Here is a 144,179-nt window from a genome sequence, read left to right on the forward strand (position 1 = left end):
TGACGTTAGATATCTATTAGAATTTCAGTAACATCTAAAACTATTATTATAATTTCTAGAATTTTATTCAGGATAGGACTTCCAATAGCAAATTCTCTTTATATATTCAGAAAAACAATATCTAATAGTGTTTTGGAATATGTAAAAGTATTATTAATTAGCTTAGCGGATAATATTTTATAATATACCTAGTATAAAGTCAAATTACACATTGAAGCTAAATGTATATGCATCAAATAATCTATCTAAACAAAGTGTATAAGTTATCTATTGAATAAACTTAAAGACATTTAACAGAAAAAGCCCCATGTAGAAATGCCTTCCATAAAATCAACAAGCATGTCAATTTCCCCCCTTCCCAGATCATGCAATAGGCAGCAGAATATTGCTGCTAATTGGTATATGTTTTTCTTCTGGACGTGAAAATTCTAACCTTTTACTTGACAGATGTTTGGGTAAAATGCCATGTAACATTTTGAGAGCTTATCTGTGCTCTTTACAGTTATGTTTATACTGCCACACATTCAGAAGCAAACAAATGAAATAGTAAACAAAAGTGAAAATATGACCTAGTTAGCTATTTACAGATAAACATATAAATCAAAAGCAAGTTAATTTCAAATATGTAAAATATTTGGTAGAGTAATCAAATAAGATATCAACCTTTTTGGAACATTTGAGAACAAATGACATATATGATGGTCAGGTGATGAGTAATTATAAATACAAAACTCACAATTCGTAAAATTTTCATTATACCCATTTTTGTCATAATTTAGCTGCAAAATGGACTAGTACCATAATGACAGTGAACTGGTTTTTAGAGTTAGCAAAATCTTTTCCAAATGTCCTCTGGTCCCTATAAATTTGGGAGAGAGGAACATCAAATACTTTATTAGTATTTTTGAGATGATAAAATGTAGTCTCTGGGAGGTTGACCAACTTGTCTACTGGATGAGATGAAACCAAATCTTCCGATAACATTTTCAGCATCATGAATGACATACGTTACCCTGAACAAACCACCCATGCCCCATACCAAGACTGTCAGAAAATTTTAGGTGTAATTAAGACTGCCCATGATCCTATGCTCTGTATTTTGTAATATTTTATAAATGCTTCGTAGAAAACATTTATTTATTAATACTTTTGTTGAAAATATTAAGTCCACATAAACCAATTAGCTTTGTTCTTCTGTCATACGTATTTTTTTTAACATTTATTTATTTTTGAGAGACAGAGAGAGACAGAGCATGAGCAGGGGAGGGGCAGAGAGAGAGAGAGGGAGACACAGAATCCAAAGCAGGTTCCAGGCTCCCAGCTGTCAGCACAGAGCCCCACGCGGGGCTCGAACTCACAAACCGTGAGATCATGGCCTATGCCGAAGTCGGACGCTTTACTGACTGAGCCAGCCAGGCTCCCCATTGTGTCATAAGTATCTTAAACTCATCAGGATGAATGATAAATGTATTCAACGAGGCAGAAATGAAGGCAGATGTAAGTTTCAATAAACTAATCCACACTTTTATAAGAAAAATAGCACTTTACTAAAATGGCATTAATCTCATTGAATCACTAAAGAAACCTATCAGATATTGGACCTCACATGACCACACATATACAACAACACTGAAACATAGCAATTTAGTATGCCTTATCTAAAGAGTTAAGTCACATAAATAAAAGTGGGAAGTACTAATAAATCTTTTTCTTTTGAAATGTTATGTTAAGGTGTACCAAGTCAAATGGGTTCTTATTTCATTTACCTATAAATTAATTCCCCTCTTTAGCATCGTTTGGGTTCCCAGCAATACACTAAAATAAAAAAGAATGTTAATCATGGACACACACCAAGGATGCTGTTATTCTACTTGGGGAATAAATTATTTATGATGAATGTAACAGTGAAAAACAAGAGAAAGTAGTTCTAAGCAATCAGTTGTTTCTTGTGGAACTTTGGCATTTTAGAAAACTGAGTGATCTCTGTGAGAAAAAGGACTTGCCTGGTGGGGAGAAGAACAAAAGCCAACATGGAAATTAATATTGCTTAAATGAGAGATAGTGAAGTGATTGAAATTAATGTGTTAGTGAGGGCAAATGGTACTGTTAGTTTACTCATGTATTTTTAACATAAATTATTATGTATTCATAATAGAAAATTTATAAAATTGAAGATAAGAAGTCACCCATCACCCCACCACCTAGAATTAAACGCAAAGGATGTAGCTTTATAAATGCTTGGTGTTTGTATCCCCACTTATTTTTTACGTACAAATGTGTATACACAGGTTGTAAGAAAATTCTAATAGTGTATACACTGCTTCTATTAAATGCTGTTTAATTTAAAATTTTTAATGTTGTTCCATTTTATTAATGTTTCTTCTATTAACATTTGAATAGAATGCTAACAGATAGCTGTTGTATAATGTATTTATCCACTCCTTCTGTGGTAGCAAAAATGCTCCCTCCAAAGATATCCACATCCTAATCCCCGGAAATCTGCAAATACGGTATAGTACATGGAAAAATGGACTTCACAGATGTAAATAAGGTTGCAGACTTTTATTTAGAGAGATCATCTGAGTTATCCGAATGGACCCAATCTAATAACATGAGCTCTTAAAGCCAGGAAATTTTCTCCAGCTGGAGTCAAAATAGATGCAGCAGAAGGGGAAGTCAAAGAGATTCGAAGTTGGAAAAGCATCTGGCTTTTCTAGTTTGAAGATGGAGAGGGCAAATGACAAGGCATGCAGACAGCCTTGTGGAGCTGAGAAAATCTCCTGACTGACAACCAGCGAGGAAATGAGGACCTCATTCCTACAGTTACACACAACCGAATTTGACCAACAATCCTGGACCATGGACAAAGAGCTTTCCTTGTCTTCCTTGTTCATTATAATTCCAGAATCTACAATGTATCTCTCCTTTGCCAAATCAAGAATGAATGAATTGGGCACCTGGGTGGCTCAATCGATTGAGTGTCCAACTCTTGATTTTGGCTCAGGTCGTGATCTCGAGGTTCGTGAGTTCAAGCCCTGCATCTGGCTCTGCGCTGACAGTGCAGAGCCTGCTTGGGATTCTCTCCCTCCTCTCTCCCCTGCACCTCCCCTGTGCACGCTCTCCCTCTCTTTCTCTCTCAAAATAAATAAATAAACAAATGTTAAAACAAAAAGAATGCGTGAACTGTATTTCTGCTTTTGTAGATTGTTACTATCGCTTTAGTGTTGTAAGTTTAGCTTGATTTGGTCTCCTGAGAGATGATTCCATTTTTCTTGATTTGTAGCAGCTAGAAGCTCTGTATTAAATTTGTAGTGTTGTTAGATGAGAAAGTTGGAAGAGGAATCTATTTTAAAGGAGGAAAGAAATGCACCAAAATAAGTTACTAAAAATAAAAATAATTCAATAAAATCAAGAAAATTCTATATTGTTCAGCTATCCTATGGACAGAGAAACAAAATAAGGAGAAGAAACATGCAGAACTGTGGAAATTTCTTATATACACCAGCGTTCCCGGTTCCAGGGAGGAGCATAGAATGAAGTCATGAGGGGAGAAATGTACATTATTTATAGAAATCTTATATCGAGCCCCAGTGCTAGAGAGCTTCAGGGGTATGGTAGCCCTGTGGTTTCTTTCACAGTTTAGCTACAATGGTTTGCCTGCGAGGCAAGCTGTGTTGTTCATCTTCTCATCAGCTTGCTCCCTGAAAATGTCACTTGTCCTGGAGATGGTAGGAGCCCTACACTGCGTTGTCCTGTGTGTTTGGGGCATGAGGAAATGCAGCAGGCTGCTTCTGTCCATCCTGCTCTCTCTGCCCACAGGGCAGAGCCCAGATGAAGCAGCCCTGGAGAGGATAACTTGGAGTTAATAATTAATATATATATATATTTCATTATCCTTGAAGTTCAAAAATCGAGGGACAATTTACGTGGTTTTTGTTTGGTTTTGTTTTTGTTTTTTTACATTTTGTCTGGTAGTCCATGACCTTTTTAAATTCACAAGTCTTGGTCTTTTTTTTTTTAACCCCAGGGCACCTTGCTCTCATATTTTCATGGTAATAGATTTTCCTCATTTTCTCCATTCTGTTTTATACTTTCTGTTATTTATTATTGTGTTCTGTTAATGGGTGCCCTGCACCTGTCATTGTGTTTATTTTTCTCTGATTTTACTTCTCCCCTCATTGGCCCCTTCCTCTGAGTTATAGGAAAATAGCTAAACTTTTTCATGTGATTTTCCACAGCTGACACTTTGGCTTCTCCTCCCTAGGGTACATGATATTTACGTTTTTCCAAGTTTCCTCTTTTTCCTAGAAAAGCGGCTCTAGGAAGTTGACAATTGAGAAGTTTCCTTCAATCTAGTCCAATCTCAACTGTATTTATAAAACACCGTCAATTATTCAAATGTCATTATTGCCCTTTCCAAAATGATGCAGGAATTTCTATATTTTCCTTTACTTTTCTAATGATATTTTCTTTTCTTTTCTTTTAACTTTACTCATTCATTTTGAGAGAAAGAGAGAGAGCCCTTGTGCGCAAGTGGAAAAATGGCAGAGAGAGAGAGAGAGAGAGAGAGAGAGAGAGAGAATCCCAAGCAGGCTCTGCACAGTCAGCATGGAGCCAGACGCGGGTTATCGAACCCACTGACCCCACAAAAGGTGAGATCATGACTTGAGCTGAAACCAAGAATTGGTGCCTAACTCACTGAGCCCCCCAGGTGCCCCTCCATGATGTTTTCAGTGGCAGTTTAGCAAGGTTAGAGGCAAGAGAGAAATTAGTGGCATCTACATATCACCAATGCACTTTGAAGCTAGGATGAGATTTTAGACTATGATTAATTATCAATATTGCTTTCCTTTAATGTATGTAAATATTTAAAACCAAATATTTTGATTTTCTTTCCTTAAATGGTTTTATTCTTAACATAGACTACTTGGAGAGATACCCTAAGCTACCCACAGTTCTTGAGATTTCTCTAATCAGGAGTCCACAGACCACAAGGAATTCTATGGGTTGCTTCTTCACAAATATTCCCTTAAAAACTATGTAATGTTTTCAATCTATGTTTTTATATGTGAATATATTAGAAATAAGTTCCAAAGCATTCAGCAGATTCTTGGAAAGATCTACGGCTTAAGAGCCTAGCTACCACTTTTAGAATATTGTTAATTTATACTTGTTGAAATGGATAAGCCATAAAAATTTTTTTTTAAATCCTCACCATTTTTATGTCTCTCTCTGATTGCTCTTGCCTGCTCATATCAGCAGGGCCCTTTACCTCTAATTGGGTGGAATTATATGTCCATTGTTCACCGTCAGAGTGAAAAAAGCTCTCTAATCTCAATAAACCTGTTGCTACTAACCCCAAAAAGTAAAATGAAAGGACTACCCCCTGAGCAATCTTTTCCTTTCCTAATGGTCATGAGATTTACTTGTATCACAATAGTTATAATCAATTAAGCTTCCACTGCAAATGAAGCTTCTGATTAGTGTACAGGAAGCTTTTCTTTTAAAAAATGAATTTTTTAATTATTAAAATATATCTCATACAGTGTACTGCATCTCATAAACTCATCTCACCTCTCTTAAAAATTTAGTATCTGGGTGCCTGGGTAGCTCAGTCGGTTGAGCGTCCAATTTTGACCCAATTTTGGTCTCACATTCCCAGGTTCAAGACCATATCAGGCTCTGTGCTGACAGCTCAGAGCCTGGAGCCTGCTTTGCATTCTGTGTCTCCCTCACTCTCTGCCCCTCCCCTGCTCCTGCTCTGTCTCGTTCATTCTGTCTCCCAAAAAATAAAACATGAAAAAAAATTATTATCAGCAGAGCAAAACTACTTTTTGATAATTTTCCAAAACAGAGTTACTTCAGTGTTTGTACATGAGTACAAAATCAAGTATATACAATTCCTGCAAGTGTTCATGAACATATTTATACAAACTGAATTTACAGGTCACCATCAAATTTATTGGAAAGGCGTTCTGTAGCATTCAGCAGATTCTTGAAAGGATCCTGCCACAAAAGATTTTAATTACCACTGTTTATTATTGATATACCTTCAAAATAGTGTTAATTTATATTTATATAAATGGCTGAGCAGTACAATAAACTTTAAATGCTTTCTTTCTGAGGCTCTTCTCTGATTCTTGTGCCCCAATCAAATCATTTAGAAGGGGCAAATAAATCATCCCGACTCATCTAATTATTATAGCCAATATATTTCAGATTTATTTGTGGTTTTCTAAGATGAGCTGGCCAACATTCAAATAAGCATGTAAATATCTAAATTGTTTTTGCTTTCATACTACAATAACTAGTTTTGTTGATGAAGATACCTCACTCACTACCAAAGTTGGACTTACGTTCTTCAATGTTTCAACTTAAAATATTATAAATCATTATATGTCTTTTAGTATTGGCAACGTGTAAATGACCATGTCCTTTTTTTCTGTATATTTTGTTCTCCTCTTTCCTGGAAACAGGTGACACTGACTCAGAAACCTGTGGAGTCTCTAAGAATCTGAGGTTAGAAATGAAGTTTCATAGGTAGCTACGTAAATCAATTGAGCCATGGTAATTTTAAGGATAATTCAATCCAGTGATTCCTTTTATTTAACATTTAGCATGACTTTAAAACCATTTCTTGACTAACAACAGAAATAATTTTAGTGAGTATGTTATGCACCTGTTTATGTATGTTTTGGGGTAGGGGAGACTAAACAAAGGTGCTTTACCTAAAACAAGACTGTGCTACTTCTCGGGACATGGGCGATAGCTGTTTAATAGCGCTTGGTTTTCAATTGAACTGCTCCAAATTTGTAAAAGATAAGAGGAAATAATATGCTTAGCTCACTTGAAAAGAGGAATTTACATAAGTAGCACATAATTATCCAAGGAAGACCTTGTCGCTGAGACTTGGGAGGGTTAATGATTATGATGATAATTAAAATGCAGAGGATTTGTAGAGCACTTATTTGCTTTCTGAAGAGCTCAGTGTACTTCCCATATATTCTTCTCATAGTTCTCTATGTGATAGCTATACAACAGGACATTTAAATATCTCAGAATAATAGACAGAAAGGTGTGACCTGTTATAACAATAAGTGATTATAAGCTTTTGGGTTTTGCCTCACCTGAAAGGCAAGACCTCCAGTGACAAAGCTTTTTGAAACATTTCAGGTCATCATAGCAGAACTGACTCTGAGGAAAGAGTGCCACCTACTGAATCAAACTGCCCAGGTTCCCACCAAGGGCTGGCCTTGCAGCTTTAGAATTGTCCTGACTTGCTTAACTGTAAGAAACAATGGGATGGCTGCACCATGCATGAAATCCTTACTATCTTTGTTTCTCACCTTAGCCATTTTATTTTAACCATCCAGCATTCACATATATAAATTAACTATTTCATTCATAAACTTTTCATTTGTTTTAAAAAGTTATATACAAAGATTGAATAAGCCTAACTCTCCTACGAAGGAAATTTTGAAAACAAATGCCTGAATGTCTTTATTGTCGAAGTGACCACAAGGGGGAGCTAGCATGTAACGTCTCATGGGGCAGGAGAGTTGAGGTTTCACAATTAATTGAACCATTCATTGTATTTCTGGTTAAGTCGTGAGAGGACATAAATATGACATCTGGAATTTATGAAGCTGAAGATAAGCTTTCTCGGAATCTCATTTTGCACAATGTAATCCAACTTCCTCTCTTAATTATACGTTACTTAATACATTAGATGTAACATATTTTTTCACGTGACAATTCTTGTTTCTGTGTGGTCTCTTTCAAGTACTCTACACACAAGTACACACAATATTTGTTTACACCATACCAAATAACCTTAAACTGTCAAATTTAAACGCAGAATTGTTAAATTAACTTTTAAATTTGTCTTAGTACTTAAAAAGCAACATCCTGAAATATGTATCATGATTCAAAAATTGATCATTGATGACTAATTTATGAATATATTCTTCGGACTAACATACTTAAAAATGTATGTAAAATACATGAACACCAGTTGGAAATTGAGTTCATTTCTTGTGTGAATTTCAAATTAATAAATCTTTTATGTTTTTGTAGGGTTAGTAACTTTATTTTTGATGTTCAATAATAGGAACACACTTTGTATGTATGGAGGGAGGGCACATGTATACGTATATATTATTATATCATAACATAACATATAATAGAGAATAAGAGTAAAATATATTATTTCCTAACAAATATTTTTCTAATAGCAAGATTTCATAATTTTAATAAAAATTCAAAAAAATAGCATTCAATTTAAAATACTGTTTATTTATGAAGATATTTTATATTTTTTCTCATTTTGTTGTGTGGGAGAGGTTGAGGTCTCATAAACGTTTTAAATTATAAAACATTTCCCCTGAAGCTTAACAATTATAGTTACTTTGCATTTTCATTATTATTCACATTTATCATAACAGAGAAAGATATGTTTTAGTGATTATCCGATTAGTGGCATCAATGTGTCATTCCTTAAAAGAGAAAGCTTTGGTTAAAAGTCAGCAATTGGCCAATTGCTGTGTGTTAGAGGGAAGCCACAAACATCTCTAAAAGGCAATGGGAATTAGGAGAAGTAGCCGTTAATGAAATACTGTTATTCATTTTGGGTTTAAATGTGATATTGAAACTTTTGAAACTTATTAGATGTACAACAGTTTAATCATTAAAATTATTTTTGAAGATTTTCTATAAACAAATAAAAATGAGATCATGATAAAAGTGATGGAAAAGGAAATAGTAGAGAGGATATTTTTCATTCATATAAACAGTGGTTGTGTTGAAAACATCAGCATTAAAATTTCTTTTCAGAACTGTATTTTCTTGAACTCAAGAATACAGCAAACAGGACAAGTTTTTGAAAATGTTAAGTGCTGCCTTTATGGCTGCCTGCACAAATTCTCAGAACTATAGCTACAACTAGTAAGTAATGAAATACAAAGAGTCAGAGACAAAATTAAATAACTTAAATAACATGAGATTTACTTAAAAAGTATCCTTAAGATTATTTATTAATAATATTAAATTATTGATTTAATATAGAAGCATTAATCAGCCTTTATTCATCTATAAAATAGACCATAATGCCTCTGTTCGAAGCTATTCTAACATAACAATCCATTTATTTTAAAACTCACTAAGACCAGCATAGCTTGGTAATTAAATGATTTTATATTTATAGTCTAAGTCTTTTTCCAAGTACTTTTTCTCAGTAAGTGTGCACACACATCATATGTTGATTAAATCCATGAAATCTTTGGATGTTCAATATATGTTTAGTAAAGAAAGAATAATACAGTTTTGGTTTAAGGTTGAGACTACCATCTGTAATTATAAATTATGATTATCAACCAATCTCTTCTTGAGAAATCTGAGATTGTAGGTACTGTTCGTTATGCATAATACTACATTCTTCTAGATTCTTCAACCCCAGTACGTATGTTCATAGCCTACTATGGTATAAAATCCAACAGAATCTTTGAACTATTTAACCATATGTATATTGGTTTTTAAAATGAGCTTAATATAAGCATAGTTAAAAGTAAATACTTAATAACTATATACCAAGCAAAAATATTGGGGATTAAAAATAAAACTTATGAGATGGCAAAAGCAAATAGTAGTGATTATAGTTTAAAAAATTGTGTCTGGTTAAGAGGAAGCAAAAGAATTGAAAATATCAGTTGATTCAATTTCCTTTAAAAATAAAGTAGGGATGAGACATAAGGATAAACATTAATTAGTTTGGGTACATGTCAGTATTTAATAACTGAACTCAATACTACAACTTAAATAAAATGTAAGTAAGATATCTGATAAATTTTCATTTTACTCCCTTTCACAGATGCCCTGTGGCATGGTAGTTCTCTTTCTATACACTAGGGGGAAGTGTGACATAGTTACTCTGGGAGGGTGGTGGGCAAACTGTCTGTGGGGATATATTTCCTATCACTGGTTTCTCCTTAGACACTGTGTTTTCTTCCCTCATTTGTGTAGCAGCATTTCTAATGAATTAAGGCTAATCAATAAGCCATATTACTCTTTCCCTGAAATGTTTTCATTCTCTTGTTTTTGCCTTATCGTGAACCTCAAGTAAAGATATTTTATGAATTTCCTTGAATTAGTATATGATGCAAAATAGCCATAGATTTGTCATATTAAAAAAAAAGTAATGATTAATAAGTGAGTGTGTAATTACTACTCTTTATTTAAGTTAACTGCTGCTTTTAAAGCATCAAAGCCTTAGCTGCCAAGATACATGTTTTGGGACAGAGGTACAAAGCCCAAAGAGATGTAAAGGTGAAGTTCCACAAAGCAGCATGGTTAGATACCCACTCAGCAAAACAACCCAGATTTCTACAAAGCTTTAGCTTCCCTAACAAAAGCACATGCACAAGCTACCTATTTAGAAAATACAAAGACACTTTAGGATTTGAAGGTCTGGCTGTAAATAGCTCCTCTTCAAATTATTAAACTGTTAAAGATCATCTCTTTAAGGGAGTGATGAATTTTGGATTCAGATTAGATTATAAACTCAGACTATAGGCTATTTCATTGAATCCTCCAGGAAATAAATAGCTCCTTTACTTGAATCTTGAAGCAATTATCCCAACAACAATCATCAGAACTTTCTGTAATTGTCTGGATTTGATTTTCTTTGAATCCTGAATGATTCATGTAACAGACTTGTACGTTAGTCATTCACAATTTATAAATGGCAACTTAACTTTAGTATTTATGAATTGCGATCAATACTCTAGCAATCAAAACACTCACCTTTTCTATTTCAATACTTCAATTTTCTTTTTCCTTCTTAACTCTCCCAGAACCACAGGATCGCGAGCAAACCAGTCTTCACTTGTGGATATTTATGTTAATAGTTTGGGAAGAAAGAACCTCTGAGATTGGAAACTGAAGTTGATGGAGTAAATGAATCAGGAGCCTCTGTGTATGGGTGTGTGTGTGTGTGTGTGTGTGTGTGCGCGCGTGCGCGCGCGATGGTGATAGTGGTGGTGGTAGTGTTACTAAACATAAATCTTAACGGATCTCCCACTGATCTGTCTTATGGTTCAGCTTTCATGCATTGGAGCTTTAGCAAATGTGGTTATCAACATTTATTTTGTATTGAGATGAAATTCAGATTGCCATATAGAACTTCAATAACAAGATGGAGTAGAGTAACAAAACAGGGAAAGTATTGTGGGGGGGGGGGAGAGGGAAATGTCCCCTTTACTTTAAATCTGGACTGAGTTGCAGGAGACAGAAAAAGGTAGAGTCCTAAGTGTTATTTAGTCAGACTTAAGCTTTAACAAACTACAAAGCTTGAATTGACAGTGAGCCTTTCTCCTTAAAGGAGAGGAGTTTCTTCCTCTGGGGAGACACGGCCTCTCTTTCACTGGGCTTTTGCTTTTCTTCTGAAACACTTTCATAATCAAGTGACTTTCCTTGCATGGGTGCCTGGGGACAGCTGATTTTTTCTCTGAGGATAAAGAAAGTTACATATTGATTGCTGTTGCTCCCCGTGTGTTTGCACCAGCTCCTGCAGAAGCGGGAGCGCGAGCGCCCTCGCATTCACACACACTCGCTTAAGTACACCTCACACACCCCAGAAACACGCATACACACACACACACACACACACACTTACACCACACACACACACACACACACACACACACTCACACCCCTCTGCACTTGCAATCAGAAGGATCCACACGCAGTCAGATCTGCACCTCTTGGCATAGGTGTGTGTTTGGTACCGGTGTGTGTGTGTGTGTGTGAGTGTGTGTACAGAAACCCATCAGGAAGACCGCAGCTACCTTATTCTGCAAGCACGCTGCGATTCCGGTTCCTGTGTACATGGAACAAAAAACAAAACAACAACAAAAAAATAAATAAATAAATAAATCGCTGTCAAACTTTTTTTCTTTTAATTCGCCTTTTCCTAAAGGAAGACGGTGGAAGAGCTTCTCTCAGTAGTTAAGGACTCGGGAGACCCGGCGGCGAGGCCCTGGGCGCCGCTGCCCAGACCGAGCGCTGGGCTCGGGTAGCCCAGCTGGTCTCCCATCTAACTGATCTAATCAATGACTCTGAAGCGCTGGGGCTCCTGGCTCCGCCCCCGCCTGTCTCTTCTCCGCCTTCTATTGGGCGTGGGCCGAGGAGGCAGGGCCTTGTTCCTCACGCTGATTGGCTGGCAGGGAATCAGTATCAATGTTTAAGCGGCGGCGTGAGGTGAATAGAGTCAGTCAGCAAGAGGCGCTGGGGAGAGAGCTGGGACTGCGAGCCCGGCGGATGCGGCAGCGGCGGAGGGCGGCTGGGGAGACGCTACTCCAACTGTTGAATTTTCACCTTTCATTTCCTCCGATGCCTTGCTTGCGGAAATGGATTTATTTGCTTTGAAACCCGCACGTCTTTCGCAGGCTATGAGCTGATCCTGACAGGCACCAGATTAAACGAGACCACCCGTGACAGAAAAGGAGGAAAAAAAAAAAAAAAAAAAAGAAAGCCCTCCACAACGGACTGCACAATTAACTATGCACACCGGTGCTGGACTTTGTGAATAGAGAACATTGAGAGGAAAACCGTGAACTATGATGCGGGGCTAAGCTGTGAACAGTCCCTGGAATCCTGATTTTTTTCTTCCCCCCCCCCCCCAAGACTCTGAAAGATTTGGGGGTTCCTCACGCCTAACCAAAAGGAAAGGTTTTTTGTTTTTTGGTTTTTTTTAAATAAATAAGTAAATACACCTAACAAAACAGACGTCTTGTTTTCCAGAGCCTCGGACCCCGGCAGAAAGAGGTAGAGTAAAAGTGCTGCTGGATTCAGCTACACCTTCTTCCTTCCCTCCCTCCCTTCTCTCTCGCTTTTTTTTTTTTTCTTTTCCTCCAAAACGTGGATCTGGCTTTTCTTTCCATAGAGTGAGTCAGAGAAAGCGGGAGGAAGAAGCCGCAACTAATGTCTGTGAAGGGAGGACCATGAGGCGAGAGTGAATACGATTCGTTCCAGTGCTTGTGACTCATCGGGCAGATCGCAACACCTGCATTTCTGGATGTGTCATTCCCGTGCGTCGAGGCGCCTCGAGAACCCGAGATGATGTGTAGACAGACCCGTGCCTAACATCCCCTCGGAGAGAGGGAGCTCTCGGGGGAGGCGGTGGGCGCCCCTGGCTGGACCGCCGCGGCCGCAGCGCCTCGCCCCCTCCCTGCCCTCCTCGAGCCGCCCAGAGAGACTGTGAGAGCGAGACTGCAGAACGCATCACGCCAAACCTTGATGTGGCTCTTTCATCCAGCCCACTCCTACTATTAAAAAAAAAAAAAATTGACGGGAAGAAAAAAAAAAAAACCAACAAAACCCGCACTTTATTCGCTTCGAATATCCACCACTTTTATTCCTCGCCAAGGTTTTCCTTTCTAGATGAAGAGGACTGGGAGGCAGGGCCATTGGAAGGAGATGCTGAATAGAAAGAAAAGAGAGGCACTTGACAGCCCAGCCCTGTGAATGCAGAGACTGTTTCCCTTCTAGCGAGAGAGACAGGGAGAGTGTGTGTGCGAGCCCTGGGAGGGTGGCTCCCCCTTCCTTTTTATTCCGCCTCCCCCTCCCCCTCCAGATCGGCACATCCAACCATGAGTTGCCTGTTGATTTCCTCTCGCCTGGGAAGAAAAGCAAACTGGAATTAAACTGCATCGAGACAAGTCCTCGCTCTCGGGGAGAGAATGGGATGGTAGCGGCGGCTCCTGGCTCGGCGTAGAGAAACCACAGAGTGTGTGTGTTCCACGAACAGAGGCGGAGATAGAGCTATATATCCGCCCCCCACCCCCCTCCCAACAGACTCACACCGCAAACGCCGATCAGGCTGTGGCTTTCCGGGGAGAGCCTTTTCCGAGGAAGAGAGGGAGGAGCGTGGTGGAGGGAGGAAACTACAAATCGGGACACTAGTTCTTTGCGCTGCATTTCCTCCCCTCCCTTTGGCTGCTCGGAAAGGAGAGAGAGAGAGAGAGAGAGAGAGAGAAAATACGCTTGGCTGGGAGATGCAGTCCGCCGCCGCCTCTGCCTCCGCCAGCAATGCAAGATTAGATCTCTAAATGCAGCAAAACACTGCCTGAAAACCCAACAGCCCGCGAAGCCAGCAGACATTTCACAGGGCTCCGGCGAAGCTTCAAAATCTATCTGACTCTGTCTCCGTGGCTCCGCGTCCCCACCAGTCTCATCACAGGAGACGAGAAACAAGTAAGGATTTCACTTTCCCATCTGCCTGAAGACACACCTCCCCGCTTCCTCCCCCACCCGAGGTGAAGAGTATTCCGGCGGCTGCCGCGGGAGTGGATTTGCAGCGCCCTAGCGGGAGCCAGCAAAACCTAGGGGTTCTCGACCACCCCTTCTAAACGCGATTTCCGTCTTATCGCCGGCCTCATCGCTCAACTTCGAGTGGCCCCAAGTCCCGGCGGAACAGACAAAGCCCCGGGCTCGCCCCCCAGCCGCAGGGAGCCGCCGCCTTGCTCCGCGCCCCTGCAGCTTGGCTGCGCCGCCGCTTCTCGCCCGGTGCGGATGCTGTAGATCAACAGGTTCGGGGAACTTGAACGGAATAAGGAGACCGCCCGGTGCCGCAGCCCCGGAGCAGGGGGAAGGAAGGACCCACAGACTTGTGGCTCGTGTCGCGCGCGCACGCCGCGCCGGAGCCCCAGGCTGGCGCGCACCCACTCGCTCGCCCCTCCAGTTCGGCTGCTCCTGCCCCCACCGCACCGGTCTGGGATGTACCTTTCCATCTGTTGCTGTTTCCTCCTGTGGGCCCCTGCCCTGACGCTCAAAAACCTCAACTACTCGGTGCCGGAGGAGCAAGGGGCCGGCACGGTGATCGGCAACATCGGCAAGGATGCTCGACTGCAGCCAGGGCTTCCGCCCGCAGAGCGCGGCGGCGGCGGCGGCGGCGGCGGCGGCGGCGGCGGGCGAAGCAAGTCGGGTAGCTACCGGGTGCTGGAGAACTCAGCGCCGCACCTGCTGGACGTGGACGCTGACAGCGGGCTCCTCTACACCAAGCAGCGCATCGACCGTGAGTCCCTGTGCCGCCACAATGCCAAGTGCCAGCTGTCCCTCGAGGTGTTCGCCAACGACAAGGAGATCTGCATGATCAAGGTGGAGATCCAGGACATCAACGACAATGCCCCCTCCTTCCCCTCGGACCAGATCGAGATGGACATCTCGGAGAACGCTGCCCCCGGCACCCGCTTCCCTCTCACCAGTGCACATGACCCCGACGCCGGCGAGAACGGGCTCCGCACCTATCTGCTCACGCGCGACGACCACGGGCTCTTCGCGCTGGACGTCAAGTCCCGCGGTGACGGTACCAAGTTCCCTGAGCTGGTAATCCAGAAGGCGCTGGACCGCGAGCAGCAGAACCACCACACGCTTGTGCTGACCGCCCTGGACGGCGGCGAGCCGCCGAGATCCGCCACCGTGCAAATCAACGTGAAGGTGATCGACTCTAACGACAACAGCCCGGTCTTCGAGGCGCCTTCCTACCTGGTGGAGCTGCCAGAGAATGCCCCGCTGGGCACCGTGGTCATTGATCTGAACGCCACCGACGCCGACGAGGGTCCCAATGGCGAAGTGCTCTACTCCTTCAGCAGCTATGTGCCTGACCGCGTGAGAGAGCTTTTCTCCATCGATCCTAAGACCGGCCTGATCCGTGTCAAGGGCAACCTGGACTATGAGGAGAATGGGATGCTGGAGATCGACGTGCAGGCCCGAGACTTGGGGCCCAACCCCATCCCAGCCCACTGCAAGGTCACAGTCAAGCTCATCGACCGCAACGACAACGCGCCGTCCATCGGTTTCGTCTCCGTGCGCCAGGGGGCGCTGAGCGAGGCCGCCCCGCCCGGCACCGTCATCGCCCTAGTGCGGGTCACTGACCGGGACTCGGGCAAGAACGGGCAGCTGCAGTGCAGGGTACTGGGCGGAGGCGGGACGGGCGGCGGCGGCGGCCTGGGCGGGCCCGGAGGTTCGGTGCCCTTCAAGCTTGAGGAGAACTACGACAACTTCTACACGGTGGTGACCGACCGCCCGCTGGACCGCGAGACACAGGACGAGTACAACGTGACAATCGTGGCGCGGGACGGGGGCTCGCCTCCACTCAACTCCACCAAGTCGTTTGCTGTCAAGATTCTGGACGAGAACGACAACCCTCCTCGTTTCACCAAGGGACTGTATGTGCTGCAGGTGCACGAAAACAACATCCCAGGAGAGTACCTGGGCTCAGTGCTCGCGCAGGACCCCGATCTGGGCCAAAACGGCACAGTGTCCTACTCCATCCTGCCCTCGCACATCGGCGACGTGTCCATCTACACCTATGTGTCTGTGAACCCCACCAACGGGGCCATCTACGCCCTGCGCTCTTTTAACTACGAGCAGACCAAGGCTTTTGAGTTCAAGGTGCTCGCCAAGGACTCGGGGGCGCCCGCGCACTTGGAGAGCAACGCAACGGTGAGGGTGACCGTGCTAGACGTGAACGACAACGCGCCGGTGATCGTGCTGCCCACGCTGCAGAACGACACCGCTGAGCTGCAGGTGCCGCGCAACGCCGGCCTGGGCTACCTGGTGAGCACCGTGCGCGCCCTTGACAGCGACTTCGGCGAGAGTGGGCGCCTCACCTACGAGATCGTAGATGGTAACGACGACCACCTGTTTGAAATCGATCCCTCCAGCGGCGAGATCCGCACGCTGCACCCCTTCTGGGAGGACGTGACGCCAGTGGTGGAGCTGGTAGTGAAGGTGACGGACCACGGGAAGCCCACCCTGTCCGCGGTGGCCAAGCTTATCATCCGCTCGGTGAGCGGCTCCTTGCCCGAAGGGGTTCCTCGGGTCAACGGCGAGCAGCACCACTGGGACATGTCGCTGCCGCTCATCGTGACTCTGAGCACTATCTCCATCATTCTCCTAGCGGCCATGATCACCATTGCTGTCAAGTGCAAGCGCGAGAACAAGGAGATTCGCACTTACAACTGCCGTATCGCCGAGTACAGCCACCCGCAGCTGGGCGGGGGCAAGGGCAAGAAGAAGAAGATCAACAAAAATGATATCATGCTGGTGCAGAGCGAGGTGGAAGAGAGGAACGCCATGAACGTCATGAACGTGGTGAGCAGCCCCTCCCTGGCCACCTCCCCTATGTACTTCGACTACCAGACCCGCCTGCCCCTCAGCTCGCCCCGGTCGGAGGTGATGTATCTCAAACCGGCCTCCAACAACCTGACTGTTCCTCAGGGGCACGCGGGCTGCCACACCAGCTTCACGGGACAAGGAACTAATGCAAGCGAGACCCCTGCCACTCGGATGTCCATAATTCAGGTAAGAGGCTGTTAGCATAACTCGGACTTGACTTTATTGCTGATTTTGGAGCTGTCCTGAAACCTTTGGAACAGGACAAGCCGCACTGCCAGCAGCAGTGAGGGGGAAATTTTTAAATGAAGATGCTTCCCGCTTTTGCCACTCCGTGCGCGACATACCCTATACATAGCCCCTCCCATGTTCATAGTCTAAAATCTCAAAGATGTGAATGTCTTACTTCGGTTGTATTTTAAAGATTATTTTTATAGGTTTAAAAATGTTAGCAGTGTTCAGGATTTAGAGTTTATTTTTTATTCGCTGCTCTACATTTCTCTCAGTAACAAAGGATTCCTAGAGTAAAAAAACCTGTTTTAGTTAAATTTGCTTTTGAATTCTATTTAAAAATCGGACACCAACAATGAGAGAAATGTACGCTCCAATATTCAGAAGTTAACTTCTTCAAGTACAAAATAGCAACCGCTCAGAATTCCAGAGCCTGAATCTGAGCTAAGTTTTCACTCCTCCCCCCTCCCCCAAAAGTCAGTTTTACATATTAAAAAGTGTTTTAAAGAACATGAGTCATACTTTTTTCTTCAGCGGAAATTGCAGCATAACGCCTTAGTGTGCTTTAAACTTTTAATATGCCAATTTTGCTCTGAAGCTCTTTCAGAAATTTGAGTTGAGGTAGGCTCTGGATCATGACCAGTAACTGTCGATGAAAAGTTTATAATTATTTTGTCCTGGAGTTTTCCCGATCTATTTCATTGAGAAAGCAACAGAGTATACCCACGAGTCACAGACTCATTTTACACGGTTGAAAACAGGAGGCAAAGTTGGCATTAAAGGCACTAGATGCACCAAAAATGCATGTAGTCTGCATACTGTGTATTTTCAGTATTTTTAAGTGATCTTTAATATATTTTAGATTGTACAATCCAAAGTTACTGATGTATTTTTTAAAAACCCTAAATGACGGACCCATCATAGATTCTAACAATAGCAGGTAACTGTACTTTGCCTAACTTCTTTTATCAACTATTAAGTTGTGTCACAGGAAAAACTTAATTCTTGCTTATTATAAATGCATGTTGCCACAAATTACTCTGGATTGGCACTACTTGAAATTCAAAATTGAGTTTAACTAAAAGTGACACTTTGGGAGGAAGATTAGTTTGGGGCAAATGAAGTTAATTTGTTCATAATTTTATGCTTTGAAAAGCAAATACCCTTTAATGACACTTGACTCAGTAATGTTTTTATTACTAAAATGAATAGTAAAATATCACAACCTTATCCTTTCTAACATGATAAGTGTGACAAATGCTAAAAGTTGGCAAAACATATTTTCTTATGATAGTTAATGTCCTTGTAAAGCAGACTCTTGTAATTGATGCTACTGAATACTAAAGTATTGATTGTAGTATTAAATCCCACTTTTTACAGTGTCTACTATATTACCATTTATTATGACTTTTGATGTCTATATAAGACTGAACGAAAAATATCCCCCTTGAAAAATATTGTGGTTTCTATGAAAGTCTCCCGTGACTGTGTAAAACTTATTTATGATAATCTCCTTAGGGAGGTATGTTAAAATATATATTCATACATCCTCTGCAATCATTTTATGTATACACACGTTATATACCTTTCTTATATTCTTATCATTGACAATTATAAAGTTATCACAGAGGGTTAATGCTTAATCTTCCATTCCAAGTGCTGGTAGTTGAATTCTTATTTAGGTTCCAGTAACAATGAAGTTGGTACAGTAGAATTATCAGCAAGCCTGATTCCTTGGTCAGATTAGTGAGAAATGAATTTGGATGGAAGTATCCAGAAGGTTTTGAAGAACAGGGTGCCTATACTGTATTTACACCATGCTGTTCTTTAAGATGTTCATTGCTTGAGGAATGGATGATGGTGATGATTCCTCCTAGCAGTAAAACTTAAGCCAAAGAAAATCTCATACATGCAGGGAAAGAGACAGATAATTTAAAAGTAAAACAAAGGGCACACTTCTTGCCATTCCCTTTTTATAGAATTTTAATCCATGCCATGAAAACACAGAAAAAGTTTCAGTTTTAAGTTCTTGACATTTTTTTCCAAGGTGACTCGATTTCCCATATTGTTTCCGCCCTAGAAATATCCTTGCTATAAACTGTTAAAACAGGCAGTCTCTCTTTCTCTTTTTTTTCTGCTGAGTTTTTACAGTCTTATAAAGAACGCTTTGTAAGTTCTTAATATGTTAACTTCCTCCTAAATATATCAGGCTTTCCTCAATGCCTATTATAGAGAACAGAGTAAATTAACTATAGTGACCCTCCTTTTTTTCTTTCTTTTTAAACTAGTGCACTGCAAACACTTTGTGCTGAAGTGACATGCTTAAATTGAAGTGTTCAGGTATCCATAATCTTGTTTCAGAGTGTATTTATTAGTGTGTGCATTTAACACAGCCTGCTAAGGAAGCACACTGCTAATCTCACACGTATTTCTGAAGGTAATATTTTAATCCACAGAGTGCACTTGGACGAACAGCTGCTAGGTCTCGTTTACCTTTACTTCCCAGCAATTTTGTGCTGTTTAGAAGGCACGCCGGGTATTTTCATTGATGGAATGAAAGTATTTTGTAATTGTTTTGCAATACACTGGTAAAGATGGGCCTTACGAAATTTAAAAATTTCAAGATGTAAAAGACTCATATTACAGCTTAAATTAAGATTCATTTAAGTATCGAATGATATTGTGTGAGTCTCAGGGTCTAAAATTTTAAGGATGAGATCTGTAGGTTCTTGAGCATGAGAGTATTTTTATTAAAAATGAATGCAAAACAATCCAGTAAGCTGGTTACACATGTAACCATATGTAGAAACAGTGGTTTGTGAAAAGGGGTTTTATTTCAGGTTTTCTCCAAGTTTTTCAGGTGAAGTAAAGTCAGCCTATGAAGTTTTAAATAACAGACTAGAGATTAAAATAGCCTCAATAATGTGAATCATAATACAACATTCTTGTAATGAAATATTTTACTCATTTTAAAGCTATAACACAGATTTCGAAAAATAGCACAGATTTTGTGGGAGGTAAGGCAAATAGATTGTTATACAAATTTATAAATGTGCTTTTCATAGGAGTTATTTCCATGTGAATTATTTCATATGTTAATATGAAAATCTAAAATCAAGTAGAGATCATTGCTAATTGTCACGAGTAACTACATATGGAGGCTTATCAAGAATTATTTGTTCAGTCTCAGGGTAACTTCTCAACAGGTGTTTTCAAAGAAGGCCTGGCTGAGAAGAGACTGGGGATTTCTTCACTATTGGGAGAATTTCCAGTTTTGTTTGAACATCTGTGTTTTCGGATTTTTCTATGGCACTACTGAAAGCATTTCAATATGATCTCAAAGAAAATATATTGAGCCAGCAGAATAAGATCTCCTAAAATGCATTTTAAAAAATAATACATTCTACATTCTCACGTGGTGTTTTACAGTTCAATTTCAAAAGATTCACATTAGGATTGACCTTAGGCTCTTTGTGCTAGAAAGAGAAAATCCTTTTGATATATATGCATGGCCTTTTCAATAAAAAGGAATTAAACACATGGTGAATATAGTCAATCCAAATATATAAAAATGAGATTGCAGCATCCAGGACGAAAGTAGCAAAGCATAGACAATAAACTCGGTATTTTAGAATGAAAAGGTGAAAGAAAAAGTATATCTTTACTAGAAGCATTATCCGTTGTCTGCCTTTAGTCCCACTTCTCTAATACAAGAGATTCTTGACTATAGGAACTCCAATGAGCTCCCAAGACCATGATCCTAAAATTTCATATTCTAGTATGTCAGGGATTTCAATAACAAACATGAAAAGTGTGAGCAATTTCTTTCTTCATTTAAAATTCTGAGGATATTTGTCCACAGTGTTGTTCTAAGAGGACACAGTTTGATTAGTTACATGCATTCATTTCCATAAACATTATATACATCTCTATTTATAAGGGTAATGGTGGGCTGGATAGGAAGGGGATGTCTCTTTCCTACTGCATGTCTCCAAGAGTATCTTGTCCACTTGTCTTTCTTTTTGTAATTTATAGATAATAGCTTTAAATTTCTACTTTAAATTAACATGAGTACACAATCATAAAACATTTTTTCTATGCTACCATATATTAAAATAGTATAAAGTACAAAAATAATTGATTAAGAAAATCAGCCATCAAGGTGATTTGAGTTTCTTTGCAGAAGAGTTTAGAATTCAAATTATTTTTATCATTTTTAATATATTGTTAGTTTTCATGTAAGTTTTGTGTGCACCCATGAAAATCTCAGCTCCATTGTAAATTTGAGTACATTTCTTTATTTTATAATAAATGAAAACACAAAAGTTTTTTAACTATATGAGCTAGGAACCTGATAATCTTAGTTTTACTATTGGTTGATATAACTACTCATGGGTAATAACTTCTTCATCCATTAGTTTTTAGTTTTCAATAAAATTTCCAAAATTCCAGCCAGGTAAAATACTTCATCATTTTTACACTGAGATGATTATTCATCAGTCTTTTTAAAATGTAGGAGTAAGATAATTGAGTGTATGAGTGAGTTTATAATTTTACTTAAGTTCTGTGAGTGAGTTTTATAATTTCAATAAATATTATCATATTCAAGCCTACATGGAAGATTTTGGAATTTTATTCTTGGCATCTTAATATTATTTAAGGCTGTGTGTGATCATGCAAGTTATCAGAGCATAAAAGAGTATGTCCTAAAATTCCAATCTCAATTGCTTGATCATATTTTTTAGTCACACACAAAAAAATTTCCAGTTTTTAAAACATTGTCACCTATGACTACACTGTTCAAGCCACATAAAAAAATTAAAATAAATAAATGCAAAGGTAATTTCTAGAAACTTTTCTTAATAAAGTTGAAGTTATACATTATTCGCTTTTTACAGTGCATATAGATGTATATATGTGGTTAAAATAAATTGGTTACCCTTTAAATAATCTCAAATATCTCTCCTAAGGGACTTAAGAAATATACATATTTTAAAATAAAAAAAAACTTTGAAAATCTCCAGATAATTATTTAATACTATTTACAAATATAATATTTATATTTTCTTATGTTTCACTACCACTGTCAGGTTTCAAGTTTTTTACTTATTAAGCAGCACTTAGTTAGTGCTGCTTATGTAATACAATGCAATAGAAATATATCTATAAAAATAAAAGGTATAAATTAGGAAACTATTTTATGTTAAGAGTAATAAAGGTTTACATGTACTTATTACAGTGAAGGTTGGCTCTGGCTATATTTATGAAAATGTGAACAATAAAACTTCTTGGCAAAATTTATGTGTATCCATGTATATATGTCTTTATATTTCCTAGATAATATATATAAATACTCAAGCACAAATATTAGCCCATTTTATATATTTTTTTAATTCAAAGGCAGCTCTCCTCTTTTTAAGGATGAGCACAAACCTTTATTTTTTCTTTGAAAATATATGTAAACTTGATTGTACCGTTTTCAAACTTAAACATTTTGAAGTTCATTAGAGCCAGGCATTCTAGAACAGAGGAGAAGTTGAGGAACTACTGGTCTTCCATGGACAATAGGTTGGAGTTTATGTAGATTAAGAGAAAAAAAATTCATCTAGGTTCTGAGTCTTCCAGGAGGATAGTGGGATGGCTGGAGGCATTGTGAGAATATACACCTTGAGCTCTGATAATGAAACAACCACAGGAGGAAGATGAAGCCACTTAAATGGGTTCATGCCAGTTAGGAAGTAAAACTTAACTCCCTTATGTTGAGGTGTCTTGCAATACACTCAATAATGGGTAAATTCTTACAAATGCACCTGCTAATTATGATATTAGTCATTGCTCCAGAATGTATTCCCCTCAGTGATACTTCTGTTTAATAAATCCCACAGGGCATTATCTTAAAGTCATATTTTAGCAAAGTCATTAGGGAAGGTTTTAGTTATTTATTTTTTTGTACCGAATTCCTTTAACCAATGACTGCATACTTGTTAGAGAATGGCGTGAAGTTCATTTTACCCATCAATTTGAAGACACTGTGACTTCTGCCACCCACCTACAAAACACTTTCAAAGTTCGTCAGACCTACACTAATCTATTGTCAACCTATTTTAGTAAAGGAGACGTTGACAAGAATTTCCTTCAGTGGCACACGGTATTTTACAGTTAGTCATAGCTTTCACCACTTGCTTTGACAGTGATATATTGCTATCCTTTGGTCTCCTGAAATAAATTATCTATAATAAAGAAGTCCTTAATGACATCAACTTTCCCTGCTGTGACTAAGCAGAAGTTTGCTTGTGCTTCCTTGCTACTGCAGAAGTACAAGTTCAATATTTTTAAGGTAAAGGGAAAAAAAGGACAAAAATACAGATGCAAAACTGTGACTGTGTGGGTGGCCTCTTTCACTTGTATGCACAAAGTTCTTCCAGTGATAGACTGTAAAATTGGTTTCAGATAGTGTTTGAGAGAATCTATTGATATACATGTGATACACTTCTATCTGTTCTGGTCCTACTGACATTCTGATTACTAGTATTTGTCGGCCTTCCCCTGGATCTATTCCAGGCAGTTTTATTGTAGTGAAATGGCTCTTACAGTTCATTGAACATCTAGCATAACTGTGCTGAATATGATTGGCGCGTTTGCATATATTTATTCAAAAAATAAGGCAGTTAAACAGCATAATTATGGGAAAATGAATCATAACAATAAAAGACCATTTAAGTTAACAAGCTTTGTGATCAAAGGATAAATACAGGTTGGATAAATGAGACTTTAGATGTAACTAATCTACATAAATAGACTTTGGTTTGATTAGAGGAATAGAATATATTAAAATAATTTAATGGTATTAAAATGCATTTTAAGCCATTTTTGAAATATTTAAACACTTGTGTTCTTTTCTTTATGTTTCTGTTCAATAATATAGTCAAAAACCATAGTTATGTTAGATGCAAAATGAGCAAGATGCAGATAAAAGTCATCATGTAAGCCTGTATGAACAATATTTAATATTTTTTAAACATGTAATGTTTCTGATTGATTTTTAATTAGTGGAACACATTAAAGGGACTATATAAAGGACAATTTCTTATTTACTCTCTTTATCAGCTAAAAGCAGCCTTTGTAGAATTTGATAGTGAGAGCATTAAAACTCTATTTAAAGTTTTCAAAGCTATGCCTTCATGTTTTGTAAATATATACTGTTTTTAAGAGACATTGGTTACATGTTTGTAAATTATATTAATACATACTGTAGATAATGAGTTTATAGTCAGAAAAGTTCATATATATATATATATATATATATTACATAACAGATTAAACTTACAATGTGACTTTTTAAAAAGTTTTTATTTATTTATTTTGAGAGAGAGAGAGAGAGAGAGAACGAGTGGGGGAGGGGTAGAAAGAGAGGGAGAGAGAGAGAATCTCAAGCAGGCCCTGTGCTGTCAGCATGGAGCCCAATGCAGTGTTCAGTATCATGAACCCAACCATAAGATCGTGACCTGAGCCAAAGTCAAGAGTCAGATGCTTAACCAACTGAGCCACCCAAGTATCCTTAAATAAGTTCTTTCTAACAAGTATGGTTCTTTAGATATATTTTCTTCAGAAAGATATATTCTTTCTTCTTGGTGATGACTTAAAAAATGTGATTTACACATAAGTCATCAATTGGTATACCTCTTTCCAGTATTTCTTCCTGAATCTTTAATAATCATTGCTGAGGAATGATTAGATTACAATTATACCTAGACTTTCCATGCCCTCACATTCAATAAAACCCAAGTTGAAATGTACACATATTTCCTAAATGCCAATGGCTTACTTTTATAAAGCAGAAATGCAACAGGTATTTTATTGTAGGCAGAAATGGTCACAGTGGTTTAAATGTCTTTCTTATTTCTATAGCCCAATTTTACACTATCAATGTCTTAGATAAATTCTTAAATATTTATTTGCAGTATGAACACTTGCATCAGTTTTGAAATGATAGTTTTTGCCCTCAAGATATGTTACTTTTCAATTCACCGACCCCAGTATAAATGCCTTGCTTAAAGCTGTTTATTTTATTTTTCACACAGCGTATTTTATCAGAGTATACTGAGATTGTTTTGTGATTGAACATTCAATAGATTTTTTTGCTATTTCACCAGAGCAATTCCATATGCAAAACTGATACTTATACAAGAAATTCACCTGTGATTACCATGCGAAGCATTATGTTACCAGAGTGTAAAGTGGCCAGCATGTGCTTTTTGCCAATATCTCCATTTCAGTAGATGAGATCACGATAAGGAAATAGAATGTTTGAGACATAACATACTTAAAATCTCAGCAAAATTTACTAAGAAAAAAACATTTTTTCTTTTAGTATTTGGAGAAAAAAGGGAGTTAGCTCCAAAAGGGAATATTTTCCAGCTCAAGCCTGATTATTACTTAATGATACAACTTTATAGAAATATTTGTTGTAGAAACTTTCCAAACAACCTTAAAAATAATTTGATTTCCATGGTTCCTCAGCAAAATCCAGGATATTGTCTAAATATTGGTGAATTCTATTGTGGTGTCTTCTTGGGGCACAAAGTCTTGCTTTCTATTTCACTTTTGCAGTTTTGCATCTATTTTAAAGTAGTTTATCCCAAATCAACTTATTGCATTAAGAAGGTGAATAAGAGGATCTACAAGTCATGAAAAATAAACAAGAAATCAATCATTTATCTTTATTATCATTAAAATAGAATTAAAGTTTACATAGAATTTATATAATTTCTATGAAATCTATAATTTATATAATTTCAAGGCAAGATACTTGATTGCTTTATTTTTATTATTATTTTAAGCTTTGTGTGACCTGCTGTCACATTAATGAATTTGTGTTTTGTTTTAAGCCAATGCCTAATCTCTTATTTTAATCTTAGTTGATTTAATAAGAATTTTCTGATTAAGAAAGTTTGGCGATACATTTGACAGTTGACTCTTCCTTGGCACGGTATGCCTGGTTTGCAATTAAAAAAAAAACACAATGATAATATGTTGGTACTAATGCATGAATTGTAGAGTAAGAAGATTATCGAGTGTGTGTGTGTGTGTGTGTGTGTGTGTGTGTGTGTGCGTGTGTGCCTGTGTGTATGAAAAATAGCATTTTAATACAACACATAGATTGAAATAAAAAGTCTATAACTTTGCAGTTTTAGTATTGGCAGATGCATTGATAATTGTAATTATTAGCTACGTTTCCAGATCCTGACCTTCTAGGAAAGCTAGTATTTATCTCTAGATGGTAATAAGACAGGAAATAAGTGAACTATCCTATTAAATCCCAGTCGGAGGAATTTGTAAGGGTTATTGGCAAAAGCCTATTCTACAGTGTGGCCCTGATCAGATGTGCCAGTAACAACAAATGAGGCTATATGCCTAAGTGGAGAGAAACTAAAAGAACTAAAAGACAGTGAATGCATTTAAGAATTTTTTTTTTTCTGATTTTGAGCAATAGACTTTTTACGATTTTTTTTTTTTTATAATCAAGACAATTACATAGTAATTTGGGTTAGAATGCATGCCTAGTTCCCCATCTCAAAACCCAATTTGTTACCACCTGTGGCTATTTCTATTAAAAAAAAGAAAGAAACATAATTACTATGAGTCTCAGCAGTCTTAGAGTAAATTTTTGCAATTACAATACCTCCCTCGGGCAGATGTGTGAAAATGGCAGATTAATTCCTGCCAGGATCTTTCTGTTCCTCCTGCATTTTTAGGTTTGGTGTTACCTGCTTATTAGAGCGGCTCTGTTTGCTCTGGTTAAAGGTTATGTCAGTGTTTCCATAGTAAATCTCTAGAAATAAAGATCCACAAGTCAGCCATTAAATTTTGCCTTAGGTGAAAAGTTGACATGTAACGTTTCAGCGAAGGGGTAGAAAATATTTCCCATCACACTCCTCTGTTGGCTGGTTAAGTTTGAAGTAAATGGTAGTAAGACCATTTGGCAGTGTCGGAGAAAGCAGGACAGGTCGGGAGGTAAAAAGAAAAGCACCTTCTTTGAACTATAAAATACTATGTAATCAGCAGAAGTCAACGAAAATATTTTTCTTCTATGCTTGATCCTAAAGCTACCTAATGCATAAGAGAAACTGGACGACTAACAGATTTAACACCCTACCTATTTACATTCATTCCTTCTTCGGTTTTTTTATGTAAACTTTGTTTCTGTAAAGATCTAATTGATCTACACACAAAATGAATATTAGTAAGTCTAAACAGTTTTAAAACTCTGGTTCAGTGTTACAACTCTCTCTTAGCAAAGCTAATTTATCACAAAGCAACTTAAATAGCAGAATATTGGAAGATAGAGACCATGTACGTTTGCTTGTTTCTGTAGTTGGGAGAACCTAAGATGGTTTCTAATACATAGAAAGCACTTAAAAAATACGGGTTCTTGGTAATCCTATAATCATTAATCAGTCATGAGCTGGAGTTTAGATTCAAACCTAGAAATGAGGGAGGCCAAAGTTGAAGATATTATTCATATAACATGCTGGTAAACAATTTATTTGAAGGTGGCATGTTTTGATAATTTTATGTATAATTTTTACCTTCGTAATAACTACAATGAAAATTCCTATACAATTCTATTGATAGTGACATACGTTCTGAATTTGTTTGTATCTCTCTCTCTCTAGAAATATATATATAACACACACATATATATGTGTATATATAAGTGCATTAATATATTTGTTCTTGATATACAGTATATGATATACATATATACAGTATATAGATATACAGTATATAGATATATAGTATATAGATGTATATCAAGAACAAATGCTGTTGGTAAGAGCATATCTTTTATCTTTTGTCCTATTCCTTGAAGTGCTTTATACAGTATTAAAACCACACAATTCAAATATTATGTCTCTTTGTTAAGGCTTTAAGAATCACACAGCTCTAGCAAATTATTAAGTAACTAATGTGATCCTTTTTTCTATGTGACATTTTTAATGAAATGAAATTATAAGCCATAAATAGTAATGTGGGGATTACATTTATTTGTATTTGTTAATATATAATTTCATGATTTAATCACTTTGGTACCAACCAGTTGCCATCTGATATTGCAAAAAGAAAATCACCATGGGCAATTATCAATGTGTATAATAATAATAATAACCCAACTACAACATTTTTCTCAAAATCTCAGAATCCATTTCATGTAGGTGGTATGAAATTTCTATGCATATACTGAGGAAGCATAAGCTAAGCATTCATGTAAACAGTATGCTACCCATTTCATTATTGTTATTTAAAATATGTAACCTGCAGAGCTGTTCAATATATAATTATCAATTCAATTAATAAATAAAAAATAATTAAAAAGCTCTTAATTAAAATAATTTACTACTTTTAAGCTGTTTTAGGACTTATTTACTATTTTATCTGAATTTTAAACTTTAACTGCAAAATCTTTATCAAACAATAAGAAGGTTTGATAGAATAAAGCCTTCAAGCAGAATGAGCTTTCAAACTATATTAAGAAGTTAATTATCTCCACTAGCCAGATAGTTGGGATACAAAATTAAAGAAAAAAATAATAGGAAGGAGCAGAGAAATGACATTTAAAAAGTTTAGTATTCATTGTCAATTACCATTCGAAAAGAGGAGAAAACTTTCTGAGAGATTATAGTGTTAAATATCATATAAGATACACCAACGAATAATAAGTTTTCAAAGGGGACATTTATATCTACAATTACCCAAACATTATAGTTTGAGCCCATCTGTAAATTTACTCTGGAATATTTGGCATGTTGGGGAAAGAAGGCGTAGCGACAGTGGGTGCTGCTTTCTCCCGACCGGATGCCAGTCTGGGTCTTGCTGTCCTGTTACTAAGAGAAGTCTGAGAACCAGGAGCAGATCAGTAAATGGGAAACTGGGCCTGTAATGTTCCATAATCTCTCTGAATTTTACTCATTTCTTTGTATTTTTTCTTGAACTATCACACATGCTTTCTTTTAAGGAATACAGTTTAGAAATCTACTAGAAATGTGACTTCTAAACAATACTGGTAAAATGGGAACGTCCTACAGGTTCACCAGGTTTCATGCATTTTTGTTAGTCTTCACATGAAACCGTATGATCTGAAAACACATATCATTTGTTTAAAAATTCCAAAAAGTTGTTTGAATATTTGGAAAGTATCATCAAAACATATAATTTGAAACAAAAGAAAAGGAATTGTTACATATGCCTTACTCACATGACTTGTTCTGATTCTTTTCTTCTTATTCTTGCCATCTGGTCTCTTTTCTGTGATATCCATTCTGAAAATATATTTTTACAGGGATACCTTAGGAACCTTGTATATTTACATCGAATGTAAATATTTTTAAAGAACTCAGATATATATATTCAGACCTGAAGTGCCTAGAGTTGATTCCTATAGTGGAGCAATATAGGAATGGGTTGGATTAAAATGGGTTGGATTCAACAATATTATGTTTAACGTTATTAAAATGCATTTAATAAACGAGAAACTTTTGTTGGTTAGTTAAAATAAAAAGCTTCTTGGATTCCCTTTCTTCTAGATTTCTTTTTTATAAATGTTTTTATTTATTTTTGAGAGATAGAGCATGAGTTGGGGAGGCACAGAGAGAGAGGGAGGCACAGAATCTGAAGCAGGCTCCAGGATCTGAGTGGTCAGCACAGAGCTCAATGCTGGGCTCGAAATTGTGAACTGCGAGATTGTGACCTGGGCCGAAGTCGGACACCCAACCAACTGAGCCACCCAGGCCCCCCTCCTTTGTTCTAGATTTAAAAACATAAAATATTGGGGGCACCTGGGTGGCTCAGTGGGTGGAGCACTGGACTCTTGATTTCAGCTCAGGTCATGATCTCATGGTTTGTGGATTCGAGCCCCATGTTGATCTTTGCTGGAAGCACAGAGCCTGCTTGGAATTCTCTCTCTCCCTTTCTCTCTCTCCTCCCCGTTCACTCTCTATCTCTCTCTCTCTCACAAACAAAATAAATAAATAAACATGAAAAAATATTTTAAAAAGATGAAATATTGGTTTTCTTTTTTATAAAAGTAATTAAATAAACCTTTCCATAATTCCTTCTTTTTGTTCTTCATGCAAAAATGTGCTCTATTGAGATATAGTAGAGATAAAATCCTCCATCTACAATTCCTGAAAACAGAACATTTAATTTTTTTTTTTAAGTAAACTCTCTGCCTGACTTAAGACTTGAACTCATGACCCCAATATCAAGAGTTGAATGCTTTACCGACTGAGCCAGGCAGGTACCCCTAGACCATTTCATTTTTTGTCCTCTTGATAAAACTTCCCTCTATATTTATTTATGCTTATGCAGGTCAGAGAAATAGACTAATGTATCTGTTTATAGCATAAGGAAAAGAAATTTATAGTTAATCTTATCCAACAAATACCTTATAATTATTTTCATTATAAATTTCCCGTTGAGCCTCAGTGGACTTGGGCTTCATTTTAAGTACTTATCATTTAACTGGAGAAATCAAATCTCCAGGACACATCTGTTATTTAATGATATTAGAATTTGGATTTTGTTTGGTGTAAGTGTAGGATTTTGATGGAAAGGCACTAGGGGTGGGAGAGGAAAGGAGCTCTGATTCAATATCCCCAGGTAATATGATATGAATAATTGGAAAATGGAGATATCATTTCAGTTGGTTAATTGTAATAAACCTATTATCTTGTTAGAGCATTAAGGTAGAATCAACATGTTGGGAAACAGATAAAAGGTGCAAGAAAGCATTTAAAATTCAATCATTAGGTTTCATTGCACCCATCTGCTCCCAGGAAATATAATTGGAAATTCAATTCATTGACCTTTAGCTGCCATTTTGGACCACAGTTTCAAAATCTATGTTTTCAAGTTGGACATTTGAAGTTAATTTGATAAGAGCCATATTCGGTACATTTTTAACCAATTATGTTTTTGAACAAAATTTAGAAAAAATAAAATCAGGCTTAATGTGCTGGTGTATATATGACAAAGAGTCAGCATAGTTATTTAATCCTGGATCTAGTTAAAATAACTGATGTTCAAATTCATTAAGGTTTCAATTAACTAGAGGGACTGCTGAACTTTTTACTGTTATTTTATGCACGAACTCCTGCTTCTCATTAATTATTCTCTGGGTCCATATTATACTACATTCATACTTACAACATCCAATTATGCTAAAATTACATACCATGGTATTAAAAAAAAGCAATATATAGTATTTCAGGTGGTTATCCTGAATTTAAAAAAAATTTTCCTCCCCCTCACTCCCTCTTGGCAACATAAGTATGACAGCACAGAATCTTCCCCGAATATTGCCTACGTCCTCATTCAGAAGAGTTACATGATAAAATTATATGCATAGCATGAGAGATACATTATGTAAATTGACCATCATTTCTTGTCAGCATTTGTGTACTGCTCTGCTCGCTGAAGTTCATGTAACTTGGAAAAGAGTCATGATTAGACAGGTGTTTCTTCAGCCTATGAGATCAAGTTTCTGAAATATTTATATGGTGGCGAGCCAGATGTACACAGATTAACCTTATAATCCCATTTCACAGCTTTTCCAAATACTTGGAAACTTGTTAAGTATGAAGCTGATTATTCTGGCAGCGTATCTCCATTAATAGGATTCAGATCTTCCTTGTTTACAAGCCAATGCTGCTAATATGATCTAGTATATTAAATCAACAGAGAAACAGAAAAAGTAGAATCCATCCAAGGGCTAATTGACAGGGAAGTCTTTTCTAAAGCTTTTTAATGTGTTTTTTATTGACTTCATAATAACAGAACACACGTAGCGCAGGCGAATGATGTAACTGGGCTACTATGCTGCTATCATTTGGGATGAAGTAGTTATTTATCAGATTCTTCATGCTTCTATTGTAATGTTGATATAAGCCACATAAGACCGTGCATCTGCCCTTTACAAATATTCCCTTCAACATCATCTCGATTGGAAGGCTTACTGTCATTCGACGTGTGAAATTATTTTAAATGCGCTCATCTTTTTTTTTTAATGAATAGAGGCAACACGGAGTAATGTAATAGTATGTCATGATTTTCACTATGCTTATTTATTGGTTCTGCAATAATAGACGGAGACCTTATTGTTACACATTCAGCTTGAGCCATTTATGCACAGTGCTAGTAGGTGCACCATTTCATATTGTTATGTTCTGTCCTCTCACGAAAAGAGGTATCAAGAACCTTAAATCAAATTAGACTACAGGAAGAGTTTTATACTTTGTCTTTTTTATATTAAGTGTATAGCTTTTATAAACTACCTCACTCTGCTTGAATAAACTCATGCTCCTTCAGAGACAGGAAAAACCTATTTTTCAAACTATGTATGACAGCCTGATTCCATTTTCGGAAGAAGGAAGGAGAATGCAGGCCCTCAGCAAAGAGAAGAATTCTTCCACTTTTTTACTTCTTTGGGGGACAAATTATCTACTTTGTGTTTCATATTTATACATAATATGTCTAGTGCATGTAAAAGAAGAAGACATAATATTTCTTTAAACCTAGTATTAAGTGACCCTTAAAGAATAGTTTTTCAAGGACAATTGAAATGTAAATATATGAGATTTGGGGGCCCTTGAATTTTTGGCTCCGTGACAGATATCCTAAAGATGAAGCTACTCCATTGAGATTGTGCCTCTGGACCTGTGTAGTTGAGAGTCAGGCACAGCTAGTGTATTGCCTTTTGGATTTCAACTACTCTAACATTGAACTGGGAGTTTGTAGTCAGCCTCCAGGGATGAATTGGCTACATTTGACTGCAGGGCCACTTACTCCTTTCCTATTTGATTTTTACCAAGTCAATAGTTTCCCTAGAAGAGATTTTACTCTCAGGAATAACAGCAACTATTCCAAAACTCTTCTGTGCAAGAAGATCCACGTTTTTGCATTTAAAATAACTTCAGGTTTTCGGTCCAGTATGTGTGTCTTTGAGTTTCTCTCTTTCTTGTTTTTCCCAAAGTTAAATGACTATATTTTTTTCCTAATTTTAAGAGGAATTTTTACAGCAAAACTTCCACTAAAAAACCATACCTAAAACAGCACCTGGTGTATAATAAGAACTCATTACATGTTTGTGGACTGAAAATAGAGAAAGTTGCATTTAAAAAGTTATAATTGCTTATAATTTAGTACTCAGAGGTAGTTATTGCTAATCTTTTGTTGTTCAGACCCACAATCCCTTCTCTAAATAAAAATCCAAAGAACTTAGATCTGAACTGATTTAAGATTATTTTTAATCTTTACTTGTCCCACTTAGTGTTAATATCAACATTTTTTTTTTTACTGAAGAAATATTAATATGTTTAAATTTGAGGTATTGTATCAGTCTCTGCTGGGATAGGCCATACATGACATGTACAACAAAATGTCATTCTGAGATATGGAAGACTTAAGGATTACAAAACATGTCTGAGTGCAAGGATTTTGAATAAGGGATTATAAACCTGTCTATCTTCCCATGCTGTAATGTGCAAACACATGCAGGACACACGACTAGAGTTTTGTCTAAAAATATAAATGTCTCATACAAAGACACTATTCCATGTCAACAATGTGGTTTTATATTATCTGAACAATAATGGAATTCTGGGCCAATTAATGGATAATTCATTTAGTCAGTTCCTCCCTGATTGATGGTTTGATTCTTTACACTGAGATTCAATTCCCAAGGTTCTTGGTCTAAAAAAAAAAAAAAAATTAGCTTTTCTGTCCAGAGTAAGATGCTTAACCTTATTTTTTTTTTTCTGGTTTCTTATTAGGTGTAATAATATTTGTTCCTCATAAAATTGTCATAAGAATTAAAGATGAAATATGATTATGCATATAAAGGATATGATCAATACTAAATTTTGAATGAATATTAACACATACGATTATTATTGTTAGCAGTAAATGACATAACACATGGAAGCAGGTAACTGATATGCAGACATATTCTCCATAAAAATAATATTTCATGTTAGCAATTATGCAAGAGTACAATTTTAAACCAGAATACTTACGATTATAAAAAAGTAATTTTATTAGAATGCTAATTTATTTATTTTTATTTTTTTAATATTTAATATTAAATATTTATTTAATATTTAATATTTATTTAATATTTAATATTTATTTTTATTTTTTTAACATTTTTTATTTATTTTGAGACAGAGAGAGACAGAGCATGAACGGGGGAGGGTCAGACACAGAATCCGAAGCAGGCTTCAGGCTCCCAAAGGTCAGCACAGAGCCTCATGCGGGGCTCAAATTCATGGACCGTGAGAACGTGACCTGAGCCGAAGTCGGACTCTTAACAGACTGAGCCACCCAGGCGCCCCGAATGCTAATTTATTTTATTCCAAATTTCAGTTTATACCTCTTTAAACCAGTATTGGTTACTTTGTTCTAAATGCTTTTTTTTCTTAAAGGTTATTTATTTATTTTGAGACAGAAAGAGAGCAGGGGAGAGGCAGAAAGAGAGGGAGAGAGAGCGAATCCCAACCAGGCTCCGCACTAATAGCGTGGAGTCTGATTTGGGGCTCGAACTCACCAACTGTGAGATCATGATCTGAGCTGAAATCAAGAGTCAGACACCTAACTGACTGAGCCACCGAGGCACCCTTGTTTTAAATGCTAAATAGACATTTAAAAAAGTGATCAACTTTTGACAGACTGTCTTGCAAAAAAAATAATTTGCAGATATTTTAAACTTCTTAAACCACCAAAGTGAACTCTGAAGTGGAAAGATGTTAAGTCTTCCTTCAGAACAGTGCTTTTTATGCAGAAAGAAGTTGTGGTAAGTAAAGCTCACCCCAGGTAGAAACTGAAGAGAAGTTTCCACAAAAGAACTGTTGTAGAGCAATGAATACCAGAGAGTTAGAGACATATGATAACATCTGATTTCATTTACACTTCTTTTCATATGAGAAAATTGAAGCACAGAAATATTACTCACATATATACAGCTAGCTAGAAATAGAAAATTAATGTCATGTGACTCATAGTTTAGGGCTTTTGTTTCTATACCAGTTGGGATATCATGTTTGGCCTGCATTCCTATGGAGGTATTGATGGAGTATGAAAACATCCTACAGCATGAATAATTGCTACTTTGAGTAGTGAAACTTAGTTCCTAGAAGGCAGGTCAATTTGGAAAAGAATTCTTTAAGGCCTTCATATATTAAGCTTCGCATCTCTGCTGGGACCTATGTACGTACGACACATTGCCACAAGATTTTTCAAATTGATAGCCAGCAAGTAGTTTCAAGAAGTTCTGTAAGTTGGTCCTATAGAGTGAAAATATTTCCAGATTTTGGAGACTCCAGAAGCAGATTCTCAGATTCTCAGATTTGATCATAAAACTGGCTTTGATTCTTGTATTTGAACCAAAGCTATCCAGTAGACCTCATTGCTTTCCTCTGTGTTTATTATGATTCAGAGCTGAACAATTGCAGGAACAAAGCCATTCAGGGGGGTGGTGTGTGACCTGGTATCAGAACTCTGTAGGGAGCATTGATTAACAAGCATTATTAGAATGAAAGTAATAAATCTGTAAAATACATCAGACAGTGATAAGTAGTCTAGAAAGCAAAGCACAATACTCACAAAAGGGAGATGGGTCATACAGGACTTGCAGGATTTTATTTGAAAGAGTGTGAGATTTTGAGTCAAAAGAAATTTATTCCTATTACTTACTCATAAAGGGACCTCCAGCTAGCCTTTCATGAATTCCATAGGCCTCAGTTTCTCCACCCATAAAATAGAAATAATTATAATGGTTCCACTTGGTGAAGTTGAAAGGAAGTTTAGATTTAGAGAGGTTGAGAAACACTGACAAAATCACCCTGTAAAATATGTAAGGAAGCACAGGAGACAAAGGACCAAGAAAGGAAGAGTTCTTTTCTCTGGGAAAGAACAGGTTACTTACTCTTATTCCAAGTACACTCTAGAGGAACTTGTGATACACTTCAGGAAACTTAATGTGCCTAAGTACATTTTGTTTTCAGGTGTTCCCATGATGGTACTGTTTGCACAGTTTTAAGTAATTTGGAATTGAATATAAACATGCTACAAATCACCTAACACTGAAATCCACTTAAAAAATATGAACAATTTTTCAATCAGGCAGCTTCCAAATGCATATTCTGGGAGAAAAGTCTGTGTCCCACAGAAGATGAAAATAACTTGTGTGTTTTCTTGTTTTTTTAAACTATGACCTAATTAAACATAGTGTATATGTGAAAATGCCTCATTAGTATTTTATCTACAGGAGTGAGTAGACTAAAAATTTTAATTATAACATTAAGAACTGAGACTTAGTTTTTCTAAGCCAAGAGCCTGCAACTTTTCCTATTAAGGATCAGATAGTAAATATTTAGGGTTTGTGGGCCATATAGTTTCCATCAAAACTATTCATCTCTGCCATTGAAGCATGAAAACAGCCATCGACAACAGGTAAATGAAAGGGCATGGCTGAGTTCCAATAAAACTTGATTTTCAAAAACAGATAGTGGGCCTTACACCATTTTTGTAAGGTATGATTAACTGTTAACATTTCTTAATTTCTTTCCATTTGTGTATTTATAAAAAAAAAAAACACCAAAAAACCTGTACCATGTAAATTACAAATAACCTCTAACAAGATCAAGATATTTGTCTGTTGTTTCAAACTAGATATGGAAGAATGCAGGCCTATTATCTCATGAAATGATTGTCTGGGTAAGCCTGCTGCTTTTTCCAGAGGAGAAAAATTCTTAGCACTGAAGTGTCCAAGCAAAGAAAGCTGGGGATACTTGAATTAGGTATTAAGTGTCAGTCTGATAAAGACTAGAGATATTTCATTTCATTTTGTGCTAATGTTTAATTAAAAATCTGTTAGCATTAGTAAAGACACTTAGCTTTATTTTAATTTCAGGTATGAATACCAACCTAAAATAGACTCCTTCCATTGAATCATACATTTTGAATGTGATACTTATTCCTGTATTTCAGAGGGAAAAATGATAAATATTCTAGTAATCTAATACTCATAGATTTGATTAATAATTAATTTCTTCTTCAAACTTAGGAATGCCTTTACTTTGTTAAAGTCATATCTCAGGGCAGATCTTCCAAATTCCCTGTATATTATCTCCTAAGTTTTTGTAATTGTACTCTTACATTACTCATTTTGTTTTTCAAATACAATGGATAATTTTTTCTGGAAAATTTAAAGTTTATTTATTTATTTTGAGAGAGAGAAGGAGAGAGAGAGAGAGAGACTGAGAGAATCCCAAGCAGGCTCCTGTTGACACAGGTCTCAGTCTCCCAAATCGTGAGATCATGACCTGAGTCGAAATCAAGAGTCAGACACTTAACTGAGACACCCAGGTGCCCCTGAAAATTTAAATTTGTATATATTTTTTGTCGTTTTGGAAGGGGTTAGTAACTTATCTTTGAAACCCATGCAAAAGACCAGGACCACAAAATTCCCCCAAAGTAATTATTTAAAATAAATAATTATTTACTAATTATTGTAAAATAAATTGATTGGTTGGCTGCTTGCATGAATTGTTGCTTATAAAGTTAAAAATTCTCAGGGTACCTGGGTGGCTCAGTTGATTACATCAGACTTTGGCTCAGGTCATGATCTCACAGTTTGTGAATTAGAGCCCTGCGTTGGGCTCTGTGCTGACAGTTCAGGGCCTGGAGCCTATTTTGGATTCTGTGTCTCCCTCTCTCTCTCTGCCCCTCCCCTGCTTGTGTTCTGCCTCTCTTTTTGCCCCTCCACTGCTTGTGCGCTCTGTCTCTCTCTCTCAAAAGTAAATAAATAAATTTGAAAAAAAAAAAAAAACTTCCTTTTATAAAGAGTTAAAAATTCTTTATTAATGTGCTAGAGGAGGGCCACCTGGGTGGCTCAGTCAGTTGAGCGTCCGACTTTGGCTCAGGGCATGATCTCACAGTTCATGAGTTTGAGCCCCGCGTTGGGCTCTGTGCTGACAGCATAGAGCCTGGAGCCTGCTTCGGATTCTGTGTCTCCCTCTCTCTCTCTCTGCCCCTAACCCACTCGCATCCTGTCTCTGTCTCTCTCAAAAATAAACATTAAAAAAAAAATTTAATTTTAGAGGAAGGAAAAAGTAAGAAAGGTATTTCATCCTTCAATTCCACCTTGAATTCCTTCTATTTATTTTTACTATTAGGAACTGGAATGTACCTATACAGGTGATGAGTTGAAAGGCAGATGCAAAATCAGACAGGAACCTGATCTTGCTGATATTTTTTTTTCTTTCATTTGCAAAATTTAACCGATTATTTAAATAATAATAGACTTTATCTTCTGATCAACAATGTTATTTGGAGGAAGAAGACTGGTGGACTGTGTGTACCAAAATCATTGTATCTGTAATGTTTTAAATTTTAGTGTATTTTGGAAAAAAAAAAACTGATGATATGTGACAGACAGACAGTTTGGTTTTTAAATTAGTTACTTACATTAGTTATTTATATCTTTTAAATTAGTTATTTTTGGGGAATTTTCTGTAATGATTGGCTAAATGTAATACTTTGAATTTCTTTTGCACTTTAAAAGGTAAGTGTTCAGAAGTGCCTATTTTGACAATTTATATGACTGTCATGATGGTAAGTAATCATACAGTTAAGCCCACTGCTTGCATTAGACTGTTTGATAATACACGGCCATTATTACCTTTTTATGTTATTGGCCAAAGGAAGAAAATCTAGTTATTGGAGTTATATGCAATGCTCAGCATATTCAAATAATTTAATGTGCAAGCATGGAAAGGTAAAAGCGCATACTCTTTCAGTGAGTTGTCTTATTAGTTAGTACGGGGGATGGCAGTACTATTTTTGCTTGGTGTGTAACGTAATTTTTAAAAGCATTTCAAGTCAAGTTACGTTCATTTCTCATTAACTTAGTTCTGAAAATGTTGGGATGGATCCTGATTTTTCTCTATTTGCCAGAGAGGTAGCACAGATACTGACTGGTCCTGGTGGTTCCCGGCAAGTACGTTGTTCTGCAGTGAATTGGGTATATGAAGGGTAACTTTGTGAAAGTTAGTTAGCTGTCATTTCTCTTAAATGTCATTTCTCTGTTAAAAAAAAATGTAGACAGTAACAATATATGTGTCCTAGGGCAATTGAGGAGAATGAATAATAAATATCAATAATACTGTTGTGTGGATACTAAAATGGAACAGCACACTCCAAGCCTCCTAACATAGAAAGTACACAATGACTCTGTTTCCATAAATTTAGATTCAGTGCAGTATAGTTTCAAAACATGTCCATATTAGCTAAATAAATTAGACTGAACTGGCTTGAATCTAAATAAATTAATTTATCAAATTTTTCTTTCACTTATTAGCAAGTTTTTAACATTAATGAAATAAGAGTTTAAGAACTGTATCTTGCATTCACAGTGACAATAAATAAAATGGTGAGTCACCAATTTGTCTCCCTCCCTTTTCTCTCTTTCTCTTCATATGTCGGAGTTCTAGAAGTTCAGACTTCTAATGAATTTTCACTGGCTACATTTACCTTTGGGTTCTTAGTTTGGAGGCCTGATCGCAGAGAATCCAGTTGTAGGTATTCCCTCTGGTGGGATAAATATTCCATATTCTTGATAGAGAAAAAGAGCACTATAGGAGGAAAGCAGAGAAGAATCTTCTAAGACAATATATCTGGCTGAGAGATAGCCAAAACCAACCAACCGACCAACCAACCAACCAAACAAGCAAACAAACAACCAAACAGAAAAGAATAGAACTCCCAACTCTCCCCCCCACTACCACCACTGGAAGAAAACAAAAAGACTGGTATAAGCTAGGGTTGAGATAGAGACTGACCTTACTAAAGAGAATGGACTAATTGCAGGTATTAAAGTCAGCCACTCAAAGTTTGAATTTTTTTCCCTAAGACATCAACTTATGGCATAACTCTATGCCATTGCCAGAGAGAAAGCACATCTAGCATTCAAGGGCACCTTGGTGGCCTATGGACTCCAAACTTCAGCAAAAATAAAAAAAGAATGCACAGCATTCTCTACTTTGTGTGCTTTTCTAGATAACAAACAGCACTCCTCTTACCTTTTGATTATTTCAACATTCTTCTTTCTTCTCAAAGCTGATTTTCTTTACGATTCATAAATTAAATGATTAAACTCCAGCATACAAGTTATTATTAAAATTATCAGTGTTGTTTATGAAAGAGTTAACATTTGCAAAAGGTTTTAATATACAGACTCATTACTTTCAGAACAAAATCATCTAAGTCATCCTAATTGAGCTGTAGACTTAAAATGCTTGCTTACAGGATGTGGCTGTTCTTGCTCTCTCATTTCTAATTTAAAGTAATGCTAGCTTTGCTAAATGTGGTAAGAATTTCTCATGTTTTTATTATGCCTTTAGTAGCAAAACACAAATGTCGACTACACTATACTTGTATAAAATGTATTATTTTGAAAATCATTGATACAGTTATTGCCATACCTCATGCACTTTGAAAATTCCAGAGCCATAGGTGCTGTCAGATAACTTTATAAGTGGTGGCTTAAAGTGCTGTTGCCTACTTCAGCAATGTAGAAAGAACCACACCATATATTCTGTTGAAGGCAAAGCTATCAGAAGCGATGTCGGTATGAAAAGGCTTAAAGTGAATTATTCACCTCTTAACACTCCCTTGTGTTCAGTCTGCTGCAAAGAGAATGCTTACTATCAATGTGAAAAGCAGTGCCTTTGAATTAAGGGAAAAGTTCAACTGTTTGGCTTTGTTTTCACCCCAATGGCATCAATATGTGCAGTCAACCTTATGTCCGTAATTCAAAAGAATTTTCAAAATTCCACTCCCCTGTGCCCCTGGATGAGGAAAACACTGATCATCTTAGTATAGCTGAAGCTGTAATGATATAACACCATAACTACACATCCAATCCCAAATTCGTGTGTGAGAAGCCAGTTTTCTCATAATAATGACTTTAAAGAGTCGAAGTATGTCAAAGACATACTTTCATTTCTCTTTAATAATTCCTATGCTAAATCAATACCTCTAGAATGAAACCTTTCTTCATATTTGTATCGCAAGCTTTGGGAGAGTCTTCTTGTATTCGACATAAATATATTACAAGTTTATCAAGACACTGAGGCAAATACGCTTTTAGAACCTGGTACAAAATGCTGCGTCTTTTCCTTCTCAGTGTCTAATCTGCTGTCGGTCCTATTCAGTGTATTTTTAATTTCAAATGTTGTAGTTTTCATTTTTATAAGTTCCATTTGGGTCTTTTCTATATCATCTACTTCTCTCCTTCGGGCCCAAGATGAAAATGATACAAGGGAGGTACTTAGGGCTCAAATTTTAAGAAGGCACTTGCTCTCAAAGCCAGGCTTTTACGTTCTTGACCATATTTTTAATATTCTAATATTTAAGATTCTTGTTGGTTAATTCCATCATCTCTTTCATGCCAGGATCTGTTTTCATCGATTGATTTTTCTCCCAGCCATGGGTTATATTTTCTTAACTTGTTGCAGACCTTATAATTCTTGATTGGGTCTCAGCTATTGTGAATTTTATATTGTTGAATGCTGGAATTTTTATATTGCCTCAGGTCTGAGCTAAACGTATGTTTGTGGAATGAATTTACCCACTGAGCCTCTGTCTCAAAGGTCTCCTTTCTGGTAAAGAAACAGACGTAGAAAGGTAAAAGGATAGCAAGGATGCCAGCAGTTTATAAAGCACTGCCTCCTACATTTCCACACCAATGATTCTGGAAATGCGAGAGCTGTTTGTTTTGTCAAAAATTGTTCTCTCCATAGGAAATTTCCTGACTGCCCCATGAGTCTGTAATGGGAAATATAAGAGAACACTGGCAAATTAGCACCAAGGTATTGTGGACATATTTATCACATAGTGATTGAATTAATCACAGATTGAATTCCAGAATTTACTGAAATAGCATCTGTGATGAGAAAGACTAAACCATACAATCCACTTTCTTAATGATTGAATTATTTTTTTTTCTCTTCCTTTTGCAGGGATACCTTTGAAAATAGTTTTCTGATGTTTTCTTTCTTATAAATTAATTAGAAATGGGATTCAAAATGATGATGTCTTTAATTTTCTTATCCATAATTGTCTCATTTCCTAGAAATCCAAATATTGTTTTAAAATTGCTCAGACTTTCCTCCAGTTATCATTATTTCATGATTATTACAGTGCTGCATGCAGGACTTAAAAAAATGTAAAAGTTATAATGGAATTGTATTAGATAACTAAGAAATTTTCATATATTGTGTCATATAAAGTATAAAACAACATCTTTTAAATAGTATATCCTAATTTTACCACCAAAGTTGTAAAATTATTTTGAAGGTATTTTAATACACTTTGGTATATCTTAGATGCTAATCATTTCATATTCAATGTGTTTACACTCTTTACAAATATATTCTGTTCACTCTCAAATGTAGAATCAATACACAAGGTATTTTCTTTAAAAAAAAAAAAAAACAACTCACCGTTTCTGAGGATGGATCCCCGTTCTTCACAATCTAGCCATGTTTGTTTCCTGCATTGAAATAAAAAGCCATTCCTTTGTTGGGGAGTCTATCTGGCTTATTCGGTAAAGCATGCAACTCTTGACCTCAAGGTCATGAGTTCAAGCTCCAGGTTGGGTGTGGGACCTATTTTTACAGAAAGAAAAGCCATCCCTTTGCAATAAATTCTGTCTGCAAACTTCATTTGAAGTATTTATGTTATGGTTGGGTAAACAGGAACTGCACACAAGGAAAACATCTTTGAAAGAAATGAAAATTTAGCTAAATAATTCATATTAAGGTGACTGTCTTATAGAGCTGTTGCTTGGGTTTGCTAGTGTGGCTGAATAGATCTCTATATCCTGAATCCATTTGTAGTCTGTCCAAATGAATACAGAATTTCTACATAGGTTTTATAAGTTGGCTTTGTATAATTTTTTAAAAGTTCAGAAACACTCCTTATTGAAGAAACTTAATAAAAGAGCTTATAGATTTATAATTCTCTGTGAGGCAGAAGGATCTTCAGCATATATGACAGGCAAATAGCGCCTTAGATTTAATTTTCGAATTACCTTTTTGAGCATATAGTAATGAACTTGTTTTGAATGTAGAGTTCCATGTATTTTTAATCATGTACATATAAAAGCTTCATGAAACCACCACCACAATCAGGATAGTAAACAGTTCAGGAGTTGAAAATCTTCATGCTGTATCTCCCTTAGGCAGTTTTAAAACTTGCCATCCACTGATCTGTTCTATGTCATCATAGTTTTTGGTTTTTTGAAAAGTTTTATAAATGGAATTATACAGTGTGAAATTTTCTGTGAGTGGCTTCCTTCAATCACCAAAATGCTTTCGAGGTGCATCTAAGTTGTTGCGTCACTAGTTGTTTTTTGTTTTTTTTTTTTTTTTTTATTGCTAAATAGTTGTCCAATGTATGCATGTACCACAGTCTGTTTATCTATTCACCTATTGAAAGATATATGGGCTGATTCCAGTTTTGACAAAGAGGGCTTCTGTAAATATTTATGTACAAATCTTTCAAATCTTTGTGTGAACATAGTTTACATTGCTTTAAAGTAAATCCCAAATGGCTGCATCAGTCTGGGTGTTTTTTTTTTTTTTTTTTTTTTTTTGGCTATGGATTATGCTTTTGGTATCATGTCTAAGAACTCTGCATATTGCCAAGTCACAAAGGTTTTCTGCTAGGTTTTCTTAAACGTACAGGTTTACATTTATATTTAGAGGTGTGGTCCATTTTGATACATATATTTGATACATACATACATTATATATATGTATACATCCATACATATGTATAACACACACACACACACACACACACACACACACACAGAAAGAGAGGGAGAGAGGTGTAGTTTAAGGTTCATTTTTATTGAATTATCTATCGAATTGCCTTTTGAAACTGTGTCAAAAATCAATTGGCCGTATTTCTGTGGGCTACTTATGGACAGTCTTCTCTGTTCTATTGATCTATGTGTCTTTTTTGTCTACAGTACTACACTGTCTTGATTAGTGCAGCTTCATAATAACTCTTAAAATAGATAGTGTGATTCCCTCAACTTTATTCTTCTTTTTCAAAAATTTTTTGGCTATTATAGTCACTTTGCTTTCCATTATGAATTTTAGAATCCTTGTCTGTATTTACAGTGAATCATGCTGTAAATCTGAATGTTGTTATATTACATGTATAGATTATTTGAGGAACATTGACAGCTTTACCTTGCTGAGTCTTCCACCCCATAAATGCAATATATTTCTTCATTTATTTAGATCTTCTTTGATTTATTTCATCAACTTTTGTAATTTTCAGGGCACAGATTCTGTACTTGTTATTGAAAATATTTTTTTCTAAGCATTTGATTGGTAGGCAACTATGATAAATGGATTGCTTTTGAAAGTTCGGTTTTCAATAGTTCGTTGCTAGAATATTGAAATATAATTGATTTTTGTGTGATGACCTTGAATACAGCAACCTTATTTATTGGTTCTAAGAAGTTTTGTTTCCAATTTGTTTTTTTTTAATTCCTTTTTATTTCCTGCCTAAACAGTAATATTATCTGCGAGTATAGTAACTGAGAAATTTCCCCTTCCTTTTTAATTTATCTTTTATTTATTTTTCTTGCCTTGTTGAACTTAATGGGTCTTTTAGCACAATGGTGAATAAAAGTGGTGAAAGCAAGGGTGAAAACTTTCAGTCTTTCACTGGTAAATATAATATTAGTTATACATGTTTTTTGTTTGTTTGTTTTTTGGTAGATGCTCTTTATACAGTTGAAGAAGTTTCCCTCTCTTTCTGCCTTTGCTGAGAATTTTTATCATTCATAGATGTTGACTTATGTCAAATGCTTGATACATTTTAAGAATTGCTATTTTTACTATTCACTAGTAAAAAATAATCTATTTGACTCCTTTTACTATCCACTTTCAATTCAACTTCTTTAGGCATATGTAAGTGGTCATATCAAATTAATCTACTTCAACAAATAAAGAAGTTACCCAATTTGAGCCAACGTGGTTTAGTTTCAGTAGGTGCCTTCTTTTGGGCCTTCTCATAGATGCTTTTTAAAATCATGATTTGTTTTCTAGAGTTATAACAGAAGAAGCAAATTGTAGAGTATGTAAATATATCTTGGGGTATACCTGAGAAATAGCTTATTATTGAGTACTCCTGATAAAAATTCTGATTTTGAATGTCATTTATAAATTGACTACAATTTGCTGAGTACTCCTGGAGAAATGCATGAAGGCAAGTAATCAAAGAAACTCTTCATATCATGCAGACTTATCCACTTTGTATGTTAGTTTAATTGATTACTTGTTTATTTGTGTTTTCAGTACAAAGGAAAGTAATGAATACTAAGTTTTCATGTTCATCAAACAAAAAAACAAGAAATGAACAAAAAAATGAAACTAGGAGAATGGACTCAGTTTTATAAGATAGTTCAGATCTGTTTTCTTACGAGCAAATAATCAGTAAAAAATGGCCAAACTTCTGTCTTTTATTCCAGACTGAACTAGATTAAAAAGATGATCACATTCTAAAGTTTTTAACATGTCTATCTTGGAAGTTTTCTGTAACTACCCACCAATTCCGAGTACTTTTACAAAATAATAAACAAATTGTATGTTTAAAAGTAATAGTTAAAAGTCACTGTGTTCCAGTTGAATTTGAAGGGAAAACATTAGTGTATATGATTAGTTTGTATGGAAGAGGATAAAATTTTCAAAGATATAAATATTCATGTTTAATAACTCTGATGAGTCCTAAAAAACTACAAGTGTCTGACCTCAAGTTTTACCTTCTTCTTAGACTTAAAAGTTAAGATTTATAGATATGCAAGGTAAAACGAATTTTTTAGAGTACATTATCGGGAAATATCTTAAAACCCTTCCATTTCTAAATTAAATGATGCTGTGGTACATATGGCTTTTGTTTTGGGTCTATTTTCATTTTCCTATGCAAATACAGTTATTTTATATTCAGATTATTTTAAATGAGTTTTCTGACACCCTTGGAGCCTGGATAATGAAAATGTTATTTTCTATATTAAAACCAGTGTGGTTTTTATAGTGAGTTAGTTATATATTTGTTAAAGGCCAAATGGCTATTTCATTATGGTAATCATAAACACACACACAATCTTTCAGGCTTCTACGTATTTAATGGATAAATGCAGGCACTATTAGTAAACTTCTGATACTCTGCTACTGATTAAGCTGCAGATTTTTAACAATTGTATTTTGTGAAATTCTATCACGATAAACCAATCTTTCTTTCTTTCTTTCTTTCTTTCTTTCTTTTTCTTTCTTTTTTACATTCCTTTTTACCTCTCTCCACGTCATTCCTCCTCCTGCGTATACGTATCTTTTTGTTTCTCTCTTTCTCCTCTCTACTTTTCTCTTGCCTTTCTCTGAAATTATATTTTTCTCCTCTTTCTTCCCCTTCTAAAATCCCTTCTCTTATGACTTCCTCTCGTTTTTCAATTTTCATCAAAATAACATTTGGTAGCAACACCATCGCTCAGTGGTCATCAAACACTCTGATGCATCCATGCAAACAGACATCGTACAAACATACATATGCACATGTGCACATGCACACACACATAATTTAAAAATAGCTCTTCATTCGGTGGGAAAACGTATTCTATTTCTTAGTTCAAGTCTTTTAATTTATTAGAGCTGTTTAGAACTTTAACAATAGGCAAACATTTTTAGATACTCTCCCTAGTAGAACAGAGGAAGGAAAGTTTCCTTATCTGTTTCCCTGTGTTTAACTGAATAGGGATCCTATCCTGTGATGCTTCACCTAACTAAAGCCATTACAATCACAAAGTTACTTATAATAGCACTTATGTTTTCTAACTAGAGTTTCTACTTTGATTTATATTTTCTGTATAAATCTCTGTAATACTCAGGATTCTGTTTTTCTGAAGTGTTCTAAGATACTCATGGCCTAGTCTGTAACCGACAACAATAATAGGTTGCATACATGTTTTTGACTAATTCAAAAGAGGAACTTGATTTTATTAAGCTAAAATGTGGAGTTTCTAAATAATTATAGTTTTAAAATTTAGCAAAATTCTGTTGCAAACATTTTTGCCCCAGTGTTGTTTTCCGCTATTATTTTTACTAGAAGATTGTCACCCTTAAAAACTGATAGTTTGCCATTATGGAAACAAAAATTAATGTGCTTCACAGAACCTAAACACTAATAAAACATGTTAATGAAAAATGTCTGCTACCAAATGCTAGTTAAAGCAGATTAGAAGTGAGAAATGCATTGACCCTGTTTACCTTCATCTTTGCATTTTGATAAAGGTCATTTGAGCACTGACAAAAGATTATAGATTCAAAAATTTATGAAGCTATTTCCTGTCCCCAAGCTTTTAACAGTCAGTGAAACTTAGTATTTTAAGCTATTACTCTTAACATGTCATTTTCCCCCAATAATAAATAGTTCCCAAAAGCTACATAATTAAAATTATTTCATGGGAAGAAAAAAGAGTACTGTTAGTTTAATTTAGCTTTATTTATACGGAAACACATATTGCACTACGTTAAGCCTTACCTTGGGCCCTCTTCTTCATGAATCGCATGCTCCTGTGTCACTGATACTTACATGCTGGATGATCTTGTATGAATCCATAGCTGCTTCAGGGCACAATGGTGTGATATGAAGTGATGCTGAAAACAGGAGAACCTTTGTCACTGAGTCAGCTGCAAGAAGAAGTGATGTGTATGAATGTACAGTATAGGGAGATCTATGAAAGATCTAGTCTCTTTCTCCCAAAAGACTCTGTTCCATGATACAAGGAGAATTCAGTTCTTTTTGGCAGACCTCCACATCAGTTTGGAAGCAGTAAAAACAACCACAAAAACAAGCCTGGTTTCTCAACGTCTTTACTCTCAATATTTTAAGTGACATTTTATTTCTTATTTTTATTTCACTTTGTTTTCGATAACCAGCGGTAATACCCCTTTCCACTGTATCGTTTGAGTTCAATGCCATAATAGGAATGTAGATGAGAATGAATTATAGAGAGGAGTTCAACCATATGTTCCATGCTTGTAATTGTTATTGGCAAAATTTGAAGGAAAGGCCCTGCATCTCTTAATTGAGGAGTGGATGACTTTAAGTGATGCTACATGGAGGGCGTAGAATCCCAGCAGATGATGCAATTATGTTTAAAAATGAGTATTATTAAATAATTCACACTTTTAATATGGAGAAATTAGGTCATTTTTTCACTCCTCCCACAAATGTTCAATTTTAATATCTAGGTAATGAAACAACACAGACAGTGTTATCCATCCTGGTAGGAACAGAGAATGCCAGTTATGACAGGCTCATTGTTTACTTTAACAGGTAATTTGTGGACCGGAATCATTTAATTGTTCTGAGTACATAATTACATGTCAGCAATTTCCAATTTAATTAAAATTTACAAATCTGAAGATTAAGGGAATTTTTGAATTATTAATCATTTTTCCACTAGGAAATCTTGTTGCTCTGCAGGAGATTTGTCCAGTGTACAACTATACGTATTTTTTTCCTTCTCTTTCGCAGACAGACAATTTTCCCGCAGAGCCCAATTACATGGGCAGCAGGCAGCAGTTTGTTCAAAGGTAAGGCCTATTAAATAACTTTCTCGGCTTCCCCATTTGCATTCGTGTCAAAATTGCTTTGCAAGAGACTACACTTCAGATTCAAACTCGTAGAGACAACACTTTCTCTTCTTTTTCTTTATATGTATTTCAGTAGCTCCACGTTTAAGGACCCAGAAAGAGCCAGCCTGAGAGACAGTGGGCACGGGGACAGTGATCAGGCTGACAGTGACCAAGACACTAACAAAGGCTCCTGCTGTGACATGTCTGTTAGGGAGGCACTCAAGATGAAAACTACTTCAACTAAAAGCCAACCACTTGAACAAGGTGAGTGAAGCCTTCCAATGCTTACGACGTGTAAAGCTTAAGCAATCATTATAAACCTATTAGTACTAGAGTCACAGTTTATCACGGTGGAACAGACCATTGATAATATATCAAAGAAACAGCAGATCCCGAGCTTGTCCCAGACAGAAAGCAACTATTCAACACCTCAGGAACAACAGAAAAAGGAAGGCCATGGATATTAGTCTGTAACCATCTTAAAATGACAACTTGACCAAAGTCACCAGATTGTTCGTAGCTTTACAGACATTCCCCAACCTGTCCCATTTTGTGTTTCATTAGCAAGGAAAGCAGGGCATATGTTGGCTAGATATGCACATTCTAATATACTAACTTACAAGATCAAATTTAGTAAATTCACCACGTTTAGGTAAAATGAAAACCTGGTTGGAATTTTATAGCTTTTAGCAGAGTTTGTTTATTTTTAATGTGCATTTTAGCCTCAAAGTAGTTTTTCAAGAGTTAAATGACAGCAAGCCAGAATTTTGGCTCCTTTTTTGATTTACATCTAAATGTGCATGGGTGTCAAATAAATATGTACTTGTTTACCCTGATAGAGATAAAAAAGAAATACTTCCTAATAATACAAATGTTTTCTAAAAGTCTACCTTCAATTTATCCATTTGATATGCCTTTTTATTAGTTTTGATGCTTTTATTGTTTCAAGCACAATGAAATATTTGCTAATGATTCACCCAGAGAATTAAGCTACTCTGACATATAAGACTTAGGCACTGTGAATAGGTTTTTATGTCTAATTATAAAAAATGAAAAACACTGTTGTATAAATCGGGTTTCAGAATTGCAAGTACGTATTATATTAGTTAATACTAGTTTTCAAAGTATAATAGTATTTAAATATAGCTAATATTTATTATTTCAGTTTTTTAGGGAGAAACTACATTTAAACTTTGTGAACATAGTCATTTATTCTTCTAATTCACTTATTGATTGTCAATTCATAGAAAGTAACCTTTTGCCTGTAGTGAAGCCTGACATATTACATATGTGTCAATAGATATTATTAATTTCTCTAATCTAAAATTAAAATTCATTTTAATACAAACACATTCACACATATGTGAATTCAATACAGAAATAAATACATAGGTTCATAATAATATATATGCAATACAGAAATAAATACATATGTTCAATAAAATATAATTTATATTTCTGCACTGAATACAACATCCTGAATTTATTTTAAGATTGGCCTCCAAAAAAGCCTTTTTTGATAAGTCATAACTGCCATATACACCATAGCAACTTTTTGTCCAACAATGCAATATTGTGTTTTATAGTAATTGAATTGTAATTCAATTGAATTACAATTGAATATTGAATTGAATATTTATAGAATATTCATAGTTCCTACAAATTTGAATGTTTACTTAAAGTGACTTAAATGATCTTGATGGGTTTTAACTATGTCATATTATAATATGTGAATTTTTTAGACAAATTTTAAGTAGTGGGTTGTTGCATCTTGATATGTGAATACAGAACCTAACATAGACTCATCTTTGTGTGTAATAAAGTGATTGATGGATAATACATTGGCTACTTTTTGCAAAGCTGCATAGAGTAAGTAAAGAGTTTGCATTTATTATCATATTTCATGAGAAACTTTGTTAATCAAAGAAAAGTTTATATGCTGTTCACATTAACTCTTTAAATTATTTTCATCCAACTGAGCAATATATTTGATGGGAAAGAGCAAAGGTCCCTATAGAAAATGGAAGTGGTTTTATTTATGCCTAAAGATGTAATTTATACTGAAAATCTGTTTTTTTCAATTTTGATATTAGAAGATAATACCTTAAAAAAGTAGGCCATTCTTAGAAGAGCATATATTTGGTATATATTGTAAATAACATTCTACATAAAATAATTGCTAGTGTAAGAGTGAGAATGCTAATACAAATGTGTCCTGGAAAACAACTAGTTTCCACACATCTTTCTTAATAAATATGGGAAAGTTATTATGACTCTATGAATTATAGAAGAAATACGGACCTCTACTTTAAAACATGATTTTGGAGGATTAGATAAAATAGTATTTCATTGACTGATTGACTGATTAATGTATTAGTTCATGTATTTAATAAATATCTATTAAATCATTTCAATACTTGAGGAAAGTTAGTTTCTTCAGGAACCTCAAAAATAAATTTGACTTGGAGCCTGCCTTCAAGAAACTGTATGTAACTAGTAGAGATGGGGAAGCTCTCCCTCTCTGTCTCTCTCATCTGTCTCCATTTTTCATCTTCAGTCTCCCTATTTCTTTCCATCATCTATATCATCTTTTTTGTTTTCTTCTTTCCTTCCTTTTTGCCTTCCTTCCTCCCTCCTTTCATTCTTTCCTTCCTTCATTCCTTTGTTCCTTCCTTCCTTCCTTCCTTCCTTCCTTCCATTCTTCTTTTTCTTCTTTCTTTCTTTCTTTCTTTCTTCCATCTATCCATGTTTATACTTATCTATCTACCTATATAGATTCAGAGAAGGAGACTAGCATTTACTGAGTTCTTACCATTTACTATAAACTGTGTTAGCTCCATTTCATTGTTAGCTTTTTTAACCTGAAAACTCTAAAATGCTTAATCATTTTTGTCTCACTTACAAGAAAACTGAACGTATAGAAAATATATTAATCTGCTCAGCAGGTTGGAATTTTATGCTACATCTAGATATAGCTAAAACTTGTGTCTTTTCTACACAACTTTGTCTCCAAATGTGAGAATTTGCTCAGACATTCTGATTCACTGCTATGACTAGATATCAAATAAACATTGAAGAATAAGTTAAAACCTGAGTTCTTGTATGCAAACCTTACGGAAGAATATAAGAATAGCTCATATGCATTGAATGAATTATGCAGTACTTAAAACTTATTATCCTATTTAGTTTTCATTGCATTTATAGATAAGGAAGTACTGCTACTCTCACATTTAACAGATATTAAGAAATGTTCTCAGTGTTCTGCAGTTATAAGCAGTGAAGTCAACATTAGAAATAAAATGACATGCCTTCAGAGCCTGCCCTCTTACCCAATGCTTTATACTATTCACATAATGAACAGTTTACTCAGAAATAATTTTAAAATGTTTGAAGAAGCCATCAGCCATTGTCTTGGTCAATGTACTCTGTTAATTTATTTGAAAAGCGTCAAGAGAGGCAATGCCAAATTAATTCAATGCACACCCATAAAGAATAATTTTCTTTACAGATGAAAGATGATGACAGCCGTATTTAAGCAATTATCTCATGTCAGATTTCAAATATTAAACCCTAATCTTTAATACCTTCAAAAATTTCCTAAGAATCAAAAGTAAATTTTCTCTTAGGAGAAAGAAACCAAACACTAAACAGAAAGAAATCCATTTATGAGTCTTTTTTTCTTTCTAAAAATTTGTAGTAGTGCCTTAACACATTTCAGTTAAAACAATCAATAGCATATTATATTTTATAGTTTTTGTATTAGCTTATTTGATTTCTTTCCTTGTTTACATTTTCTCTATTAAGAAAAATGATGTTCTATTTCTAACTCAAAATATTTCTTTAGCTTAGAAATTAGAATTAATTCCAAAAATAATCTTCACATTTTCAATGGAACTTTCTACTAATAATGGTTTTCCTTTGCAAATGATTTAGGCCTTTGAGATCTTCTATTATTAGTTCAAATATTACTTTTTCTTCTCTTTTGTGCAGACTTTTTCCATTTGTTCTATTCCTGATAATTATGTTTATTGCTACCATCGGTTTAGTCGTCCCAAATACACAGCAGTAGTATGTGTTGCTCATTATTTTAGCAAAAATATTTGAAAGAGTTCAGTAGTCAATTGAAGGCGTGATGGATAGCATGACAGCTGGGGAATAGCCTTAAGGATTTTATGTTAAATCCTCTAATAGAAAGAAGTGGTTTTAGTTTCTCTAGTGGGTTAAAAAAAATTCTCAAAGAATGTACTTAGTTTCTTTCTATTTGATTGCATCTTTGTGCCCTGCCAGTCTAGTTGTCACTTAGATTTTCTCCATACTCCCTTTGTCCAATATTATAGGTAGGTAGGTAGGTAGGTATCTACCTAGGTAGATAGGTAGGTAGATAAAGGAATCCACTTTGACTTCTTTCAGAAAACATCTGTACTTTGGAGTTTCTGTCCATTACAGAAGTCTGGTAAATTATTTTGATTGTGAGCAATAACTTTTTCTTCTTTAACAACATTTAGTAAACTTTCCCTAAAATTCAGTAGTCTCTCTTGATTCCCAAATAATAAATGTGCAGTTTTCATAAATGCTGTCTGGTGATTTCTTTGAGCTCTTTATTGATAACTCAGTGACTGTTCTCAAGTTTTCAAGGGTAATCAGTCTTCTGCTATCTTTATAGTTGACTGAAACCAAGTTCGTGAATTTAAGCCAGAAGCTAGTGGAATAGCATTGCACCCTGTAAGTGTTGACAACCTTTGCTAGGGACAGCAGTAGAAGCATCACCGTGAGGGAAGCTAATGCCCTGTTAGGTGGCCAACTGTCCATCCCTTCCTCTGTAACTGGATTCCAGGACTTTTCTGATCCTTAGAAGTTGCTTCATTCAAGTTCTTTCTCATTTCTTCTTTTATTTAATTGCCTTATAATCTTTCTTTCTTTCTTTCTTTCTTTCTTTCTTTCTTTCTTTCCTATTCAATCCTGTGCCTCCTCTGTCCTCTCTCTTCTGCTAGAAAATCTGACTTCTTAAATTACATTCTGGGTTCAAAACATTTCAGAATAGAATCCATGATTAAAATCTAATAAAAATAAAATCAATAGAAAGTTGAGAATAATAGAAAGACAAAATAAGGTAGGTTTGCTCCAGTGAATTCAGTTTTAAAACTAAATTACATTCTTAAGGGTTGCCTTCCCTCTTCCCAGAGGACATTCTGGAAAACTACAAAAACTAAAGCTAATGGATTTTTTTGTTTGTTTGTTTTGTTTTTTACAAGTCACTGTTTGAATTTTGCTTGTGGGCCCCATATTTAAAACAGAATTAGGCTAGTTTAAAGACTGCAGTATTTTTTATGTGATTTCAGAGTTTGGCGAGGCTCTGAACCCTACTCTTTCAACATCGCCCTCCCTAATTTACTGCATAATGACTGCAATTTCACCATATTTCTAATTATGTCTGGAAAGGAAACAGTTTAAGGTTTCTACAACCTATACTTTACCATGGAGGAACAACTTAAGGAAGAAATAATAAGGAAATGGGAGAACACAAGGTGAAGCTCTTGTCCACCAGAGTAGGGGTGGAGCCATACATACAGGGTTTGGAAAGGAGTTATTGAGAAAGGATTAGGACACTGAACGCAAACTTGACCTACTTTGCAATTGCCCCTAGAACTGACTAGCGATAGGACCGTACTTGGATAGTACTTTAATATTCTCAAGCTTCCGTTCTGCTTTCTATTCTGCACCTATGGTTACTGTAGCTGTGACCCTTCCAATCAGTCGATGTCTCTTCCCAGACCTTCCCATAACACGCATCAGCAAATTGCTTCTACACAAGTAAGGACACAGAGGTGATGACGACGTCCATCCTCGCAATCTCTGAAAATACTTTTAAAAAGAAATGCTGCTGTAAACTTATTAATATCAATTTGTCTTATGAAGGAAATGGAAAATCACTGCCATATAGAGGGATGGGGAGTGGGGAAAGCAAAAGGAACAGTTGACTATTTAATACCAGGAAGAAATCACTTACGGATTTTTAAAGGCACTGCTGCTTTTATGATTCCAATGTGTGGCATTTAAGAAATTGTATTATTTGTCAAGAATTCTTATTATATCAAGCCATCTAAGTTTGTATTCGGCTGCATTTAAGAGCACCTTAATGTCAACTTTTCCCCCCTCTTGTGCTGTCTTAGGACTTTCAGAATTCATCTGGCTTTAGATTTTACTGGATAAAATATTCCCCAAACTATGAGCAGCTTAAGTTCATTTTTGATTACCAAACTTTGCAAATGTCCCATAGTTCACCTAACTTTAAAAGTTTCAATGACATCTCTTCCTCATGTGCAAACATCTGTTTCTAGAATCCAGCAGCTGGTATCATGAAAATAGAGAGATTTTATCACCCTCACATTTGTTCTCATCGTAAAGCCTCCCTAACAAGTGTTGCATGATTTACTATAGATTCAATGTGATTTTTAGGTTATCTTGCTTTTAGTAATGACTTTTGCTAAAACACTCCAAATGGGGAATGTTGGGACAGTAGTTCCCAAACTTTTAGAATCTCATTTTGCCTTGGGGCAGGGGAACCCTTCCCAGCCTTAGAATTATTGTTTCTTTCAAACACTGGGATACAACTAGAGGATTTTGGTTTTTGTGTGGTTTTTTAATAAGGACTTTTTTTTCATTTTTACAAATAAAATTGTATATTAATATTATGTACATTTCTATGAAAATAAGAGTATGACATAAACGATAAACTATGACAATCAAGCATGGTTATTAGTTCATCTGTTAATTAAGAATGTGAAAAACGAATGTTGATAGGTCTTAAGCTTCTTCAAGAAATTTTCCATTATTTCACTTTAAACCCATGTTCTAGTATTGCAGGTTCTCCATTCTTTTGAAAACCATATGAGGAAACGTTAGGGTAGGAAGATTCCTTGAATCCTTGAAGCATAATTCCCCTGTTTTATAAGTAAGAAAACAGATTCAATGAGTCTTAAAGTTAGAGGCAGAGATAGTGCTAGTTCTAGGTTTATCGTTTGCTGGTCTTGAGTTCTTTGTATCCTTCATGCCATTCCTGTAATTCATGATAGAGAGACTTCAGCGTCTCCAAGCAGGTACTTCAGATTTGTAAAAACACTTCATTTTTTTATAAATCTGAAGATGTAGGCAGTTATGCCTGAGAGCTTAATTTTCGATTCTTTCATGTATATTGAATAAATATTTAACATATAAGTATATAAATATATATTATATATACATTGAATAAATGTATTGAATAGAAGCTCCAAAAAGTCAAAAAGATGTATCATACCAGATGTAGACAGTGACACTATTGTGTTATTTGTCACCAAGCATAAGGGTGTATATATTTCTCATCTAGGTACAATATCTACACTTGTAATTGTGAGTCCCTGATATTGTCTCAATGCACCGAGGGATGATGGTTCCAAGGAGAGATTTATTTAATCACTTTTTTTTTCTTTTAATGAACAACTGTGCCAGGGATGCAAAGACAAAGTAATGCACAGGCTGGGTTCTGCAGGAGCTCACACTCTAGTAAGAGAATTGGACGTATAAGCTCTGAGGTTGGTGTAGTGAGAGCCATGCCCTGAGTATGCATGGAGTCGTGAGAAAGAAAACCCAGCTGAGATTTAAGGGAATCAAAGAAAACTCCTGGGGAAGGAGACATTTGAGTTGACTGGTTCATTCAGAAAATGTTTACCTGTTTGGGGATGGAGGATAAGAGGGCACTCTAAGAAACACAGAAGAAGTAATGTATGGCAAGTTGCTGTTTGGATGCATGTGAGTAGGAAGGTGTGAGATGAAAAATGGGGCAAATGAGACCGAGAGGTTGTGAGAAGCCCAGTGATGAGACAACTGACAAGGAGCCATTGGAGGTTCAGGTGGCAACAGTGCAAAGTCTCATTTTATTTTTATATTATTTTTTATTTCTTTAGAAAGAGAGAGAGCACGAGCAGGGAACAGGGGCAGAGGAAGAGAGAGAAAGAAGCAGGCTCCATCCTTGGCACAGAGCTGGACGTGGGGCTCAATCCACGACCCTGAGATTATGACCTGAGCCAAAATCAAAAGTCAGAGGCCCAACCGACTGAGCCACCCAAGCCCTCCCAAAGTCTCATTTTAAAGAGATTATTTTCTGTCAATGCCTGGGGAGACAGGGATACACTTAGGAAGCTGAGGAAGTAATGTAAGACAAGGCAAATGAGACCCAGAGTAGTAAACAGGTAGCAGGAATGGAATTAAGTGAAAGATTAAAAACTTTTTAGAATATGACAGTACTTTTATGATTATAAAAAATTGCTTATTATTCACTTGAAATTGATTTTGAGATAATGGTTTCTAAAGGAAAAAAATCATTTAATACCCAAATAAATGGACTATACCTTGAATTATTTAAGTCTCTTTTTGTGTAATTTATACCATATATATTAAATAACACACAAATATTTGAAAGTTTCAGCATTTTCTCTAAATTGACAATACTGATTTGTATGCTGAAATCAACTTACTAAAAAAACTCCACCATTTAAAGATGATAGAAAAAAAATAAAAAATAAAGATGCTAGGACTAAACAGAAATGAAACAAAAAAACTTCAGCTAACCAGAGAATTTTTAGAAAATGGAGAGGCAGTGTAGAACGTGGTATCATAATGAGTCTGAGAATCATGACTTGGGTGACTAAGTTCAGTTTAGTAAAGTGGAAAAGACAGGGTGAGGTCACCACGGGGAAAATATTTGGGAAGTAAAAAAGAGTTTAAGGTGAATATCAGAACAGGCAACTGGAAAATATAATTTGGCAATCAGAATAGAAGTTTGGAGGTATAAACTTGGACAATCCTATGGACATAGGATCATGCATGAAGTATGTACATTGATGAAATACGTCATTGGGAGAAAAGAATCCAGGAGACTAGAATCCAGGATTATTGGGAAAAAAGGATCCAGGACAGAATCCTGCAGCATTTAGAAGTTGGGAAGGGAGAAAGTTCAATAATGGTTCCACCTGCCAAGAAACATGTTCAGTATGTTTGTGACAATCCAAAATCTGGAGACGTCATGGATGAGTTTTATGACCAAAACCTAGAGTTTTTAGACTTCATTTCCAACCAAATATCATTGAGAGCCAAATTAAATCAATACATTAAGTAAAGTTAGATAATACTGTTTTTGTTAAAAACAGGATGATACTGAGAAAGTTGTTTTATGAGTCAACAAACAAGCTCAGAGTAAAGTCCCAAACAGGTGACCTGGCACTACTGGGATAAATGTATAACTTCTGGAGCTCACTTGCTTTGAAAGAAGGAACATTCACTTGGAATCAAACGTTCTGAATTTTTCATGTAATTCAGTAACACTTTCTATAGTATCATTGTGTATATGGCACTATCTTAATTGCTATGTTGTATATTTACTCAACAAATATTCCTTGGGTTTCTGGTATGTGCCAAGCGCTCCCCCAGGTGTTGAGGACTGAATAGTAAGCAAAACAAACATTCCTTCACACTGAGCTTACATTCAAATGATGATGAAATAGTCAAGTGAACTCTCTCAAGACTCACAAAATCCATTTTCACAGAACTGGTAGTCTAGTAAAGGAAGTGAAACATGTACTAAATATAATAAAATGTATAAAATAATGTGCTATTGATTAGGTGTAAATGAAAGGGTCTGAGAGTTTCAAAAAGAGGATAGAATATTGATAATTATTCAATGAAGACTTCATACTAGAGACGAAATTTTAGCTAAGACTTAAGGGATGAACAAGGTTTTTACTTTGAGAGATAGAAGAAGCACAACAAATACATAAATACAATCATGGGATATGGAAAGTGGATTTAATATTTGGGGGATAATGAATAGTTCAATGTGTCCAGAGAAGGGACAGAAGGAAAAAATGCTGAAGAAAACAGACAAAAGTGATCAGTAAGGAAGGGAGGAAGTAGGAAAGCCATAGAGTCATGGTAGCCAGAGATGGATAAGAACAAACATTTTGTTTCTTTAGAGAAATCCAAGAAAATGAGGCTCAAGGAACAGCTATACAATCTGATAACTGACAGAGCACTCTTGATTTTAATGAGAGGAGTTATAATGGAGTAATGAAAAAAGAAAAGGGATTTCAGAAAGATAGACTATGAAGTAAGGTCAGGAATTGGAGATAGCAATTTCTCTTATTTCAAGACTGGCGAATAATGGAATAAGGGAAAGACAGGGAAAATAGTAACTAAGGAAGATGGTATTATGAATGGAAAATGCTTTAATCATTTAAGATAACTAATTATTAATATACTGAGGCAGAGGATCCAATTAGAAGGAAATATTGAAGGACAGGACTGGCTAGAGGATATGCATGGGAGTGTAATGGAGATGCTAGCCTTAAAGTAAAGATCAACTCATTTTCTGTAAAGGAAAGAAAGGAGAAATAAATTAAAAAGATCAATGTATAGGTGAAATGAAAATACTTATAGGGAGTTCATTATAGGTGGGTCCAATCTTCTCTATAAAGTGCAAGGCAAAAGACATCAATCTCATTATTTCACATAAGCCTTTAGAGTATATAAATGACCTCAGATTTGTGAAAAACCAGGGACATCATGAAATTACCAAAATATTCTACTCCAAAGTGCACATCTGTCAAAAACAAATATGGATGGCAGTTATTTTATATTTATATTTGTTAAAAAAAAAGAAATAGGAACATGTTATATAGCAAACTAAATATATATATATATATATATATATATATATATATATTATCTTTAACCAAATATATTAACATTCAAATTTGCTCCCCTGGTACTTTCCAATTTCATAGCTTGAATAAATTTTTGAAAGCTGATGTTTTGATATGTATGCTTATAATTCTTAGAACAAGATGTTTTCCAGATTTAAGGATTTTTCAGATTTTACAAAGGTGATATAATACGTATATCATATATTATATAAAATCCTCACTGGAATCTGGCAATACACACAATCAAACACATTAAATTTTGTAGAAAAAAACCTGAATATTTGCAGTAAATGGAGTAAATGAATACTATAAATAGCTTATGTTAGTTCAAGTCATTTTTTACCACTAGATGAGTAATAAAACAATTTCCAGATCTGAAATATTTTTGGGTTTCAAAATTATGGGCAAGGAATTATATAGACTTGTACTTAATTTGCATGTTGGGGCTTTGCTTCCTTAAATTCTTGACAACCAGTTATACTGATTGTCAAGTGGTAACATAATGATGATTCAAGTGGTAACATAATGAAAAAATTATTATGTACCACCATAAGAAATTATTTAATCCTGTCTTCTATTAAATCATTATAGAAATATGTAGTTGGGGTCTTGCTTCAAATGTAGAAAAAATAGTCTATCATCCCTGTAATAGTTTTAATGTGATAAATATTTACTTTAGGAAGCTAAAGAGTAATCTTGGAGCATTTAAATGTTGGACTTGAAAGTGGACTAAGACTGTAAGATACAGGGTGAATTAAGTATTTGAAACTGGGACAATACATGATCAAAGATTTAGAGATGTGGCAACTGAACAGTATAATACAAGAATGGCAAAAAAAAAGTAGAAATATTTGTATTTGAATATGGGATATAAAATTATAATGGAGACAAATTGAACCAGATGAATGGGTTAGGGTCAGATTATGAAAAACCTCGAATTCCATACCAACGACTTTGAACCATATTCTACAGGCAATTGAAAACTCTTTTGAGTGGCGTTACCTGGTCACATTTTTCTTTTAGAGTGATCAATTAATAATAGACCAGGGGAGAGTTGGGAATGAAAAAAAACCAATGGCCAAACCAATCCATCACCAAAATTCAAAAAGGGAGAAGTATGTTTAATATTTCTTTCATTTTTATATGACATGTCATGCACTTTAATTGCATATACCCAAGAAATTTTACTGAAATTATTCTGAGCATTAAATACGATTAATTCAAAAGACACATTACTCAATTCAAAGTACTGTTATTTATATTTGTTAATAAGCAAAGTTGATTTTTTTCCTTTCCCTTTTATTTTACAGCAGAGCTAACAACCCTATCTTAAATATAAATCATAGTGAAGCCATTAAAAGATCATAGATACTTGACAAACTGTGTGAATTTATTCAGATAACAAAAGATCAGCTACTAGTAATAAGGAATTTAAAAAAAAACACACACACATTTACTGAACATCTCTTACGTGACAAGCACTGCCCCAAACACTTTTGTGTTTTTACTTTATGTATTTATTTTGAAAGAGAGGAAAAGAGAGAGAATCCCAAGCAGGCTCTGCACCTTCAGCACAGAGCCTGATGCGGGGCTTGAACTCATGATCTGTGAGATTATGACCTGAGATGAAACCAAGCTTAACAAACTGAGCCACCCAGAGGACCCTGCACCAAGCACTTTTAAATAAATTTGTCCTAATGGCAAGCCAGTGAGATACTGTTATCTCCTGTAATAAATGAAAACCCCGTGCATCAGAAAACGGAAGGATCTTGCCCACAGATGAGACCCTTAACTGTGTAGCAGTTGTCTGTCTGATGTCATGTCTGTGCTCTTTGCACTCTTGTCCCTTCTGCTTATTTACAGTCTTCAATAATCATGTGCAAAGAATAAATCCCAATCCAGTTATGTTGTATGAATTAAGCGCTAGTATCAGTGTCACTTTTAGAACTATGATAGACTGCTCAGAGATATTGAAGTGATATAAACAAATTTAATCCCACTTTACTGATGATCTACAATTTGTAAGACATTGTCGTCCATATGTATTCTTAAGACATTTCACAGTTCTCTAGGTATTTGATCAAAGGTTTTGAACAATTAAAACACAACAAAATAGCTTGAAAATTTCATTTACCTCGGTTCCCCCTCCATCCCAACCCTGCCAATATTTTCTCTCTACTTTCACAAGCTCTTCCCAGCCAGCTCTATTCTCATCCCAGTAAGTGGCATCACCATCTACCAGTCACTCTAATCAGAAACCAGCAAAGGAACTCCTTTTCTATCTCTTCAGCACCACAGTATGTGTTATTAAGTCCTGTTGTTACACGACCCAATTCGTCTTGAAATGTCTTCAGTTCACTTAGTTACAGTTTATTTCCCCTGTCCAGGCTGCCTCCCTTTCTCAGAACACCTCCTAGGCAGGTGCCCACCTGCTTCCCTCAATGCCCTGTTAGTTAACTACCATCCATTAGCAGGACAGTGATCCCCTTGAGAGATAAATTTGATCATTTCACTCCTCCAAGTATAAACATTCAGTGATTTTCACAGAGTTCTGGGAGGAGAGGGGGTGATCTGCACTTTTAACCTTGGTCTATAAGCCTTGCCCTTGTGCCAGTCTCCTGCTAGTTTACTGTACCCCAGCCAGGGAGGTATTCTTTCAGTGTTTTCTTCCCTATTTCAAGAAAAAGGCTCCTGGTGAATAGAACTTTTTTGCACTAATTTGTCTCCCCCAGTAGTCTGCAAGCAACATGTTGTGAAGGAGATACTTCTCTTACACTCCCTGTATTCTCAATATATTCCCAGTATTTATTTACCAAAAAAAAAAAAAAGAAAAAAGAAAAAGAAAGAAAGAAAGAAAGAAAGGGAGAAAAAAAAGAAAGAAAAGAAAGAAAAAAGAAAAAGAAAACAAAAAGTTATCAAAGATTAAAAATACAGATCACTAAGATCTTAAAGAACTTGAAGTCACAGGATAAATATTAAAAGATCTTGATCTGGTAAATGATATGATATTGAATTAATCTTTAAAAGAGCCAGTTTTGTTACAGTTAGAAACAGATCAAACAAACATTTAATGACTTCAAAGAACAGAATTATGTACATTTACTTAAATTATCTCATCTACCAGACACAATTTTGAATAATTTTATAAGGTAGTTATAATTTAATAAGATATAATTGCCATTTCCATTTTGAATAGAGGAGATAACCAACCTAAGGTCCTCAAGCTTTCATATGGCTGAACCAAAATTTTGGTTATCATGGGTCTGTTCATCATCTCATGGTGGCAATTGCCCATGTGAGAAGTAATGAAGTTCTCACTAGTCTAGGTGATATTGAAAATAAGAGCGAGTCTTGGGGGTGCCAGTATTTGGAGACTAAAAGCCTTAATATCTTGGTAGAGAGTAAGAAAGGGCCATCAAGTTTTCAAAATTAGAAACTTCCATCAGGTTGTAACAATATTGTTGGGTTATTGAATAGTATTGACTGGCTAAAACGATATGCAGAGAAAGCAAATGGTGCAATAGGAATGAGTAAAAGAAACACAGGATAATGCAAAAAGTAAGTACAATTTATTTGAAATATATGATATTCTACTTGAAATATCTGACTGCAGATTTTCAGATCATTCTATAATATTGAGGGAAAGATGGATACATTTGGGTTATCTTTTGAGTGTCCATTACTAATATTGGATTATAAAGTATATATAAAAATTTGAGTGAGTGGATAAACTGACATATTCAGGAAAAAAGTAAAGCAAATTGCCACTATGAAACACAGGAGACAACTTAGGAAAATGAAAGCTTATCTTGAACCTTAGATGAGGCAGGTAAAGATTCCACAAAGCTCAGAAGTGATCCTTCTTACTACTAGGCTGAGAAGCTATATTTGCAATGAAATCATTTTATTTGAATACACAGAAAAGTGGTGTTCATTTCTTTGTATGAAATACTGATAAAGTTGGCCATATCCATGTAACTGATTTAAAAAGCCATCAATAATTAGATAAGTCTATTTAGAGTGAAAGCAGAGTGGTGAAAATGAAAGATTTGTCAGAAGGAATAACAGACAACACTAGGAAAAAGAAGAGTAGTAAGGTACTCAAATATAGAAGAGTTTTGAAAGAGAAGGGTAAGTGTACCTCTTCAGAGCATGATGTGAAATCCTCTTGAGTTTATACTTTAAAAAGAATATATATTTCAAATATTAAAAATTAGAGAAACAACCCTCTAGAGGCCAGGGTTTTCCAGATTTCTTCCTTGCATTTTACTGAGGATACCAATACTGTTTCTACTCCTTCTTTCCTTCTATAAAACACTGAAAATGTTAAAAGCCTAGGCTACATCAATCTCCAGAATTTATAAAATACATTTCCTTCTAGATTTGTTTTAATTAAATTGAATTTTGATTTTCTTTAAAAAATTGTTTTATTTGAGAGAAAGAGAAGGGGTGCACGTGTGAGTGCGCATGCATGCGTGGGGGATGGGCAGAGGGAGAGAGAGACAGAGACAGAGACAGAGACAGAGAATCTTAAGCAGGCTCCATGCTCAGCACAGAGACTGATGTGGGGCTTGATCCCACAAACCTGGGATCATGACCTGAGCCAAAATCAAGAGTTGGTTGCTCAACCAACTGACCCACCAAGGTACCCCAACTTTGACTTTCTATGTGATTACTGAACTTATTTTCTGTTTTATGCCCATACATATATGTATGAAAACATATATGAGTTTACATATATACATACATTTATCTCCAAAATTTGAATGGCAAAAGCATTAAAAATATATATTTAATTACACTTAGAGTACATCCATCAGAATATCACTAACTTCTGATGTGTATTGTAACGTTGCCTGGAAATTCTACCAGGTTACTAGACACTTGTCCTTGAAATTACAAAATGTTTAAATAATACATAATAATGCATTTTCACACAGATTTATTAGCACAAGATTATTCAATAGCCATTAACAGTTTAATTATTTCCATGTTCACATGACAGTATTTTATTAAAGGTCATTTAAAATTTTTTTGAATGTTGGGGCGCCTGGGTGGCTCCATTGGTTAGGCGTCTGACTTTGGCTCAGGTCATGATCTAGCTGTTTGTGAGTTCGAGCCCCGCGTCGGGCTCTGCGCTGACAGCTCAGAGCCTGGAGCCTGCTTCAGATTCTGTGTCTCCCTCTCTTTCTGCCCCTCCCCTGCTCATATTCTGTCTCTCTCTCAAAAATAAATAAAACATTAAAAAAACTTTTTTTTTTAATTTTTTGAATGTTGAAAACGAAACAGTTGAACAGTTGTTCAGAAGTGAAAGAAACAGCTTTGTAAAAGCTATGAGGAAAATTAGTTGTTTTAGGTTATAAGTAATAATGTTTTATCAGTAGAGGTTACACATTTTGTCTAACCTGTTTTTGGAACCATGGTGTTATAAATATAAATACGTACATTCATTTCAGTATATGTATTACTTACATCCCATCAGCTCATTTAAACACTCTGATACATTTATTAACACCATCAATGTTTGAGTGATATTCTATCATTTTCTTCAGATGTAAATAGTCTTTCTCTGATATCAGTTCAATGATGTTAAACTGCTCAAATTCACCTTAATAATACAACATAGTCATTAATTCTCTCTGGGGGAACCTATCTGCATCATAAATTACTTTAAAAAGAAGTCAGATTTCTATTTTCGTTTGATTCAAAGACAACTAAAATTCAAATTGAGCCTATAGTATATCGCCATAAAAATCCTTATTGAAACCTTTAATGATGAATAGATATGATAGATAGAAATTAGTATGTTATCTATAATTTGCTTCTAATTTATTTGAAGGAGACTAAAAGTAGTTTGTTCCCTTGATACTTTAAGTATCCCCTTATAATTATGTTTGTGCTCTTAATGTGCAATATCTGTTAAAAATATTGCAAAAGGTAAAAAAATCTGCTTAATAATAATTATACTGATGTATAAAGTATTACTGATGTTTCGCAGTGACACACATTCTCTTTTATCTTCTCAAATATAGTTGCAATAGATGACTCAGCCTTTACTTGTGCCAGACACTGTATAAGGCACTAAGGAGTAAAATTATGCACAAAATAAATGTAAGTCCTGATCTCTAGTAGTTTACCCCAGTAAGTATTTGTATCATTCAAAACTCTTGGAACAACATCCATTTTGATTTTTTGTTATTGAAGCATATTAGTCTGAAAAACACACCTTAGATCTACCATGTGAAATCAGCATATACATAAGAGTTGACTTTAAAAATTGGGTAGAGGGGGCGCCTGGGTGGCGCAGTCAGTTAAGCGTCCGACTTCAGCCAGGTCACGATCTCGCGGTCCGGGAGTTCGAGCCCCGCGTCAGGCTCTGGGCTGATGGCTGGGAGCCTGGAGCCTGTTTCCGATTCTGTGTCTCCCTCTCTCTCTGTCCCTCCCCCGTTCATGCTCTGTCTCTCTCTGTCCCAAAAATAAATAAACGTTGAAAAAAAATTTAAAAATTGGGTAGAGTAAAATTTATCTTATCTGCAGCTGTGAAAGTTGTAGGATGGAATTTTCATCCCTCTCCTATAGATAAAATTATTGACGAAATATATCCTGCATGGAATTCTTGAACAGAATAAGGACATACAGTGAAAACTAAGGAGATTTGAATATAGTATGAACTTTAGTTAACAATAATGTATAAGTAATGGTTCATTAATTGTGACAAATGTACTATATGAATATTAGATGTTAACGATAGGGCCAGTTGGGTGTGAGATTCATGGAGCTCTCTGTAGTATCAATTTTTCTGTAAATTTAAAATTACTCTCAGGCACCTGAATGGCTCAGATAATTAAGTGTCCAACTCTCGATTTCAGCTCAGGTCATGAACTCATGGTTCGTGAGTTCAAGCTCTGCCTCGGGCTCTACTCTGACAGCACGGAGCCTGCTTGAGATTCTGTCCGTCTGTCTGTCTGTCTCTCTCTCTCTCTCCCCACCCCTCCCCCACTTGCACATGCATACCGTGCATGCTCTCTCTAAATAAATAAACATTAAAAAAACAAAACTATTCTAAAATTTAAAAGTTTATCTAAAACATTATTAAATGTAGAAAAAAATGAGACAAAATTGTGCAGAACATTTGATGTTAACATAAGAATTGGGCATTTTTAACGATCAGTAGAAACCATTAAAAATGTATGGGTAGGAGCATAACCAAAGTAATACAGCTACTTAGGGAAACTTTCTGTGCGACAGCACAGATTGTAGAGAGGGAAGGTTGGCTTCAAGGAGACCAATCTGGTTCACTAACTTTCATACAAAGTGGTAAAGACCAGTCGGTGTGAATGGAAACATACAGGTTTGACACAGTACAAATAAACTAACAGTATTTGGCAATTTATTGGATATGAAGTCTATCAGAGAAATGCAATGTGGGTGATTCAGAAAAGAGACTTATAGCATAATAAACTGGATATAGGATAGGAAAGTAACATAATTTTAGACTTAGAAACTGGTTGCTGATGGTATTAGGCAGGGTAAAAGAAGGTACATTTGAGTTTGAAAGCTTAATGAAAGTTTAATCATTTCTTCCAGGAATGTCCTGTGTTTAAATAATTTGAAGCCTCTTTGAATAGTGAACAAGGAATGTTTGGAATTTTTGAGCCTAGAATGTCACTGTGGTCTGTTTCACAATTTTTGTTATGATGATTGTATTCTTATTTGAAATTAAGTGCCCAGTGAGTCATACTCTCAATGCACAAACTAAGAATCAGGAGTAAAATGGGAAAATTCTAGCTGCCAGGCTATCACTTAATCAGTAATCTCTAATATGTATTCAGAATATTAATTAATGGTTTTAGTAGAAGTCTAAAAATGGCACATGTCTACAATTCCAAATTCACTTGATAAAATGAAATTTTAGGTAGTTAACTTTTATTTTATTCTCATTTACATTTCTACTCTTGATTATTAAAAGTAATTTTATGTTCCATATCTCACAAGTGCAAAATAAATTACTTCTGAAACTTTTAAAGAAGGGTAAATGGTTGAAATTATCAAATTTGAAAGTGACCCACAAAACACTAGTAATGAGAGAAAGAGACCTGAATTTGTTCCCATTGTGTGGAACAGTTACCCTGGAAGTCAATAGAGGTTCCTAAGAATGTTTTTATAGGCAATTTGAAGTGTTCAAATTAGAAATAACTATTAGATTAAACACAATCTCAATTGGACTCAAATTTTCATTTTATACTTGTGACCGGCTCTTTAGGGTCATTCTTATTAAAGAAAACATTTTTTTCATTAAAAAAAAAATCTAACATTGCATCATCAAAAGAATAGTTTGAAATAGTTCTCTGGGTCAGGGAGAGGGAACTCACATTTATTGTTGATCCGTACAGTGCTTTCATTGGATTCAGTAAAGTGTGGTCTATATTTTTGTGATTAAAATGAAGATGTATATATATTTGACCACCAAGTTGACCATGGATACCAGAAAATGATATTGGAATTTTTATCAGACTCCAGGACAGATACCACAAACTCTCCTGTGATGAACTGTTCTCTCATATTCCACTGTCATTGTTGTCTAAGGCTGACAGGAGGAGGAAGCTTCCTTAGGGGAGTGAAGTCCTGGAACATGATAGATTTATTTTTTCCCAGGAGGTACAATATTTTCAGCATGGTTAGAATCCTGTGAGAGTATTTTGGTCAGGATAAGGCGTGGAGAGGGTGACCGTTCATTGAGATTACCCTTACTGCAATGAGGTACAAACATCTTTGGAAATTTTTTCTCTGCTGAAAAAAGCTGAATGCAATAATCCCTGTATCTCCAATCCATTTTCTCTGAAGTCTTTAGAGGTCATAGGCTTTTCTCTTTGGATCGTTAGATACTGCATTTAAACATTCTTTAGGAAAAATTGGGCTTCTGTATAGCAAGTATAACACAATTTCTATTTTATACTAATCAGCACATACTAATACAGTTTGTATTGTGTTTTATTTTTTGGTCAGAAAAAAGCAAGGTCAGTGATTATTATATCTGAAGCTGATCTCTCCCTTTAATACAAGATTTGTTTTTGTTTTTGATTTTTCACAAACGCTTACTGACATTTAAGTTTCAGCCATGGTTGCATGAATATTTGTAGAAATGCTATATATTATATACAGTTGCTTTAATGTAGCATCAAATACACAGAAGACTTGAAATTTTTTATATCATTGTAATGAATGTTAGATCTGGAATTAGTACATTCATTTGTGGTATTGGCTCAGTAATAATACCAGTTGCATACTTTGTCTTTTACTATGACTTTAACTTGGTGGGTGTTTTTAATGCCTTACCTGTATATGAAAGGACCAAACTAGATTATCTCTAACATGCCTTAGAACTTTATAATGCTGTAGAGATAAGATATATAGATGATAAATAGATAGATAGATGATAGATAGATAGATAGATAGATAGATAGACTGAAAAGTTTTGACATTGTAAGATTGATTTTGTAGCCTCTATTCAAATTCCATCAATTATTTTCTCAGTATAGAAATATGATTCATTCTATATATGTAATATCAATAACTAAGATTTCATTGAAAGAGAATTCATTTGTGAAGTCCCAAATTATCAGCAGTCCTGTTGTGGCTAATAATAAAGATGATGATGATGATGATCTATTAATAATGAATAATATTTCTGGGCAATAACGTTCATTCACTTAATAATTTTTCATGAAATATCTACACTAAGCCAGATATATTGTAGAAAGGGAAGACAGGAGCATTCATCAAGAACACGCATTCTAGTCAACATATAAAAGTCATGAGGGAGGAGAGCCATGAAGGTAGTGAGGAAGTACAGACTGATTGCTCTATGGGGAAGAGAGTTGTAAGCAGTGAACCACCAGTACAGTCCCTGCTTATCTGGCATATTGAATAAAAAGCACAAAGTCAAGATTGGAAGTGAGTTTGAGGTAGAAGGAGGCATTAAAGAAGAGAGAAGGGGTAGATAACTAGTATAGCACCATATAGTCATAGAAGATGGAAAGGACACAATTTCTAGTTAATTATATTACTGATTATGCTTATGGTCTGTTTACTCAAAGAATCATTTAAATTGGGATCTCTTACATTAAAATATCCAACTTTGTGGGAATTCTAAATTATAATCAAACTTCCCTGAAGACAGCCTTTGTAAACATATTTGTGTTTCTTTAGTGTCTTTGAATGTATTGTGTGTGTATGTGTGTGTGTACCTACATGTGTGTATACACACATATGTATCTCAATTAGATTCATCCCAAATATATAATTTGTGCATTTCCCTTGACACTTAGCATTATATCTTGAGCAAATCCCTGATCCCTAAATCTTCAAAACCATTAGTTGCATTCAACTCAGTATTCAAAACTGTGGTTGAGCAATTCTTTATTGAAGCAAGCCTCTACTTGGGTAAAATTAATTATAATACACATATACATACACTTCAAAATTACTTTTCTAAATAATGGGCTATTTTAATTACTCTTACAAATAATGTACTTTTAAATTTATAATAATATATCTTATTATTTCTCTAAGAATTTATCCTAGAAGCAGAATTACTAATGTTTCAAAGAGCATTTTTTAAAAGTTCCTCATAAAAACTAAACTTCCATAAGAATTTTATTTTTTGAAGCTTTGATTTAAATTCCAGTTAGTTAACATACAGTGTAATGTTAGTTTCAGGTGTACAATATAGTGATTCAACTCTTCATACAATACCCGGTGCTCATCACAAGTGCACTCCTTAATCCCCATCACCTATTTAGCCCATCCCCATCCCCTCCTCCCCTCTGGTAACCATCAGTTTGTTCTCTGTGGTTAAGAGTCTGTTTCTTGGGGGGTGCCTTGTTAGCTCAGTTGGTAGAACTTGTGACTCTTGATCTCAGGGTCATGAGTTCAAGCCCCACACTGGGTGTAGAGCTTACTTGAAAAGAGTCTATTTCTTGGTTTCTCTCTTTTTTCCAATTTGCTCATTTGTTTTATTTTCTAAGTTCCACATATGAGTGAAATCATATGGTATTTGTCTTTCTCTGACTTACTTCGCTTAGCATAATACTCTCTAGCTCCATCCACGTTGTTGCAAATAGACATTTTTTTTTTCAAAGAAGACATACAGATCCCATAGGAATTTTAAAAAATTGACAGGCTATGTATTCCTTAAATTTTTCACATAGAAAACTAGCCATAAACTATCCATAAAGGGAATATTCTTAAAAAGGAAATATAATTAGTTTTGCATGTTTCATACTTAATTAGGTTTCAGAAATCATATATGAAAAATAATTCTAATCTTCAGACCAACACCCTAACCATATTCATTCTTGGTTTTTATTATATTATTGCCATTATTTGTGCAAAAATGTTTTCACAAATAGTTTTAAGAAATACTATAATATCAGTTTAATGCAATAAGGTCTTTACAAGATTGTGCTCAAAGATTTTTTATTCAATTAGAATGTAAAGATATCATGTAACAAAGTAAGAGAGTTCAGGTTTTAGATACAGTGGTTTAGAAAACCTAAAATTATTACCATAATAACTCACTCAGAAATATACCTTGTTTTATCAAATTATGCAACATAAACTGAATGGAAAAGACAGAAATGAGCAAAATCATGAATTTTTAGTAGGTGAAATAATATATTTTGTATGTAGCTAGGATCAGAGAATATGACTTCTGAATAAAACTGAAAATTCTCATGGGTAAAAAAGAAACAATTCAATGCATGAGCCATATTACAAATCCTTTATAGTATCATTTATGTTTGATGATGTGTGATGTGTAAATTGTGTAGTTTTTACTTTGTGCCAGGTACAATTTTCAAAATAATCTAACCACAGCATGTTCACTAATTGCATTAGTCTAACTAGCTATATTGTATGCCCTTCATTTGACAGTATAACTATATAACCTTTGAAAATGGTATCCCTTGTGATTTTTAAATGCAGCATCAACATTTTGGCAGAATCACTTTGCAGCCTTTTAAGTTACATGCATTTGAGTTAAAAATTATATCTTCTGAAAAGTGTCTGCAATATAGTTTTTTTTTTATTTGCACTTGTTCAAATAATAATTGCACTCGTTCAATAATAAGTTACTAATTCTTTGGTAACTGTTTACCAATTCATTAGTCAAAAGTGTTTCCCAAAATTGATTATGAACAAATTATAGATAAACATTTAATTATGTTAGCCAAAATTCTATTAAATAAAAAAATAGAGAACCGAAACAAGCATTTTGCTTATTTTAACTTCATTCACTCATTGACTCATAACCACCTTAACACGACTTACAGAATTTAGTAGGATGACCATATGATTTATTATACAAAATGGCTCATATTTTAGAGTGAAAGGGACACTTTTAATATTTTCTTTGAGGCAAATCAGCCTGTGGTTCTCTTACTATATAGGAGTTTTTAATATAATAAGATAAACAGTGATTGTGCAGGAAAACTGAAATATAAGAACAATGGAGAGATTCAAAAGTGAAACATAAAAATTAATATTGGTCTACTTGGCTCCTGTGTGATTATTTTTTAATGTTAAAGGTTTTAACATTTGCATTTTAATTTTTAAAAAGAATGCAAGCTATTTTTGTTTCTCATAGATGTAGTGTGTACACGTATCAATTAAAAGTTTAATAACTTTACAAATCACTTTACTCATCTCCCTTATGTATTTACAAGTGGAAATGTTTAGTTTGAAAGAGAATTGATGAGAAAGAAAATCATTTAAAATTTAATTCATAGGTAAAACATCTTATCTAGAATAATTTTAGTTGCTACCAAAGGGAAAGTGTATTGTCCTTACATATTTTACCTTCCCCTAAATCAATGAACATATTAATATTATGCCAACCAACAAAGGTATTTATTTTGAAATTAAAGGCATATCAGACTATGGCTTTCTATTTTGAATGTATACTGGAGCTTATTAAATTTTAATACAAGTAAACCAATTTAAGGTGACTTATGGTTTAATAAATGCCAGTGAGAACAGGAAGTTAAAAGGCTTATAAAATTCAGGAAGATAATTTCAACTTGATAATATTTCATGGTGCAGACTGATAAAAATTTCTGTTACTATTTCTTTTCATCCTCTATTTTCTGGTATCCAGACATTGATATTTAGCATTTTCATGCTTTGAATAACAGTTCTATGCTTATTATTAAATTGTCTGCAGTTTTATGGATAAATAAATGAGAAATTCTCCATTTCTCAGCCATGCCCAGGAAGCATACTGCCAGCTTTCATTTCTATACAAGGATTGACTGTTACTTTAACTAGCACTTTCTTCATTTATCAATTTTAATTTTATCTGGATTAGTTTACTTTTACTTTTGTAATAGGTTTTGAAGTTAACCCGGCTGATATTTGGCAATCTTATTTACAATGAAATAAAACTTTGAAAGCCTTTTATTAAAATGAGTTAAGATATGCTATAAACTAGTTCAGCTGGTTTCTTCTATAGGAATTTAAATATTTTATTTAATATAAAAGAGTTACATCTGGGAATTCTAAAATGCTGTATGCATTTCATATCCACTTATAGGAATGCAGCTCTAAAAGTGGCAATGCTCGATGAACTAATATAATCTGGAGCAGAAGGGAAGAACACAAATTAACTTGTATTTTCACATTCACTTATTCTAGATTAGTACTTTTCTCGTTTCTTTGTTTCTCTTTATCTCCTGTTCATTCTGCCCCTTTCAAAGGAGAGGAAAAAAGTGCTTGTTTAATTTTTCCAGCTCATTTTATAAAAGTAAATCTCATTTTCCAAATTACCATTCCAATTAAGAAAAACAAACATGTATGTAGGAATGTTCATACTCAGCAGTAAGATGATTTATTTGATATAATATCTGATTTTATATTTACTTGAACTTGTTTTATAATCAAAGCATTCCATGTCCATTTCTCAAATAAACTCTTAAGAGGTTTAAAGATTTTTTCAGTTAAAGAAATAGAGGCAATGGAATTTCTCAGCTTTCCCGTAGCCAAAAAGAAACCCATGACATAGCTTGGATTGGAGGTCATCGCTCCTAACTCTTCATTTCAAGGGATGTGACTGTTGTCCGTACTTCCTCTTTAAGGTATTTCCACAATTTTCAAATTCCAGGGAAGCTCCTGCTGTTAAGTAAGGAGCAAGTGAACACTGGAACACAGATCGACACTTTTTTCTGCTTCAATGTGATAAACTCATTGTGAATTAAAATAGCACTTAAGGAAAAAAAAATTTTTTCTGGAACCTAATATGTTCACTTTCATTAAGCCTATCAAGCATTTAGGACACAGAATATATTTTCTCAAATAATACTCTAAGTTTCAAATTCAGGCCTACTAAAAAATTTGCATTGTTCTTTCATATTTTAAGTTTGACCTTATTAGAGGAATTGTGGTTTGATCAGCGGAGAGGTGGACCCTATATATTTTATTTGGCAGTGGTGAATTAAATTGTGCAAAATCATTTGGATCTTATTATTTCAAATAGTATGGTGGTGATAGAGTAATTTAACATTGATTATTGTTTAATTTTTAATTTTGAACTACTCAGAAATATCTTTTATAAGAAGGATTAAATTATTACACAGCACTTCACATATGTCAAATAATTGTTTTCTTAATTTTATAAGGCTTTTTATGCTACTTTTCTCTCATTTTATGATCTTCTATTGTCTCTGGATGGTATACATATTGCAAAATAAAGAAGAACATGGTTTTATAAATCCCTGATTTAAGAAGGAATTCTAAAAACCTATTAAAATTGTTTTTACAGTTTCATATTCTATATTCTTTTATATCAATTTAAGCTCTGTCTTCAGAGACCAATTAAAGTCAAAGTAGTTTGTAAGAATCTTCCAATTTATAAACTGTAGCTTCATAAAGTGAAGTATATTTTTAGTCGATCTACATAAAGAATGGCATATCAGGTCCAGATAATTGATAACAACACATCTTGGATATTTCATTGTCAAGTTTTATGTATTTATTTTCTGGGTCAAGTTAGGTGAAAGTGAAATCAATCCTGCCTTGATGTTTCAAAAGTTGAATCTTGACTCAGTTATTAACTTTGTAAAAGCTAGAATTAGGTAAACCAGTCAAAGTGTATGACCCTTTATGTTATAATTTTCTCAGCCAAAGGTGTTCATTGTTAACAATGCCTGCTGGAGGGGCTCCTGGGTGGCTCAGTCGGTTAAGAGTCCGATTTAAGCTCAGGTCATGATCTCCTGGTTTGTGGGTTTGAGCCCCGTGTCAGGCTCTGTGCTGACAGCTCAGAGCCTGGAGCCTGCTTTGGATTCTGTGTCTCCTTATCTTTCTGCCCCTCCCCCACTCGCACTCTGTCTCTGTCTCTCAAAAATAAATAACCGTTAAAAAAAATTAAAAAAAGAAAAAAGAAAAATGCCTGTTGGAGAAGGGTTCTCTCCACAATATTTGTGGAGCACAATGTAACTCCTACAGTATAATAGCTACTATTTTTTTATCTGTAAAATTATGTCAGCAAGCCTTACATACTTACCATCATAGAAAGCAATTGTTAGAGTCCAAAAAGTGATGAATATGACAAGGTTTCTAGGAGAATGAAGGACTATCCTGGTGTCAGTCTTCGTCTTACATGCAGGGACGTCCTGTGGAACTGAATATGCTGTATTAAGAAAAGTGTCATGAAGCATTAGCTAATTCAGAAGTTAGAAGCAAATTTTTAACCTTCAGAATGAAGTCTGTGTGAATTTATTTATTATTGAATAAACACGCTAAGCAGTAGTTTTAGTCTCTAAAATAAACCATACGGAGGTAAAATTTATCTTCTTTTTACGTTATCCTAAAGTCTCCTGAGATCATCATTTGATTATTTAAAAATTTTTAACCTTTTTGTTTTCATTTTGTTTTGCTGTGAACTGAAACACAGTCACAGTATAGGGTAGTATAATTGTTCCATTTTAATAGAGTCTATTTTTTCCCTAGTCCTCAGAGAGATCCTATGTAGGCCATTGCCAGATGTATCATTCTAGAGTATATTAATCAAGGATCCGAATCAGGATGGCAACTCCTGTGTGTCCAGAGAGCTGGGTCAGGATGTTTCTATAATTCCCTGATGAGGAGTAGAAAGATATTGGCCTTTGTGCTATATAGACTTTAGCGTTTTGTATGTTATTAACCAGTTGATTGCTGCTCAGCACACCTGCTAAGTAGGACACACTTTTGTTCCAGGAAGTGAAAGCCTCAATTATCCAATTGAATATAATTTTTAAGGCAGTCTCTTAATGCCTGCAAGAAATGAAATTAACTATGTTTTTCTGTTCTAAATAAGTTAAAATTGCATGTATGGAAAAGAGAACGTTGAGTTGCCTTTTCTGTGTTGTGGGGTATCTGGTATAAAACGATGGCTCCAAGTATGTTGATAATTTCATCTTAAAAAATCAAATAATTCTCAAAAAGAAGGGGCATGATCATGTTTAGTTTGTAAGTTTTTGCGTCTTACTATCAGTGCTAGCTTAACAACTTGTTTTGGGGATGATGCTAGAAACAAGTTTGTCATATAACGAACATACAAGATAAAGGTAAGATTACAAATGAGAAAGAAAGAAAGAAAGAAAGAAAGAAAGAAAGAAAGAAAGAGAGAAGGAGGAAGGGAAAGAAAAGAAAGAAAGGGTGAAGAGGAAGGAAGGAAGCAAGGAAGCAAGGAAGGAAGGAAAAGGGAAGGAAGGAAGGAGGGAGGAATGAGGGAGAGCAAGAAGGAAGGGAAATGACTGGTTTCTAAAGATAAATTATGTCTTTAAGGGGGGGTTGTATTTACTCCAAACATTGTACTAAAAAACAACCCATTTTTAAGTTATGGCCTGCTGATTATCATTCCTTTCCCTCAAACTATGCTTTTCTGAAGTAAAGTTAATTTTGGATAGGAAAATTGGGCAAAATTTAAGAATTATGGACCGATACAGTAGAATACCTCTTTGCCAGTTATCACATCTCTGCTCTGTATTGAACTCTTTACATATATCATCGATGTCCTCACAGATAAAAACAAACAAACAGGGGCGCCTGGGTGGCTCAGTTGGTTGAACGTCCGACTTCGGCTCAGGTCATGATCTCTGGATCCGTAAGTTTGAGCCCCGCGTCGGGCTCTATGCTGACAGCTCAGAGCCTGGAGCCTGTTTCAGATTCTGTGTCTCCCTCTCTCTCACCCTCCCCCGTTCGTGCTCTGTCTCTGTCTCAAAAATAAATAAACGTCAAAAAAAATTTAAAAAAACAACAACCTGTAATTCTGTAATTTAGATGTTATTTCCACATTACTAAAAAAGAGATTATAGCTCTGCAATTATTCTTATACTTTAAGTCTCCTCAGGATATGTTGTTTCATGTAGCAGTAAATAGGAGGGAAGAAAACCTAGATTCTGATTTAGTTTTGCCACTTGTTCTTTTAACTGTGAAATTCGGGACCCTTTTGAAAAAATAACAATGACCTATCTTCTTTAGAGATGAAATTCAAATGTATTGATATTTGTGAATAGAGTTTGTAAACTCTATACATATATGATATTGTAACAGTTCTATTAGCAATAAGAAGAGATGGTTGATAAAATTATATCTATTTGTAACTATTACCTGGGTTTTCTAAACCGGTATTTTTAACTTTCAACAGACAACATTTTATGAAAATATTATTTCATTCTAGAATACAAAAAGGAAACTGCACTTGGTATAAAATTATTTAAATCCTCAGTTTTAGACAGCTAAATCCTTCTTATTTTGTTAAGTTTTATGAGTGGATTTAAAATTTCACATAAACTAATTTATTTAGCCCTGACACTTTAAGAAAGAATATCATATTACATAAATAGAAGAACATGTTAAAATAGAATATCATTAGAAAATGTCAATGTTGCTTCAAATAGATTATTTTAACAAAATAAATAATTTTTTGCAAACAAAAAAATAAGGAAAATAATTGGACTGTTTTAAATGTCTTAGAATCAGTTCTTTGCACTGTCTTAAACTGTATCCAGTAAGATATATTACATTTTTCAAAGCATTAATAGTGAGATTTAAATTTATTTTTATCATTTCCATTGGGTAAAAGCAGTTAGTGGTTCTTTTTTTTTTTAAGCAAGGTATAAGATTTTACACATTTTAAGCATTAACAATAGAGATTAGAAAAGAATTATAAATTGAAATTCACAATGAGGAAAAAACCATTTTCCTTCTAAATGGCAGTGAAACTGCTGAAGTTTTTATGTGTGTTAGTAGAAGAAAGGAGTCAAATATGAAGGGTGGCAGTGCTCTCATCTGCTTAAATTCCTCCCACGTCCATAATTGATTGACATACTCTCAACAAACTGATAATTGCCCACCTGATTTGTTTTAAATAATTCTCATTTTTTTTAAAGTAGACTTATATCGTTAGGAAATACTTACATCAAGTGGAATCATTTGTGGGATTTTTTTTTTTGGTATTTTATCCTTTATTTATTTATTCATTATTAAAACTTTACTTTTTTAGAGCAATCATCTGCTTTTTTTTTTTTTTTTTACAGTGGAAGATCCATTTTTTATGAAGGCAATCTTCTGTTCATTTAGGCACCTGCTCATATTTTCAAATACCCCTCTCTCCATTGAGCTTGTTTTCATTAAGCTGAAAACCTGTGAATTCAGGTTGTTTTCCCACTCTTTCTAGACTTTCATGGCTATGCAGAGTATTTCCTATTTATTCATAAAATACAATTCTTTTTATACAGAGTAGCCATGTTGGAGAAAAGCAATTTAGCACATTTTTGCATGAGTAGTTCATGCTAGAAATCTAAGATGACTTTCTTTATTCCTGATGAGATGATTAGTTTTGTAAGCTATCATCTGATTTATGTTAATATAACATATACTATATACAACTCATATAGAAAAAAATGCAAAGATTTTGCCAAAAAAAGCGAAATGTGGAAAATGTTGTTAAGAAGCCAAGTGTCTCCTATATCTAACATGAATAGCTCTGTTACCATATTATCTGCTATTTAAGTTTATTATAAACACATTTCTACCAAAAGTGAACTGTGAAGCACTTGTTACCAAATCACACCTCTTGAATAAAAATGACTGTCTTTATATATTCTCTATATTCTATCTAGAATATTCTAGAATGTTTTTTTAAGATCATAGAATACTAATAATGAAGTAAAACACAGTCTATGTGTTTAGCATCCTTATCCTACAGCTCAAAACAAAAGTGGCTTTTTTTAAGGCTACCAAGAAAGTTGGAAACAAAATGGAACCAAGACTATAAGTCTGGCATATTGCACATTAAATGAATTTATCTTTGTTACATGAAAACAAATAAATCATAATTCTACTTACCTCACCATCAATCTTTCAAATATATTAAAACACATTAGCATTTCAGATATGCTTCAGTTTCTTCCATGGATAATCAAGTCAAAACAGTGGAGCATATAAATTCTAGGACAGTGAATATCCATAATCTTGATTAAGCAGTAAAATGTATATATAGGTATATATTTAAAGCTTATTTTGTTTTTGAAAGAGAGAGAGAGAGGGCACTGAGGAAGGGCAGGGAGGGAGGTAGAGACAGAGGGGGGAGAGAGAATCCCAAGCAGGCACCACACTGTCAGCACAGAGCCTGACGTGGGACTTGAACTCACAAACTGCTAGATCGTGACCTGAGCCAAAATCAGGAGTCAGTCACTTAACTGACTGAGCCTCTCAGGAACCCCAGTAAAATGTATATTTTGATGTTAATAGTGTACACAGAGATTTCAGCAGGTGGATTTTTATCTTGATCTGATGTATTTTGTGACATCATTGACCTATAAAATGTTCTGAATTGATTGCACTTGTGTGTGTGTGTGTGTGTATATATATATATATATATATATATAGTATATATAATATATATATTGCACTTTTGTGTGTGTGTGTGTATATATATGTATGTATATATGTGTGTGTGTGTGTATATATATGTATGTATATATGTGTGTGTGTGTGTATATATATATATATATATATATGGAAAGAATATATAAAAGGATACATATAGAAGGAGGAGAGGGGTTTTGGAGTTATTTGTTTGTTTGTTGTGCTTATTTTTTAAATAGCATATGATCATTCATGTGCTTATTTTAATTACCATTACTGGGAGATACTCTTAGGGACAAACTTTTCTTAGTGACCTCATAGATAAATTAACGTTACAGAACATTTACATGCACAGTCACAGTTTTGAAGGAAAATCGGAGTCCTAACATTGATCTTTGGTGTTTTATAAATATCATACTGCTTTCTCTTAATCTTCCAGAGAAACAGCAAGCTGAAAACACCAAAGAGCACCATGTTGTGTTTTGAACAATTTACTGCAATTCCTAATTTTGAGTACTATGTGGTGAAATGAATTCACCTGTTTTACAGATATCATTAAATAGTGTGACCCTTTAGAAAAATATTCCGACATATTGTCTCTCACTCTGAAGCTGATTCATTCAGGTCACAGAGATATAATAATCAGAAATGTTGCCTTGTAGAATGGCCTTAAACACTTAAACACTGCCAAAGCCAGTTTTCTGAGGTGAAGGACTCAAATGAGCAGTCACCTTCACGTTATGTAGCATATATTTATAAGGGGGAAAACTGACCTTTGACACCTTGAGGAAAGTCAGAATAAAATGTACCAGCTAATCATTTCATGTCAACAACTGAAAGGAAAAAAAAATAGAAAATCCTTGACATCTTTATTTCCCCACTCGGATTCAGTTCTATGTAAACAGAGCTCCGTTTTGACAACTGTTTAGCTCAAGGCACAGATTTGAAGTATTAAAGATAATGACAGATTTATTAGATTAACTTTTGCCAGGATCTTTTAGTGTCCTAGATAATTACTAGCCATGGTACATCTGAATGGTTTCGGCGTGTATTATTGGAACATGTGCATTCCCTTGTAGGCATTGATGTTGTGTCAAAAGAGATATTAGAGAGTCTATATTTAGTTATGTTACACTGATTTGTGTTTTTAAAGTTTGTGTGTGTGTGTCTGTGTGTGTGTGAAATAATTCATATCTCTGATTTATTTCTTCCCCAAATTAAAAAAAGAGGTCAAAGTTCCTTTCTATCCATTTCCTGAATTTTAAAGAAACTACTCTTTCAGTTATCTTTCTAATTTTAATTATTGATCTGTCATTCTTTGATTACTCAAATGAGCACCACCAGACTTGCTTCATCAAATTTGCACATTATATTTCTCCCTTCTGTTTTGTATGATTAATTCATACAGTCTCTTGGCATACTTGCATTTTCATGCTGGGTAGAATGAAAGTATATACAAGACAATGTATATACTTGTAGAATGCAATTATATAAAAAGGATCTAATGCCTTTTTATTCTTCTTTTATTTTTGTATGTTGCTTTTTTACCAGCTGCTATATTTATTAGGCTTTTTTACAAAGCATATTTTCATTACTACTTTTTATAGCTCTTAATTTGGTTTAAAGGTTTTTGATTAGCTTAATATTCTGTACAGATTTCCCTAACATTCCCTTAGTTTTGTTTGTGGTGGTGCCGATTTTTGTCACAAAAGCAGTAAAGATTTCCTACTGCATTCTTCTACGTATATAGACGAAACATCTTTTAATCCAGTCAATAAATATATCATTGTTTTCCAGTTTTAAAGGATTAAAATTCATATTAGTTTCTAGAAAAATAATGCTAAGATTGTTGATCTTAAATAAAATTTGTATGTCTTTTATTTCTTAAATGACCTTTTCAGAAACAAATCCTAGGATGCTAACCTTGACCTTTCTGGGTAGACTATCATTTGTCATGGTTTCCTCAGGAAAAACCTCTGTCTACACCTGTTGTCCAGACATAATCATTAGTAGTGGTCCCTATCACTTTCAAAAATACCCTTGCTTGGGCAATATGTTATGTGGTCACCTTTTATTTATGGGTGACTACTACAGAAAAGCAACATAAAAAGAAAAATATATAGATACATAGAATGTGGGAAAAGAACTGTACTCAGGATCAGTAGAGTTATTTATTTATTTATTTATTTTTATTTATTTGCTACTAGCTCTTCTGAACTTCAGTTTTCTTACCTGGAAAATAAAGACATTTTATTGCATGATCTCTAAACCTCTCATCCCTAAAACTTAAATTACCACACATAATTACCTTTGAGATTTAAACTACACAAAGACTGTGTACGCATATAAACAATAGTTACAAGGAAAGAAGTTTGGAGTGTATGCTTGATTTAAGAGATGGCCTGATTGTGGGACTGTGGGAGTAACTACTGCTTTCTTTTGTTTCCAGTTATGTTGATATTTTCTAACTACCTTTGGAAAAAATATAAAATAACTGTATCAATGTAGCTATTATTCTATATGTAAGCAGACAGTCATATACATGGAAACCTGAAACTGACTTAGAAAAGTTCAGACCAAGTAATTCTGAAAATGAGGTTCTTTCCACAATGTTTAATTAAGAATAAAAGAAGATGTATTTTTTTGAGTCATCATGTCTTTGAATGTTAGTAAACCACATGTAAATAACGAATAGAAGGCCAAATGGGGTGCCTGGCTGGCTCAGCTGGTAGAGCATTAGAGCATGTGACTCATGATCTTGGGGTTGTGAGTTCAAGCCTCATGATGGATGTAGAGAACACTTAAAAATAAAATATTAAAAAAAAGAATAAAAAATAAATCTTCCTCATTATTTTCTCCCACCATTAAGATATGGCAGAAAAAGAGAATTTTTAATTTAAAAAATCAAAGGAAAACAAAAGCACAACACTTTTCCCAGTTTACCAAATTACCTGTCACTGTATTTATCTCTTTTGACTCCCTGATTTTTTTGAAGAAATTCTAGAAGTAGAGTGTGGAAAAAGACCTGTATGGTAGATGTGGGACATGAGTTCTAACCTTCAATCTGCTTCTAGTTTGTGGGCGGCCCAAGTGAAATCCTTTACCTTTCTGGCATTTCTAGCTTTTTCCACCAAAGTATCCCTAAAGGCAGAGGACAGTAAATGCATACATAGGAGTCTTCTCACAACTGCTAGAGTTATTGGATTCTCATGTTCTAATTGTAAAATACCCATAATTTTGCTTTCTGTTTTATAATATTTGTTTTAACACGGAAGTAATGATTTAAATTGTTTTCCATCTAGTCATTTTATCCTTCAGGAAAATGTGCCTCGTCTATTTTTGTGAATCTTGAATACCCAAGCATAGAGATAGAACCTCAGTGTTTCTGGAGTTCTGATTTCATTCATTCCAAAAATGCCCTGGAGGAAAAGAAACATATATTTATGACTTTTTCACTGCAACTGTGTGTTATTTATACTGCCCCTAAAAGATACGTATGTTACTCATTTTATGCTTGAATTTGGGGTGAGAAGTATTCTACTGAGCATATTGAAAATAAAAGCAACAGCAATAATGGCATGTTTTGTTGGGGAATGCTAAACCACTGAGTCCCAAGATGAGTGGCTTTCTCTTCCAACAGGCTCCACATTCACACTCAGTCTGTGAACAAGTTGTATTGTACTTTCTTGGACTTGCCGGCACTGCCCTGGCATTGCAACTTAATGGCAGCATTCCCTGAGTGGCTTCTGTGAACTGTTCTAAGTGCTTTGCATGCATGTGCTCATTTAACCTTCACAACAGCCCCATGAGGATAGCCCCATTTTGCAGATGAGGAAGTGACGGAACGCGGAAGTTCAGCGGTTTGACCCAGAACAGACAGCGTGAGACGTCAGACCCAGCTATGGGGTTTGCCAAATTCCATCGCTGGCCTTCTTCATTGTTATTATTTGTAGGCCAAATATTGTTTACATTTGTAGGAATACAGTTTTAAAGACTGAAATTTTCAACTGCCCACCCAGAGCGGACAGCCAGAGTCAAAGACTCTAGGACACGGCTGCCCTCTCATTGCCTGCACCGCGCCCTTGGAGTACTGAAAGAACTCTGCAGTGTGATATGCAGCTGCGTGTCGCAAGACAAGCGGTGTCTGATTTATAAATGACCCACATACACAGCAGAACACTCTCCCTTCCTCATTGTCTTTGCCACATTCTGAACCCCTGCTGCTGGCTGTGCCTTCAGAAAGCGGGAAAAGGAAATAGCTATTAGAAGCAGGGCCGGCTAGGGATGCTGGCAGGCTCCATGTGACACTGGCCTTTCTGTCTCTCTGCACGAGCGTGCGTGCATCTGTGTGTACGCAGGTGCCCGTGCGCATTTGTGTGTGCCGCCCCAATTGTGTTTATATGTCACCGGTTGACTTTGATCAGTTTTCACAGATGAGACCGTTACCTAGTTTTGTAAATGTTACCAGTTTTGCCAGGACATGGACTCTTTGGCCGAGAAATCCATTAAAAAGTTCAAAAGACGTGCAGTGTTTTCCTCTAAATTTTGAGAGAATTAGGGGTTTATTCAGTCCCATGAATTTGGATAAACTTAATCAGCTCGCTTTCATGTTTGTATGCACAGCGTACACCAGATATGAACTGCTTGGCGTGAAAGAGCGTTTTCTTGAGGGAAGAAAAGCCTTTAGGTAATTTGGGAGCATAGCAAACTTATTGAGGGAGTCAGTCAGACAATGTGATATTTCTCAATTGGGAAAAGAAGGGACGTCTAATAAATTGAGGGGTGGAAGAAAGAGTGTTAAATGGAGGAAAGACACAGAAGCGAGAACAAAGGAGATTGGAAGAAAACAAACTCTTACTCATATGTCCTCATGGACTCCCTCCGGTGTCTGGGCTGAAGGGAACCAGCTCCTTCCTCCTCCACTTCCTCTTATGTTTTATTGTTCCTTGTTGCTAGGACTTCAAAATAAAGCCAGAATTAGTATTCTTAGTACTATAGTTGGCCACCCTGCGAGTTAAGCAGGTTTTTGTAAACTAAACTAAGAATCTATTTTACTATGGCCTTTTAATGCAATAAAATACATGTTGAATTCCAAAGTAAGAACAAGGAATAAACTTTCAGAATATAACTCATTTGTACTTGTGGAATATATATAAGCTCAGTATTTTTGCCTGCATAGCCCTCTAGTGATATTTGCTTTCTGTCGCAATAAGAATGTTGACTTATCTTTTTCTTTTTACTGCCATTGTTATTGTTGAATGAAGGAAATTCACAGAGAAATTTTCAGATAAGATTTTCTTCTGACATAGTTGGATGTTTTAATATTCTTAGATACCTGTCCTCTGATATCAAAACTAAAATGAATGAGAATTCAGCTACATAGGTTTGTAATCTCTGAAATTGAATCATAACCCGGCCTGTACCTGTCAGTGTGCCATTTTGTTTTGACATCAAAGTAACATGGATTAAATGGTTTCCCTCTTCTCTTTAGCTATCGTCAAAGATAATGATGATTACATGGCCTATAATGCCTTCGTGGCTTTTTGGGAAGCATTACAGATTATAAAATCTGCTCACTAAAGCAGCCTAATAATAGCTGAACTTTTGTAGAAAACCCAAAGTATATCAAGTATTGTTTCCTTTTGATTACAGTTCTGATAATATAAATCAGTTTTTAAAATTTAATTTTGCATTCTTTTTCTGGGTCAGCATAATGATTGAGAGCCAAATAGCAAGGAAAAATTAATTTAATAGCTCTTTGCTATTGTAAAGCATAGCTCGGTGGCTCAAATCCCTACCAAGAACCCACTGAAACTTAAGAGGGAGGCACGGTGCTTAGAAGACATTATTTGGAACAGAGTGACAGGGAGCAATTTTCTATGCTGCAATAAAGCATGCATTGATTTTTCATTTAAAGAAACTGAAATAACATGGAAGAAATATTCTACTGTGAACAGTATAACAAAACAGCAAGAGATACATTTCTTGCATTTATGTGTAAGATACTAATGTCAGTTTTTACACACCATTAGATGCAATCACTTCGAGAGATGCGTAACTCGGATCGATTCTTAGGCTTTGCACTTGCAAAGAGCACATGAATACTCAATAACTAACATATACTGATATATATCACTTTTTTTTTTCATTTTTAGGTCGTTCCAAAACAGACCAGTTGTGAGATCTGGTTGCATTTCTTTCGTAGAGTTACTTGACGTGTAGTCTTCTCTCCTCCTACAGCATTTGTTTCCTTCATGCAGTGGAGCGCTGCTATGGACTGAATGTTTGTTTCCTCTCAAAATTCATAGACTGAAACCTATTCTTCAGTATGATGATTTTGGGAGAAAACTAGGGCATAAGGCTAGATAGAGCTCTTTAGAATGGGATTCGTGAGGGGGCCTGGTTGGCTCAGTCAGTTAAGCATCTTGACTGTTGGTTTCAGCTCAGGTCATGATTTCACAGTTTGTGGGATCAAATCCGGCATTGGGCTCTGCACTGACAGTGCAGAACCTGCTTGGGATTCTCTGTCTCCTTCTCTTTCTGCACCTCCCTGTTCATGCTGTCTCAGTCTATCTCAAAAATAAATTAACATTAAAAAACATGATGTGATACTAAATTTCACCAAAATATACTGTATATTACAATAGTTATATACATCATTAGCAAAAGTATTTCTTTTTAAGTTAATTTAGTACACACACACACACACACATTGTGTTTCTTTTGTACTTTATGTCCCAGTATATTAATATTAAATGATCTTTTCTCTGTAAATACTTACCTTAGTCCTTTTGGGCTATTTTAACAAGTTTTGATAGACTGGATGTTTATAAACAGAAATTTATTTTTTACAGTTCTGGAGGCTGAGAAAAAGTCCAAAATCCAGCAACCTGCAGATTTAGTGTTTGAAGAGAGAGAGAGAGAGAGAGAGAGAGAGAGAGAGAGAGAGAGAGAATCCTAAGCAATGTCTACACTCAGCACAGAACCCGATTTAGGGCTGGATCCCACAACCCTGGGATCATGACCTGAGCCAAAATCAGGAGTCAGACGTTCAACTGACTGAGCCACCCAGGCAACCTTAGTATCACGTTTCTTAAGGGAAATATATTTCTGCCATACTTTTTCCACTTAAATTAAAAATCAAGTAAAATAAAACAAGTATAAAAATTGACTATTTTAATGTTTATGCATTCATTTCCCATAAAAATGGAAACATTTATTAATACATGCCTTCAGGTAATGCTGAGTAAGTTTCTAACTGAAAACATGCATGTATTTGAAGTCATATTTATATATATGGGGATGTTTTCTCCTTATATGAGACTATCTTGTTTTTGTTAATCCAACACTTATGCATGTATATGTACATATGTGCATTTTGCTTAAGTTATAAGTCACATTTTGTTCAAGAGCTCACTAGTATAGATGGAAATTTTAAGCAAAGTTTGCATTACATATGGTACTGAAGATGTGATTAGTAGACATAAAAATCAAAGTAATGGAGACTGAGGAGAGTAGTTAAGCAAGCTTAGAAAATTAGAAAATAAGCACAAGGAGCTATTAATTTGCAGGCATTTAAAGAAAATACTCTATTTCAAAGTATTTGCTACGGTTGAATTATCTTACACACACACATGCATACATATATTTTTTCTTGGATGATTTCAGTTAGGTCTTATACTCAATCTCACTGGCATATGAACCCATCTCTTACACCAAATTTAGTTTATTTACGAACCATAATACAGAACACAACATTTTAATTCATTCATATCTATCTTGTTTTACTCTTCTAGAATCTGCTTTTTATTTGCCCCACGTCATTCACCATAGCAGTTTTTTGCCCTCTGGGTATTTTATATTTTGAAGTTTTTTGGGTTTTGGGGGGTTTTACTGCTGTTTTGTTTTGTTTTGTTTTGTTTGTTTGTTTGTTTTGACAGTCTGTATTTGTTTCCTAGGTCTGCTGTAACAAAACACTACTAATTGGGTGGCTTCAAAGAACACAGGGATTTATTCTGTCACAGCTCTAGAGGCTAGAAGTCCAAAATTAAAGTATGAGCCGGGCCATGCTGTCCTAGCTCTAGGTGAGGATTCTTCTTTGCCTGTTCCTAGCTTTTGGTGGTTGCCAGCAGTTCTAGACATGTCAATCCCATTTCTGCTTCCATGGCCATATGGTATTCTCCCTTGTATGACCATCTCTGTGTCTTGTTTCTCTTCTTACGAAGAGAGCAGTCATGGGATTTAGAACACCCTAATATTAACTTACCTGACTTCATCTTAAGTAACTATGTCTGCAAAGACCCTGTTTCCAAATAAGGTCACATTCTGATTTTCCATGAGGACATGAATTGTGGAGGAGCAGTATTCAACCCAGTCTATCCTTTGAACCCCCAAATTCACATGCATCCCATTTACAAAATCCATCCACCTCCTCCTGCTATCATCCACGCATCTCAAACCTTTATAGCAGGACTCTAAGTCCCAAATCAAATCTAAATATCAACTAAGAAAGTCTCACATCTCAGCAGCTAAATCAGGTGTAGGGGAGAATCTGGGTATGGTCCCTCCTGGGCAACCTTCCTCTTCTTTCACAGACCTATCACACTAGAAAAGATATTACCTGTTTCCAAAATACAATGATGGAACAAGCACAGGGTAGACATTCTTATTCTTAGAGGGTGAAAATGGAAGGAACAAAGGGGTTAGTAGTCAAGGAATTTGGCAATGCATAGGGGCAAATTCCATTAGGTTTTAAGGCCTGAAAGTAATTGTGTGCTCACTCCTTTAAGCTTTCTTGACTCTCTGGGGCAGTAACCCACCCTTCCTGGTCCCTGTATCTGTGGCTGTACTTTAGAGTAATTTTTCCTTCATTTTGTCTCATCTCTGTCTCTTTCAGTCCACGTTAGCAGCGTGATGTAAAATTCTCAAAAACTTGACTTCTGGATGTTGAGGGGATCCACACCATTAGACAAGAGTGTTCTCCACAGACCTTTCCTCAGTAACCTTATCTCTACTCCTGACTTCTCTGTGATGGTTGATTGGAGTCATAGATAACACCCTAATCACTACAGCAAAAGACTGTCCAGCCACACCTTTGTCCTTGTTTCCAGAACATGCGATTTGATAGTGAATTTTCCAAATCAATTGTTGGTTTCTTTTTGCTTAGAAGTTCATTCCTTAGTTGATCTCTTTGCTCTCACATTTTACTATAGCCAGAAAGGAGAAACCAGCTCACACCTACTACACTTTGCTGGAAAGCATTTCAGCTAAATATCCAAATTCATCAAGGACAAGTTCTACTTTTCACCCAACAATTTGGCCAAGTTTCCTGCCACTTCATAACAAACATTGCCTTCCAGTGTCCAATAACATTTCCACCTGAAACCTTATGAGAAGCACCTTTAACATTCATATTTCTGTCTACATTCTGCTATTGAGGATAAAGCCGCACGTATATCCTCAAACATGATAGAAACTTCCTCTATAGTTAGCCTTACTTCTTACTGAGCTCGGAGGAGAATCATTAAATTAAGTTTTTTAGTGTCTGTATTTCTTCCAATAGTCTCTTCAAGGCAATCCAGGCTTTTAAAAACCATGCATATTGAAACCCTTCCAGCTTATTCCCATTACCCAGTTCCACAGTCACTTCCACATATTTACATATTTGTTCCAACAGCATATCACTTCTGGATACCAAAATCAGTATCAGAGGGCTGACATAACAAGAGCCATACTAGGTGGCCTAAAATGACAGGAATTTATTCTCTCCCAGTTCTGAAGGCCAGAAGTCCAAAATCAAGGTATAAGCAGGAATGGGCTCTCTAATGGCTATCGAGGAGGATCTTTCCTTGCCTCTAGCTACTTTACTTCTGGTCATTGCCAGCAATCCTAGACAAAACACTCCAATCTCTACTTCCACCTTCGCATGGCATTTTCTCTACACGACTGTCTCTGTGTCAGTTTTCTTACAAGAACATCATACATTGGATCAGGGCCCACTCTAATCCAGTATGACTTCATCTAAAGTAATTAGATTTGCAAGGACCCTCTTTCCAAATAAGGTCATATTCTGATGTTCCCGGTGGACATATGGGGATCAATACCCAACCCAATGCACAGCCTATACCTGTCTTTTTTTTTTTTTCCTCCAATTTCAATTAAATATATTTTTCTGAACAAAAGGATTCTATACCTTATATGACTCTGGTAATATTATTTAAAAATATATGATATACTTTGAATATATCTAAAATGTGTTAGATAGTGATTGCTGAGTTTGAATTATTATCAAGGGAATGTAGAGTGCCTTTTACATAGTAAAATGGTCAGTGGGTAGAAAAAAGTGCAATTTCTGGTAGGACTGAAAATTTAAGAGAATTGTGCCAAATGCAAAAAAGACAAATGAACTTGGTAACAAAATAAGAACAAATGAAGGTTGTAGACTATAAACTTTGGCAAATGTCTTTGGCAAAAACTAGATCATCTCTTCAGAATTTTAAATTGAACATAGTAACAAGGTGACTTACAGATTATTTTTTTCTGTAAACCAATATTCTCTATTCTCTTTTCTGTGCTAATATCACAACAGGCATCATTTAAACATGTGCATGAGGCAGACTTATTTTCAGGTGTTTCCATCTGTTGTGGGGATATACTTGAAGAATAGAAGAGAAACATACACAAATTAAACACAAAGCCAGGGGAGAAAAGGAAAAAAAAAATGAGAGAAAACATCTGCAGGGAAACAGTGTGGAAAAATGTTTGAGCTGCCTGTTATTAACTACTCAACCTGTTTTACATTGGAATGCTGCATAATTACATTCCAGGGGAGGGGCAAACAACAGATGTTGAATAAAGGTTGAAAATAAGAAAATGAGACTATTTGAAAAATAAAGCTACTTTGCTCACCAACAGGCCTTTTTTTTTTTTTTGGCATGACTTTTAGATAGCAATTGATTTCATATATTCACTTTGCATTTAGATGCACACAAAGCATTCTTTTTTTGTCTAAGAAACTGATCAATTATACACATCCATATATGCCCAAGTTAGAGGTGCTTAAAAAGAAAAACAAAAATAAAAGCAAAATGCAGCATTTCTTTATAACAATAACATTTATGGTTATATGTTGGATAAAAAAAAGAGTTGAAATTGTTTCAGAAATATATATATTTCTTATTACTAAAATCAATACGCTTTTAACAATTGACGGTTTCTAGGGGATTGAGTAAACAGCTACGTTTCAAACAGTTTGTTGTTTCAAGCTCCAGACAATACACATCAAAATTTCACTAGCAGTGAAAACTTTTATTAGAGCCTTGTTCTCTAGGGATATTAAAGAATAGACAGTTTGCAACTTTGATTTTGGTGGCCTGATTTTTTACATATTCTACCCACTACTACAGAAAGGTTTTTTATTTTATTTAGGATAAATGAATCCATCATCGCAGGAGTATTTTTCCCATTGACCTAGGCATTCTTATAGTTACTTTGCATTGTTTCTATCTCCTCTAAATGGAAATACGCCCCCAAAGTAATTTTCTTCTAGTCACACTAAGTTTTATGCACCTGGGGAAATACAAATGACCGTATCTGTTAGGGAATGATCAATCTAAAGGATTTTAATATAAAAATTTCAATCAATAGAGAAGGATTCATGATTCAATTGGCCCTTTTTTCCCATTTGGTTTTTCTATTTGTTAACTAAAAATATTTTATTTTTCAAGCATTCCCGACTTTGCTTTCCTTTGCTATCCTCACCCTACACACCATCACAACTAGACTTCAGTCTGTTGACCTACTTCCTCCAGGTGAGCAATTTCTTCATCTGCTGGCTTTCTTCTCTGTGATCCGAATTTTACTTGTTACATGATGACACTCATAAGACTATCCACACATAAATTCAGAATGTGTAGACTTTATTCCTTTAAAGGAAAATAGAATAGTAAATAAGTAATTTATTCTATTTTATTTGCATCGCTACTTTCAATATTTCAGGAAAAGCTGTGTAAGGTTAAGGGTTGAAAAGAGAATCTACATATTCATTTATATCAGGGTTTGTTTTTTTCACATTTATAGTTCTTAAATGAGTGTAAGTGGTCCAATTCTTAATTGCTTAATGTAAAAAATCACCACTTGTACAAATTTCACTTCAGAGTTAGTGCTAGGGAAATGCTCAGGAAGAAATTGGTGGAACAGAGGGCTGATATAGGAGAAGGGGATTGGTTATTTTCCTTGAATGTTAGTTGTTGGTATAGAGCAAAGTACATCACTGTTGAGTTCTGAAGAAGAAACTGTTTCACCTGAGAAATTGGGTCCACAAATTCTTCTTTCACTTTGGACAGGCAATTACATTCCAAATTAGATGTGTTATTTTATGGAAATATATTAAAGGCTTCTTTACACATTTCTTTGTAAAATCGGTACACATCACCCTAATACAGATTCCTAAAGGCAGGGCAGAACCAAGTTCATGTCAATTGCAACAGCTAGTGAAGCTCAAAATTAAACCCCCCTGAACTCGATAAATCTTGTCAATATATTTTAATTTGGAAGCATGCTCTACATGTGACTCACATAATCTAGGAAAACACATTGAAATTTGAAATAACTGGATGGATTAAGTGAAAGACAGAAAGAAGTACATATCTCAGGTGAAATTTTAACTCTGGGTTGTATATAGTCCAAGTCTGAGTCATTTGAATGCTTTTGAGAGATTTCATTGGTTTCTCAGTAGTTTAATCTCTACACGAGGGAAACAAGCCAGTGGAGAAAATTAATATATCAAGTTGTCGCTGTGGTTGAAAAATACACATGTATGTTACAGTAATTACTGTTATATTTATTTGTGTTGCTTTACTCAAGCCAAGAAAAGAGAATAGGTTGCATTATTTCTAGATGGAAATGAATGGAAATTGGAGAGAAAATACAAGAAAAGGCCTCAAACAGTGTTGCAGTGAGGAAATTTTTACTTATTTCCAATTTGGGGGAGTAAGGTGGAAAGTTTGACAGCATGAGTGCATGTACATACACATATACTGACACATCTATATAAAATCATCCTTGTCATCCTTAAATAGTTGTTATTTCACACTTACTAAATTATAATCGATTGGGAAAAAGAGTTTTATTTATCAATTCTTATTTTCAACTTCAATGGAAGAATTAAATTTAAGGGTAAAATTTATAGCAAAAAAAAAAGCATTTTGGCCTTTAGAATGTAAATGTCTGCACATTATTTTATGTGTCCCTAAAAATCTCTCTCTTAATCTGACACTGACACTCTGCTCATGTGCACATGCATGCTTCTGGTGAATGTACATGTGTGTGCATGTGCACACCTGTGCTTCACCATGACTGTCTATTAACTTGAAACACTGGGTCCTCTGGGAGCTATCACTGAGCATCAGGAAACCCAAAAGCTGTTGTAAGGCGGGTTAGGTCTTTAAATAGTTCCAGAGGATTTTTGTCCTTAGGCAAGGCTCCTTCCATTCATTTCCATTTGGTATGGGAATGTATTTTTTCATGATGTGTACAAAGGGTGCTTATATAAGGAAATGAGTGCATGCCTTTTTAGTTGTATTCCTTTGTTGATAGTTACCTGATGTATTGGAAGCTGTCATTTTAAAACGTTTATTGCCTTCACTTAAAATATTAAGATAGTGAAGCTTATGAATATTTTCCATCAACATATATGCTACAATAAAAGTCTTCAATTTAAAACTCTGTTACTGGAGCTCATTGAATATAATATTTTCTTATTGTTGTACATATATATTTCTTTGATTTTTAAAATACTAGAATGATTATATGTAATATAATAATTTCATGCATGTGTGTGTTGTAAAATAATCATAATAACTTTAGCTTTTTGTTGAAATCACTGTTATCTCTCAACTATATGGTTCGTATAGATACAACCTTTATGTTTATGGATAATAAGTAGATCAATGAGTTATATATGTTAGACTATGACCTTTTAAAATAAATGGTTAATCTTACAATGAATCATTTATATTGGAATTTTATGCAGAATTATGTGCAGATATATATGTTTTTAATCGTAAAAGCATCATTCCCAATAGATAAGAAGTTACATTTGCCAAGTACTTCTAACTTAATAATTTTTCTATTTTGCAATAATACTTACCACAGTGACCTTATTTACAATAATAATTAACTAGGTAATTTTCTGTAGTGATCATGCATGTTTTTTATCAATTCAATGAAGAAACACAAATACATATTTTATTAGAAATTTGTCAGATCAAATAGTTATATTTCATTCCATTTTGCATTGCACCTTGGGTTTTAATATTAGATAATTTTAGATCAAGGAACATAACCATCAAGTCACCTAAAAATTTAAGGTTAAAGTGACACTTTCTCAAATTCAAGTTGTTCTCTCTTTTGAGCAGACACATGGTGATCCCAAGTATATGTCCACTAGCATGTTCCACATCCTCCAATTGACCTAGGTAATAATTACAGCCTTCTAAAGGAATTTTAGGGTTCAGTTAGATGATTGCTACCATTTTCCTAACGATTACGGAAATATTTGCTGGAACAGAAAGTGTACAAATTCTACTTGTTAGAATCTAAGTTGTTTTTGTTTTTTGTTTTTTTAATGACAGAACTGCCTAAATAATTTATTTGGGGCAGATTACAGAGGGTTTTGAACACGAGGCTGAGTAGTTCAGATTATAGCAGTCCCCCTTATCCACAGTTTTATTTTCCATGGTTTCAGTTACCTGAAGTGAACCTCATGGTTCAGAAACAGATGACCCTCCTCTGACATCTCATCAGATGGTCAATAGTAGCCTATGTCACGTCATAGTGCCTACATCATTCACCTCACTTCATCTAATCATATAGGTATTCTATCACTTCACATTATTGCAAGAAGGGTACATTCAATACAATTTTTATTACAGTATATTGTTATAATTGCATTATATTACTATTAGATATTGTTAATCTCTTAGTGTACCTAATTTATAAAATAAACCTTTTTAAAAATAAACTTTATTGTAGGTATGAATGTATAGGAAATAACATCGTGTATATAGGACTTGGTGCTATTCGTGGCATCCACTGGGGGTCTCGGACCATATCTGTATGGGAAAGGGAGGACGACTGTATAACCTTTTTCAGGAATGACCATGGAAATTGTTAGGCAGCTCCTCAAAAATAGCTTTGGCAACACAAAAGATCACTTCTTCTGAAATTGAGCATACATATTCTTAGGGGGGGAAATCAAATATAGCATGCCTGAATTTAAAAAAGACTGTCTCAATGAATTCAATGAATTCTCCTTGTGATATCAATATGGATTTCCAATTAGATTAGATTTAGATTGCAAGTCTGAAAATAAAATAAGTTTTCATATATTTATATTTATTTCCCCGTTAATATTACTCATGGGGACTACACTTCACTTTTATCATCTGTTCTTTGCTCCAGGTATGACTGATTATCAATTAAATCATAGAAAGTACTCTCCAAAATAAGAAAGTATTTAAAACATCACTGTAGACACCTTTTGATGTTAATACTGCATTATGGATGGATAAGCCTTCATATCCTTTAAAAATACATTTTTATCTTTGCTGTGATTCAAGGATAGGCTTCTCCAATAGCTTTTGACTCTCGGTTTGATTACATAGCAGGGTGATATAGAGGGACACATCTCCTATCTTACAATATATGAATTTCCAGACCTCTTTTCCCAATTTCTCCATTGCTTCAGTGTGCTTTAATGATTACAAAATATTAAAGCTGTTACAGAAAAATGGCTTGTCATTGCCAGTAAAATCCATTACAAGAAACACTTTTGTATATTTACTCTAGAACATAGTATTGAGTGTATTGATTTTGCTTAAATTTTCATTCTTGGGATGACCCAATCATACAGGATAAAAAAACATCAGCTTCCAATAAACTTACAGCACACTAAAGGTAATAAGAACAGAATGGTTTCAGAGAAGTAATTCCAAGAACAGGCTTTATTTAAATTGTTCTCTTTCCTTTCCTACTCTTTATGTATTTTAAAACTATCTATAATATAGTAGCAATAATTGTGGTAACATGAGCAGCTTGGTAGTAAGAGTTGTTTTAATAAAATCAAGGCCAAATTGTTTCGGTTCAAACTATTGTTATATTACTCTTTTTTTTTAATTTTTTAATTTTATTTATTTTTGAGAAAGAGCATGAGCAGCGGCGGGGCAGAGAGAGAGAGAGAGAGAGAGAGAATCCCAAGCAGGCTCTGCATTGTCAGCACGGAACATGAGAGACTTGAGTTCACTAACAGCAAGATCATGACCTGAGCTGAAACCAAGAGTCGGATGCTAATCCAACTGAGTCACCCAGGCGCCCCTCGGTGTATTAATCTAAAGTTACCTTTGGGACACTATCAATCTGAATAGTACTTTCAGACAAACTTCATTTCACAGAAGGCATTTTTGGTGAAAAATACATATTTATTATCATTTGTGTGTGTGTATGCATGCACATCAAGAACATTTACCTTTGGTTCACTTTTAAGTTGTAATATAAGCAATATTTGTAGGAATCATTTATAGAGAAGTATAGTTTCACATATATTTCCCATTCATATATGTCCATAAATACATTTTGTATTGCGTCTTTCTTTAAAAGCATTATGTTTTTAAAAAGTCCTGAACTGATCTGCTCTTTTGGAACCGTGTCCAACTAATTTAAGGTAAGTGAATCGAAACTTTGGATCTATCTCTAGAGTAGAGCCCTATGAATTTTATGAAAAGCTTTCAGAGACTAGAATGTTATTGGAAATATGAAAACACAAAAATCTTTCTTAAAAAATTTATCTTTTGGGACGCCCAAATCCTGTTGGCAGGTGTTGATCACTAAATAATAAGCTAGAGAGGATTAGTTGCATCTGAATTAACTCTGTTTTCTGAGAATGTTAAAAATGACACCCAGCTCTGTGTACTTGTCTCTAGCAATTGAAAACAAGTGCTAGAAATGAGATGAACAACGGGATTTGAACTGATACACGGATATATATCCCAATAGAAATCAGATAGCAAGCCTGAGAGAAAAATGCTCATGAGACTATCTTCCTTGCTTCTTGCAAGGAGTTCAACTTAACAGGCATGTTTTCATTGACCTTCCTTACAGGATTAGCACTTTGCTGGGAGGATGCCTTGAATTTTGGATGTATTCATCCATGTCATCAAAAATGGTGTCATTATCTGAGATGGGGTTAGCTAACAGAGGCAATAAAAGCATAAGAAAACATCGTCTTTAAAGATGAAGAATAGTAGTATATTTAAATAGTCTTGGGCCTGAAATTCGGAGTAGTGTTTAAGTTGTTATAATTTTAAATTTGTCCTTGTAAACCAAACGTCTTTCACTAACTATTTCATGCCAGAGCTAGGTTTATCACCGTATATAAATCAGGTTCTTTTTGGAAGTTGCATTAACCCTTTCAAGACTCTAAAATTACAGGGACTTATTAATGAATTCACATGTGATGATAGCTATCAGATAAAGTACAAGATGTAGACGCAGCTAACTTAAACTAAAACAGAGAAACTGGCACGTTTGACACAACAATGAAGTAGAATCAAAAAAGGACAAAAGGAGAAACCCAGGAGTGAAGGAAAAAAAAACCTATAGATGCTGAGGTGTGGGTTTTCAGGATACTTGCTGTTTTCTTTAATTTAAAAGTATAAAGAGGTGATTATTTAAATCTAGACTTTAATTTCAATAAAGGTGTCACTGATCTAAAAAAAACCCTAAGGGGAAATACTCTGACCTCTGTGTTTACATATATATCCCAGGCAGATTTATTTATCTATTTTAAATTATAATAAATAAATAATAATATAGAACTCTATAGGTTATCAATAATAAATAGAGAGCTTTAGATTTTTATATAAGCATGGTATCTAACAGACAGATATGATGTTACTTCATTTTTTTTTAAGTAAGCTCTAGGGCCAAAGTGAGGCTTGAAGTCATGACCCTGAGGTCAAGAGTCACATTCTCCACTAACTGAGCCAGCCAGGTGCCCCAGATCTCATGGAACTTTAAATCCTGTATAATTCACAGTGAAAGAGAGCCATTTTGCATAACATTGTTTAGGTCCTGGGATCATTCTGAAAGCTAACCTCACAACCTCATAAATGAATGAGGAGGTGTTTTGTTTGTTTGTTTGTTTCAATTTTTTAATTTAAATTCTAGTTTGAATGATTTTAAAATAAGTAAATTATAAGGAATAGTCTCTTCTATTGTAGATTACCAATAGTATTAGATGCCTTTTTAATTTACTCTTCTTTTACATCAATGGCAGCTTTCAGGTGTAAATATTGAATGTGTTCTGTGTCCTCAAGGAATAGAGCATGAAAGAATGAAAGAATGGAACACAGTATCGGTACCTTGATCCTCAAGGTGTGTAAGGATCTCATTGAGGCAAATGGATTAAAAAATAATGAGTTACGAAGCAATGCTGGTATATATAATTCAGTGGAAAAATGTGACATTATCTTCATCCTAAACGGAATGCTTATTTTGGACATTTTCAGGAATTTCCTGTAGAAATTTATTCTTCATATCCGGAACCAATTTTGAAAAGTTTCTGAGATTCCTCATCTACCTTATTTGTGGCCATTCTCCTTACCTTGTAAAATTATTTATTACCTCTCTCCTAGACACCAAACAGATCTTCTTTCTTCCAAACCTTTCCTCTTCTGGCGTTCTCAAAGAATCCTTTAATCTTTCAGATGTGCTCATATGTAATCTTATGGTTGGGTAATAATAATAGTAAATTAGAGAAAGAGTGAAGACTGATAATCTAGATTTAAGAAGAAGAAATATTTTCCTAATGCAGAATTATAAAATACAGGATTTATCCTATTAATATAAAATACCAGTTGAGTCAACATGCATTAAGACTTTCTCTAGTTTATAAGGAGTAGGATGAGATGTTAGCAGAATGGGGTCACAATGGGGTCTGAATGACTATGCCAGTGAATCATGTCATGTCCTATTGTGCTCCGCTGGAGATATCCTGGTGGGGACCAAAACTCTATATATCTGTTTCCAGAAATAATGCTGATTTGAATGCTGCTTGCCCTGTGGCTCATCTCAGTTTTGTATGTTAATAAGTGCTGTCTAATACCTTTTTGATCAAGCACATATTTTAAAAATCTTCTGGGACATAGGACATTCAAATACCTATAATTTGAGGGCTCATTGTCTGCTTCATTATTTCTTATTATTGTTATTCAGAGCCTTTCTATTCTCTTTTAAATCCTAGTCAATGTTCTGTACATTAATAATTTATTTTTTGGTATTGCCACATATGTCCTTTGACTTCTAAAGTGGTCTTTTACTATCTTGTGAAATGCACAGTCCTGTGTGGTTATTGTTTCACTTTCTAACCCTTTCACCTGGATCATCCTCTTCCTGCTCTCTACTTTTTGTTGAAACTCATCATCCTTTGAATTTTAGATCATGCACTATGACTAGTACAAAGCCTTTCACAATATTGTAGTCAACACTTTTCTCTGTATTTCTGTTGCTTGACACTCATGTAACATAGTTCAAAATGTAATTGATCAGGAGTTATTTGCCCTAGCTGATTTTAAACCTAGTTTCTAGTTTCCAGTCAGAGTGGAAATGCCTTAGTGAAGAGATAAATTCTTACAGACTGGAGAATTTTAGAAGTGGATACACATAGGTTTGTTTATGACAAACTTTTACTTGATACATTACTGTTCTACAACATTCTATTCAAGATGACTTTGCTTGAAAACCTCCAATGCCTAAGCACAAAGTTTGTGTTTGATTCGTTCTTACCTTGTGAATTCTTGAGTATAGCTTCTTCAAACTAACCACTGAGCTGTACATATCTAATGCTGTCACTGAATTTGAGCTGTTATTACTCTCGTGGTGCATTTGAGTTGTATTGTTTTTCTTTGAGTAGCTCTGTCAGAGTCCCTCACTCACACACACACACACAAAATGCAAACTTTGTTTCATTAGTATAGTATCAAGTTTCAGAGCCAGTTCTTATCAAATACCAGTTAAGAAAGAGATGGCCTGGGGTGTCTGAGTGGCTCAGTGGGTTAAGCGTGCAAACTTTTGGGACTTCGGCTCAGGTCATGACCTCACAGTTCGTGAGTTCATGCCCCATGTTGGGCTCTTTGCTGTCAGTGCAGAGGCTGCTTGGGATCCTCTGTCTCCCTCTCTCTCTGTCCCCCCCTCATTTGTGCTCTCTCTTTCTCTCTTTCTCTCTCAAAAATAAATAAACATTAAGAAAAGGAGCAAGGAAAGAAAGAGATGGCCCCATTTATCTGTGCCTTCACTTTAAGCATCTGCTGCTGCCCCAGGTGATGATGGCTGCACCTACAGATTGGGGAAGGGGAGGGACAGCTAAAATATGACCGTTAATCTCAGGGCAGTGCACTATGGGACACAATTATATTTGTGCTATAGATTCCCAATGCATGGTTTAGATTCTCACTTATAAGATATTCTTGATACTTCCATATCAAATTTCCTTATATCCTTTGGCTTTCATTCTTTAAGTTTCCGTTTAATTTAAGTTTTCTACATCTTAGAGCATTACCTATATGTGGTCAATATATATGCCAGAAAATTCACTCTGGTAGACATGTTGTTCTGTCCAAAGGGTCACAAACACTTAAAACCATCCCTGAAGGCATGCAGGTGCACTGAATAGTATGTGCAAATGCTCCCAGTGCCCCACATACCCAGCTGCAATTGGATTCGGTTGACTATGATATAGGCCAGTGGTTTCTGGTGTCTGAATGCAGCCGTGGCGATACATTCGGAAGCATTGTGCAATGCAGGTGCACGCTGGAGGATTGCTGCTTCAAAGCTGCCATGGTTTGACTATTTGATAGTATTATAATAACTTCCACTTCAAAATGTGCTTTCCACCTATCAAAAGCAGCTAGAATGGCATTTCACAACTGAAGTAAAACCTGGAAGCCTGATTGGCAGTGGATCAACCTAAAAATATATGCGTTTCTCTCTCAGTGTTTTTATTACGTGAACTGTGTGTCCAAATTCTGCTTCCTGATGGCCAGTTGTTAGGACAAAATGCAAGTTTCTGGACTTGTAACCTGCAGTTTATTCGTGGTGTCACTGCCAACGTGTAAACAGACATCCTCACAAAATGAGCATATCAGCGTACGTAACACGATTCATGGTCCTGTTGACATTAACAAAACAAAAGAAGCTGCCTCTCTCTGTCTCAAAATAATACATAGATGTTAAAAAAATAAAAACAAAACAAAACAAAAAAAGAAGCAACAGCACATCCCACAGGTGTATTTGTGTGTTAGTTCCTTGATCAGTAAAACATTAGACCCCCGTGCACAAGAAACACAGCAAATATAATGCGGTAGATGAAAGATCACTTAGTGATCTTAGTGGTTGGTTCTCTGATGCCACATTTTCCCTAACTCCTTCCTTGTCTTCCCTGCACAAGGGATGTACCAACCTTATTAAAAAATTGTGCTAAAATTAAGCCTGGCAGTCATGTGAACACTGGCAGAAAAAAAAAAGCGTGTGATAAAATTGTAATATATTCTTTTTCTTTCTTATCTGACACAGGAAAAAAAAAGTTTTGAGACAAGTTTCCAACACTGTCTCTAGAAATAATATCGAGAGTGAAATTTTACCCCTCTCGTAGTCAGATAGACTGAAATCAGAAGGTTTATTTTTAATTAATCGGCTAGTAAATGAGACATAGAAATCATAAATGGAAATAATTTGAATGAATATAGATAAGGTGCCATTTATACAGAATGATTCACCCCATCATGATAACAAGTGTAAGGGGTTTATAGGATGGTAAAGGAAAGTAAGTGAATAATCATCAACCGCCAAAAAAAGAAAGAATTGTTTATGTTAGCAAAGTGTCAGTTCACAGGATCTTGTGAATTATGTCAACTCACTGGAAGGAAAATTTAATCACAGATTTGTTGGACTGTATTCTGATGAGGTTTCTATTTTAGCATTGATACTTTTTATCTGATACGTTAGAATATATTTGGATTAAATCGGAATTTGTTGCACTCGTAAGGAAGTGTGTGTGCATGTGCGAAATTGAGTGTGTGTGCTGAAGAACAGAAAAAGACAGCAAAAACAAGCTGTTCTCATACCAGCTAAACCTTTCAGTAGGAAACTGATACACCGAAACTGCCAGTCAAAGGTCTTGGTTTGTCATTGTTTCCTGGTAGATAATCTGTGATGGCTTCCTAGTTTAGATTCCGTAGAGTTAATCTCCCAAACACCAGTGCCAGCCAAAAATAGAGATGGGTCCCTGCTCTCTGCTTTTCCAGACAGCTAATTAGGTGTTATGAAAGCTTACGTTGGCGAAAGAAGGTAAATTAGAAATAAAAAAGAAAAACGAGAACAAATAAAAAATGGACTTCCATTTATAGAGTTGTCTACTTGGAAACAACTCTAATTTTAAGATGCTGCTAGAAACCACCACTCTAAGGGAAGAAAGCTATTCCTATTTAAAGCTGTTTACAAAGCAGAAATAAAGCCATTTTATTGACAGTCAAAAAGCAAAGAAAACTCTCTCTCACATGCCCTTCCCCCATGGCCACAGCATTTTAGAACTTCCTCATTGACTCCCTGACTTGTGGAGTTTGGTTTTCGGATTTCTGTGACACCTTTATTTCTTCATTATAAAAAATTAAATCTAAAAAAAAAAAAATTAAATCTGAAGCATATCTGAAATTCTTATGCTAGAAACTATATGCATGTTTTCATACAAGTATCTGGGCTCTGGAGGCAGCAGTCACATGGAAACTGAGGGGAGGAAATCCTTTTATGTTTTCTAATATTTCCCTAAGTAGTTACAAATCAGTTGCCAAGCATCTCTCTTTGGGTAGTGTGCTATAGTGCTTTGAAGACAGGGAAGGTAAGCTTGATTCTGGTTTGTGATAAATTCCGGCCTGAGAGTGAGCGAGACTAGAATAAAGGGGTAGATGTACTCCAGAGTAGGAAATTTTATGGGGGCTGGCTTCTTGACACGTTCCCTTAGTAATGAACACCACCGAGTCATGCATGATACGCAAGGGTTGTTTCCCCTGACTCTTCCCAAAATAATCATGTTTAGCGAATGCGCCCTTAATCTTTATTAGTTCCTACTGGTTTAAATAGTGATTTGGCTTCAAATTATAATCTTATACATAGTAATGTTTGGTACCTTTTACCTATCCTTGAGATGGCTCTGCACCCCTATTGATAAAGTGACATCACAATGTTTAAATCACATTGTAAACATGAAGTTATGGAAAGCTTTATGGAAGACAGGTAAAACCCAATAATTTAAGGGCAGGTAGTTTGATGTTTTACCTAAATATTTTTTTTTCCTTGCAGGATGTAACTTCCACAATGACAGCTCCTTTGAAGGTGTATTTTCGCACCAAACGGTTGCTTGCCTACTATCGCTAAGATTAAGTTATTAAACTGCTTAGTGTAGGTTAAAAAGAAAGCTTTCAGACATGTCAGCCAATATGAATATGCAGATTTCAGACATCTTTATGTCTAAATCAATTTGAATTATATAAAGTTCTAAAATCAGAGGTAGTCAAGTTGTTGATCCAATCACGGATTTTGCACCAATAGTTGTAGGGCCAAGGGAAAGATTAAAATGTTATTGGAGATTGATTTATACCTACCTATGTACATTATACATGTAATGCTTTATATAAAAATGTGTACATATATATGTGCGTTTTATATGTATGTATGTTATCTCCTAAATTATGAATATGGAACATTTCTGTGCATTTCATTTTTTCATCTGTATTTCTCTTATGGCAATAACTGCTAGTAAATTTTCAGGAATACATTGGCTATACATTTCAGTTTTAAAATTTTGTTTGGACTATATCCTGGAGAAAGGTCAAATTTAACACACACACACACACACAGATAAAGATCTCTACTTATGTGTGTGTGTGTGTGGCTTGTTGTGCAGCTGCATTGCAAGTACTATAATCATTTGTGTGACTTTATATCTTTTGCAAAAATATATAAATTAAGATGGAAAATTAAAATAATTAAGATGACTGTGTTTAGATTCCTCTTTTTGAGAGCTTGTGTAATACTCAGATGTGTCTATAAGAGCATAGAAAATAATTCTTAATACTAAACAAGTGCTTAAATTTATCAGGTTGTCACATGATCCTTCAAGGAATCATACATTTTAAAAATGTGACACTGTAAACCTTCCCTGCAGGCAGAATTGCCCAGAGTTCCAGCTGTTGGACTTCAGAATAGTTTTCTCTTTGTAATATAAGCATGCTTATCTGTCAGTTTCTCATCTGCACACCATTTGGATCATGATATCTTTCTTGGCCAAGGGTGCATTTGTGAAAGGGTAATCATGTTATATTGAGGAAATCATTAAATGAGGGTAAATAATTTCTTTGTAATCTCACATTAGTCCAAAAGAAAAAAAGTGAATCTTGGACTAGGATCAATTACTTTTACTTCTACCCAGGGTCTCTGAGTTTGGTTTCTGATACAAATATCTAATCTATGCAAATAGTGGCTGTCTATATAATTTGCTTCTTTTTCAGTTCTGTTGTATATAATTTGACATATCTATTCTGGGTTCCATTTTCCCTACGGTATAGGCAGAAGTTTCATTATTTACCTTTGTAGCTCTAGATCTTGAGAAAGTGCCCCACACTATTATTTTATAATAAGAATACTTAGTGTACTGAGGGGATCTTAAAAATACATAGGAGAAGGTATACATGACAGGAATCCTTCCGTACAGCTCCTCTTCCCTCCCATCTCTCTCCCTCCACTTAGCTTTCTTTCCTTCTTCTCTCCTTTTTTCTTCTTTGTTTTTCATTTTGTCTACTTTCTATGTCTATGTGGTCATTCGTTATATACTACCTGTGTCTCTTTCTTTGTACCTACCTATTCATCTATTTATTTATGTTCCTTCAGAAATAATTTCACTTTCTCATAAATTCTTTCTTATTTGACCCTTGGCAATTATAGTTCACTTTTTGCTCATGGTTTCTGCTGCTTGTACAAAAGTGTCCATTAGATTTTCTTCACTGTCTGGGAACCGCTGTGATCAAAATTACAGTCTAATCAGAAGGTGAACAGCTTATAATGTATCATGATCAATACTTAGAATTTGCTCCTTAGGTTGGGACATGAAGGAGTGAAGTAAAAAGCGGCAGATTTTTCAGCTGTGAAGCGCAAACAATCATTTCATGTTGATGGTTTCAAATTCAAGGTCGATTTATACTTTCATACATCTGCATTATTCTATCTCTTTTACTCCCTTTTTAAATTCATATTGAATTTATTCAGTGCTAGGCCATCCAAATTGCTGATATTGAAGGCCAGTCAATATTGGAATATAAAACTATGTTAGCATATTTCGAAGAGAGTGCATTGGTTGTAAATGAATTTTTTAGAAGTCATGGCTCTAAAAGCTACAAAAATATTATCTAATGAAATAGACAGTATTCTACTATATTTGTGGAGGACAAAATTGGTTGAATGAAATCATACGTATTTTCTTTCTAACACAAACAGACAGATTTTTATGATTCCCATGCAGAATAGGTAAAGAAAACAGATACCTGATATGAAAATTTTCTAATATCCATTTGTTTTCAAATTTCTGTTTGACTTTAATTCCATACAGGAAGGCTTCCTAGAAAATGTATAATGCTAGATTTTTCTGCTGCTGTTTGTGTCCGTCTAACAATCTTCCAAGAAACAGATAGTATTTGAGTCTCTAGGTATGAGTACTTGAGTTCACTCTTCTTGCCTGCATTACATAATAAAATTAATATATTTCATCCATTCATATGGAAATATATTTTTGAAAACATGACAAAATTAAAATACAGGCAAGCTACCTGAATACATTTTTAACATTTCACCAATATGAATGACACGTGTTATGAAAAACCACAATATTTTTATTCTGTCAAGACACTATTCTAACTTCTTTCGAGAAAAAAATTAATCTCATAAGAAATTCTTTTATCCTAAAACCTTTTGAGATAAATCAACTTGTAGTTTATGTTTTCTTTTTTGGATAAGGAATTATTTATATGTTTTAAATATGAACTCAGATTTTACATATGACTTTGAACAGTAACTGTATAATGTATCAGGGCTATTAAATATGGTGCTTTCTATTTTAAGTATTTTCCATGTGGCCTTTTTTCCCTTGCACAGGACACTATGAATTTGTAGAGATCCTCTCACATCAATTAAATGGCTGCCCCAAGGGTTGCTAAATGTGTGGGGAATTCTAGTCCCATCACACAGAGGTGAAGTGTAAATATCCTCTCCTGGAAAAAAAAAAAGGTCCTTGATTTAAAAAGAACCATTAAATATAAGGGGAAACAATCATTTGTAGATGAAAGTGACAACTGGGAAGAGGTATTTCAGTTATAGTTCAAAATATTGGGGCAGTGGAATTATGCAGCTATCGTCATTATGAAGGAATTTTCTTTCATATTTTCTGTTCAGCATCTTTGAAAGAGAGATCATTAAAGACTGCTTTATTTAGATTCTCTGTATGCCTATTGGCAAAAGAGAGAAAGCAAACATTTTCACAGAAGACATTATCGTGGAAAACAGGAAATCATGAGTTGTCATTCATCTGAACTCTGTTGACTAAACCCATTTTCACCTACTTACACCAAAAAAAAAAAAAAAAAAAAAAAAACTGAAGTGAAGAAAACTGATTGCATGATCCATACCCATATCTAATAAAATAGGAATGTGCACTTTTTGACAAGTTTATTCATAACATATTCTGATAGAAAATTCCATTTGCTCCTCTCAGTAGGAAAGGTAGGCTTTTAAAGGAAACCTTTTATTTCATGACTGTCACCAAAATAACAATTACAAGCAAAATAGGGATAAAACATGAAAAAAAAAGCAGCTTAAGGCTTGTTATGGAAGTATGTGATCTAGTTTTTGCCCCATTATTTGATTTGAAAAATTAATCCTGGTAATCCTTTTTGAAGTTCACTGTTTCCAGGATGGGTTATACAGAACAAAGACTAACTGATATCTCCAGGAGGTTAGTTTACAGTGATGTTCTATTCCACTGAGAATGATTCTCTAATGGCCACTTTTTACTTCTTCCTAGGCTATGGGAATTCATTAATATCTAGAGAATAGACTTAAATAAAACCATTGTCTCAACCAGCAGGTTTATGCAACCATCCTGAAATGTTTTAATTATTGTTTTCTTTTCCTTTTTAATTAAGAGACCAGAGGTCAAACAAGCCCACTGAGAGCTGATCGCAGCCTCAGTAGAAATTTAAAAGCAACCCTAATGATTGGATTTGCTGTTTTCTCTTTTGTTTTGCAGAACCAGAAGAGTGCGTTAATTGCACAGATGAATGCCGAGTGCTTGGTCATTCTGACAGGTGTTGGATGCCACAGTTCCCTGCAGCCAATCAGGCTGAAAATGCAGATTACCGCACAAATCTCTTTGTACCCACAGTTGAAGCTAATGTTGAGACTGAGACTTACGAAACTGTGAATCCCACCGGGAAAAAGACTTTTTGTACATTTGGAAAAGACAAGCGAGAGCACACTATTCTCATTGCCAATGTTAAACCTTATTTAAAAGCCAAACGTGCCCTGAGCCCTCTCCTCCAAGAGGTCCCCTCAGCATCAAGCAGCCCAACGAAGGCATGCATCGAGCCTTGCACCTCAACAAAAGGCTCTCTGGATGGTTGCGAAGCGAAACCAGGAGGCCTGGCCGAAGCAAGCAGCCAGTACTTGCCCACTGACAGTCAGTATCTGTCACCCAGTAAGCAACCGAGAGACCCTCCATTCATGGCTCCCGATCAGATGGCAAGGGTCTTTGCAGATGTGCATTCTAGAGCCAGCCGGGATTCCAGCGAGATGGGTGCTGTTCTTGAACAGCTTGACCACCCCAACAGGGATCTGGGCAGAGAATCGGTGGATGCAGAGGAAGTTGTGAGAGAGATTGATAAGCTTTTGCAGGACTGCCGGGGAAATGACCCTGTGGCTGTGAGAAAGTGAGGGGGAAAAAAAAAAAAAAAGCATTGGCATTTTCTTGTGTCTTCTGTTAATTTAAAAATGATCCCTCCTGGTGACAACCCATTTCACAGGGACGAAGAAAGACCAATGCTGCTTTAAGGCTTTTAGTGAACATCTGAAGTGCCCACAAGTATGTTCTTTTCACTGCTGTTTCTTTTTCAGAGATAACAATGGTTTTGTTTTGACCAAACTTATATTAGGACAGAATTAATGATGCCGAAAGAGAAAAGAAAATGAGAGAAGAAAAAGGAAAGAAGACAAAGGAGGATGAGGAGGCGAGTTACCTTTTGACAATCTGTTAGGAAGGTATGCAGCGTGAGAGTTGAAGTATTTCTGATCACTCTGAGACTGTCCTCCGTGATTTATGCTGACTTAACTGTTTACCTATAAACCCCATACAAAGCAGGGTCATAATTTGTGATCTGTGGTGGATTTCTAGCCGTCATCACAGGCTTCTACTTAAAGTCCCGAAAAGACCTTGCAGTAGTCCAAGCTACCCCAAACATTAACACATATTTGTGGTAAACATTTCTGTACAAAGTTACCTGCCACACATATAAACACAAAGGACATTCCATATCATCAGTCAAAAAAAAAATTAAAAAAAAAAAAACTTGGTCATTTGTAAGACACTTCATGTCGTATAAAAGTTAAATGTAAAAAGATATAGTCCATTTTGTCCTGCACACACATAGACTAATTCACGTCATTAAAGGAGAAGAAATTTTTTTAAAAGCTTAAAATGCCTCTTCAGCATTTTAGTGTCCAACAAACATACAAATAATGATGGATATGTTTTAAATTTGACCTGAAGAATAGTTACTATTGAATGATAATATTCGGAGGAAATGAACACGATCAATATATTTCATTCGTTTCTGGACACTAAAATAGCTCAGGAAAGTGAAAATGTCTTAGACATCACAAATCACATGACCATTTAAATGTGCAAATGTAAGAAGATTCAATGTGTTTACATCAAATGACATATTTTTATTGATTTATTGCAGATTCAGTGCATATGAGCCAAATTGTTGAGTGTATAAGAGCTATATTGTGTATTTTATTAAATTAATATATAGTTGTGTTGCAAAAATATTTGGGCTTATATTGTAAATGGCAAGTGTTGCCTCGGTAGCTGTCGAACTCTATGAGTTTTGTTTTTTCCTGCTTCCTTTTCCCCATGGAATGTGGGAAGCAGTGCCTCAGAGCAAAGTCTCTTGTTTAATGTATAGTCTACCAAGTACTACAGTACATAATCTGTTCAAAATGTGTTTGAGTGAGCTGATGGAGCTAACTGAAAGGTCAAAAGATACATCCGTCAGTCATGGTTACGTGCAAGTCCTTGTAGAAGCTTTTATTAAAGTCACGCTAAGTCACAAGAATTACATGTGTACCAATACCTGAAACTTGTTCACGTTTTTCCAATAACATACAGCTTCTGCCTATGTAGATATCATAACGTTGATTGGCTCTCAAAAGTATCTTACGTGGTTCAAGATGTGTGTTCCCATTATATTTCAAAACCATGAAAAATGCTTTAATGCATGTGTGGTACCAGCAAAGGTTACTTGCATTGTGTAGTGTTTTTCAAGAGGTCTGGGTCTTAGCAAAATGTTTTTTTTTCCTTTTTCTCAGTACTTTTCTGCCTCCTTTTATTGGCGTCCTTCGAGAACAATACACCTTCTATTCCTTCCTTTGGTTACACCTTTTCTTGTGACATTTAGCAAGTTTCAAACTTACTTCCATATGAGGCTAGGAAACCTCAAATTTCAGGAATTGGGAAAAACAAAATTAGCACTTGCAGAAGTAGCAGCAGATGGGAAAATGCCTTGATTGACATTTTCCTTCAGTGTCGAAAATTTTTGGCATTTTACAGCTTCATGACAAACAGTTTCCAGCCCATACCTTACAAAATGTGGTGCTGAGTTAAATAAAGGCTGTTTGTGCACTGGAGCAGAAAAATGCATTATTTGCAAACTGGTGGAGAATTCTGTGCCTTCTTTTCTGGCCACCAAGCCAGTGTAGAAACAGCATAAATGTCATAAAACCATTATATTAAAAACAAAAACAAAAGCAAAAACAAACAATGAACTGAATTAAGTTTTGTAATTCTAAACCTCAAAAAATTCAACTGAAAATATTTCCGTCAAATGCCGTCAAGATTTTAGACTGTACCTCGTTTGCAAAGCCGCTGTGAAAGGGAAGAGCGGACAACTCCCATCAGCCTTATTCTCTCGAGAACTGGATTTGGTTCCTAGTAACAGCCTTTCCAAAGCTCTACTCTTGGTTTTTATTATTCATAAATGTTTAAATTAGCAAAGAAGGGATCTTGTACATGTGAAACCTAATCGACTCTCTATATTTTGGACAATTTATGTATCTGAAATGTGTTGTCTCTGTTATATGATGTTATTTTTTGCCAGGAGACTACAGGTTGATTTAGCTTGATAGCTGAAATTTGATGGAAAACTAATTTCCATTTAGTCTTACCAAGTGTCGCTTCTCTCTTACTAGACAGATAGCCGCGTAGTTCAATCTAAGGCAGTATGTAAATGAGATCAACAAAGAGAGTAGGGTTTATTTTTAAAACATTCTTAACGCTGAGTAACCAGTTGTTCAATTTATTATATGTCTGAAGACATTAAAACACTATAAGATTTTAAGAATTGGTTGTGCCAATGTGTGAGGGATTTACCTTTAGGCTCTCTGTCACCAGTGATTTACTAGTGTTAGCTGTTTAACACATTATCTGTATTTAGTAGTGATTATTTATTTACAAGTTGGTGGTAATTTCAGCAGTCAGGGCTCTAAGCTCTTATAGTTGAGTTGAGGGAATCTCACCTCTATTCATTTGGCTGGCGGCTGCCTTTATCACAGACCTCTGGTGCTCGGCTTCCAAGGAAGTCAATGAGATGCCAAAATCACCCCACTACAGAGCAACTTGCTTTAAGGGGTGATGCATGATCCAACAGTGATGTTTCAAGGGGTTTCAGCATAATTCAGAATGTGGAAAAATTGTCTTAATTCACATCCTCCAAATACCAACCCCTCAAAAAAATCCCACACATTCAAAAAGAATAATTTGATAATACGTTGTCTTTTAGGTCCTTAAATAACTGAAGTGAAGCACAGACTAAGAATTTATAGAAATTTTTGTAAGAAAGTCAAAAAGTTCTAAAAATTGTTTACCGATGAACTAAAAAAAAATCAGTAACGAAACAACCTTTTCATTAAATGTTAATGATAAAAGATCTTTTCATCAAAGTTCAAAGTAGTGAGAATCAGTGTTAGTTATACCTATACCAAAGTAAACATTAAAGAGACATATCATGCAATTTTAAAGAATGCTTTCATATTACTTCTTAACCTTACATACGTATCCTTATTGCAGTCAATATACAAAGATTGGCTCACTACTCCATGAATTAATTGAATTCCTAGTTGGGAAATTGACTCTGTTTCCTTTTCCTGAGATTTTGTAAAACATGACTTCCCTTTAAAGGATTTAGGCAGTGCTCAATTTAAAAAATGACACCAGAAAAAAAGTCATGTAGTAATAGGGCAGTATGCTTTATTAGAACTAGGTTAAAAGCTGTTTGTTGCCTAATGGAGTAGAAGTTGCTGAGGTCAACAAGTAGACTGAGGTCTGGCATAATATATGCCCACTCATTATTGTCTAAGTATATTCTTTTGACAACAGACAGCATTTATCACAGCATTAATTCAAATGAGAGTTTTGGCTATCAAGATGTGTTGATTTGAAACATAATTGAATGAGACCTGATTAAAGTCTGACTTTCCTGGCCCCAGTGTTTTGCAGGTTGGCTATTCCCATTCATCAGCCCCATCACTCCATAAGGTTCTTAGCTGCACCAAGCGATTGGTGAACAAGGACAACAACAACAAAAGCGGCATACATTGTATGGATTTATCTCAATGCTATTGTTTAATGGCTGTGTTTAATGTGACCTATCTGGAAAATGAGGACTCCGAATAAAAAGCTATTACTAATAGCGGTGTTGCCTTCCCTTGAATTCATTAACACAGAGGTGATGTGCTATACACTGTGTACCACAGGGACACTGATTGTGATTATTTTGGAAAGCAACTGTGGTATCACAACTGTTTTGACAGTTATTTGTTTGCCGGTAAAATAAGATTTTTGAAAAATCTCTTTGACAGTAATCTCACTGGGTTCTCGACAGGAATGGGTTAACCGTCTTTCAGATAACTTTGCTACTTTGGCTAGTCAGATGGTTACCACAGAGTCATAGCCTAGATGCTTGTGGCTTCTAATTTTTACAGTTGGTTTGAAATTAATTTGGGGCAAGAACCAAAAGGATTTTGGAAAAAGTCCCTTTTAAAAACCATCTTATAATCTCACATGATGGGTGAAAACACATATTTATAAATAGCATTTTAAAGTCAATATATACTTACCATGGCATTGTAAAATAAGAAGCCTCTCTTTCTACTCATTCAACAAACATCCACTGAGTTCCTACAGTGTGTCTGCCCTGGGCTACTATGCCCCAGAAGCAGACAGTAAACGAAGGAGTGGCCCCTGGGTCACAGTCTTGTGAGTTAAAACAGATGGGTAAGTTCTAATGCACCTTGCTCTTTATAACTTGGATGTAGTTGTTTGCATTTCTCCACATATCCCTTATTTCTACCGTCTCATTCTCCGTGAATGACATCTCCTAAATTAAAAAGAAAAACACAATAATCTGCCCAATTGGATTTTTCTTTTAATTTTCTTCTGACAGCATAATACATATCAAGAAGGGTGCACAGCTTGTCCACATCTCAGAAGATCTTTATGGCTTTAGGCTTATTGGGATAGACTGAATGGCTTACCTATTCTTTCTTTTGCTCATTTATTTGTTGAATTCTCTGTTTCTTTCATTGAGCACCACTGAAGTGTTATACAAGGACCCTAAGTTACAAAGAACGAAGCCAATTACAATATGTTGCCTTCAGGGTACTTGTACTTTGTGCCTAGGTGGCATAGACTACCATAGGAATTTGACCTTATGTTGCCTTGACATTACCTTTTCATAATGACAATCTTTTAATGAATAACAGAGTCCCTACGCCTACCATGCCGTTCATTGCTTTCAAGTGTGAGCGGAGAGCAACCTGTCAATTGACTCACCAATCTAACCAGGGTTGAGGGACCAGAGTCATTCAGATGAAGAATCCTGTCTGGCTATATGCCGCAATTAGAAGAGAGTCAGGAGTGGGGCACATATTATAGGCCTCTTCCACGCCGCTAAAGTATCAAGTCTTCAAACTGTTATGCTTTTTAAAGTAAATGTGCCCACAAAATACAATTATTTGACAATTGTTGAGAACAATGCTTTGTAGGATATAAAGAGAATGAATTCTTAAAGGTCACTATAGCATCAATATAGCACACAGAAATTGATCAGCGAGTTAATGGACCATCCTCAAACTCTTTATTACATGCTTTGGGAGATGCTTGCACATGGTTCACCAATCCTTTTTCTGTTAATTTTAGACACGAATAGTACTGAATATCCCATTGGACATTAGGGATTATATTCTCAGTATTCTCAAAAGAGGGTGCAGCTTCTTTTACTGTTTCAGAGAGAATAATCAAATACTTCAGAGAGTTATCAAAAAGTAACTTGGTTTTGGCTCTGGTCATGATCTCGCAGTTTGTGGGTTCAAGCCCCACATTGGGCTCTGTGCTGAGTGCAGAGGCTGCTTGGGATTCTCTCTCACTCTCTCTCTGCCCCTTCTGCGCTCTCTCTCTCTCTCTCTCTCTCAAAATAAATAAATAAAATTTGAAAAAAACTTCATTTATTAAAACTACTTTAAGTAGTAATGAGTATCTTACAAGGACTAATTAAAAAAGGGAAGATTTCAGTGATGTTTTACAAATTTTGTATCATAGAAGTTGACTTCTCACTCATTCTGTCAAGATATGTATTCCCCTTTTTGTCTTACAAGTAAAAGATTTCACTTTGAGAGAAACGTTTCCCTCAAACTTTCCTCCCTCAAACATTCACTCCCTTTTGTTCTTATACATATTACATTACCTATAGCATTTTTATCAACTAAATTGTGATTATGACTTATATTTTAAAATCCACTTCCTGAAGTTATGTTACTCAGTCAAATTATTTCATAATATTTTCAAAGATTGCTGAAAACAAACAAAACCAAGTTTGGAACTCTCATTGTTTACCTTATACAGATTATCATTATATTTTGTTTAAAATATTGGTATTCAGCACTACTTATGTGAAAATCACTCTTGCTTTCCTAAGGGTTTACAGGATCGGGCAAGGCAAATAAAAGAATAATTACACAAGCCTAAATTAATACTGATAAATTCTGTTTCCAATTCACAGAGCACTTTCGCAAATCTATAGGACATTAAGGAATTAAGGATTCTGTAACTCAGAATGGTAAAAGGACTTATCCAATGGCAATTCGCTCAGAGGCTTAAACCCACACTGAAACCAAAAGTACAGTTCTGCTGTTCCAGATTTTGTGCATGCTGCAATCCTGCCCTATCTAACATCTTTCCTTTTTAGTATTTTAAGGTTATGGTCTGAAAAAATTAAATTATGCCGGCAATATGCCTTCTCCTTTAAATTGGCAGTCATATAATTTAGATAGTGTCTATGTTAATAGTTCATAATAGTATTAAATAATTTGAAAAGTAGGGAATAGGGATTATAGTCTCCAAAAAAACAAAAAGATATCATAGAAATCATGCCTCTCTTAATATTGCTCTCAAGTTTTTGTTACTGTCTGTAAAAAGGTTTCATAACATTGGTGGTATGTTCTCCAAAATATTCTGGAGAAATATGCAATATTAATTTTTCTCGAACTTGGTAGTCTCACCTAGAAACAATCATAGAGGCTTTACTGCATTCCTTTGTATCATGAAGTTTTGTATATGCTAAGCCAATAAGACTACTTATTGGTTTCTTATAAATAATTCCATAAACTAATAATCTTGACGTGACATTTTTAATACAACACCCACGAATATGGATTAATATGCATATATAAAGTTATCAGAGTCAACTAACTTCAAAAGCCAGTATCACAAAACAAAGGTGAGAAGGAATTTAAGCGGTAACAATATGGCAAAGTGATGAACACATATTTTTTTTTTATTTATGACTTGCCACATCCACATTCAATAGAATATTGTATCATTAGTTTCTTCAATGACCAGATGAAAAAGTGAGATTGCAATTGCTAAAAGAGTCATTTTCAGGCTGGTTAATCGAAAGTGAAGTTGTTCTGATTCTGCCTGGATTATTTTATCAAAATGTTTCATATCTCTCTTTACAATTTACAGAAAACCAACTTTATTCTCAAGAGGTCCAGAAATAAATTTTTATTTTATTTATTTTATTTTTTAATGTTTATTATTTGAGAGAGAGAAAGAGAGAGAGAAAGCAGGGGAAGGGCAGAGAAAGAGAGGGACAGAAGATCCAAAATAGACTGTTGAGAGCAGAGAGCTCGATGTGGGGCTCAAACTCAGGAGCCATGAGATCATGACCTGAGCTGAAGTCAGATGCTCAACCCACTGAGCCACCCACATGCCTAGAGAAATAAATTTTAACTTTCCTTTACCACTAATCAGCTATTTTACGTTTTGAAAATCTAAATTCAAATACATGGGATGTAATATTCATTGGTTTTATTGATCTGCTGAATATCTCGGTATTACCTCTTTAGCATTATTAAAACACATTTTCATACTATTCTTTCTTGCATTGCAGTTGAGAGACTACATCTTTAAGGTAATAATTTGCTTTGAGATAAGATTGTTAAGCTTTCATCCTCTCCTTTTTAACATTAGATTTTTGTCTATATTTGTAGTATCAAACATTCAATATTAATCTGCTGTCTTACGTGTGATTGTTCACTTATTTTCATCATAATTTCGTAATTTTCTCTCAATCTATTATTTAGTCTTTTTCATCTATTTTCCATTAAATGTATATATATACATCTCCATGGCTATGGACCAATTATGGAGGTAGTGATGTCTCCCCCAATAACTACTTCAAGTAGAATGTGTCCAAGCTGCTTTTATTAACCTATAAGAAAACTGATAATATTTTTTAGATGTAACCTACATGGAGTGTTAAAATTGACAAAATGCAAAATGCATACTAAAATATAACAGAAGTATGAACAGGATGCAGAATCTTACTTAAAAATCTTTATGCAAGACTGCCAAGCTATTTCATTGAAAGGTTGAAAAAGAGATAGAAAGTGAATAATCTTATGCTATTATTATTAATTCCTATACGTTATGAAATCCTCATTTTAACATCTCATGTGAAATGTTTGGCTTTGACTGAAGATAAGAAAAGACCGTTACCTCTGAGATTATATGCCTATGATTTCTCAATCTGCATTTATTTCCCACTTACCTCTGATATTTAACTATTATACATATTTCATCATTTCTTTCATTTTGGATAAGTACTAGAATTTACTTTCTGTTCAATGTCCAAGAGGAGAAAGGAAATAAATGAATTGGTCAAATGTGGCTTCTCTGGTGATTTTCCGCCTTAGAATGTGACATCCCAATTCAATTCAACACTGATTTGCGGAGCATGTATTGTGTTTTCGAATACAATCGAGCATACAGATATTAACAAAGGATAGTCTCTGTCTCTATGGAATTTAAGATATACTAGGAAATGAAGATATTTACACAAATACAGATTTTAGTTGGTAAACGAGTGAGGTCAGGGGAAGGAATCGGAGAAGCTTCTTGGAGAGAACAGCATTTGAATTGAGCATTTAAGGGGCACCTGGGTGGCTCAGTTGGTTGCACATCCGACTTCAGCTCAGGTTATGATCTCGTGAGTTCAAGCCCCATGATGGGCTCTCTGCTGACAGCTCAAAGCCTGGGGTTTGCTTCAGATTCTGTAACTCTGTCTCTCTCTGCTGCTCTGCTCTCTCTCTCTCTCTCTCAAAAATAAACATTAAAACAAATTTTTAAAAAATGCAAACTCTGAATTGAGCATTTAAGGTGGGAACGGCTTTTGGCAGTGGAGGTGTACAGGAAAATCCATTCGTTGCAGTGTGTGCAAAAACACACATAAATAAAGTCTGGATTTTCTGATTAGAAAGTTAGAAGTGTTGGGAAGGTGGGTTAGGTCGCACTGAGAATTGTAGTGAATGCTGAGTTTAGGAGATGCCACGTGAATGCCTAGTCCAAGGAAAAAGAGGCTCGAAGCCACCTGAATTAGGTTCACCAGCTGGGAGAGTTCTGTGAAAGGCCTGCCAAGTAGAAAGCGAATTTAGGAAAATAACACTGGGACAGCTTGCTGCTGCCTGGTGATCCATTCTTTGTAAGATGCTGCCTAATAGCACCTTGTTCTTGGGGCACATCCAACTATTTAGCGGCAATGCCAACTTTGCTGAATCTTGCAATTCTCAGCTTCAAGCCCTCAGCAGAGTATTTATGTGTATATTTCCAACTTCCCAGAAATAATTCTTCCTTTGAAATCTGTAATCATGTTTGAAGGTTTGGGAGGCAAAAAGAGTCAGAAGAGAAAGACGAAGATTAAGAGCATGGGTGATATCATCCCCCGGAAAAGTGTTTTTTTCACATGTCCAAATTCTCCAGGCATCTCCTGGTTATCTGCAGTATGAATGCTTTGAGGCAGAATAATTCTATTCCTAAGAATTTTTGTCTACGTCTGTTGTCCCAGGAACCCCCAGGGCTGATCTAAGTATCCTATCTTATTGCTTCCATAATGTTCTATGCATATCAGTAGAGGAGTTTATAATTATTGATTATTTAGACACTGAAATAGGAAATCATGACTTAGATTAGTGCTTCCCAACTGGGGGCAGTTTTGTCTCCCATGGACATTTGGCAATATCTAGATACGGTTTGGGTTGTCAGGAGGTAAGGGAGTAGGGTTGCTATGGTTGCTTACCAGCCACCAATATCCTGTTTTGCACATTACAGACTTCCACAACAAAGATTTACCCCATGAAAAATGACAGTAATGCCCAGGTTGAGAACTCCTGCCTTAGAGAGAAAGGATGCAGTTAAGAAAAGAGGAATGAACAACATTAGGCTTTGGATAATGGGTACTGAAAACTAAATGGATTGACAAGTCTTCTCCCATAGTTTTATGGAAAATCCTGGAAAGTCTTCTGAATTACTTAGCATAAGGACTTACGTTCAACTTTTTGTGGGTCTAGTCTGCTCTGGAGGGTGGCAGCGGTGGTGTCTTTTTGCAGATGAAAGAATGATCTCAGATTCTAATCAATACCAATAACACATATATTGGGAGAATTTCCATGGAATGAAAGGAAAGGTGTTTCTTGGGATAGCTGTTTACTTTACTCCTCCTGAAGCAGCCTGAAGCTGATTTCCTAAGAAGGACAGGCAAAACAAAATCCCCCAGCTGGGAAGGGAGAGATAGAGTCTGCCTCTGGGACCATCTTGAGGGTCTAGTCTACTGTTGCCTTACAGGTCCATTGGCATGATCAACGTATCCTCTAGTCTCAAGTCACCTGTCCTTAATGTGTATGTAGAATCTTCTATCACGGCACTGGGAGTTTGGGGGAGCCTGGTATAGAAAAGGTGATGATGGTAGGGGGTGGCAGATCAAGGGATGGCAGGGTTCTAGAAGCTGGGTGACCATAAATATGCTTGGGTGCTGTAGAATGAATGTCTCTATTGATCTCTTAGGCATCTTCTTACCATAAATACTGGTTTTAATTCTTTCAAAGTAATATGCGGAATGCCAAAAAATGTCAGACTGACTTTCTAAATGAGGTGAGGGGAAGGTTAGAGCAAATGGTTCCTTAAAAGTTTTATTTCTCTTGACACATTCTGTTTTACCCATCTGTAATGCAAGGTGGGCGGTTCCAATGCACATTTTATGAATTTGAACTTGAAATGACTCTGGTTTAAAAATAATAATGATAATGTGTTGAAAGGGTGACAGGAACTCCAGTGGCAAAGTTGAAAGTCTGCACATTGACAGGCCAATTAATGTAAATAGTAATTACCATAGCCAATCCACATTTGAGATATTATTTGGTATAACTTGCCTAGATGTGCCTTACGTGTGTTGAAAAATAAGGTTATTGGGGCGTCTGGGTGTCTCAGTCAGTTAAGCGTCCAACTCTTGATTTCAGCTCAGGTCATGATCTCAAGGTTTGTGAGATCGAGCCCTGCATCCAGCTCTGCTCTGACAGCCCAAAGCCTACTTAGGATTCTCTCTCTCTCTCTCTCTCTCTCTCTCTCTGCCTCTCCCTCGCTCTCTCTCTCCCTCAATATAAATAAATAAACATTAAAAATTAAAAAAAAATACAGTTATTATACACTGTAGTGAATGCTGGCGCTACCAACGGACCAGGAACATGCTGGTAACCACTCGAAAGACAGAACAGAAAACCACAACCACACCCCCCGCCCCCCACCAGCCAGGAGACTTCCTTCCAGTGGAGACTCAGTCACCGACTCAGCTCATATACAAACTTGCTGTGTTTTATTTATGCTGGAATCTCTCCATATTAAAAAGCAATATAATTGCTGAAATACCACTACTGTTCAAGCTAATTTACTTCCTAATGGTCTATTTGCATAGTGGAATTTGCATTTTATTTCACAGCAAATGTTATAACTCCACCTGCCCTATTTTAGATAAAACACCAAAACCAAGAGATAAAATAGAAACAGTTAAAGGAGAGAATGAATATAAGAACCGTCTCACTCATCCATCCTTACTTGGCAACACTGAACCCAGCAGCCAGAAGAGGACATGAGAAATCCTGATATTTTCTAACCTCACAGCTAGTGTACTGGCTTTCTGTTTCAATCTTCTCTCTCTGTGTCTTTGCTGCTGCAGTTCAATAAAGGTAATTTCCACAGGTGACACTGAACCATACAGAGTTCATTTTGAGGCTATATTCATTTTGAGAAATGTTAAAGACAAGTGAGGAGTTACATGCAGACGTGGAATGTCTTTCCAAACTTCGACAATGCTCCTGGTTGTTTGACTTATATTGGCCTCAGACACACAGGGGATGCAAACTTACACCACAGCCTAATATAACAAAGCACTGCCTTCTGACCCCCTTCTGTGATCCAGAGCCTGAAATTTGGGAATATATTTTCCTTTCCTCATTGAAGCACACGCATCTTTATGTATATAAATATATTCTTTTTTTCATGCTTCAAGGTTCATATCCTAGGGTGACAGCTGCCATTTTAAAGGTGACTCATTACAGTCATTTAGAGAGTCCCCTAACAGATGGATAGGACTTTGTTTCCCAGGGAACACTGACAGGTTACAATTCTCAACAGCTTTTAATCATTTCAGCAAACTATACACATCTGTCAATTACCCTATTTGGTAACGTTAATAATACAGCAACCTGAGGGTGACAAAGTGCTGGGTTTAAAAAAGAAATTATTCCATAACATTTTTACATAAAGAGAAAAATGTAGGCCAAAATATATTCAATAGCTTATTTTTTTAATCTGTAGGAAAAGACTCCTTTTATTTTCCATAATAAATTTCATATTGATGTTATTATTCAGAAGAATCCTTAAGAGCTTCATAAATAAAAGCGTTAGGGAGAAAACAATGAACATATGAAGAATAAAACAGAAAAAAAAAGATTTTAAAGCACGTAATTAAGCAAAGTCGTTTTTCTCTTTGAAAACTTTAATCATTGCATAATAAAGGTTCCCAGATGAGTGAAAATGGAACTATTTCCAGTTACAAATGTACAGAAAGGAATAGAGGATGGTAGTTAAAGTCAAAGGCTGAGCAGGTGAACTGCCTCAATTAGAGCCATAACTCTCTTCCATGACTCTAGCTACGTGACCTTATATCAGGAGTGGGCAAACAATAGCCTTTGAGCCAAATCCATCCCTCCAGCTTAGTTTTGTAAATAAAGATTTATTGGAAGCCAGGCACACTAACTCATTTCCGTATCGTCTATGGCTGTTTTGCAGTACAACAGCAGAGTTGTGTGGTTAGGAATACACTGTATGTCCCACAAAACAGAAAATCTTTACTCTCTGGCCCTTTCCAGAGGGTATTTGCCAGTGCCTGAATTATGTAACCACTATATATTTCAGTTTCTCCATCTGTAAAATGGGAATCAATGAGACAATTGTAAAGAAATAAATGAGATGTTACATAGAAAGCTTAGGAGCACTTTGGACACATAGTAAACTCTCAATGAATGCCACCCATTGTTGCAATGGACTCTTCCTGGTACTATAAATCCACCCACGCATAACCACAATAGAGTCTGAAAATCTTCCTGAAGGTCTTTGTCAGACGAATTATTCTAAAACAAAACACAACAACAACAATAACAAAGCAGTTCGAGGGTTTCCTGTTTATTGTAGTTTCCCCGCCATTACAGGCGACCATACTTCTCGCACATGAATAGCAAACAAGCCACTTAACCACTCACCACTACTCCACCAGAACCCTGGACTCCTTTACCTTGTTTGCTATGAGCTTTCAGAAGTATGTAGTCCATGGTCAAATGCTTCTCAGTAAAGTTAAACAAGTGGCAGCTGGCACCATACAGCTCTCTTATAATGAAAACATGAGGTGGCTGCCATTACACAGTCCTGCACTAATGAGAACAGTGGGAGGCTAGCATTACAATGGTCTAATGAAAACAGGAAATGGCTGGCATTAAATTGGTATAATAAAAACAGGAGGTGGCTAGCATTACACTGGTAGAATAAATAAATTAAGAGATGTCAGGACGCCCCAATCTCATCTCCATTATATATGACCATGGTTCCCACAATTTAGACCAGATCCACTCCCAGTCAAACCAGTGTGGGATGGAAATAAGATTTGTTTTTTTCATACTGTGCTTCAAAAGTTTCTTCTGTTTCAATTTGTGTTTCCCTTAGGCTAATGCAAGCGTGTTGTAAAATAACGATATAATTTACATTGAGATCTTTTTTTTCCCTCTTAATTCCAAAAAAAAAGTAACATTCTTTCTGACTCAGAAGAAGATGGCTAGAATAAAAGCCAACAATTCAAAAGGAGTTTCTAATTTAGTCCTTGCCTTTTCCTCTCCTTTCTCTTCTAAGTATCCAATGGTGACTAAAGACACAGAGTTGCATAAAACACACTAAAAAGAAGCACAGAAACAAAATCAAACGCAGTAGAGAAAAAAAAAAAAAACACAAAACACAATCCATCATTTAACTAATGGATTCCTCCCCCGCCCCCAACTCCAGAACAAAAGGTAGGGATTTCTCATATATTGAGTGACATAAAAACTATATATATATTAGTATAGATGTGTACATCTTGTGTACATCTTATGTACATCTCTCACACAATAGATTTACAAGAACTTTACGTTTTATTCTACGTCACAGAGCCAGCTGTATCTGATTCATCCTGATCTTTTTAATCTGGGCTGAAAACAGAGCAAGTTGGCACAGTTCAAGGTCAGCACATTAAGACAGCACATCTATCCTCTATCACTCAGTGCTCCAACACCCATGAAAAAAACACCTACGTTAGTAAATGTAAAAAAAAAAAAAAATGTTTGGGATGCCTGGGTGGCTCAGTCGGTTAAGCATCTGACTTGGCTCAGGTCATGATCTCCAGGTTTGTGAGTTCCAGCGCCTCACCAGGCTCTGTGCTAACAGCATGGATGTGGACGGGAGCCCACTTCGGTGTCTCTATCCTTCTCTCTCTCAGCCCCTTCCCACCTGTCTCTTTAAAATAAATAAAGATTAGGGGCGCCTGGGTGGCTTGGTCGGTTGTGCATCCGACTTCAGCCCAGGTCATGATTTCACGGTCCGTGAGTGTGAGCCCCGCGTCGGGCTCTGTACTGAGAGCTCAGAGCCTGGAGCCTGTTTCAGATTCTGTGTCTCCCTCTCTCTTTGCCCCTACCCTGTTCATGCTCTGTCTCTCTCTGTCTCAAAAATAAATAAACGTTAAAAAAATGTTTTTAATAAATAAAGATTAAAAATTAAAAAAAGAAAATGCTTGATTTTAAAAACATATATATGAATGTTGTACATATAACATATATGTTCATATATACATATGTATATATGTTATACATACAGCATTCATATATATTTACATACACTTACAATGATTTCAGAGGAGAACAATACCAGACGAACTTTTATGCAAAGGATGGTGTTTCTGCAGGTTCACCTACACTGAAAGTTTTAGCTTCCCTGTGTAGAAAACAAAGGGAAACATTCTGGTCAGGTAGCCAGGTGATAAAATAGCGGTGTGATTCAAATAAAGTAAAAATATTGATAATAAAATAAAAGCTTTGAATCTAGTTTTATACATTGACATTTAGTTTTCTTTGCGCCATAATTTTTATTAGTCTTCTCTAAGACTTCTGAATTAGCTTAACGAACAAATCCAAATTCATGATCTAATATATACTGAAGAAGCAAGTAAGTGGAGAGAGAAGATAATCCTATGCTATTGCTACCATATTTTTGTATTTATATGTATGATTCGCTTTTTCTTCCTGAACACGCCCTTATAAGAAATGACCAAAACTGATATTATTAAATTTAAAATAATCGTGGACAAAAAAGTCAATTAACATTCTTTATTGTTTTCAAAGAGGTAGAATTTATAATGTAAAAGAAGTCATTTCTGCCACATGTTTAAAGCCAGAATTAAATCTAAGATGTGCTGAACGTTAATACATGCGTTGCGTAAAATCTGTTGCTGGGCTTGCATGGGATTCACAGACATGGCTTAATCGAGACACAAAGTGATGTGTGCCATGCATTCAAAATTAGCACCTGGCCCAGGGCCACTAAATTTGGCATCCCAAGAACTGATTCTATCCTCTGCCAAGTTTCTGCAGAGACTAGACTCACTGAATTCTGAATCACAGCCTCTAATTTCCCCTTCAACAGACTCTTTGAATTGTGGGATGGGAGAAACTTGCAAGTGAACATAAAAATTGAATGTGAAATATAGAACTCTCCAACGAAGAACATTCTAGATAAAAGATGGATACAGAACATGAAATATTTCCAATTAATCAACTGTAATGTGGACAGCTTACTAGCCAGCTCACCCTGCGTTCAATTTGTTTGTTTCTTACACAAACAGAGAGCACACTACAGACTGCCCGCACTGCCAAACTCCAAAGAAATACTTGAGAGCTTATGAATTTTGCATACCATAAATTTCCTTGACAGGTTTCATCACATTGTAAGCAATATTTTTTATTAGACAACTTTGTGGAAGAAATGGCATTTTGCCCTAATATCAAACTAACCAATTCTGTCATGGTTGGCATCTTTATTACATTATTAAATACATCAGTCAATACCACCTGGTGTGATTGAGGCTTGTTATGTAACTCAGATGGTTGTTAAAGACTCTGCAGTGGTGGTGGTTGTTGTCGTGTTGTTAAATCGACAGGCAGAAAATATTTGATTGAAATTTCAGAAAAAATATGTATCACCACTGCAGCTATTTCTGATTCAAAATAATGAATTGACCTTTTCTCAGATTATGCCCCAAATCATTTTATGGGTGTGTTCCAGTGAAAGTACGATGTGAAGCATTTGATTCTATGGGATTTCAGCTTTGCGTAGCATACTGCGACCCAGGAAACCTAGCACCTGAGAATTCCAAGGGGATCACAACTGAATGAGGTGGCAAATGTGAGAGGAACTTGAAAAGGCTTGCTTTGAATTGAAAAGGGGGAGGGTAAAAACACTTAAGGAAGAGGCGATTTAACAGAAGAAAAAGGAATCATTCTTTAGTTTTTTTTTTTAATAACTCTAAAGAAAGAGCTTCATAAATTTTCTCAGAGGTCAATACGGTAATTTTTAAATAGGTAGAAATAATGCTAAGGGAGAGAAAACTCAAAGAAACAAATTGCAAGTGTTTAGCTTCCTCTTCTCTCAAAGCTCAAGAGAGTTTGAAATGTCTAATAAGGGGCGCCTGGGTGGCTCAGCCAGTGGAGCCTCCTACTTGGGCTTGTGTCGTGATCTGGCAGTTCCTGGGTTCAAGCTCTGCATTGAGCTCTGTGCTGACAGATCAGAGCCTGGAGCCTGCTTCAGATTCTGCGTCTCCCTCTCTCTCTGCCTCTCCCCAACTTGCACTCTGCCTCTCTCTCTCAAAAATAAACATTAATTTTTTTAAAAAAATAAATGCCTAATAAAGCAACGGCATAGGATCAAGTTAAATTTCCACTGGCAAAGTCAGCATTATTTAAAAAAATATATATCAGTATCTAATCTGGAAAAAGCAATTTAATTTCTGATTTTCCCCAAATCCTGAAACCTAATGACTTATCCCATTGTTTTTCAAAGAAAAGTCAAATATTCGTACAGTCTTATCCAGAAACAGCAAAACTGCCATGAGAAATTTCTTATTTTTGATATACCTGAACTCTTAGGATTCCACAAGAAGAAATCTTGGTAATAGACCACATTGAAACAATTTATATCTGACTCACTTGAAATAAAAATGAAAAGTTGGTGGAAGATTCCTTAATCCAAACGGAACCTGACTATCACCATGCACTTTCAACAGTACTTTGTAAAGGATATCAAGTGTAAAAAAATCTTCTGAAAATGTAAAATATTTAGGTTTAAGAGATACACATATTTTAATAATACTACTCAATAAAAATAGTTCTTTTAATTTAAGATCAAATTATTCTTAAAAAAAATAAATGCCTCAATGTATATATGCCTATAAGGCGAATCTCAAATTTAAAAAATTTAAAAATGACCACCTGAGAAAACTAATCCCCTGGAAAGATTCCCCTTTAATTCTTAAAACGCTCTTTTCTCTGCCAACAGAAAAACCTTGCTGAACCCTGGGAGAGAGGAAGAAGGGGTGTGTCACAAGTAATTATCAGAGCTCCCACACCTTACCTGACAAAAACAGACTGTGTGTTATTGCACATTTAAATATCTCCAATAAACTCTACTGAATACTTTGGTAACGTCAGGGTCATTTACTAGAAAGCTCATATACTATAATCTCATTAAAAGTTAGACTTTTGTTGTCTTCTTTATCCCATTTCAGTTTCTTGGCTTAAGCTTTTTCTCGGGAAACTATCCCTGTTCAGTTTTCATCACTCTTTCATCTTTCAGAGATCTCAGGAAATAATAACTAAATTTGGCATGCAGTTCATAATTTAATATTAAATTCCTGAGAATATACTGAATCCACATTTGGGAGATCAGTTGAAGGTGTGAATGGTCCATTCGATGCTGGATCTCCCAGTAACTAGATTATGTTAAGAACACAGTAAAAAGGGGTTTAAAAGTAAAGTTTCAAAGTGATTTTTATGTTTGGTATTTTTTAAAGGGTCAAATTGATTATGAGGAGAATAAAATAATTATTGGATCTCCTCACAAATACGTTTTGTGTTCATAATATTTTTATTTTGAATGATGTACGAAGGGGTACGATATTCAATTTTATGTGTAAATTCCATGTGATAGCTATGTATCTATCATCTCTCCATCATCTGTCTCTGTCCCATTTGTTCGCTAGTGAATGCCAACTAATGCAAGTGGTGTACCACAATATTATCAATGCTCAGGACCAATTTGTTTACTAGTAGTTAGGTTTGGGACAGTTGAGGACCAGACTGGGAAATGTAATCTGAATTAATTTTGTGTCCAAGGCATGTACAAGTTAATTCTCCCAAACATCTTCATCGAAAGAGTTGCCACAGAAAGTAACTACCTAGCTGTTTTAAAATTTAAGTAGAAGTCAGTAAATAAATGGAGGGATAGAGAAATTGGTGTTAAGAAGGGAATTCTCGAAAAGGGAAGGAGTACATATGAAACCAGGATGACTGAAAGATTGTGACTTGGTTACAAAATTATATTAGTAGGAAACTTTACACTATAATGATTGAATGCGGTCAAAACGTACCAGCCTATTGAATGAGTTTTTGGCAAGTACATTGTAGAGGAAGTTTTCTCAATATTTCCTTGCGATATCCCTACTTCCTTAAAGTAGAACATACCTAAAAGTCGTCAGTTGTCAACAAATTATTTGCATCATTGCGTTAGTTAATTGTGTCCAAGAATCAATGCAAAACTAGATATGAATTTCATACGTTGAAAGTTCTTGACTGAATAAAAAAGAGCAAATCTAGAAATTATATCCAAATAGGAGTGCAAATCAAATAAAACTCAAGTTAACCACAATTAATTTAAGATGGTGAATGATTATGTTTTGTTGAAACTAAACTGCCATTTGAAACGTGAATAAGAATATGACACAATGCTCTGTTTAGGGACTGACTGCAGGTGGTTTCAAGTTAGGCATTGCTAAACTACTGTGCATCTTATAATGACACAAATCTCCTACCACTTTCCTCTTCTAGAACTATTGTAAAACATTCATTAGTACACATACCCTGATGTCTTTTGTAATGAATGCTTTATTTACATATTAATTGTCTCTATTCGGTTCTCTTTAGCTTACTGCAATATAGTACGGTATAGGTCTTAACTAAATGACTAAAATTTTTATGATTTAAGAAATGAAAACGTACACTTTGAAAGCTCTGGTAGAGAATATTCTGACACTCAAGGATATATCTGCATATCGCAGAGAACATATGGGCCCTGATTAAGAGAAACTTCTACTATAGAAAGATTTTTTTACTGTGCTTATTTATTATCCTAAGACTTTTTAGTCCAAATTCTTTTTGTTCTCCTTATCTTGGGCCTCATATTTTTTTTTTCCTCCAGAATATATGCATTCAATTTTGAAATGGCAAAAGGATGTGCCATAGAAACATAACGAAACACATGGTCCAACATTAGTAATTGATTTTATAAATAGAAGTAGAGTTTATGCCCTTATACACAACTCATTTGTAAAAAGCTAATCATTGCCATCCAGGGAATTTCCACCACATGGCAATGAGTTTAGGTGACACGATAGTCTCCCAAATGAAAAAGGTCAATGAGATAAGGCATTGCTTAACAAATCTTTAAATTTCTCCACTTTGGCAAAGTTCCTAACAAGGAAGCAAGAAGTGGCATTGAAGTGTCTCATTCTCACCTTGATGAGCCCTTAAAATGTAATTTACTGTTGCTCTCAATTACTATATATTATACAAGTGATGACTATTTTTGGCTTACAGCAGCCTCACAATCAAATGATGAAGAATAAATGTAATGATCGGTTCTTTTTTAACAGAAATCTGGTGTTAAAGCAAAAAAGATATTTAGACTAATCTGTACGACTCCCACTTGGAGTTTTAATAAACTGCCAAAACAATGTGCTAAAACCAGAGTAAAAGAGTTATTCCAAGAAGACAGATATTTTTCCCAAGGAAAATCAGTGATTGCCTTCAAAAGGAAGTGATAATTTGGTATGTTTCCAAATGTGTTATTTGTATTAATTATCTAGATTCTAGAAGGTCTTATTTCACATCGCTAAGAAACTTTGTAACCAGCAATGAATTCAAATGTTCTGAGTATGGCAAGCATTTGATAATATACTTTGATTGCAAATACGTTTTCTGAAGTTCTATCACATGTGCCATATATATATCTCATGATATATATGTATGTACATACATTGGTTGTTTAGGGTCTACATGGTGGACGAAAGCAAAACAACAAAACAAAGCAAACTAACTGAAAAACATTGGCAGGAAAGATGATACATATGGATGTGGGTGGCAGTGTTTGAACAACAGATCTGGTCGTCCCTAAGGGAATATTTTAGGGAAAAAAAAATATTTATACCAAACGAGTGCATTGTGTTACATTGCGTGAGGGTTTCTACCAAATATTTGTGTGCTATTAAAATGATAACCTTTGCCATTTTTGGCTTGGTGCCTTTAGATCTCAATTATGAGACGGAATTTTAGATGTTGCCTTGCTCTCTCTTTGTCTTACACGTTTAAAATTTTGTTTCTCTTTTACAGAGTTAGTTTAAAAATATTGAGTTTGAATTATTTATGTATATATTGAACAACATGAATAACTCTCTGTATTTATTTCACCAGGCCCATCATTTGGACTAAAAACAAACAAGCAGAACGAATATATTTGAGATTCACTATGTAATAATATTATTTTTCTTAATTTTTAAAAACTAAACAAACTCACAGAGAGAATATGACATAATTCATAAAGAGTCTCAGGGTTTACTTGCCTATAATTAAAATACTAATTAGGCAGAAAATTCTGAGGAACAATTGTGCTCTACTTTTGTTTCTTGTAGGCCCCTGTTTTGGCCCTTCCTCATTTCAGTTTTTCAACTCTTTGTACAATTGTGGAGATATCTTCATTCAGAAGGTCATGCATTTATTCCATCACTGTTTACATTAAACCTACTAATTGTCAGACACTGTTTTAAGTCTCTGGGATAAAACTGTGAACAACACAGACAAAACCCTTCTTTATGCAGTTTAGATTGTAACATGCCCCAGGTTAAATAATCAAGTAAACAGTGAAGATACTTTCAGATGGTGATATATGCCATGAAGATAATAAAATGGGTGATGTAATGAAGAGTAATTTGGGGGATGGGGTTACTATATTAGACAACTGATGAAGTCAGGCCTCTCAGAGAAGGCAGTATTTGAGCTATAATCAAAGGAAAGAGAAAGAAAAACTAAGACATAATCCAGGACCAGAGTGTTTCTTTTGAGGTGAGAACAAGATTGGCTAAGTTAGAAAAAACAAATTAAACTAATGAATGGAAGTTAGTGAGCAAGGAGGCAACTAATAAAAGACATAATCTTCGAAACAGTAACCAGACCAAATTCTTAAAAATGATTTTAATTTAATTTAATTAAAATTATAAAAAGATCATTCTTTTATGAGGTGAATGATTTATTTGGCATTGAGAATATAAATAGAGACATTGCTCTATAGGCTACTGGAGATCCATGAGAGAAGTGATCATAGCCCAGATTAGAGGAATGTTGGATAGACTGAGAGACATAGACAGATTTGAGATCTATTATGAACATATAACTGATGGGCAGGTGGGTGAAAGGAAGAGAAAATCATGAAGCAAAGAAGACAAAAAGATTCAAAGATAATTTTCAGGTTTTTAGTGAATAACAGTAGACTGCTGTATTTTCTGCAGTGGGGAAAATAAAGAGAGACAGGATTAGGTCATGGGTAGTAAGAGTTTTCAACATGTTACTTTTGAATTCCATGTTGAATTATTAAATTTAGCCCAGTAGAGACAGTTTAAACAGACCAATTTTCAATAATGAAGTAGAGAATGTTATCAGAGTGCCACCCTCCCCAAAATAGCAGCAGATTTAGATGGAAAAATAACATCGAATTTCCCATTGCTATTTAAATTATACAAAACTTTACACTTCTGAATGCTATTTAACATTTTCTGAAACATTGAAAAAGTATCTAATTAAAACCTATCACTAAATCCCCACCCCCAAATGGCTATAGTTTTACTCATAAATATCCATATAAAGAAATTCCAAAGAAAATCTTGAGAAGCAGTAAGATAAGATATAGTGACTAAAAAACACTAAAGTGGTTAAAACCTATCACTAAATCCCCACCCCCAAATGGCTACAGTTTTACTCATAAATATCCATATAAAGAAATTCCAAAGAAAATCTTGAGAAGCAATAAGATGTAATGACTAAAAAACACTAAAGTGGTTTTTATTCAAGGACTGTGAGGATGATTCAACATTAGGAGATCCTGTAATATAATCTTTTTTTTGTTTAAAATGTTTACTTATTTATTTTGGGAGAGAGACCACGTGCACACACATGCAAGCAAGAGAGTTGCAGAGGAGAGAGAACCCCAAGCAAGTTCTACACTCAGCATGGAGCCAGACGTGGGGCTCGATCTCAAGACCATGAGATCATGACCTGAGCCAAAATCGAGAGTCCGACACTTAATCGACTGAGCCATCCAGGCACCTCACAATATAATCTACTTTCATAATGGATACAGGAGAAGAAGCAGTATCAACTCCTTAAAAACTGCAAATATATTCAACAAAATTTAGTATCCATTCCTAATTTTAAAATGTTCATATGATGGATGGAGAATATTTAATAATCTAAAATTGAGCCATGGGAGTTTTCCTACTAAAGTCAACAAAACAGAATCCCGGTATGTCCATTCCTACTTAAAATTATATTTGATGTATGATCAAATGCAATCATAAAAATAATCATCTAGACATATAAGAATTACAAGGGAAAAGGTAAATTGTTTGTGTTTGCAGAGGGCATAATACCTAACCTAGAGATACCAAAAGATAAAAGAAAACATTAAAAAAACAAAAACAGGGGGCGCCTGGGTGGCTCTATCGGTTGAGCGTCCAACTTCGGCTCAGGTCATGATCTCCTGGTTTGTGAGTTTGAGTCCCACGTCGGGCTCTGTGCTGACAGCTCAGAGCCTGGAGCCTGCTTCAGATTCTGTGTCCCCCCCCAACCCCCCCCCGCATTTGTGCTCTGTCTCTCTCTGTCTTTCAAAAATGAATAAACTTTTAAAAAATTAAAACAAAAACAAAAACAAAATTAATATACAAAATAAAATCATTTAGTAAATATGCATAAAATAAATGAAAATTGGGAGACATAACAGGAGAACTCATTTGTAAATGTAAAAAAAAGGATAGAATACTTCAAAATAAACTAAGAAATATAGGAAAACTCTAGGAGGAAAAAATACTTGGAATACTTATAATATTTCTAAAAGATATAAAAATACTTGGAGTACTAGAAATACTTTTGAAAGACATAAAAGAAGACTTGAACCAACTGGAAAGAATATACCATGTTCTTTGATGGGGCAACTCAGTTTCATAAAAATTTCCATTCTACCAAGTTAATACTAAATTTACTGCAATACCAATGTTTTTACTATTTTTTTTAACATGTAAGCCATTAATTCTATAGTCCAAATGGAAAAAAAAAATTTTTTTCTTAACTCTAAGAACTGAAAGAGTTTGGATGCTATGCTATACTTGATGCACTGACATCGCTAGATCCTAGATCTTAGTTTCAAAAGACCATTCCTACCTGAAGGAATCAGGGCTTCTTGATGAAGGATTTAGATCCATGTGAAGTCATTCCTCTTGACCAACTTCAGGACAATTTAACTTTTGAAAAGAAACATGGATTCCAGTAATTAGTGTAACATATTGCGTAAATGAAGTCCATGAGACCATAGTGATACAAAAAAAAAAAAAAAAAATAGCTACTATTAGAGGTGTAACTATCACACTAGCTTTGAAAATCAGTAATTATGTTAAAAGAATTAAGCATTTACCCATTCCCATCTTTTTAATTTTTTTTTTAATTTTAATGAGTAACTAGTTTACCCCCAAGGTATCAGGGAAACATGTATCTACAGAAGAACACCAACAGATAAAGAAGAAATGATAAAATTAAAGAAATTCTACAATTTGCAATGAAATGATTTATTCAAGCAAGAATCATTAAGAGATACTTTTACGGGGCACCTGGGTAGCTCAGTTGGTTAAGCATCTGACTCTTGATTTTGCCTCAGGTCACGATCTCACTGTTTTGTGGGTTTGAGCCTTGCATTGAGCTCTGTGCTGACCACACAGAGACTGCTTGGGATTCTCCCTCTCTCTCTGCCCCTCCCTGTGCTTGCACTCTCTTGTCTCTCAAAATAAATATAAACTTTAAGCAATAAAAATAAAATATATTTCTACAATGAAAAACGCCATCTTTCAGATTAGTTGCTACTTGGCAAAGGAAAAAAATATCTTCTCAATAGTGATCTTCTGGTCACAACCTTAAAGAAGTGATCAAACTTAACATCACTTAGTGAAACAATCTGATGTCATGTGCCTCCTGATAAATATAATATAAAGAGTCCAGAATTATGTATGATATATTCTTACCCGAATTCTTTATTTGGATTTAAAATAAGATCTCAAGACTAACACTCACTTTACAGAAAATGCCAGGGATATAAAAACAGATTCAATGAAGCCATAAAAAAAAAAATAGATAAATTCAGCATGTGGGATATTTAAAGGTAACTGGCTTGGTCTTTTTAAAATTCAATACCCTGCAAAAAAATTTTTAGTGAGGATTTCTGTCAAAGAGAGGCCAAAAAGACATAATAATCAAATTCAATGTGATTATGTTTTGGATTTCATGTATATTTAGAATTAAATGTTAAGATGTCGACAATTTATTTTTGAAAGTTTCAAGATAGGGATGATAGATAGTAGATAGATAGATAGATATTAGTGAAACAATGTAAAATGTTAATCAGTAAGTATAAGGACGTGGTGTTTCATATACTATTATTTGAAATTTTTTCTATTTCAAAAATTTTAGGATTTGAAGTGGGAGGAAAAAGAGGAGACATTGAGGCTGGAGATGAGAAACAAGGGTCATCAAACAATATCAGCGAGCCATGACTTGGAGTTACCAACATAGTACCTGAATTCCCATGCATTAGGAAGGTTCCTCTTGTATTTATTTCATGAATAAACAACATTTCTCCTTTTTCTTTATAGAAATCAGTAACCTTGGAAACTTTCAGACAAAGGCAAAAAGGGCTATAATTTCTCCTTCAAAACTGGATCTTAGCAAAACAGTGCATTGAGTAAGACAACAACCTGGTAAATAAAAACAGTTTATGATTAACAAAATACCTATATTATTCACTTTCCCTAAAAAATATAGATCTTTTAAAGGAATTTGGAACACTATGAAGGGGGTCTATTTATGCCACTAAAGTGGTGACTTAAAAATGAACATTAGGTGTTAACGCTTTCCAGGGAATTGAAAATAATTGGTATTTTTGAATAAACTTGTATAGCATTTTAAGTTTATAAAATGGTTTTGCACAAACATATTTGTTGGAATAGGAAGAATGGACATGTGATGCATGTGCTTAAAGCCTAATATTCTTGTAGTAAGAATGTTTGTCCTCCTAACCCTCCAGCTGTCCTGCATCTCTTTTCTAAACATTCTATTTCTCTAATATTATGATATAAAACAGTAAATGCTAAGTAAAGGTTTACCGTGTATTGGGCACTGTTTTAAGTGCTTTATAATTTTTCAGCTATTTATTCCTTATAATATTCCTATGTAGTTATGTATGATTATTACCTTAACTGTATCAATGAATAAAATGATACGAATAAAATAAGCTTTAAAATAGTTTAGAGCTTCTATAACTTGCTCAAGGATATATAAATAGTAAGGGTGAAAGCACAATTTGAATCTAACCAGTGAAACTGAGGACGTCACATTCTGAACCACTGTTTTAGCACCTTTATGGAAGGAGAGGCAATAAAGGATTAGCTTTATGATAACCAGGTTAGACTAACAGGCCACAAAAAGGAGAAATGATAAATAAGATGGCCACGTTTGGATTTGGAACAGATTCCAATCAGATTCTCTGCTTGAAGGAACAAAAGTGGAGAATTGAGAAGAACCCACAGGCAGCATAACTGAGCCCTCTGAACTCAAGTTGGAGAGTTGCCATGGCCAGTGCCATTTTGCTACTTTCTACTGTGATGGACCAGTGTGTCATATACACAAAAGAGGAGATTGTTGTCACTCCTCATCAGAAGATTAAATCTGTCAGACCTTGGAGTCCTGAGGACCTTGGTGGCAGTCTCTAAAGTAACCAGAGGAGTTGGTAGCCATCTTGCTTCACGGAGATTTTGGAAAACAGGAGTTCACAGTTCAGGGGAGACTTCCAAAAATTTTTATTCCTTGCAATCACTGTATTTTGCATTTGAAATTGAGATTCAGAGCTGTGGTGGTCCTTTAAAATTAGTACTAAAGTAGGGTCGGAAATACTCGGGAAGTAGGTACGATTGGAAATACTCTTCCGTTTATCCTCTTTTCTTTCGCTGAAATAAGTATAATACATAATAAAGTTTGTATATGGTCCATTAACATTTCTCTGTCTTTTAAAATTATGTCCAGAATGTAGAAAGCAAATCTGAAGAGCTCAGGATTATCAGGCTACCTTTTTTCAATAACAGTATGTGTGTTTACCACTTACCGTTTTGCAATAATCACTTCATCTCCACTTTGCCTGTGTAGACACAGCCAGCATTAACTTTTATGGGGTGTGAAATCAAGCAAACTGGAACTAATTGAAATGTTAGTCAACACTGTACTCAAATTGAATAAAGCAAGATTAATACGGCTCAGGTAATAATTGAAATACACATCTCATTCCAGATAATCTCCTCTTCAAAGTAATCAGTGTTTTCTATGTCATAAGACATGGGGAACAAATATATTTATGTATGTATATATGAATGTCTGTATCACCTATCTCTCTATAGATGTCCATATTTATTTGTATAAATATATTATCTAAGAATCTGACTATACCAAAGGCATATAGTACCGTGGAAAAATAGTATAACCTAATGTGAATATGGCTTTTGAGTCAGAAAGATTTGGGTTTGAGCCTTAACTGTGTGACTTTTGGCAATTCATTGTCCACAAAATAAAGTTAGTGATACCTATTTCAGAGCTTAAATAGTAACTATACGGTACTTAATACGATGTTCAACGACACAATGAACTCAATGTATGGTGCAACATGAAGAACACAAAGCAGTGACCCAGTCAAATAAAACATGTAAACCTGTATCTATGAAAATACATTCAGTTACCTTACTTATCATACCTCATTTCCTCATTTCCTTGTCTGGGCATGGTCAGGCCAATGTAGCAGTTCTCAGTGGGGGACAATTTTGCCTCTCAAGGGACACTTTGTAATAACATTTTTGGATTGCGGTGATGTGAGGAAAGGGGTTGTTACTTACATCTAGTGGCTAGAAGCCAGAGATAATGCTAAATATGCTACCATACCCAGGACATCTGCACACAACAAATAATTATCTGGTCCAAAATGTCCATAGCACACACACTGAGAAACCCTGGGTCAATCTCATGTATTTAGAAATTTAAAATGATCATATTTATCATCAATCAATAATTCCATATTGAGTGTCTACTACATCTCAGATGAGTATTGACAGTACTCTCGTTTACAACGAGAAGGCAGGGCTCTTTTCCTCGTGTTGATTATAATTTAATTTCTCTGTTATTTTTTTTTCTGTCTCTTCTGGTCAAATAGTCTCAGATTAGATCCATATTTTCAGAATTTCCAGGAAGTCATTTGTGACCTCTCCAATATTCACTAATATTCTCTCCTCCAGGTGGCCACAGTACTAGTGGATTGTATCACTTCAGTACCTACTTCTCTACCACCGTCGATTGTTCTCACTAATTGTCTTATGTACATTTTATCTCCACAAAAAATCTTAAATAGGAATCTCAGCTCTTTCTTAAAATCCTCATTTACTGATTAATTTATACAGTATGTATAAATTCTCCATTCGTGCACTTATAGATGTCTGGGCACTTGATGGTTTCTTTATCTCAGCCAAAAGGACAGTCTGCTAGTTTAGGAAACATTCAGCCACAAAAGAGAGGGCTCTTCTTGTTCCCCATCAAGGAGCAGGGAGATCCCATGAGGCTGTGCTGCGCCCACTGTATCCTCCTGTGCCATGGGTGTCCCTTCTCCATGCGTGGGTGGTGACATGATCTCTTCTCAGGGACACTCCCCAGCACCTGCCTATGTGATTTTACTTTCCCTTCAAATTCTCTTTTATTTGAAATGATTTTCAAATGGCCTAGATGTGTCTTACGTGTGTGTGGGAAGGGGTAGAGGATCAGTAGCAAATATTTGTTCTGCCTCTTTCCTACTCTTTTTCTACATCTGAAGTGCAATTTTTTAAGTCTAAAGTCAGAAAATGTATATGGTCTACCTTGACAGCCTGCCTCTAAGCAATGGATAGAACCCAGAGTAATCAGAAGCACGGGAAAAATCCGATCTTCAAATATTCCACAATGCCCTTTCCAGCACAATATAACAACTCTATTATACCTATGCCCTCGATTCTTCCTCTCTCCAATTATTCAGGCCATTAGTTGCTGTGTTTTACCTTTGGAGCTTTTTATATACCTGGAATTATCAGTTTGTCTTTCTTCCTTCAAAACTGATTTTAATGTACATTCATCTGTGCAGGACATTGTGCATGAATTATTTCACATCTAATGAAAGCAATGGATAATTTTGCATTTAAAGTGAAAGTCTCCTGGGGCGACTGGGTTGCTCAGTCTGTTTAGCGCCAGACTTTGGCCCGGGCCATGATCTCACAGCTCCTTAGTTCGAGCCCTGCATCTGAGACAGCTCAGAGCTTGGAGCCTGCTTCTGATCCTGTGTCTCCCTCTCTCTCTGCCCCTCCCTTGCTCATGCTCTGTCTCTCTCTCTCTCCCAAAAATAAATAAACATGAAAAAAAATTTAAAGTGAAAGTCTCCTTTAGTTTCTTTGTTTTTTCCAGATTGTAAATTTCTAAAATCAGAATTGTTATCTAATTACACAGTAGCAGTTAGCACACTGAGGGAATATGATAATTAGTTGATGATCATGTGTATAATATATACAAGCATTTATACTTCTAACATAGTCTGTTTTGCCAAATAAGAAAACACTTGAATTAATTTAATATGCATATTTAATACAGTTTAGGTAATGTGGTTTCTTTGTAAGTGTTCACTACTGAAGATGAAGTTGAATATGAAGGCATGATGACGACAGTTCTCTTATTTGCATATGTACTTTATGGACCCATTCAGCATCCTCACTACACCCATTTGAGGGTGTCATAAATAATTGAGTACTACTCTGAATCCTTCATCCCTTTGTACAATCAATTTCATTTTCCTTTGCTTGCTGGGATAGTACCAATTGCCCATCTTTGCACCTCCAAACAAACCAATCCAATCTTCTGCAATTTTTCACCTAAAGCGAGTCATGAAGCAGCCCGAAAAATGAAATCTTCCTGTTAATGTCATCATCTGCATAGCTATTAGTATTCCAGTGCATCATTGCATGAGAGAATGAGAGAAGGAGTAACATCATATTTTATTCAATCAAGAAACAATCAGTGTCAAAAGCCTGATGTCCAAACCTAACCTTTTAATTATAGCTCCCTTCCATATGGGATTGTACTGTGAGGTACAAAGGCTTATCCTTCAATAAAAACAAAGAAAGCTTACAGAATACAGGAGAAATCCACCACAGAACCATCTTTGAATACAAGAATGGAAATTATGTGAGTGTTTCTCCAGGGAAACTTTGGTCCTGCACACTCCGGAAATCAAATATTTCTATGAGTGTTCACTGAGGATGTGATTGCCTGTTTTACTGCTAGATTAGGTCAATGCTGCTATTGCAATCTGGTATCACTTTACCAGCAAGGCAATTTCACACAATTAATTTCTTTCTTTAAAGGAAGCAATAAAGGACAGGCAATTGGAAACCTTACAACTTATAACTAACATCCTTTACTAACTGGTGCACACATCTGCAAATGCAAATATCCTCCTTTTTGTATGCTTACACACGTTCCTTCGTTCATTTATTTTAAATTCATTTATATTTATATTATAAATGAATTCATTTAAATGACAATGAGTTTTCACAGATTCTTTGTAAACTTCCTGTAAAACAAGCAAACGAACAAACAAACATACAACAGCAACAATAAAATAGTGTGGGGAGAGCAGAGAGCTCAGATTGACTAAGATTTCAAATTCCTCTAAGGTACTTGTGCAATCTTTGGGGATTTAAGAGTGGATTGTAATATATGAAGGAGGAAAAAAAGCAAAGCACCATAAAGTAACATAGTGTCAAGACAGAATCTCATATCTAATTCATGGCTTGGCAAACATTGTATGTATTGATTTCATAATTATTTTCTGTGCTTTTTTTTTTTTATGTTAAAAGGCCACTTTCAGTTTTTCCAAACTAAAGTTTAAAGTGCTGTAAAGTATAACATAAGCTCTCTTTTTTTCTTATGTGGACATACTTTGCTTTTTGGACATCCTTTTACTGTCAATACTTACATCTGTTGTTTAAAAAGCTATTCGTGGTGCAATTGCTTTTTAAATGCAAACCCATATGTGTGATCTCTAGAGGAACTGGTAAATTTCACCAAATGGGCATTCCTAAATTACATGCCATCTGTAGCTAGTGAAGAGAGGACTAAACCTGCTCAGCTGTGATTTTGCACCAATGTTTCCATCATTTTGATTGGCTCTAGGGAAATCATCCGTTTTTGGCATGAACTTTTCTAACCCCAACAGGTTATTATGGTCTGCTTGAGTTGCATTGGCTCAACGAATATTATATTTTCGGCACATGTTACACCTCATTTGGCTTTTTGCTTTGGTTTCCTTACCACATTTTACCATTATGGCTTAAAATTTCTTTTCCTTTCCTTTTTTTTTTTTTTAAGGTTTCAAACTAGTAAGGAGATGGTAAAGGTAATTCTATTGCCTACATAAGGCTGTTTAAAGAAAAACAAATAAGCCCCCAGACTGCACATTTCAACAGTTGAATCACTTTAGCAAAAATTACCACATTATATAACTGAGGCTAAAAGATCATGTTAGAAAAAAATATTAAGCAGAGAGTAATCCATAGTACACATTTTTTTCCAGTGTTTCCCTGAAAATAAAGAAGAGATATTCTTTTTTTCTCAGTTTACAAATACCATTTTTCACTCTTAATTTCTTTTCTAGCCAAAGGCTGTTTAGGCTTATATATATTAAATGATATAAAGTCCCCAAACAACACCGTACAGTGAAACACTCAACCGACATTCTAGGTATTCTTTCAATGATTGTTGTTGAATTTTTACCTATAAAATAATTCAAAGTTGAAGATTACTGTCACATAGGATTTATCCTAATGGTCTCACTTCTTCCCTCTTGCTTTTAATTGATCTTAACATTTTTGTAAAGATGTTGAAATATGAACAAAGTCAAAACATGAGCAAGATGTATATTATGACTGTGTGTCACGACAATATGCAGGATAGTCACAGGACGTTTTCTGCTCCTTTCTGCGGTCATTCCCAAGTATTCCCTTCTGGGCCCCCTTAAATAAGAACAGATGACTGGCTTTTGTGCAGATGAGAGAAGTGTCCTGTGGCAGAAAATACGGGCAGTAGGAAGCTTAGCATGGAACATAGTGAGAAATGTCAACCCCAGAAATGTGGAAAAGAAATGGATTGAAATTTACACTTGTAATCAATATGGCTGGATAGTAGGTAAGAGAAATAGAGAAGAAAGAAAGGAGACTGGATCAATAGTCAAGGAATAAAAAACTGGCATAAAGGGTCGGGAGAAATGCAAGCGTGAGATTCAACACTACTTAGAAGCATGCCATTTATCTGACGTCCTTTTGAAATTCTAGTCTTTGACCCTCTCTTTGAACCTCCCAGTTTTCAAAGGATATCTATCCAGGGTCAGTGCAGAGAACTGGCTGACCAGGACTGCAACAGAGTAATAGAATATGAAGAAAAATTCTAGATTTAAAATTTTTAAACTAAAAAAAAGTTGGCACTATTAATTGTGCCAGAAACACAGATCAAAATATACTTTGACCTTTACATCTTTATTTCCATCATTACATAGAGTGTCACCAATATATTGAATAACACTACAGTCAACTCTTGTACGATTTTAAAAATCATGGTATAAATTGTGTAGGAATATTTTGGTGAAATTTTGTCTGAGAATTGGCAGGAAGAACAAGCAAACATTTCCAGGATGTGTGGAAGGAAAAGTTATAGTCCATGACCTCTTTCTTTTAGCTACAAGTAATAGGTCAATGACATAGGGTCACTTTTCAATCAGGAAATCCTGGGTTTGTAATGTAATCAAAGCCACTGGAATTTGTGTTGGAAATTTGAGATCTTATAGCAATAATTAGCAAATCCTGCAATTTAGGTATCGCCATGTATTATTAATTTACCTACTGAAAAACTCACCCTTATATTGCCCATATATTAAGCAGAAATCGTCAAGTAGAAGAAAGTATATAGGTTATTCCCAACTGTTACCTTCAAAGGTTCTTAAATTATCTCCCACATAACCTTATTAACGGGACAGCCATATTTTCTTAAGCACACTCACACCCACATGTAAGAGAAATATTATAGTATTTGTCTGACTTAAATTGTGTTGAAGCTGGATATGTAGAGGTGATATACTCTTGGCTAAAGAGAAAACAGAATACAGAAATATGGAGAGCAAGGGTGTAATGGTAAAGAATCCCACCGGAGAAATGCAGGAAAGACAGAGAAGCAGGACTTTGCCCCTTTGATCACACATCACCTAGCTGACCTCTCAGGATCAGAGCCATGGAGAGGGAAGAAAAAGAGGGAAAGAGGGTGATAACATTATTCTGTTTTTTGAAATATATTATATGCTGTGACACCAATGGCCAGAATTTTGTGTACGTCTGTTTTACAATTTCTAACTACAGACAGCCCCTCAAAAATAGTTTCATATATCCAAATAAGCAGCAAGCAGAAGAATTGCTAACTAGGATAGAGGAGGGGAAGTCATCAATTTGTTTACTTTCTTGCATAAAGGAAATTATGAGTATAATAGTAACCACTTAAAATGTTTGGCCTTCTTTGGAAGGCTCTTGGAAGATTCAAATTTGAGAAAGTATTATTGAAAAAACAGAGTAATCCAAGGGAAAGAACCCTTTATCCTTGTTCTTTTTTTTTTCCTGTATCTAGTTTCCACTGTCTCTTTGGTTTGATACTATGGCCATTTTTATTGTTAGAAAGTCTCAATTGCAAGAGAAAAGAGTGTGGTGTGCATGCTATCCTAGACACAAAGAAACACAAATATAAATTTCTATGTGGTGTGTGTTTGTGTGTGTATTTGCATGATGAGGGCTTAAAATATGCTTTGCACACTATTCGTTTCCTGAAGTAGAATCGCTAGAAATTGTCATAATAAATAGATATATATGTCCTTTTCAAATCTATAGTGGCAGGATTACATCTGGAAAATTACTTTCTGTCTGGGAATAAGTTATTAAAAATAATACCAAAGGGGGGCCAGGGTGGCTCTGTTGGTTAAGCATCTGACTCTTTATTTTGGCTCTGGTCATTCTCTCACAGCTCATGGGTTCGAGACCCTGTTGGGCTCTGCGCTAGTAACGTGGAGACTGCTTGGGATTCTGTCTCTCTCCGTCTCTCTCTGCCCCTTCCTGCTTGCTCTCACTCTCTCTTTCTCTCAAAAATAAATAAATAAACTTTAAAAAATAAAAATAAAAATAATATGAAAAATTGAAAAGTACTCAGAGAAAAGTAATCAGGATATCGAAAGAATACAAATCTATCTTTTGTGACCAATGGCTGAAGAAGGAGGTTTGGATGGATGAGGTGAGACTAAACATTAAGCTATTGTCAGTGTTTGGAGGATGTAGACGAAGAACACTGTTTTATGTTGCTTCATTGGATAAACTTAACAACGAAAAGAAGACAATACATGGAAACCTATTTTATTTATTGTATGTGAGACATTTATGACATTCGAAATTGTCCAAAGACAGAATAAGTTGCCAGTCAACAAAGGTGTTTTAAACTAGGGATATTTTGTTAAACTTATTTAAATATGAATGAAGAGACGTAATAAATTAAATTTGAGACCTTTTCTAAGCCTGAGAAACTATGATCCTATCATGGAGCCACAGAATCAGCATTATTTTGGGGGTGTCTTTCTTTGATTCCTTACATCCCATACAAGTATATCTTATACAATAGAGTCTTTGAGGGAAGCGAGTGTGACTGGGCTATGAAACAAAAGTTTATAGTTTATTGTTTTATCTCATATATTATAGATTTTCTGACAGAAACATTTGAAAGATTGCACTTGAATCATAAAATTGAAATATGCATATTTTTCAAAAGTCAAAGCCAGAATTTGATGAACAATGAAGTTTTTAATATTTTAGCAAACATAGTGTAAATATTTTTTCTTGTAAAGTGAACTGAGTTCAGTATTAAATTCTTTCCAAGGAATGTAATTTTTATCTAGGCCATTCTTAAATGTGTTAAGAAAAATATTTGGATTTCTAAAGAATCTCCCTGCCCATGTGTTTCCATCATGATATGCATTACGGTACTCACAGAGGTTTTTTTTTCCCATTATTTTTCCTTATTATTCTTACAGAAATATTTATCTTTGATGTCCAGGATAGAGGATTGTTATTATCTGCAGCTGCAGGCTCCTAATGATTGACATTTTAAGACTATTATATAACACTAGTCCATAAATATACTGCATTTTACTTCAAAATTAAAAATACATTAGCCTAGAAACAGAAATTGTACAAACACTTATTATAGGATATGTAAAAAACAAACAACAGTGTTCTGCATCAGGCTCACGCCGGTTTGTACCAGCTGGTGAGAGACTTCATTTGGTACATTTTGTCCCAACTTCGTGTTCAGTGGCTTCCTACTGCAAGTTTGAAATTAGTCACTGTGGAAGTATTTACACCATGGAAATAGGCAAATGTTATAAACCAGGGCTTTTTATCCCGTTAAAATTCAGTTATTAAACATTTACTGACACATTGCTGCTAAACTTAATCATAACGAGAGATGTTTATATATTGAAGTTTATATCCCAAGCAATAATATTGTCACATTTTAATTATATTCTACTTATTAATAACAACACACTGTCTGTTTGTAAATTGAGCTATTTATTATGTGACTTATCTAAATTAATTAAGGATTTTGTTTCGTCATTCTTCTGTTTATTTGCTAGGATTATATTTAAAGCTTTAAATTACATACAATAATATCAGAGAAAATAAGTTAAATATAAGTGAGATAATGTAAATAAAGACAAAATGCAGGTAGAACATAATAAGGCAAAGCCAGTCAATTCTGGTTATACTCAGGAGGGAGGCTACATTTCCCAAAGGAAAGAGTACATATTGTGAAGAGGGTAAATTACCATATATTTATTTGAAAAAATGACCATCATCTTTAAGAAATCTCACACCTCAGCTGTATGTAGTAGAGAATCCCATCTGTGTCCACCAAAGCAAATTCAAAGTATGTATTCATATCTTGAGAATTTATGGAATAAACTAACTAGACGTATTTTGGTATTTCTCTCCCTGAAAGAAAAGTCTTCCTAAGAGAAAGAGGTAAGTTAGAAAACCTAGCAGAATAGCAGAAGTAGGTTCATCAAAGAGGAGTAATTGTTTTATTTTTATTTTTTTCTACTTTTTAAAAAATTATTTTATTATATTGTTTAATTTATTTCATTTGAGAGAGAGAGAGAGAGACAGAGAGAGAGAGAGAGAGAGAGAGTTCATATGCAGCAGGG

The 144,179-nt window shown here is 35.3% G+C and overlaps 1 protein-coding gene and 1 long non-coding RNA gene across 6 annotated transcripts; one reads left to right on the forward strand and one right to left on the reverse strand.

The window, feature by feature from the left end:
- The first annotated feature begins 13,312 nt into the window (after positions 1-13,312).
- On the forward strand, positions 13,313-111,930 carry PCDH17 (protocadherin 17). 5 transcript variants are annotated; one of them, XR_008295759.1, is made up of 6 exons: positions 13,313-17,358; positions 49,072-49,130; positions 49,264-49,436; positions 91,537-91,620; positions 107,214-108,220; positions 111,728-111,930. XR_008295759.1 is itself a non-coding variant. In XM_027064960.2 (5 exons), the coding sequence occupies exons 1-5, from the start codon at positions 14,770-14,772 to the stop codon at positions 107,894-107,896; spliced, it is 3,588 nt and encodes a 1,195-aa protein (XP_026920761.1). In that variant the 5' UTR covers positions 13,313-14,769; the 3' UTR covers positions 107,897-111,930. The 5 variants fall into 5 exon arrangements, 4 of the variants coding, with proteins under 4 accessions (XP_026920761.1, XP_026920763.1, XP_026920764.1 ...); XM_027064960.2 differs by having other exon boundaries at positions 107,214-111,930; XM_027064962.2 differs by having other exon boundaries at positions 49,267-49,436; positions 107,214-111,930.
- Positions 28,109-40,225, reverse strand: LOC113601041 (uncharacterized). Its single transcript, XR_003422172.2, has 3 exons — positions 39,988-40,225; positions 29,657-29,720; positions 28,109-29,296 (listed from the first exon to the last, which is right to left on the reverse strand). It is a non-coding gene; the product is annotated as an uncharacterized LOC113601041 (long non-coding RNA).
- Positions 111,931-144,179: the final 32,249 nt, after the last annotated feature.

This window comes from Acinonyx jubatus, chromosome A1, assembly GCF_027475565.1.
Source record: "Acinonyx jubatus isolate Ajub_Pintada_27869175 chromosome A1, VMU_Ajub_asm_v1.0, whole genome shotgun sequence".
NCBI lineage: Eukaryota > Metazoa > Chordata > Mammalia > Carnivora > Felidae > Acinonyx > Acinonyx jubatus.

Bases quoted from the DNA above. Each gene is read 5' to 3' on its own strand.
- PCDH17 (XM_027064960.2), top strand. From the start codon at position 14,770: ATGTACCTTTCCATCTGTTGCTGTTTCCTCCTGTGGGCCCCTGCCCTG. The intron at 17,359-49,071 runs GTAAGAGGCTGT...TCTCTTTCGCAG, and splicing joins CTCGGATGTCCATAATTCAG to ACAGACAATTTTCCCGCAGA. The intron at 49,131-49,263 runs GTAAGGCCTATT...TATGTATTTCAG, and splicing joins AGGCAGCAGTTTGTTCAAAG to TAGCTCCACGTTTAAGGACC.